This window comes from Lepisma saccharinum, chromosome 18 (genome assembly GCF_977018435.1).
Source record: "Lepisma saccharinum chromosome 18, izLepSacc3.1, whole genome shotgun sequence".
In the NCBI taxonomy this organism is placed as follows: Eukaryota; Metazoa; Arthropoda; class Insecta; order Zygentoma; family Lepismatidae; genus Lepisma; species Lepisma saccharinum.
In genome coordinates this window covers 17150655-17287488 of record NC_139246.1, presented here as the reverse complement: position 1 = coordinate 17287488, position 136834 = coordinate 17150655, and the positions used below count along the sequence as shown (strand labels likewise).

Genomic DNA, 136834 nt, shown 5'->3' with positions numbered 1-136834 from the left:
CATGATGAATATGTAGGTGGTGACTTGAGCTACAATAATTTTTGTCACAATTGATATGACAAGAAAACCTAATAGTGGTAAATATAGAAATAAAATTAACAATTTTCTAGACATTGAAACATATATAAATAACCATGAAAAGACCAATTATTGATGATCTTAAATTAAGAGATTATCTTGTAAAAAGATTTAAGGGATGGAAAGTAGAGAACCGAGGTATCTATGAACAACACAAGCGCACAGAACAGCCGATTATTGATGCTATTAGTGAACTAGGTAAAAATATTAAAACTGTTACAGAGCAGAATCAAAATTTGATCACAGAGCTTGTACCTGTAGCTGCTAGGGAACATATTAGATTATCCAATCACCCCACTTTCTAGTATTCATACACCTAGTCCTGTTGCTCCTCGAAGAATTGAAGCTACTCAGGATCCTATTGAATTGGGTCTTCTTGCTCAGAAATATTTAAGCACACCTAAAGACAACAAAGATGAGGTTTTTGGTCTATATGCTGACACAGAGGTTGATGGTAGCATCATACATAGAATTGGCAATTTTAGGGTAATATTTATGGGAGATGATTTGATAGTATATTCAGAATCTCATCTTGGAGAAAGAGGTGGTTTTGTTAAGTATCCTGGAACACCTGGATTATGGGAATTGATGACTAGGAAGAGACCTGGCAACTATACAGATCAAGACTATGAGCACTACAAAGAAATATTAATAAAATCAGATGCTCTATACCAGAACAATGATCCCACACAAAAAAGAGTCAAGTCTAGCAGTGGAGCAAAATACAACAACTTAATCAAACCCATATGGTCACAAATCAAAACAGGTAGTGGGATCAAACAGTACAACACATTACCTAAAGAATTTGTCTGGGTTGACGATGTCAGGAAACTTGTAGATAGATTACTAGTAATAGCTGGTGAAGAAAATGCCGGTAACCACAATTTTTACAATGAAAAGGTTGGAATTATGGACATGATAAGCACTAAATTGTCTAATTTTATAGTGAATGACACTAAGGGCATTGGATATCTTATAAAAATTATTAATACTCTACCACCTAAATTTTGGAATATCTCTGAGGGTCGGGGGCTAGTTAATGACATCATAAACAAGTTGCCATTTGAGCTACACATACCAGGCTATCAGTATTGTGGTCCAGGTACCAAACTAGACCATCGATTAAACAGAGGTGACCCTGGTGTTAATCCTCTAGATGCTGCTTGCAGAGACCATGACATAGCATACAACACACATACCGACCTTGACAAGCGACATGTGGCAGACAAAAAATTAGAAGAAGCTGCTTTTGGTAGATTTGTAAGCAAAGATGCTTCTTTGGGTGAAAGAATAGCAGCATTGGGGACCACCATAGCTATGAATACCAAACAAAAATTAGGGTGGGGGTTGTAATAAATTAACTAAATTAGCTACAATTTAATTGTGATAGTTAATCCCAAAATATGCATAAAATAAACCAAAAATGAAGGCCAAGGGTGTTATGTATCAGATACCTTATGCAGGTCTTAAATCTCTTAAAACTATTGATAGTATTCTAACCAAAAAGCAGCGCAAGAAAAAAAGCTCTTGTCTTGCCAAGGGACATGGTATGAAATCGTTACTTAGTACCCCACAATTAAAAAAATTACAGCAATCTAGAAAAAAATCACATATAGGTGGATTCATATTTAGTATCCCAGCTATTTTAGCAGCTTTGGGGGCTGTGGGGAGCTTGGCTGGGGGATCAGCTGCCATAGCAAAAACAGTAATAGATGCCAAGAAGAATAAGGCAGAATTAGATGAACAAAAGCGCCATAATCTGGCCATGGAAAAACAAGGCAAAGGTGTTAAGAATGTTATAAATAAGTTAAAAAAAAACCCAAGAGCCGCTTACCAACCAAGATATTGAAGCTTTAATAAAACCACTAGGCATCAAAAATTTTAGAGGAGTATACATGTCTGATTCTTTACCAGAACAACCACTCAAAAAAGAGTGTGGCATAGTTAATTTGGATAAGTACAAAAATCAGGGCACTCACTGGATTTGTTATCTTAAATATTTAAACAATGAGGCATTTGTGTTTGATTCATTTGGAGGTGTTCCACCTGAGAATTTAGTAAAATATCTAAAATCAACTAATCTTTATTATAATAATACCCGTATTCAAAATTTCAAAGATATTAATTGTGGACATCTATGTTTATCTGTTCTTAGATATCTGTCTCAAATAAATAAACCATCAATTGAAAATTTTCAAAAAGCTTTGTGGTATCTAAAACATCATGGGAGTATTCCATCTCACCAGCCAAAATTCAATATTGAAACTTAAACTACATGATGATATAGTATATCCCAAAACAATAGCTCTTAGAGCATTCTATGGCATGTATTTGATCCCTAATATTACACACCACAACAACACAATCACAGTTGGTGACCAAAAAATTGTTATTACTCCAGGCCAGTATAATTTGTCTACTTTAAATGCTCAGTTACCTAGAGGTATATTGTTAACTCAAAATTCTGTTACTCACAGAGTAGAAATTGTGTCTGCTACAGAAACAGTAGATCTGGGTACTATAGGAGAGCTATTAGGATTCGAGAACAACACAAAACTTGAACCAGCCATTAAACACACTGCTATTAATATACCTAAATTCCTAGCCATAGAAACTTTGAATATTCACTGTAATGTGGCCGAGGGTATGATCACCAAATCAAATGGCATAGGCAGTCACAAACAAACTGGCATTATTGCAACATTCAAACCTAACTCTGAATTTATGGAACCGATCATCTATACTCCATCACCAACATTATATTTTCCTGTGTGCCATAATAGAATCGACTACATTGAGTTGATGGTCACTAATGAAAAAGAAGAATTAGTTGATTTTGCTGGAGCCACAACAACTGCTATCATAGAAATTAATATTTAAATAAAAATACATACAAAAATAAATAAATAAATAAAATGGAAAATATTGAGAGTTATGAGTTACAATCATTCCCTCCAAACCGGAGGACATTTGCAAATTTAAATCAAGCCAACACAGAGATTGAGGTTGACCTTGATGTAGGAGATGGATTTATACACCCTCACAGAGCAGACCTCTATATCAAGTTTGATGTTGTCAAGCTCGATGGTACAGATTATCCGACTAACTCAAATATAAGATTGGTAGACAATTTTGTGCCACATCTGTTCTCTGAAATTGAGATTAGAAAACATGGTGTTGTTATAAACAGAGTAGATTACCCTGGTATTACCTCTACAGCTTTGGCCACACTAAAATTATCCAAGACCGAGGCTTCTTACTACAAAATAGGTGGATTTGAGGCTGGTGATAAAATAATATCTAAGAGTCACACAGTGCTGTTCCCCATGCGCCTGTTACCTGGATTCTTCTCAGATTACAAAGAAATTATGTGGAAGGGTGGTTTAAGAATTACATTTAGAAGAGCTGCCAATGATAATAATGCTTTGCTGAGGTATAGTTCATTAAACTCTACTGGGGCAGCTCTGCCTAATACCCTACCTGATGAAGGCAAATGCCTTATTCAGACTATGGAGCTAAGAATTCCAGTAGTTGAATATGAAGCTAGTTATGCTCTTAAATACAAAGCAGATATACTAAAAAATCCACAGGTGCCTTTACAATTTTATACATATCAATGTGTGCAGAAGCCTGCCACTGGTAGCTATTATGAATTTGATGCTACAAACTCATTCTCCAGTATACAATATGACATGCCAGATTTTGTGGTGGTACTGTTTCAAACTGGAAGACACAATAATCAAGAAAAAAATTCAAGTAAGTTTGATAGCTGCAACATCAAGAACATATATCTTAAAAATGGCAGAAATGAGGTGTTCCCTAGAGAAAGTTATAATTTAAACATGTCCAAGGATGATTTTCTTAAGTTATATGAGGCATTTACAGCATTCAAAAGGGTTACAATTGGGAATACTGACATGTATTACTCACCAGATGAATTCAAAGCACAGAGACCCATGTTTGTCATCAACACCTCAAAAAGAAAACAAGTTGTGGTTAATGACAGGACAAACATTAAAATTATCTGTGAATTCCATGATACACTTCCTGATGACACCATATGTAGTGTTATTCTTATAGGTGAAAAATCATATTTTTATGATGTAAGAAATGAAAGAGTCACAGAGCAATTCTAGAAGAGTTTTGCATATTATATTTTCTTAGTATTAGATAAACAAGTTGTACCTGGTCTTAAATTAAAATATTTAGAATGTTATAAGTCAACATATTAATTCTCTGAACTTAAACCGGAAGTGGACCGGAAGTGGACCGGAAATGAACCGGAAGTGGACCGGAAGTGAACCGGAAGTAAATATGTGTAGGTAGGTATGTGTGGGTAAATATATGCAGGTATAGGTGTGTGTGGGTAGGGGTGGGTAGGTGTGTGTGTGGGTGTAGCTCTTAAGAGCATCTTGCCTTAGTTTTAAGTGTAGTTAAAACAATATTGAGAAAAGCCATATTTTTAACAAATTTATAAACAGCAATTTTAGCAAATTTAGGTTTAGCCACATCAATTTGAGGGGGTCATCTTTTCTCGGAAGCTTTTTTTTACAAAAATCGTAGGTTTTACACAGTAGCAATGAAATTTTATAGACATTTTGCCTTAGTTTTAAGTATTTCTATTCAGTCAAAACACCTCATCATTTATCGTCCCAGTTATATCACCAATTACACTACTCACTTACGACATAAAAGTAGAGCAATAAATAACGCAATTTCCAACGAAGAAAGAAAATATCGGTAACGGAAAAAGTACAGACTCTTGCTTGATTTTTGGTATTTACCATCGCTTTCTACTACTTTTCGGTAATCACGACGATGAGGATGAGCGATGATATAATGGAATTGATGGAGAGGCACATACAGAGAACACACATACCCATGCCGGGATTCGAACCCAGGACCGCTGGCTTTGTAATGCGTTATTCTAGCCACGGAGGTCGGCTATAGATTCTTGTTACTCGCGAAATGATCGCATATATGCGTTGTATTTTTTCTGAGTTTAGTGGAAAGTACATTTGGATTACAATGATGTGGAGTACATCGTGTAGATTTGATTACGTGTTTCGATTAGCACGTTTGAAAAAAATTCTGATAATGTGACAAAATTGTCCAATTTCTTTTCAAGCCAGTTGTTAAATAAATTAGAAACTTGTCATCTAAACTCACCAAGAGCCGCTATAGGAACCTGAGAACTACAAATTTCTGAAAATTTGGCAAAATTGTATTGCAACCCCGAAGCAATAAAATGACCGGATCGGAAGACGATAGTTGACACTTGTTTTTTTCGATAGTTGTGTGCTGTAGTTGTGCATTTTTCGTGATGAACAGTGCGGAGAAATTGTTGGTGCGAAGTGTTTCTACCAGAAGTATGGATGGAAATTAAACATAAAAAAACCTAGGTCGAATTTGATTCTAGAACAATTGTGCAAGAAGGGAGGTCGTGAGTTCAGTAGCAAATTTCGCGTTCAACAGAAGGATGAATTTAATTTAGAAGCATGTCTGAAGAACATTTCTGGTAAGTTTGAAGTTTTTACTGTAGAGCTTCTGGTAACGCAGATACCACCTTTCCAGTGAGATATTTATTTTGGTGTCCTATATCACATATCAATTAGTCATGTTGGACAGGAAACTTTTTCTGTGTAACTTTTTTACTATAAATTTTCACGATCAATGCACGTAAATATTCGTCATTGTGCGTGCTTATCAAGTTGTGTAAAAATTAATATCTCTTCTGAATTTTCGCCTCTGTTAAGTTAAAAAATGCTACGACCTGTTAGAAAATTATATATCTTCTTCCATCTTCTTCGCATTACTGTTAAATAACTATTAATTTATTATAGTATGTGCAAACGTGCAGAATATGATATTCGGTAAACACGAACATATCAATTTCTTATCACGTTGGCTGTTATACGAAATTCATGATTTAAACTCACATTACAAGTAGAGCAAATTTGTGAGCTATGCCCCTCCACTTTGGTTCACCACGAGCCGCCACTGGTTTCTAGTGGCCTATTTCAGTATTGAGAGGTAGGAAAATAATCTAAAATAGTTTTCCCATTTAAAATTTCATAATTCATAGTTTTTCTTGATATGAAGCTACTGATAAAAATATTTAAGCTACAAGATAATAATCGGAAGTTTCGAAGAGTTTAATTTTCTTGCAAAATAAATATAATTTTATTTAGTATTAGAAACAATTTAAGTAATTTAGTGAAGTGCAATTCTCCTATTCGCATGTTCTTTGGAAAACGCTTGATTTATTTATTATTCTGCCACTATTTGACTAATTGCGAAGATGAGGATAAGTGACGAGGTAAGATGTAATTGATATAGGGACTCTCAAAAAACAACACGCATACCCAGGCCGGAATCTCTGGAGAAGGCATCGACCACATGAGGTACAGTGGGATCCATGAGTATTACAGTGCAAATTGCCCATCACCATGTTCGTGAAGTTTCATTGACCCAATAAGAGTTTCAAGAATTAAAAGAAAACTAAAAACAAACTGTTGACAACTTCTGCACCAGCATACATAAAAATCCATCGCTTAAAAACACATCGGATGTAAGAGAAAAAATAATGAAAATACTCATGGATCCCACTGTACCTCATGTGGTCGATGCCTTCTCCAAAGATTCCGGCAAGTGGGATGCATGTTCATCACCATGTTTATTCTCTTTGTTTTACGCAAAGAGTGCATCAAGACTTGAAGCAAAACGTCAAACAAGCTATTGACAACCTTCTGCACCAGTATAAACAATAATCCTTTTATTAAAAACATGTATGACGCAAGAGAAAAAATAATGAAAATAGTCGTGGACAAATTCCTCCTCATCAATGTCAAGGACAACGGAGGGGAGGGTGGTGCTAAGTAAGCCCACCTCCACCTGCATACATAGCACCGTTCCATGAAGGCATATTTGGGTTATGTGGGCCCCACTTATTTTCGATGTCGGCCATCTTGGAGGTGATGTGATCAGCACCACACTGCGGCCGCCTAAACTCCCCTCACCCCGGGCGTCATTTAGTTAATAAACAACATAAATTCGGATCCCATTGGCGTCCTATTTTTAAACTTTGTACAGTTTTTGAGTAATAATAATGTTTGTATGACATAATTTTTTGAAAAAAATTAAAAGACCCATTTTCAAGAAAATTGCAACTAAAGTTTTTTTACACCGCCTTCAATTGTTTACCCTGACAAAATCATGTAATATTGCGTGTGAAATAGCCCTTCAAGACCTTTCCAACACCGTCTAAATCACTTCTATAGGTGCAATGATTACCGAAATTTTGCAATTTAAAGTTAACAAGATGTTGAAAAAAATTGTCAAAATCGCACAGTTTGCACCACTGTAATTTCGGAAATACAAAAGATGTGGATCTACAAGTTTGCATATTTTCGTACCTCAAGTGACCCTTCCAGTATGCCAAATTTCAAATGAATCAAAATATGTAAGGTTGAAAAGTACCTCTTCATTTGATTTCACGTGGAATGCTCCTCATAGTTAGATTTGATTTGATTTGGTGTTTTAAGTCCACTTTGTACACAGTAAGGCTAATCGGGACTGGACCTACAGTTTAAAGTGTGACCCGAACCCATAGGCGTAGCTAGAACTTTATATTTGGGTGTGCACAAAGGAAAAAAATGAGGTCTTGTACCTCTTTAATAGCATATTTTGCAACACAATCACTTGGCTCTTTAACTGCACTGATGTTTGTAAAGGAATATAAATTCACTAAATGACAGTGTTGGAAATTTCTGAATATATGTAGTAGAAAAAAATCAAATTGCATAGAAATTACACACACACACAAGATGTTCATAAATGTTACAAACAAATACATCAAAATACACGTCATCTATAACAAGAGACGTCTGTTAAAAGGTACAATGTTCTTAAACTCATCAATAACTTCATTTACATCAATCGACTAAGCTTTTGCCTGTTCCACAAATAGCAAGAGCAGGGCTTCCAATCTATCCTGCTTCGGAGTTGCTCTTAATTTCGTTTTAACTTGGGAAAGCTTGGAGAAAGCTCTCTCACACGTGCAGCTTGTGACAGGTATAGAAGAAGGGCGCTGCGGTACAGAGTAGAATGCAGTAAATATCTTCTTTCTCCAATGACATAAAAAAATCGAAAATTTATAGACACTCGTTTCATCAGCGATAATGCACACGTTTGTACCAAGTAATGACATTTTCAACTTCTTACAAACTGCCGTTTATTATTTTCTCTCTTACTGAAATATCTGTCTTTAATTCTCCTTGATAAAGCAGCCTATGCCCGAACCACTATGTGCCTCCACCGGGTATCGAACCCGGAACCTCTTGATTACAAGGCGACGACGCTACCACTGCGTCATCAGGGAGCCCCCCCCTCATAGTTAGAGTACTTCTTCAAAATGAAATACCATAAATTTATTTACACCAAAAACTAAATTTAAAAATTAGCATTAGAAACACATCTGAACACTTAAACGCACTTAATCTGCACTATAAAATAATTCGAATTAAATTTATATAATGAAGCAAAATTGGGTGGAGGGAAATAAAGAAGTCTCGAGACTTTGACGCACAATGACTTTGTTGTATTTTTCTGCAGCTCTTGTGTAGACGCTTTCGTGCAACTTCTCCCATTTACTTAAACAATGACGCATTTTTCACGATCTTCAAAATAAGATTGTCAGGCGAAGTGTAATTATTTGGTTTGCAATAACAAATTTCTTCACTTGGCAAATGCATACCAAAAGAAAATAAAGAGATGATATAATAATACTAAATCTAGTCATTCCGGGACAGGCCGTAGTCAGAATTTTATTTCGGGGGGGGAGGTTATCCCTTGTCAGCACAGGCGTCGCCAGAAATTTTTGTAGATGGGGTCAGGTCATAGATAAAACTTGATTAGTACAACAATAATGAAAATAATAATTATTGTTTTTAAAATAATAACTATTATAAGTTATTAAATATATATCAATTTCAATCCAAATTTATTGTTATTATTACATAAATGGAGAGATATTGCTACTCAATCCACGGTATCAGTGAATATCTAACACAATTCTTGTGCATTATTTTTCTTATATTTTGTTCGGTTAGTGTACTGAAAATCATAGTTATTGTATTTTGTTATTAACTTTTACACAATCGTTAAAAAAAGGCTTTAACGGTTAGTGATAAATTTTACTCAAAAATTTATATTCTGTGACTTCTCACAAAGAAAACAATAAGTTTTGGAAGCTGTGGATCCATTTATTCTTTGGATTAAATGGTAGAATATAAATATATTATCTGGTTCCTCTATTATACACTAAACTTTTTTCGATGTAATGCAGTTTTTACTGTGGTTATGACTTTATCTTTGTTATTAACAATAAAAATAATATTTAAATTAGATATTTGTAGGATTTCAGGGGGGGCTTCAACCCCCTTAGCCTCCCCTGGTTACGTGCCTGTTCCGGGAGATAAGAAAGTTTGTCCAGGAGACCGAGAGAATGAGTTTGATTCCGAGAGGGTTGGCAAGCCCACCTATGCGATGGTTCCGCCTGGACTGCAGCCTGTCACTGTTCTGAGAAGCAGTTATAATAATAATAATAATGTTTTCTTGCTGGAAGCGCTGCGACGTCAAGGGTCCCGGGTTCGAATCATTACCTTCTCAATTTGAAAGCCTCATGGCTTGCTCCGGTCACGTGACTAATCGTCATCAACTGGAGGCGAGATAACCGCCATGTCTGATTTGCTTCTTCGGAATCAATGTTGGACCTTTTTAGTGAATATGGAATTGTAATGCAAATGTAGGAACTGTAATCGAGTTTACATTACTTGTACATATGCTTAAATGTGCAAGAGGTATGGTGTATAAGTGTTGTGTGCTCAATTACAGAGGCAATTATGATGAAAAAGGTAAGAGTAACGTTCACATTTCTTCAACATGTTGCTGAAAATGAGAAATGTTTAGGGCAATTCCATGTGATTCGGTCGGTTCCTACGAAAAGATACAAGTTAAGTAACAAAGGTTTTATACTCATAAATAAATAAGAGCAATAGTTCATGATGTAAACATTTCATGTGTACGGAATAGGCATCTAATATAATCTTAAATGTGGTCATGTTTTATCTCTTGTCAACATTTTTTTTAGAAATATCAAATAATTTACCCTGAATTACAAACATTGGTTAACGTTAAGATTAGGCTATTGTTTATGATTGCAAATTAATTTGTTTCAAGATTTAGCCAACGTTTAAAATATTATGTTCGTGTCGAGTAAAGCAATTTTTTAGTGAAAATTTTATGCAAGCATTCGATAAAATTGTCATACTATTTACACAAATTTTCAGTTTCAAAATGTGCTTAATGAAAGAAAGCTATACAACGGGGTAAAGTTGATACATGTGTACATTTACATTCTTATTTTATCCCGCTTTATGTTTCTTTATTTTAATCGGAAGATATGTTGTACATTCAAATACAAGGGTGCGATGTGTAACAAGAACTTCGATGAAATATTCGTGTGAAAAACTATCCAAGAATATATTACTTATATTTCAAATACAAATGTTTTCACACAGAAAGCATTATGTTACCATAGAATGATGTTACCTAGCTATGTTAATATGAACTACAAATGTATTAAATTTTATAAAACTGTTTCATATGAACTGTTTTTTATTTTTTGTCTTTGTGGAGCTTCAATGTTCGTAACTTTGATTATTAAATCAGTGATAATGTTTATTGTTTCATAATTTATTAACATTCTTCACGATGTTATTAACAGAATGTAAAAAAAGTGTAAGGAAATATTAAGTTATTGTCACAGATCTTACTAACGGCAATGAAAAGATTCAATTTGTATATTATCTTTCGTTCAATAAAGTCAATAGGATCGAAATTACAATATGATAAATGATTTAGGTTTAGTCTTTATTCACAGAAATGCAACATTACCCTTGTACCAATTTGTTTCGCTTTTGCTGCAAGCATATAGAAATTAAGCTTTTGTATTGAGATTGTATAGCTAAGCAGAATATCTGCATTATCTGGTTGATTAATTTTGGGTAGAGTTAAAGACAGTTTAATTAATTAGGTAACTTGGAAAGTTTACAGTCAACCTAACATGTTTATTTTATTATTATTTAGTCAGTTGATTTTACATACAAAAGATCATACAAAAGCAGTTACGAGTTTTACTGTAGCTGACAAATATTCCCGATAATATTTTTCAAAGATATATAATGTTTAAATTGTTCCGCCAGGAAGTTTCTGACGGTTATCAACTCTTTCTTTGTGCTATGGTAGGAATTTTTGTGGTGGCCTGAATGAAAATTGTGGTGTAAATATTCAATATTATACATTTTTCTTCTATCTTCGTCGGGAGGGTAAATGTCAAAATTTAACTTCACAAAAGAAATAAATATACCTTAATTATCTACGGTAAAATTACGACATGGGGTTTACAGCGTTAAGACGATCGCCTCCAGATGATGACGTCTTGACTGAGCGCTGTAGCCTGAACCTCAAGATGGTCTTGTTCGAATCCCGCTCGGGCTTGGTTGTTTGTGAATGTCCATTCATCAATTTCATCATGATTGGCTGATTCCAACGACATGTATCGCGTGTCCCTTCGGTCTGAAATCTTCCTAAGTCTTGAAGGCCCAAGTCACAAGGATGGAAAATTAGGGCTTTGTTAAGGTTAGGTGCGAAGGCAGGCGACAGCACCCCAAAGGATAATATTCAAGCTGCATCTTACTTAAGTCTCCAATACGAAATGATAAAAACTTCTGGTGAGTTGATTTTAAAAAATGTGTCGGAGATAAAGAGTGGCGTGCATAGGATTTTCGGAAGGGGGAGGGGTTATTTTTGGTGGTCAGTCCTCATTTTTCCATCTTTCCTGCACTTTTTTTTCTTTCTTTTAAGGAATACTTGGTCAAATGGGGTTATGACCCCACCAACCCTCCCTTGGGCACGTCACTGGAGATAAATGAGTAAGCATTTGATCATTTTGGGAGACGAAACATTACATGTGTTGGGAACGGAAGGGTTTTTCACTGTGCATTACTTGTTTCGCGATCCACCTGTATTCGAGAAGGCTTCCTTTGTTTCGTGTCGGTATATGACAAGACTGCGGAATCTGTGACAGACAATTTTTAACACTTGCAAATGCTTAGGCCTAAATATGAACAATTTGGTGAGTTTCGGCTTTTATAAGAGCTGCAAACATGGGAGGACAAGACACATTAGTGGTGTTCAGGCTCGAGTCAGGAGAAATATTCGAAAACTGTCTGCGTCCAGTTCGCAGCCCACAGTTTGAATCTCACTTTGTCGAGTTGATTGTCCATCCTGTGCATGTGTAACAGCTTCGTAAACTGTGTATAAAGTGGACTTTATACACCAACTCAATCATAACTCAGATGGTTCCGACACACAATGTTAATGCATGGAAACAGAGGAGTCGAGTGGTAAAAAATGTTCCGATTAAAATGGCAGCCTTAATCAGTGGCGACGATTTGGGATAGTTAGTTGTTGACAGTGATCCTATGCGTTTCTCTTGTTTGATCAAGATCAAGACTGTCATGGCGGTTTAATTTTTGTTCAAGTTTCAACATTTTTGATGCCCTCCCTTCGAGTTATGGATTTTGGCCTTTAATCCTTACACTTGCTGCGTAGAAATTCTTGATGAGTCACTCCTTTCACACAATTGTCGTGTTACTAGCGAATTTTCCCCTATGATACTACATTGCCAGGTTATTAAGCTACACGTATATAAGAGAATCTCTAAGATACGCATTGCATAGCAGAGTCAGATATACACATGTGTAGACCCAATTTACGTACGCTTCATTTAGATGCAGATAATTAATAGTTATCTTTAACATGATATATTGATCACTGATCAGCCACCAACCGAAGGAGATGCTGGTTGGCTTCATGTGATGTTACATTCAGTTACATAATATTATTGATCAAGACTCAGCATTTTGTGTTTGTCTTCTTTGGTTCCTTCGTCCAAAGTTGTGAATTGTAGGATTTGGATAGTGAGGCTGCTTCGTCAAAAATTTGATTTTTTTCTCTCTGCATGAAGCTGAATAGAGTTTCTTGGTCGAGTATTTTTAGAATCTGCATTAGAAACATATCTATCTGCGCCTGTTATTATTCGCAATGTTTTGTTTTGTACACTTTAGAGGCGATTTATATACGTTATTGCACCAACTACACAAGCATTGATCTTATTAATACATTGAACAATGTAATTCGGATTTTAATAGTCAGTGTTGTACAATTGTCCGATTCTAGCATTTCCTTTGTTAGTGGTATCTCTTTAGTTGTTCCCCGAATGTTTAACCTTCGTCCAAGAGGACTACAAGGTACCTAGCCTTGCTTTCCGGGGGAATATTGTACGTGTATCTTGACACTTTGAGATGCATGGTCCGTCTTTTCTTTTCTTTGTAAATAATAGACACACACTTTTGTATGATTAATCTTGATTCTCCATTTCTCGGTACATCTCTGGAAATCCTGCAAATATCTTTGTAACTCAAAGGTACACATGCGGAAGTTAACACTTGTCTCGCATTGTGTACAAATCTCAAACAATATGCGCAATAATGACAATAATCTGCGGATAAATGCTATTGTTGGCCTATTTGTAACTAGACTTACTGTAGTTGTTCTTCAAGTTCAACAAGATGAAGATCATCATCCTTCGACGATGTTGTACTCGAAGTCCGTTCTGTTGGAAGTGACAGCCATTCAGACCCATGAGAAGTCTGTAATGAACTTAAATTTGTTCCTCTGCTGGGTTCTGCGTTGAAACTATATGTTTCCAGTAGTGAGGCTTAGTACATTCTTGAATATGTGAAACTATTCGCGATCTTCCTTCGTCTTGCAGGAATTGTGAGCCACTCCAGAACAGTCTTCGAATTGGTTCATAGACTAACTCTGCTCACTTCTAATTGTAGCACCTTGCGTGTTGCTTTCACCAACAACAAGGCAGAAGACAACTCAAAACCAGGAAGAAATCTAGACGAATCTCATGCTTCTTTATGTCTCTCTATCATTTTACCACGTACCTTATAGTAAACCTCTTCAAAATCCTCCCTGTGTGATTCATGATTCTCGTTTATATTCTCTACTTCTAAACGAGTTTGAATCATCATATCTTTCCCACAAGGATGCTAAATTCTGCAAACGGACCCTTACTTTTTGAATTTCCCTCGTCTCTTGAAAGGCGTATGTTTGGATCAGTGGCGTATACTGGTTTAAAAACCTGAGCTATCGCAGCATATCATAGTGTTCGAATGGACAAGAAATTGCTGCTGGTGCTACGTTCCATAGCGATGCACTTCACAAGTACACTTACCTTGTAAGCTCAGCAGAACATGTGGACATCTCCAGGTTCGGGCTGAGATAATATGTTCCGTCCCCTTTGATCCACTAATGAAGTTCCGTGACGGTCTCGTGGATGTTCTCCTATTCCTGTTCTGAACTAAGTATAACGACTTTTAAATAAAGAAAACCGCAGTCTATTCTAATCTGGCTTTATTAGAATATTAAACACACTCGTATACTACGTAACACAACCTAAAGACAGACAATTCCGAACGTTATCCGTGCGAGATACGTACGTGAAAATTTCCGCGATGCTAAGCAGCTCTTGCTTCGCGAGATCTCACCGAAAAACTATCAGGCGATCTCTGGGAGACGGTTACACCTTCCCACTCCTACAGTGGTACCAGACACAACAACATTTATATTACCAGAAATTGGATATGTTTGAACAGTAAAATATTAGAAGTATACATTCATCTGGCACAGTGAATTTTTATATGCCGTGGCAACAATGCAAGCAGGACGCGTGATCTTCTACTCGACAAAAGAATTTAAACAAATCAAGAATGCAATTTGAAATAATGCTGAATAGAATAGCGTCTGCCAAAAAACATGAACTACAAATGAATATAAGGAATTTAAATTAGAAATGAATAACTTCGTCTTCAATTCACTGATCAAAATTAAACTTATAACACTCCTTAGAACATTTAAAGGCAAATCAAACGATTAATGTTGAATCTATGTAAATTTCTTAAATTTACCGCTGTTCATACTTGTAGATACAGTATGTAACATTGTTATTCGTACACATAGAATTTCCGAGGAAAAAATGTCATATCTACTAGTAAATATAGTCATTTTCATATATACCTGGAAATTATTGTTAATGAAGGTTTCACCAACAAATGTCATTAAAAATGTATGTTCAAAGTGTATAAACAGAGCATATAATTTGTGTGAAAAGAGAAAAACACGCTGTTTCATGCAACATTGTTATTCGTACAGGCAAGAGTTTCATATTCGGGCGATTGATTTCGTGCAGTTTGCAACTTCGTAACAAGTTTGAACATGCAGGCGCGCTCCCCGTCAAGCGGAATGCTGGCGTAGGTATTGTTGTAGGCCTATCGTCTATCTATCAGCGTGTTCGAAATGGGCAAGGTGAAGGAACTTAGTTCCGATCTGAAGGATGTTATTATAAATTTGGCCCTTAGAGGTTATTCGTTAAGAAAAATTGGACAAACAGTCAATAAATCACACTCCACAGTTCAATACATAGTAAACAAATTTAGAGAGGAAGGTTCAGCACAGAATGTGCCGAGAAAACCAAAAGAGAGGCGGTTGAATAAACGTGACGAACGCTTTATTTTAAAAAGAGTGCGAGAAAACCCCCGACTAAGTGTTCCTCAGTTACGACCGTTAGTAGAAAATCTTGCTGGCAAGATGATGTTCGATCAAACTGTCCAAGGTGCCTTGTGGAAGCATGGATATCATGGCAGAATACCACGAAAGAGGCTGTATGTAAATAAGGTCAATCGCAGGAATAGACTTTCATTCGCGAAAGACCAGGAATTTTGGGATAGTGTCATATGGTCAGACGAGTCCAAGATTAATATATACGGGTCAGCTGGCATAAATACGGTGTGGAGAAAATCAAATAAAGACAATGATCACATTAACACAGTTCCAACAGTTAAACACGGTCGTGGGTCATTAATGATTTGGGGCTGTATGTCGTCCAAATGTGTTGGTACCATCCAGTTTATTGATGGTATCATGCATGCATATGTCTATTTGGACATATTGAAGAACAATGTAAAGCAGAGTGCCCAAAAAATGGACATGCCGCCTATCTACAAATTCCAACAAGACAATGACAGTAAGCATAATGCGCGAGTTAACATGAATTGGCTAACATGGAATGTGCCGAAACTACTACAAACACCAGCTCAAAGTCCAGACTTAAATCCCATTGAGCATATATGGGCAATTTTGAAGAGGCGAGTCCATAAAGCAGGCGTCAAGTCCAAACAAGAGTTGAAAACTGTTGTGCAAGCCGAGTGGAATAAAATAAGCTCTGAAACATGTCGGAAACTGATTAATTCTATGAAGAACAGGTGTCAAGCAGTAATTAAAGCCAAAGGATACGCATCAAAGTATTAGAACAATTTGCTCTGAATATACTTTTTTTTCTTTTATATTATTAAGTGTACGAATAGAAAAGTTGTACAAAAATGGCATGTTTCTCTTTCAGTTTCATTTAATTTATTATTGTCATTGGTTATACAGAATTTTGGTAAGATTTTATGTTCCTAATTATATTAGTTATTGAATTGTAACTAAACAATTTCAAAAGAATGTATTTCCTTTCAGATATTAAAGCATTTTCTTTGAAAATCCGTGTGTACGAATAAGAATGTTACATACTGTATATCATTGTATAATGTTAACGATTATAAAGGCGGTCATATTGGAAAATTGGCTGAAGGCTTTAATATAATATTTATGAATATATATATATGAATTATTAATTGTATAATACGTGCAACCATAATAGCATGAGATAATAATAATAAAGGTAAAAAAAAGTAAAGTGTTCCCCTGTGCATAGCACCACGCCATGAAGGCGTATAGGGGGTGTGGGGGTAACGCCCCACACTTTCTTGATCCGGTCGTGAGTGGGGGTGATGTGATCAGCATCACGCCCCTGACCGCCTTTACCCCCCAGGGTTTCCCCCAGGTACCCATGTTATTCGACGCTGGGTGGGCGCCGGAGCCGCTTCCATTGTTAGAAAAGTTCCCGGATCGAACCCGGGACCTTTAGCATGGTAGTCAGACGCGTTACCGACTGAGCCACCGCGGCTGTAATAATAATATAAGATATAATAATAATAATATAAAACCACGAAGTAATGGCCAACTCGGGGTCATTACACTGGGATGTTGGTTTTTTTAACTCATTTGGGGTGGGGTGTTTGAAGTGACGTGGGATTGTGATTAAAAATATATACCTCATATATAAAATATGGAAATGTACACTATGTCAGTAAGAAAAGAGTTTAAGAATTTCATTCTTATTTGCATAAATAAGAGACCCATATTGTGAAATATTTAAGTCGGCCTACATACGAGAATAAATATGAAACTTCTACCTACCTATTTTCACGATTTGAAGTTCAGAGCCTTCTTGTTGGCACAGTGGTAACGTCGTTGCCTTGAAACTAAGGGGTACCGGTTCGATACACGGTGGTTAGGATCCCACTTTAACTGTAGGTCCGATCCCAATTAGCTTATCTGACCATGAAGTGGACATAGAAGAAAAATCCACAACGATTTGGAGCTTATCGTTATACGTAAGCCGAATAGACAGCTTGTTAATTATGACCTTATTTCAGTTCACTACACTCCCACACATATCATTCATAAAAATACAATCCACTCACTGCTGTATTCACACGCTGCTTCTAAATAAATTCCGCACACCATGGAACCCTTAAAGACCATTCGACACGATGTAGACTAGAACTGGTCCTTGTCATTTCGGTAAATTTCAGATTCACTCAAAACCATTCCCGGTCAGCCAACAATTTTCTCCTCCCCATTGCAACTCTAGTTGTTTGAAGGTCAACGACCTCTTTTTCAACTCGTCTGCAAGCATTCAATGATGCCCTGCCATATGCCAGACTGTCCCCTTGCCTGCGATAATTTGGCTTCAAAATACCCCGTTCCTGGAAAAAATTGGTTTGCAACATTGATCCAGACTGTTGAGGAAGTTCCGAGGGAATTATCCCGCTATATGCAACCCTGTTCCCTCTCCTGTAACAGTTTAGTTCCACAATTTGCCGTTCCTGGGGAAATTACAGGCTGGGAAAAATTGGTTTGCAACACTGATCGGGTGATCCTTAAGATAGCTCTGTCACGTTCGCCCGTCACCCCGTGGAGTTGTCCCTCAGCAGCCTCGTGAATTCCAAGAAAGCGGGCAATGTTTCCAACTCCTAGTAATCAGGTTCATCTTCTTATTGAAATGAACAATTTTATGCACATTTCTGATAGATATTTTTTTCTGTATTTTGGTCACCGAGTCTGGGCTTCACAGATAGCCTAGATAGCCCTGAATATACGCCCCTGGTTTGTATTCGTGTCATCGGACCCTTAAACCCAGCTCTCTTACGTATCAACACTCCTTACTCTGATTCATCCATTTGGAAGGAAAACGCAACAAGATGTGTAGGATATAAATACACGATGAAATGTGTAAACAAACTGTGCTGTGCCCGGCCTGGGCATAGGTGTTCTTTGTGAGTGTCCCTTCATCAATTTCATCATATTACCCATCCTTATCTTCGCGATTAGCCACAAATGACAGAAAAGTGAAGTAAAAAAAACTTAATCAATCAAACAAGCCGTGCTGGGAGCCTAGCTAACTACTGAACTTACTGTCGGGTTGCTATATTTCATAAGTAAAAATCCGGGACGCCGCTGACAGGTATCCTGGAGGGGAGAGGGTCTGGACCCGACAAAGTAATATGCAAGTACACAATAATTATTATGTACTGTACACTGAAACTGCTGTAGGGTTTCAGATATGGTAAAGTTTTTCAGAAACGACTTTCAAGAACGCTGAGGAAAATTAAAACATCGCCTTTTAGCTTAATATTAGAAGACAACAAAAGTCACTAAAATTCATGACTTAAAAATAATTTTAAGAAAACTATTTTGTATCTTACACGTACTTTTTACGTATTTTTAATGACGAATAATAATAGCCTTATTTAAGAAATAATGTATGTGTTACTGTTATAGAACATGTTTATTGTAGGTATTTATTTAGTACCTAAATACCTACATAACGATATCAAAATGGCAGTAATCTCTTATTTTAAATTGCTACATGATTTTGCAATATATTTATGTTACGCAGCAGTAACTTCAATTATTTCTTGTCAATAATAAATCCAACTCTTTTAAAAACACAATGGAGGGACATAGCGGTTCGGATCCCACTTTATTCTCATGTTCAGTCCCGATTAGCCTTCCTGTACATAAAGTGGACTATAAAATAAACGAAAACAAATAATCAAATAGCTACGCTTATGTAATCAGATATAAGGTTTTGACCACAGACTAGAAATGATCATCACCCAGTAATCAAGGGGTACGCCCCTGCCCATATGCCGTCCGTGTCCCTTACACCCCTCTTGCGTGTATAATCTTTCCTCTTCTTGACCTTCAGTGCAAACAAATCATTCATATCGGAATTGGATATATACTTTAAGAGACTTAATGTTTTAATATGTTTTATTGCCGTAGAAGATAACATCCTTACCATATCGTTTCAGCCAATGTTTCAGAATATTTCTTGCCATAACTTCGCTGCTTAGCACTATGTCACAGTCTCCTCTTCACTCTTGTTTCTCTTCTTCCTGTGAACACACTTTTCCAGAGGATCTCCTTTGAAACCACGCGGACAGCTGCACACAGGGAGCCTATGCCGTACAGTACACTTCGCATTCAAGCCGCAAGTCTTTTCACAGGGATCCACACACTTCCCGTGAATGCAGACTCGCAACTCACCGCAAACTTCGTCCGATTGACATTCAGTCTGGATGCACCCCATCGAAGGTTCTCCAACGAATCCAGGAAGACATGTACATAGAGGAACATTCTTTGGATTAATTGTGCATTGTGTGTTGTTTCCGCATGGATTTGAGACGCACATGTTATTATCTGCGACTTTGCTATCTTCTTGCTTCGGTATAGTGGATTGGTTCTTAGAAGGGCCAACATTTGGTCGTGTGCCTGCAAGAAGATTAAAACAGTGTTCGATTCCGTAATAAAGCAGACTAATACGTAAAATATTATAAACACAGAACATTTATTATTGTGTAAAAACTACCGTGCGTCCATTTCCTTGCGAGGCCGAGAGATCGGAAGAAGTGTGGCGGGCGGCGCTAGCGGAGATGCCGACATTTTCGATCAGTAACGTCCCGCTTAAGTTTACCCTCGAAAGCGTTTTGTTTCGCTCGGAATCGTTTGGAGGTTTCGAATGTGCAACACTGTATCAAGATTACGTTGCAGACTAAACCGTTAAAAGTCAATGTTTATCGTGAGCATTGTTTCCAATCTGAAAGCTCCGAGCTTAAGTTGTTCTTTCCTTCGCGACTACAGGTGCCCTGGACAGAGCTGCGAATGGAGTGAGGAACAGACCTTGAACCAAGGTTATAAAAAAACAATTTCCAAATTTAACTAAAATTCACCTCAGGTTTTAATTTTTCCCCCACATATTTAGACCACACATCGAATTGATTAGTGTAACTTTCTAATTCTGAGGATGGTATTGATATGTAAATGTGCTTATTCATTCTCATCGTCGCGATTAACATAAGAGGTAGGAAAGCTACGTAAATATCAAAAATAGAAAAATAGCACTTTTGTCGTACTTACCGGTTTGATTAACTTCACAAGATACCAGAGGATTTCCCGCCATCCCTTGCGGACATGTGCAGTGTGCCCTGTGGTCCCTCACGAAGCACTTGGCACCCACCCCACAGGCAAAGCAAGGGTCGATGCAGCTCGATCCGTTGCAGGCTTTATCATCAGAACACTGCGAGTGCTGCCTGCACTCCACGAAGCACTTGTTGTAAGGGTTGCCAATGTATCCCGGTGGGCAGCTGCACACGATTCCAACACCCTGCTGGAAACAGTGAGCTCCTTCCCCACAAGAGCTGGTGCAAGGGTTGGTGCACTTGAAATTTGCACATTGCTGTGAAAATAAGAAGAAAAAGTATATACAACCTGTGTTTTTCTCAAGTGGACAATTCAAATTGATATGTAGAAAGTTTAGAGAAAATGCAGGCTCGACCAGGACTCGTACCTTGAATAGCACTGTATGCCAGAGACCCGGGGTTCGAGTCCAGGTTTCTAATTGTGGCTAAAATTTCTACATGTTACATGACATCTCCTGTCAGTGGCGTACCCAAGGGGGTTGGGGGGGGGGGTTAAACGTCAAAGGTAGGAAAATATGACAAAATGAGGGCTAACTACCAAGAAAAAGTATACATAACTGCTCCCTTTTGAAAATCCTGGGCACGCCACTGTCTCCTGTGTGTACCAAATAGCAAGATAGTTAGTTGAATGACTTAAATGATCTCCCTTATATCTATAGCCAGCCGCAAAAAAAGTTTTGCTGCCCGTGTTTGTTGAACCGTACAGTGCACGAATTGAGGGGAGTACCGAGGATGGTATTCCTCAATTAACGAAATTTTTGGCAAAGTATCCCCCAGTTTCCTCCTTGTTGCCATGTCAAACCATAGGAACCCCCCTCCCCCCAGTTAACCCCAAGGCTTCATTAAAACATCCACCGAGGTAGCAATTTCCACTTCTAGCGCTGGTACAGTGGGATCCTTAAGTAATACCAAGCAAATTGTCCATCACCATATTCACTCACTTTGTTTCACATAATGAGAGCTTAAATAATTGGAACAAAACACCAAACAAGCTGCTGAAACACCTACGATACAAGAGAAAAAGTCAATGAAAATAGTCGTGGATAATTTGCCGAGCAATACTTGTAAATCCCACTGTACAGTGGAATCCGTGCAAATTGTCCATCATCATGTTCGTGCACTTTATTTGACCCAATAGGAGCTTCAAGAATTAAAAGAAAACTCAAAACAAGCTGTTGACAACTTCTGAACCAGCATACGTAAAAATCTATTGCTTAAAAACACACACGATGTAAGAGAGAAATTAATAAAAATAGTCATGGACAATTTGCCGAGCAATACTAGCGGATCCAACTGTACCATACCATGTTGGCATAGGGCTCAGCACATTTTACATATCTGACACTACGGAAGTGATGCAACCTGCCTCTACCTTCCAGGTATCCATCAATAAGAGGCTGGGCGAACCCCATAGTCTGTTATGGTGGAACCTTATTTTAAAATTTCCTACTTGACATTACTCACTCCGGGCATCGAACGCGTGTCTTTCACATGGCAAACAGACTCCCTTAGACATAAATTATGTCTGAGTCATTTGTTTTGCAGATTCCAATATTTGGAAATTGATTCTTTGAAAATAGTAACATTCTGCAAAACCAGTATTTCAGTAAGTTACTCTTGTCTCTGAAATTCGTATTTTCATATTGTCAGTCAATTCTGACAATTTGATGTCATTGATGACGATCTTTGCATGCTTTCGGCAATGTTTGATTTAGAAAATTCGTCAAAGAGGGAGTTTGGCTCCTAATTCCCTTCATGTATGCCATACTGGCTGGTTTCAGTATAAATATTACTGAAAACAGTTACATCATTTAATACGTAAAAGTTTTGTATGTGCTCACATACTTTTCCCTTTGGACAGTCCGCGTTGGTTTCGCATTCCCTTCTGCAGCCTTTGATGGCGCTGCCTCTGAAGCCGGGAAGACAGGAACAAGTGGGGACTCCAGTTTTCACCTTGCATTTCGTGTTCTTCCCGCAGGGACTGGGTTCGCACAGCTCGTCTGCGAACAGAAAGGACATTTCATCGCATGAGAACCAGAGAAACATAACTCCAAAAATGCTGTTTTCAGTTTTGTTTCTCTCTTTTCTTTCTACTTTTCTTCTTCTCTTATTTTTGTACATAAAATAATGTAACAATTGAATCGGTATAAGTCTCTTGTAATTGGAGATATGTATGCTCTGTTAGGGACAAATAAATAAATAAATACACCTCTGAAGAAATCTATTTGGAGTCGGATCTCCACTTCTTATCTTTAGCAGTAAGGTGGAGTCACGTACAGTGGGATCCATGAGTATTATCGTGCAAATTGTCCATCCCCATGTTCGTGCACTTTATTTGACTCAATAAAAGCTTCAAGAATTAAAAGAAAACTCAAAACAAGCTTTTGACAACTTCTGAACCAGCATTCGTAAAAATCCATTGCTTAAAAACACACACGATGTAAGAGAGAAATTAATAAAAATAGTCATGGACAATTTGCCGAGCAATACTAGCGGATCCCACTGTACGAGGGCATTTTGATAAGTTTCGCCTCCTACGCAATAACGTCAATACGTATGTAAGATACTTACATGAACTATATGTCTTCCTAAAGCTTGTAATGTCCTCTACCAGGGTGTCACTACTATTCCACGTAGTCACCATCATTGTCCACACACAAAAGCCAACGTCGAACAAGTTGTTGCATCCCGTCGGCGAAGAAATCAGGCGTCTTCTCCCTGAACCATCGACACACATCTGCTCATCACTGGTGTAGCGGTGTCTCTTCCGGTGCTCTTTCAGCCTCGGGAAAAGGAAAAAGTCACAAGGTGCGTGATCTGGGCTGTACGGCGGGTAGTGTAAAATCTCGTGGAATTTGAGACGCTGCAATGCATCCTGTGTTTGGTGACTCGTGTGTGAGCAAGCATTGTCATGTTGAAGAATTGCGTTCTTGCCAGACCTAACTTGCAATAATCGTGCACGGAATTTCTCCAAAGTCTTCACGTACAGATCGGAGTTTACAGTGATTCCGTGCTCCAAAATTTCTGTGTGGACTATGCCGTCGCAGTTCCAAAAGATGGTCAACAACACTTTCCTTGTGCATCCGTGGCTGTTATGGCTCGTCCACTGCGGACCTGATCATGCAGGCTCGTCGTGTCCGGGTTGTCGCCTTTCAGATTCCTTGTCACCTCCTGACAGTACTCACATCCACACAGGTGTCGCCATATACATCACTAATTCGTCGATGAATGTCAACGAGCGCACAACCCTCTGCTGTGAGGAATTCAATAACAGCACGTTGTTTCAACCGCACGTTCATGTACGTCGCCATTTTACTCACTATTGTGCGCATGCGTGATGTTTCAGGCGAACGCCGATAGATGTCGCAACAGTCAGTGGATCAGCGATTATTCTCACACCAATTTCGCGTGTCTCTGAGCAGTGTTGACAGTTATTGCATAGGTGGCAAAACTTTTCAAAACACCCTCGTACATAGTACAAGTTCTCATATTGTATGACTTGAAGACTCGACGTCGCAACCTGTTGAATGTTCCTGTGTTCATCAAAAGTGCGTAATTTCAGCACCAACTTTACTTTTGGAAACAGGAATTAATCCAGGGGGGTGGTATAAATCCGTAGAGTATAGAGGATGATTCAACACACTCACTTGTTTTAAGACTAGGAATATCTAGACAAGCACTGCTCGCTGGCACCGTGCATTATCGTGGAGCATGATCGAACTGCCCGGTTCAGGATACTGAGGTCGGGCATGGTCAGTTCTCTTTCATAATCGTTCAGAGCACAGTAACAACCAATTACAGTTTCACCCTCTGGAACAAATACATGATGAATAATGTCTTTGTTGTCGTAAAGAAACACAATATTGTCTTCGCCTTTGATTTTTGGAGCTGCATTTTCTTGCCTCTTGGAAAGTTTAGCGACTTCCATTCTATGATTTGTTGTCTCGTAAGATGACCCTAGCGCAAATGCTTGTTTCGTTCTCCAAAACAATGGAATTCAAGACATGTGTATTCCAGCAAGCAGTTTTCAGAATGTCTTTCGTGAATGTTCACTCGCTATTCCAAGTGATTACGTGACGACGCCCATACACCTCCCTCACGACATGGCGGCACAATTCCCAGTTCATGAGGCGTTTCCCGGGTTTTAGATTATGGACCACACTACACCATGAAGACGTTACCACAGACGTTACTTCACAAATAGAATGCGCACGTGGACAACATAAAATCAGTGTCATTACTTAATTGTAGGACTGTGTATCTCCAATTTACTGACTCTTTTTAAGAGTCAGACATGTTCCTGAGAATACATTATTTCTTCTCTCCTGTAAATATGATAAATCGGAGTAACGTCCGTCTGGTTCTCACACAACGATTAAGCACAGTTTCGCTTCGTCAGGTGAATGAGAAAGCTTGTCTTAATCTCAGGATTATTTCACAGTAATGCTACTCCTGTGAAGTTCTTGCGTCTGTCTGGATTGCAATTCCCTGATCGAGGGAGAGGGTGCGTATGATCGCTAGCACCCCCCCCCCCCCTTTTGTAGTTCCGAAATTTCCTCTCAACAGCAGAAACTATAATTAATCAGGTGAAATTTATATGGTACGCACAGTACATATTGTGATAATGATACGCATCGATTTTTGGCGTGGATACAAATGTCCAAACTCTACATCTATGCTAACGTCATTGTCTTGTAATCAAGATGGTCCACAGTATCTGATTGGTCTGCTTATTCTGATTTGATTGATTAATTGAATTAAAATTGTTGGTTGCTTCGGCACATATGCACCTTCATTGTATACGGGGAAATATCCCCTTGTCTAAAAATTCTTACTTAAATATTTAAAACAAGGAGTGTAAAAAGTCACTTAAGAAGAGCTAAAAGAGCAAGGTTTTAAAGGGGCCTGCACAAGACACAAACAACACATTAAGAAGTAAAGCTTCCTCACAGTGGAAGAGTCCAGCTTTTCTCAAAACACTGTCGTTCTGGTGTAGGAACACATTGATCGTACAAAAATCACACCAGCACTCCTATCCTCTTCTACAAGTGCATAAATTACACAATGTCGAAAAATAAGTATTATCAAATGAAATTATGCCATAATGACTTCGGGATATAAACAGTTGATAATTTATGTTCCAGAGTGCTGAAGTTCATACTTGCAGTGCACGATGAGGACATATACAACTATGTACAAATTAGAATTGTCGCAGAGTATATACTCCACTTTAATTAACAATGTCACTATCGCGTTAGCAAATATATTGCAACCAAAGTAAAAATAAAAGTTCGCCTTATGTATGCTTATGTTTAATTTAATCTAGAGGTCGTACATACACACGGTTAAGTGGTTAGACATATTTCAGTGTATGAAAACTTCATAACCATAAATTCCTCTTAGTGAGCATCAGGGCAAAACATCACGTCCAGTGGTGTGCCTTGAGATTCCGTATATATAGTGTATAAAGGTTGAATGTTCTCTAACGTTAATGAGATTCCTTGTTTTGCACTTAAAAATGAGGTTACACTATGGACCCGTGTCCGTGTTAGGTTTATAGTTTATAAAAACCACGTATACAAAATAATTAATTAATTTTATCTCCTCTATTGGCCCAGAGTTCTGATTTAGTTTGTGCCATAAACTTCCATACTCGTGTGAACTCTTGATTGTAACATTATTATAAAAATAATGTTAATCATATTTTTCAGAAGTGGTAATCTCCAGTTGAACTTTTTAACGCCTTTCACTTAGTTATGTACAAATTTCTTACGAGACATTCTAGTTTGTAAATGTACAATAATTTAACGTAATGTGTTTTTAACAAGTTTTGCAAAATTTCTCTTATCCAAATTATAACATTCCCATACCAGCAAATAACCAGACATGTTGAAGAAAAATCAATGTGTATATTATATATATATATTTATTTTAAAAGAGGCTAAAAATATATCTTATACATAGCAGCTATGAAGTAAATATAATATAAAATGTCGACAGTATGGAATATAAATACAAAAACTCTCACAGCACACCATTTTTGTTCACTTCCTGCCACACAGTATGCGGATTTTAATGTGCGTTGTAGAAAATTCGAACCTATTATGTAAATATCAATTTTCCATATGATTTCGTTACTAATCTTAGGTGACGTTAAATTGGATTACTTCAAACTGTATTCACCCAGCATCATAATGCAAAATTGAAAAAATCCATAGGAACCCAACTTAACATCACTTGAAGTCAACTGTAACAAAAACACATGGAATGTCAATATTTTCAAAGCCAAACATTACAAAAATTGAATATTCAATTTGGGTATTGACAACACAGTTGTCATTACAATAATTACTCCATCTCAAATCTGTTTTTTTTTCCTTTTTTTAGTTTCTAAAATATTTTTAGTATAACAAAGATGAACTTCGAATTATTGACATCAGTTTTCCACATTGTCTTTGTAAACTTTTATGCGGCTGACAAACATATAATTCTGTTGTTATTTAAAATTTGTTACACATAGAACGTAGCAAGTAATTTACCCTTCTTCTTCACCTTCTTCTTCGCCTGCTCCTTCTTCTTCTTCTAGCGTCATCTCTTGCTTCGCTAAATATTCGCTAACTAGATCATTCACATCTGCCTCAGCTTCTGTGAACTCCATCTCGTCCATACCCTCTCCAGTATACCAATGAAGGAAAGCTTTTCTTCTAAACATGGCCATAAACTGTTCAACTACTCTCTTGAAACATTCAACTATTGCTGTATTGTTTCCTGTTAAAATTCCTGCCATTTTCAGACCTCGTGGTGGAATATCGCAAATAGCAGTCTTCATGTTGTTGGGTATCCACTCCACGAAGTAGCTGCTGTTTTTGGTTTTAATATTCAGCATCTGTTCGTCGACTTCCTTCGTGGACATTCTTCCTCGATAATAGACTGCTGCAGTCAGGTACTTTCCGTGTCGTGGATCACAGGCGCACATCATATTTTTAGCATCAAACAGCTGTTGGACTATTTCTGGAACTGTAATTGCACGATATTGCTGACTTCCACGAGATGTGAGTGGTGCAAAACTTGACATAAAGAAGTGAAGTCGTGGTTCAGGAATCAAATTCACTGCAAGTTTCCTGAGATCAGAGTTCAACTGGCCAGGGAACCTCAGGCAGGTTGTAATTCCAGATAGTACCGCAGATATTAAGTGATTCAGATCACCATACGTAGGAGTTGTGAGCTTCAGTGTCCTGAAACATATGTCATACAGTGCTTCATTATCAATACAAAATGCCATATCTACTCCAGTAACTAGATTATGTGTAGCAAGGCAAGCATTGTATGGCTCGACTACGGTATCTGATACCTTGGGAGATGGAACGATACAGAAATTGCACTTGACCCTATCCGGGTATTCCTCACCTATCTTATTGAGTAGTAACGTACCCAGACCTGAACCTGTTCCTCCACCGAGCGAGTGAACCAATTGAAATCCTTGAAGACAGTCGCAGCTTTCTGCTTCTTTCCTCATCACGTCCAGTACAGAATCGATGATTTCCACTCCTTCCGTGTAGTGTCCTTTTGCCCAGTTATTTCCAGCTCCACTTTGTCCGAAAACGAAATTATCGGGGCGGAAAACCTGTCCGAATGGTCCAGATCTTATGGCATCCATAGTTCCGGGTTCAAGGTCGATAAGAACTGCTCTTGGAACATATTTTCCACCAGTTGCCTCGGTAAAGTAGACATTGATTCTCTCCAGTTGCAAGTCGGAATCTCCATGGTAAGTTCCTGTCGGATCGATTCCATGTTCATCACATATCACTTCCCAAAACTTGCTTCCTATGTTATTTCCACATTGGCCTGCTTGAAGATGAACTATTTCCCTCATTTTTCGTTGTGTTAATTGTAAATCAAAGAGAAGAGCAGCTGGATAAATCTCTATCGTCTAGATTGCAGTAGCTATATCTCTAAGCAACGACAAAAATAGTTGATTCATACACTTTGTTGCCAAGTCTCAACAGACAATTTCCCAAACGAAATAGCCTTGATAACCCTACTAGCCTACCTCGCTTATTGGTCATAGTTTTAAAATTGATTGAAAATTTAATGTATAGATAATACCTAAATAGATATACGTAATCTAAATCCAATTTTAACGCGAAGGTAATAGTTTTGTTGTGTGATAGTTCGCTAATGTATTTGTTAATGAAAAGTATTGTGTCCCTTTAAGGTCTAAAGTGCTAGACGAAAAAATCTGTACTTGATGACAAATATTGCAAACATGTAAGAAAGCCAACATTATTACGGTTAAACTTTCTTGATTTCTTTGATATTCGTCAAATTGGAGATTATACGATCGTCACGTGGGAGATTAAACATATTATTTGTAACAGAGTTTTATTCAATTAATTTACCATGTATGCTTTAACGTACGTATACGTAATTACCCTTGGGAAGCCTTTAGTGAAAAATATCTAACATTATCATTATTGTAATTCCTAAATTTTCAGAGATGAGTTAAACATAATGTGATGTATTGATTCTTGTCGGAATCTATAAGCAGACCTCTGTGGCCGAGTGGTTAGCACAGCGCGCTACGAATCCCGGCCTGGGCAAGAGTGTTCTTTGTGAGTGTCGCTTCATAAATTTCATCATATCATCACTGATTCTCATCTTCACTATTAGCCAAGCGATATAAGAACCGAAGTGAAATAAATCAAATCAATCAATCGTCGGCATTTATTGTCCATCATGTTTTCTTTTATATAGAAATTTTCATCTTATTTCTTCTTTTTTAAAGTTTAGGAGTACAAGTAAAACGTGCCTCCCACTACTAGTATGTAGTAACCTATAGTGACACAATGTTATTCAAATAAATACACCATTTTGAGTCGACCCATGTGTTCTCATTTAAATTATAGTTGCTTGCCATTTGAGTAATCACCCAATTTTGACATGTCCCCTAAACGTCTGTCACAGAACTAAACATTAAATGTAAAGAGGTCTAACTAACCTATTGACAGCCTAATTTGAACGATAATTCCACCATAGGTACTAAACGTAATGCAAATCTGGTTTCCTAACTTGAATTTCAGTACTTTAGGTCCATTTCAACCAGAATTCTATCTTAGAAAAATATAGATTGATACGGTGATCAACAAGTTTAGACATGGTAGAGCAATTGAAAGACTGAGATCAATCATCTTTTGTTGAGACAAATTGAAAGCGAAATCTTGCCCTACTATTTCTACTAGGGATCAACCTCCTCCAATGAGAAAGGCAATTTCTAACTTGAAGTTGTGTGAGCATATTACAAGGTATATTCGCCGTCAATAGAATATTTCTTCACTGTCGATAACAGGTAGCAACTAAAAAAAAGGTAAAGTGCTCCCCTGTGCTTAGCACCACGCCATGAAGGCGTATAGGGGGTGTGGGGGTAACGCCCCACACTTTCTTGATCCGGTCGTGAGTGGGAGTGATGTGATCAGCATCACGCCCCTGACCGCCTTCACCCCCCAGGGTTTCCCCCAGGTACCCATGTCATTCGACGCCGGGGCCGCTTCCAACGTTAGAAACAGATTTGAACCGGCCGGGGATCGAACCCAGGACCTTTAGCATGGTAGTCGGACGCGTTACCGACTGAGCCACCGCGGCAACAACTTCACAATCAATATTCTTCGGCCACTCTAGAACTTATACTTCATTGAAATTAGGACATTGGATAGTGTCCGAAAGGTACAAAGAGCAGACTGAAGTATCTTGTCGGAAGTGACGTCACTTAGTACAGTTCGAAAGCTCCAATTAAACGAGCAATCGAGACCACTGCGCGGATCACGCATCGTTGCAGGCTTGAGTACTTGACTCGTTGTTCATTTGTTTGAAGTCACGTAGATAGAAAGTCAGCAAGTTGTTGGTTAAGTTCTTCTAATGTGTGGAAATGTATGGATGACAATATATTCAAGTGCTATGTGATTTCTATGGTGAAAAACAAGTTTTTAAAACGCGGGAAGAACAACGTGTCCTCAGTTTTATATACTGATCGTACTGGCGCTGCAGTCGAAGTGCAATTCGAAAGACTTTCACTCCCAGTCCACGACTTCAAGACCGGACTCGGAGGATGTTTGCGTCAAGTATGGCCTTACACCTTTCAGACACGGTCTAGCTAAACGCAAGATGGTTAACAGTAAAAACACATGGAACTACATACTTCCCTGTGATATCCTGCAGGCAACGAAAGCATCACCAATGAATCCTTTCGGACACTGGCAGATAGGGATGTGCTTTTTCATCATGCACTCCGCGTTCTCCCCACACACACCTACGCATGGATCCACGCAATGGGCTCTTTGGCAGGACTTCTCATGTGGGCAGCCGTTGTCATCTGAAAAATGAAAGGGCTCATTCTGTGTCAACCTCCACTGCACATGTCTAGTTGTCTTACTATTATAATGAAGACTAACGTTAACTTAGCAACGTACTTTACAACACGAAGTATAACAAGACCTCAAGAAGTTACAAGCAAAGATCTTTGTTACAAGGATCGTTTACTGTTGGCCATGTTTCCGTTAACAGTGGTGCCAGTTACTTCTGTCTCAAGGTACTGTTGAGTACACATATATTACAGCACACTAAAACTTAAATAACAGCAACAAATTGTGATACACATTATAAATCAGGGGGTGCTCGTTGCTATGTGCAGTGCGTATGCGCAGTCGTCCGTGGATGAATTACGTCATGTGGGAGGATCGGGTTTGTGCGGGGCACGTTCAGCGGCTAACGCGTCGCGAAAATCGGAACAAGCAAGTTGTTGATTTTGTAGCGTTCGATTAATTTTTATTGTATTTTTGTACTTGTAGACTGCAATCATGTCTAATTGTGCTGTAGCAAGCTATGAAAACTATAACCAGAAAACTAAAGGAACTGACATAAAATATCACAGATTTCCAGCCGATAATTGCGTAAGTAAACAGTGGATTCATGCTTGTAGACGAAATGTAAAAGATGCAAGTGTGCAGTGCTAATTATTGTGAAGAAGACTATGTGCGAGATCCAAAAGCAGAACTTCTGTATTTTCCACCAAAGAACGTGCTGAAGTTAACAGCAGTGCCATCGCTAAAAGTACACCCAATGGACATTTCCACTCATTTTTTTTTACAACAATTTTAAAAACTACACCCTGGAAAAATTACCCCTGCAAGTTCTCGCGTTTCTCTGCGTCCAGTTTAAGGCAGAAACGAGACTTCCAAAGTTGCGAGGCTAGCGTTGCGCTGAAAACACGCCGCCGCCATGTTACTACGTCACTCCTTAGGGTGAGCTTGTTTGTCGTCTGCTTCGAGCGTCCAGTTTCGGATGGGTAGCCCACGGTGAGCGAACACGTGCAACAGTTTTACAAATCTGTACCGATTTAAATAATGGAAGAAGGAGCGATAGGAGAAAGGAAAGCTATGCTTTGTAATGATCATTCTTCTATGAAATATCCGTGCTGCTCACGTGCAAGATAAATGAAAGGGTTCAGCTGCGTGTGTGTTCTCAGGCCACGCGAAAAATATTACTTATAAAATTGGTTGCTGACCAGACACTCAAAAATATTTTTTTAATCTTATATTTATCGATATTTACCGTAACCTATGTAGTGCAAAATAGGAATTTTTACATTCTTCACTTTATTTATAAAGCCTATTTAACTTTCTTTTCCATAAAGCAATTTCTGTTGCGCAAATTATGATCAAATATTTTTGTGCAGATTAGAGAAAATACACTGAGAAGATTACATTAGTTGCACAGTACATATCTATACTTAGTTTATGTATAATTATTACAAGGAAATAATGTGTATAACCATAGGCGTATTTAAGGGGGATCCAACGGGTCCAACCCCCCCCTCTTTTTTTGGTTCACTAAAATTACCAGTTTCTTTGTTCTATCCGCTTGTTCATAAAAAAAAAATCCTTCGGACTTATTTCATTCTCTTAAATTAGAGACGTATAGGACGGGATACGGATGTGAAGGCAATTTCGTAATTCCACACACTAGATGGGACTGCAGACCAATATCTACAATTTCCTGATAGTTTCGGAATTTCTGCGATAAGAAACTGCATTGAGACTGTCAAATCAGTTATTTTTCCCCCCTCGAATCATATTAAAGAAATTTGGTTCTTAAAAACGTAGTGACACAAGATGAACAGAAAAGTATCAATACTTCGTGACTACAAACACACAACTTTGTCGGGTCCAACATCCCCTCCCCCCATGCTCCCCAACAAGCTTCCGGCCAGCAGTGTCCTGGATTTTCACTTACGAAATAAAGCAACCCTAATCATACCAAAAGTTGATCCATCCCCCCCCCCCTGTACTACGTATATATACGCCCATGTGTATAACAATATCCCATACTGAAATAGTACGATATACTTATTTTGAATTTTGTACTGCGAAAAAAGCCGCCTCATCTCGTTACCCCGAACGCATTAATTGGTTGGTTCACAACTTCACCACTAAGGATCCTATCGAGATGAGACATGGCAGCCTTAGTCTCGTTCTCGTTGAGAGTTGTAAATGTCTGTCTCGTGTTTATTTGTAAATGTCTCATTGACAGTCTCGTCTCAATTTATAAATATCCGTCTCTGTTTGGGAGGGCAATTTTCGTTCTCGTCTTAAGTCTGGAAAAATATAGAATTAACAACGTATGCAAAGGCTTATCACTATAAATACAAAAAAAAAACCTTCCTTAATATTTTTTTTTTTTTTTACTCCTAGTTTCGACGGTACAGCACTCGAAAACTAAATATTATCCTGCTTATATATGCAAACCAAACTGCAGATTCAGAATTACCAGGAATGAACTGGCGTTGTAATTATTATACACAAAATTCATGATTTATCTGAGGAAGTCGCATGTTCCAGGTTTGACTCTCGACCTGGGTATGACTGTTTCCTTGTGAGTAACATTTCATTGAACTGGAAATTGTTACATGGAAGGATGTCTGCTCGAGACTTGGGGACACCTAGGGGGATGTTTCTATTGTTAATGTTAGTGTTGCTCACGAGACGAGGCATGTTCCGTCTCGTCTCATAAAAGGAGATGGGACAAGTGAATGTTTTCGAAATGAGATGGGACAGAAGAAAAAGTTCGTCTCTTATCATGGTAGGTTGGGTGATACTTAGTTTGTGCAGTTGGTGGTAGTGTGTGTGTGTGGGGGGGGGGGTGTACTCCTGCACCCCGACTTCGAATAATGCTTGTAGTTATTCATCTTTATTGTAGCAATTAGCCACAAGTGGGAACAAATGTGATGTTAGAGATGATACATAATAAATTAACCATCCGTTCTCATCGTTGCGGTTAAACAAAGTGAACGGAAAAGCGACGTAAAAATAGGCTAAATACCAAAATTTGCAATATATATATTAACTGAAGAAAACTGTCATTTACTGCAGGAAATTTAAAAACTCACCGTACCTTTTTATACCGTATCACCTCTTATATTGCAGAAATTGGCGTGTAAACCAGTGTGTTCTAAAAGTATTATCTTAAAATTTGTGAAGAAAATATTATGACGAAAATAATTGTAATTCCAGAAAAGGCATTCCTATAACATTAAGTTCTTGCCAGTCAGAACTAACCTATGTATTCGCAATGAACAAGGCTGTTCACGTGTCCAGCCATTGACTGTTACAAGTTTTGATTTGTCACCCTAATGGGAAAACCCTCTACCGAGTGGCTGAATTATAGTAAATACTACTATACTGCTAGGGCATAATTCATCTCCAAGAAATGGAGCACAGATTTTTGCACTGGAAGTTGTAAGATATTTGTTTTACACAGTAACAAGTGAATATGCTGTCGCTTCCGCGGCTAATGCTAAGTTGACGGGACGAGCAGAAGCCCCGCCTGCTTGCATTTCTAAGTGATGACGTCAGAGGACCTCCTGTCTGTGGACAGGGTGTTTTCAAATCCGTGACGTAGTAGGTGAATTTCAGCGGTGTTTGAAGGCGTGTTTCTCGATAACCGAAACAAATATCGCCGAGATATTTTGCACATCTCATGTTTGTGTCATTATCTGTAAAATGAATGGATTTAAAACGTTTTTCATGTCAAAGTGGAAATGTCCATTACTTTAGTACCAAATAATCGAGGAAATGGTGTAGTTCTCCTAAACACTTATCTTCACAATATGATTTGCTTGTAGGACGTGGTAATAAGGTTTGCAGAGATGTACGCTACGAAAGACATGCAATAAGGAAACGTCCCCTAAACAGGCTAAAGAGTAAATTATGCCAAAAAAAGAGAAAAATATATAGACGTAGGTATATACACAAACTGCAAGCAATGTTTTGTTGTTGGAAAACATATTCGATCGTTTACAAAGGAGAAACACACGTTTGCATAATGAAGCAAATAAATTTAAAATTACAAACAACCTCTTTCAACAAATAAGAAAGTTCAAAATGTAGAACGTAACTTAACCGACAGTACTACAAGAAAAGTCACCAATATCTTGAAAATGTGTTCAACTAGGGCGAAGTACGTAGTGAACCTAACTTATTTGTTATGTATGTCGGATTTGTAATTACTAACAAATTCATTTATTTAACATAAACAGATGCTAATTGTGATTTGTATGTTCACATTATTGTGAAAAACTTTGTCGGAAATGTGCATTTCGAAGTGTAAAGATCGCGTATTGACTTTCACGCTATTGGAAATGAAACTCACTTACATCTTCAATTCCAGTTACATAGCGTTGTATGCACGATGGTAAACATTGCATGAATGAATATTACACTCATCAATGAAATTTTTGCAACTGTTCAATTTTGGTATTTCACAAATACATTGTGGATAATCTTGTCTGAAATTACTGTCTTACAAATATTTATTTTCCTCATTCTTCCTCCACATAAAACTTTCCAAAATGTTTTTTCCATGTGGAACTATGATCCGTAAATTATTGTACAGTAAATAAATATATGAAGGTTGGGGATTATTTGCGAAATTAGAGTAAGTTTCAAATGTAGAGTAAAAATTTATCTAGCTTGTATATTGCTTCTTTTCCTTGATAATTTGTAAAATAAAGTTAGATTATGGAGAACGGTAAAGATTGGATTTTAAGTTTATCAGTATTATTTAAGTACTTTCTGATGTTATGTAAAATTTGAAATGTTCGTGGAAGTGATGGCAACGTTCTGAATGAATAAGAAGGAACGATTCAGTCAGAAAACTAAATATTAGGCTTTTGTTGCGTTGTGTTAAATGTTGTAAACAGATTATACCGGACTACTATCGGATTAAGAATTACGGATACTCAAGTTTGGACTCCAATTAAAAGTTAACCAGTAGAACCACATAAGAACAAGTTCCATCAAAATTCAGCTTATTCAATTCTGTGTCAATCAATAGTTACCATTTTTATTTTGAGTATGCCTCCTATTTTTATCGTCGTGAGAACAAAATAGATTTTTTTTTTAGTTTGGAAAACTATCGCTCTTTGAAATTCTATAAATAAAGAACGGGTGTTTTTTATATGTATAGATTATATACCTATTACATATTTTATTTATTTATTATCCAAACTCTAATATCTGTAATTTATACTCCGATAGTACTCCTGTGACGTTCTGTGAGGCCCGTAGTACCTCGGAGGCCTCTGTTGATCTCCGTGGGGGAGTGCGATGTGCTAACCACTCCGCCACGGGAGCTGGCTTTGTAACTTGAAACAAGCTTTTGCAATTTAAGGGTAGGTGGCGACGGACCGGTTCGACCCCCTGGTGGGCACCAGTGAAGTCCTACTACGGCATGGGCGCATCTATCGGCGGGAAAGGAGGCACTTGCACTCTCATGAGTAATGAAAAATTTAATTTGGTCCATTTTCCTTCTTACAGTGGAAGTAAAGTAAATATAATACTGTTTTCAAATAATTCAAAATAAAGCGTTGCCTCAGTTTCGAAGTACATACATACCTTGCAGCTTGGGAAAATGTTGTTTGCCACCCCTGGAAAAAAAAGTTTTGTCCCCCCACCCCCACGCTGGGATAAAGTTTTATTTTACCACCTTGGAAAAGTTAAGCCCATGTCATAACCGCATAATGGAACGTAAAGGAGGCTCTGTAACATAATGAGACACAGTGTGCTGTATGGAAGTATTTAGTCCATAATCCACATGAGTAGATGCCTCACCTTTGCATTCGCCAGTGTTGCATAGTACGAAGGGGTCTCCATATGTTCCTGGTGGGCATGTGCACAGCGCTGTTCCGCCATCATTCTTACAATTTGCTCCTTTTCCGCATGGTGTTGGGTTGCAGGGGTGTTCCCCCTTTACCCCTGTTAGTTCTTCTTCAGACTCCTCTTCCGTTTCTTCTTCCTCGGTTTCGACAGCCGCAGGAAGACCTAGATGTTAAGGACGAGTACTTACTATTAGTGCACGAAACCAAGAACCATGGCGGAGGAATACGCGTACACAATTAGTGCACTACAATTACAGGTTCCTTAAAACTAATTTGTGCTGTGGGTGCCATACTGAAAATCAGCAACTATTACAGATAGCGGGAAAAGTTTCAAACAGACGATGTTCAACCGACCTACGTGATGAATCGAAGGGGTTTTGTCCCTCTGTTCTTAAGAATATGTTTTCGTATTAACTATTTCACGTCACTTCTTTTGCACCGAATACTCAAATTAGCACTTTATGTACAGATAGGCTAATCGGGACTGGACCTACGTTTCAAGTGGCTTCCAATCACTATGTTGCCCGACAGATAATTTTCTTTAGAAACATAACTAGTTACTTACAGTATTTTACAACTTAAATAAATGAATGTGGAACGACTGAACATTAAATATGTATCTTATGCATTTAAAATGTATGCTGGGCGTAAACAGACACATGTAAAGCTGTGTCATTTTTTTTTTTAAAAAAAGATGTTTTTGGTAACCAAGAAAAAACGTAAATTGATGGTATCCAATTAATCAACAATATTTCAATTTAACATTATGTTCTGTGCTTAATGTTACTAGTTTTTGTTATATTGATTATTCAGTATGAATATGTTGAAAGTTCTTTAAAAAACGTAAGATTCGATTATGAATTGTGATATGAGCACAGCGCGCTACGACTCCAGGTGCTCCAAGATCAAATCTCGGCTTGGCATCCCAGTCAACTAACTAACGTTGCCACAACGTTGTATGCATGTTGTATTTATGATGAATGCTGTATGTATAGGAACAACGTTGTGATAACGTTGCCACAACGTTATATGCATGTTGTATTTATGATGAATGTTGGATGTAGGGGAACAACGTTGTGATAACGTTGTATCAACGTTACAAAAAAAACCTTCCACTGAATGCGCTTTAGTTTGGATGGTCACCACCACGAACGCCACAAGCGTCAGATCGGAGTGTTTTGTTTAATCTGAATTTGTGTGTGCACTGTCCACGAAAGCTTGTATTTCCTACAGCGTGCGACTTAAATGCAAAACAAACATAAGTTTTAGTAACACAAATAAGGATAACTTCGATTGTAATTAGTGAAAAAAATGTGTTTTATTATCCTTCGAAAGATGTGTGAATATTGAAGTTGTAAGGAAGATCAAAAATGAAATGTAGGGTAGTTAGAGATTAGTTAATTCATTGAACTCTCCAGACTAACAATTGCCTATGTTGGCGGACCAGGAAAAGTTTTTATAAGCTGCAGAGAGAATCTGTAACGTTACAAACATGGGGTTTTCCTGTTACAAATATGTATTATATACAAAAATGCCTTGGCAAGATTGCTAATAGCTTACCATGCAAATTAACCCTATTTTAAATATGCATTGTTGTTATATTCGTAAATTACACAGGCAACAACACGGCAGCAAGGTAATGTTGCAAAAAAGTTGCGGCAACGCTAACCCCTTACATACCTAACATTGCTACATAATGTTCAGTATATGTTACCACAACATTGTCAACCTACGCTGCAGCAACGTTGAAATAAATTACCCTTAAACGTTGACACAATGTTTTCACAACGTTGTATGAACATACACTGAACATTACAACAACGTTAGGTATGTTAGGGGATAACGTTGCCTCAACGTTCATCGATTTCATCATATCATCACTTATCCTCATCGTTGCGATTAGCCAAAAGTGACAAAAAAGATACCCTATATAACAAAAATCAAATTGTGATTCAAGGGGTCCCGCTGGAGGCACATAGTGGTTCGGATACCACTTTAAATTGTCGGTCCAGTCCTGATTAGCCTTACTGTGCATAAAAGTGAACTTAAAACACCAAATCAATCAATCAATCAAATTGTGATACCAGTGTATTAGTTGTTACTATACTCCCGCGTTATGTGTGAGAGTAACCGCACACACGGGTAGTCAGTAGAATAAACAAATTGCCCGAAGAAATTGTGAACTTGTAATCTGTAAGCTGTACTAGTAGCCTGCAAACCAAGCACAAGAAAGAAATATTAGGAATCCAAGATCGTCGCCTATAAAACTCAGTTCGATAACGAGAAGAGATATAGAGTACCAATATACATACAGTACCTTTAAACAGACCGTCAGGTGCGTTGAGTGAGTCCCAGAGCAGCTTAGGGAGGAACATAACGGAAAAATTCCTATCTGAGGTCACCATCACCTGAATCTATCATGCGTTTCTCGTATGACAATCAAACACTAGACTCCTATACTGTTTTTAACTTATGCTGTTGCTCTTCCCGCGTTTTCCGAAAGTTGCTATTTCTATCAGGAACCAGGCTGCGTAATATATCGCGCTCTACTGTCAGCCTTAGGTTTGGGAAAGTAAACCACGGATAAGCTATACGGGTATTCACAAATGTTCGTGCAGCACACGACTCATTACCATGAAACTGGGCAAGACAATATTCCTTAATGCGACACAAAATAGTTAGGATTAAACCTCGAAATGGCAACAGCGCACACGTAAGCTCTGCTAGTCTGCTCCCCATTCGCTCCTCGCTGTCTAGCTGACGACATTTTCCTCGTTTCTAATTGGCACAAGAATTGTAGAGCGATCACGAACATGGGGAAGGTAATAAGTTAAATAAAACCGGTTTCGGAAAATCAGTTTTGCTTCAATTCGATCGAAAAGCGTGCAGTAGAAAAACTATAAACCTTACCTGTAATTTCTATTATGGCCGTTACACTCAACAACATGCAACAAAGACATGTCATACGGGCAGACATATTCTGCTGCAGTGTAGTGGATTTAGACTTGAATTCACCATTCCCGTTATGCTGTATGAGCAATTTATGCCCTTTTCTATTGCCACATAAATATACACAATGTTGAACGCGACCTTTTAAAAAAGAGTTCTTAGCATAAAATAAAAGATGTAGAAGTTTTACGTCATATTTAACCTCGTCACCACTTTTGAATTCGCAGTAAAAAGACATGTAAATACAATTTCTAATTTATATTTCACTCTGTTCTTACGACGTACGCATTGCTTCTCATAAATTCATTATCAACTAACAATAATGTCTTGATACGATTTGTGTAAACGTCAGTCGTAATGCGACGTTTCGTTATATTACGGTAAGGCTTCGTTAACGTTACTAACGAACCGTTTATTAACGATAGTTTACAATTCATTGTTTTGAATGTTAATGCTTATTGGGTATCTTTTTTATTGCTTGAGTACGCTTTTATGTAGTGCCTACAACATGTAGGTTTGCGAACTCCAGAAAATTGCATTTTGAGATGTGGGAAATGAAGAAATTGGTTAATCAACGGGATAATGAAATAATAAATTAATATTATTTCTTATTGATTAGTCCATTCATTCAGAAATTAAACCTACATAAGAGTTGCGGATATATAGATAGAATAAACAGGGTGCACCATAAATCTGTGACAAGTTTTCACAGTGTGTGAAGGACATCAAAACGTTTCATCTTAATGTACATGTATTCCCTCCTGTATGTATGCAACTAAGCGGAACAGACTCATGGTAGCATTAACATTTATTTATTTGTTGATCAGTGTAGTAAAAGTAATTTGCTACTGAAAGACTGTGTAATGAATTAATATAATACTGCCCTCTGGAGTGTGAATAGATCTGGACAAATGTTAAGAATTCTAATTTTAATGGCCGGGCCCGGTGACCAACTTCCGATCTCTCCACCGAAATTCCCGGGTTCGAGTCCCGTCATTAGTGTTCGTGTAAGTGTCCCTTCATCAATATCATCTATTGATCACTCATCCTCATCACGATAGGCAAAAGTGCCAGAAAGGACACGCTAATTAGCAAGATACAACAACAAATTTATTTTCAGTGCAAAAGCATTAAGTAATGACATATATGTCTATGTATAGATAGATGCTAGGGATCTGATTGCTTGCTTTGCTTTATTTTACTTCGCTTTTATTCCGCTTTTGGATAATCGCGACGATGAGGATCAATGGCCACAAGATGGATTAAGAGACAATCACATGCGTACATGGACGACACAAGAGCCCCACAGAGGTTTATATACTGGTATATACTAGTACACTACAGTTCCGTTTAACCTAATTTGATGGGACCGATGTTGCTTCGGTTGAACGAAAATTCGGTTAAACCGGAATAAAGGTTTTTTGATATACATTACGGACATTTTATTACGTACAGTGTTTTGATATACAGTACAGTATTTTGATAATGTATTTCAGCGTGTAGGCATAAACAAAAAGCTTACAATAATACGTAGTCATCTAACTCAATAACTTGAATTACAGTAACATTAAGGCTCTGGTACAAAAAGCCGTACGGCTAAACAATAAAGTTTAATTCAGCTTGTGAAAAAAAAATTGATGTGAGTGGGTGAGTACAGCCAACGCATCGTGACAATGATCTTACTCTTTGTAAACTAACTGTTAGACCAAAACAAAGACGAAAGTGCTTCGTCGGTGCTCCCGCGTAAAACATGGTAGCGCACGAGAAACGGCTTTTTTTTTTTTTTTTTTTAGCGATTCGGTTAACCCGGAAATTCGGTTAATCGGTATTCGGCTAAACGGGACTGTAGTGTATGCAAAATGCAGCCGCAAGCAGGTGTTTTAAATACTTTGCAGTCGATGAACTACATGATCTGAGACAGAGGCGGTGTCCGAAAGGTGCAAGACCGTACTTGAAGCGAGCATCCCCCGAGTATGGTCTCGGAGTGCGGTCTTCAAGTCGTGGACTGGAAGTGAAAGTATTTCGAATTGCACTTCGACTGCAGCGCCAAATACGGTCAGTAGATAGAACTGAGGACACGTTATTTTACCCACGTTTTAAACACTTGTTTACAACCATAGAAATCACATAGCATTTTCAAATGTTTGTACACATACATTTCCACAGTTTAACCAACAACTTGCTGACCCATAACGTATATTTAACCCGTGTTGCTGGCTTTCTATCTCCGCGATTTAAAACAAATTAACAACGAGTGTGGATACCACGTGACCTAGTCACCAAGCATCTGTGCTGAGAGCTGCGCACTTGCGTGCTTCTGTTCTTGGCGCTTTCGAACTATACTAGGTGACGTCATTTCCGTCAAAACCATACTTCAAGTATGTACTTTGTACCTTTCGGACAGAGTCGGAGTCACAGTAGTCAAGATGCGGAAAAAAGAGCGTTTTGACGAGCTTGGCCTTCATACTATGTGGTAGAAAATTTTTATGCCTATAAAGGGCTCCGAAAGCTCTTTTACTCGCCTAGTTAATATGGCCAGACCAGGAGAGGCGCTGATAGAAGATCACACCGTGGTGTTTCGCTGTTTTGTTGTCTCTATATCTATGCCTAACTCATTTAAGGGGGAGGGGGAGATTTGTACCGATGAAAGCCTTTTCTTTTTTTTTTAGAGCCAACAATAACACTTTGCGTTTTTGAAGGGTTAATTTGGGTAATATCTGTACCTCAAGAAGCTGACAAACAAATTAGTCAATGAAAGTAGGACTTATCTTTTAAAAATTCTAAAAATATATGGGTAATTTAACTCAACAAAGGAACACCTGAAGTGTTACAATTATTTTATTGTACAAAATACAAATGTTACATTTGTGATGTATTTCACAACTTCTATTGCATGTACATATAAACATTTCTATTCTGCTCTATTTATAACCAGGCGATTTCCATGACTTGAAAATCAGTATCTTACATGGTATTATCATAATACAAAATTCTAAAATGTATAACTAGATTCTAGTTACTGGAAGGCTAGTTGTGCTATGAGTGTAATATACTTGACTATCCTAGTTAACATTCACACACTGTTCTCAAGTTCATTTTCTCTAATCGTACATCACTTACATATACTACTAGATTTGGTATAGTTAAAAAGTTAATGTACAACTGGCGAAATAAAGAAATAACTACGAGCTCTAATTCTTCCACGGTCAAATTTTAGTTTTGCATTTAGTAAATTAAAGTTATGAATTTCTTACTAAGACAAACTGAATATAATCGTATTTTTAGTTACGCATAATGACGAAAAGTTTGTACTGAAGTTACATGGCACAAAATGTAAATCATATGCAAATGAAATTATTTTGTGAAAGCTAACTTGTAAATTAAAGGCATAAAGCCTGGTAAAAACGCATTTAAATTATTGTCTTAGCGTGGAATATTATATTATAAACTGACAACCGATAATATTATTATATTATTTTTCCATCTGGCACCTAGTAGAAATCCAAATATTAGGTTTTCTTTAGTCTTTGTACTATGGTGTTGTTCGCCATACCATAAGTTTATAAGGAATTTATTAACTTGTTTCCATGATGTTTGTCAAAAAGAAGGAATAAGGTTTAATTATTTTCCTGAGTTTTGTGTAGCATGGAATATTTTTGTGCTCAACAACATTACTAAATGTACCGTTCGTTCATTAGAAATTCATAGCTGATGAGGCGTTGAATAATATTTCATATTCAAAAACCCATCAGACAAATTTGGAGCGCTTTTTTACAACAGCGGCGTGCAGAAAGAGGCATTGATAGGGTTATACTATCTTTTGTCTAGTTTCCCTAAAGAAAGCCTTAGATAGTATATACCTGTTTACAAAAAACAAAAGTAACTTTGGATGATATTTGTATTGGGATGAGGGCAATTCCCCCTCTGGGGACTGAGAAACAAATAGTACTTAGAAATGTTGACGATTTACTTACTTTCTCACTTCGTAACTATCTTGTATAATGTATCAGGATATAATGTGCTTGAAATTGTATAATAAATGTACTTTATGTCTTCTCTAACTTTTGACAAGAAAATTTTCATACTGTCAGGCATCTGAAAATTTCTCCATAATTTATATATTTAAGTTGGACGACTCTCGAGTAATGAACTGGAATGAGATGCATTAATAAAAAAATACATTATCTCAAATACCTTTTTACCTTTTTCATGCGTAACACACAAAGTGCAGTAAATATGTGGTAAACTTGCTGAAATGTGTGAAACCATACTAATAATGCCCTTTCGTACGAAATATCTGGGCACGCCACTGCCTTTCGGGGCAACAGACCATCCAATTTGCCTGCGGCGTACTGACCAGGCCCCAAGGACCACACATTCCTTTTCTTTATTGAAATATACATTGCTACAAATACACTACAGCATGCAGCAATAACTGATTCGAACACGAAATCGCAAGATGCGAAACTTTCAGGCCATTTTCACACACTATTTTTGGAAAATATGAGAGAATATTCGAATGCAAAATATGTTTTTGGTTCGATTGTCTATACATCCCAAGGTGGCCTCAGCTGAGACTTGTGCGTTAGAACAATATTTGACTTAAGAATTTTGATGGAAATGAGCACATTGGACATTTTTTTAGGGAATCTAGTATAGTTGAGTTGGTCCTTGCATCAGATTGTTCCAGCGCGCCCAACAGGAACAGATTAGTAGAACAATCGCCTTCCCTTGTAGCGTTCATCAGGGTAACAGTTGAGCAACGGGTCCCCAGTGTAGCCATCTGGACAGCTGCACACTGCGCCGTGGTTGCGAACTTCGCACCGTGCCCCAGAACCACATGCACTGTTGCAAGGATTCGTACATGCGTTGTTGATGCATGCCTTGCTTGCGGAACACTCCGAGTCAGTTTCGCATTCACCTCTGACGCATCTTGCGAGCGGACTGCCTACGTAGCCTGGAAGACAGGTGCATACTGGACGCTCCTTCCCGGAGTTATCGTGTCCTGGTCTGCATTGAGCGTTTTCGCCACATGGGTTGGGGACGCACAGATCCTCTGAAACCAACATATGAGAATATTAGAGTCGAATGCAATGATATTGTACTCATATTCGTTACTCTCGCAACACAACTCAACAAAGTTTTATTGGACTTACAGCTATTCGCGATTAAAATTAACCGATATGCCATCTGGTGGGATTTTCAGAAAGTGCTCTAAGTAGGATACGTTGTGTTGAAGTCGTTTAAAGCATGGGGAATATGCGAGAGAGCAACGTCTACTGTTCAGGTTTTTTTTGCTCTAAATCGTTTTATGGGTCAAAACAAATGAAAAGTTTTCATGTGTTTCCACCCTGTGGAATCAACAAAATGAAATTTTTTAATAAATCAGGGAAAACGTAATGGACAGAAGATTGGTATGGGGGATATAAATAACACTGTAATCCGGCAAGGAAATTACGAAGAATGCACGAGTCTGCTTACTTTATTTTTCGAGAGATAAATATATATTACCATGTAAGTAAAGTTTTAAATTGTACTTTATAAATAAAGCTTTTTTTTCCGAAAAATCATGAAGCGTCTTACCCAATGCGTCCATGTATTACCGGTATTACGTATGTGTGAAATTTGGAACAGATGCAAGTCGATTAAGAGAGAAGATGAAAATAGTTTGAGAATGAATTAATGTCAAATGTAACCAGAAAAAAAGTGGACATGCTAATGTTACTGTTTCATTCAGTACGATGTCCTTTTTCAGTGAGTATAGCCTGGTCATGAAATCGTGAATATTATTATTAAACCAGGCTTTCTTTTTCGAGAAAGAACTGCAACGATATGTTCGCAATTTTCTCCTGTCCCAGCTTTTCAAGTACAAGTCAATTTCAATTCCTTTATTTTCAAATAATTTCCGAGAACCCCAGTTACAAAATGACGTGCAGATGATACAGCACTGCTTTGGACAGACAACCAGTGCGTATACATAGACATAGTTTCGTCTGCATTTTCCGTGTTACTTTTGCCTATCATAATTAAATGCTTCGTTCTCAGTACAGCTTCACGTTTGTTAGAGTACCTGAAATTCACATCGCATTCGCAATATTTAAAAATAATGCGTAATTTAAACGTTTTCTACCATACCAGTCATGACAACGCGCTGCTATTTTGTACTACTGCTGAATGTAAACAAAGATTCATCCTACTTAGAGCGACCATATTGGAAGCAACACTAGCGCTCAGGTGGTAATTTTAATCGTGAATACAGGTGCCTGTTTATGCCCAGCATGCATTATAAGTACATAATATACATTTTTAATATAAATGTTACGCACGAAGTTCAAAAACGCTCTTAAATACAATTTTATATAACTACATTAACTCATTCAGTAACAAAAATATAGTAGAATTATAACTCTCGCAACATCTCCAGCTGCAGAACGGGTTTATTTAGCTAGCGAGTCTGCGAACCATGCACAGCGTAGTGATTGGCGCTGCGTCAGATGACGTCAGCTGTTGGCTTATTGTTTGGAGGCCTCGGAAGTTGTGATTGTGACTAGCTCCCAAGCTATAAATACAGACCAGCCAGAGATGTTACGGAAATAGTTCTTATTTGTGATATGTGAGTTAAGGAACACAATTGATGGATTAATATTCTCAATACGAAAATAGTCACAGTGCGAGGTTCAGGAATAAAGCAAAACACAAACTACCTCTACGCCAGCATTATTTGAATTCCATCCTTTGAAAATACTTAGGGCGCAAGGTAAAAGGTAAAGGTAATGTTAGCCCGTGTACCGTTCCATGAAGATACACTTCTGTTCACATAAAGTGTCACACTTTATAGGATTGAACAGTTGACGAATGTCCCACTTTATCTGAAGAGGAGTGTACATAGGTAAGGAATGTAGGAAGCCCCACGTTCTTGGTGTCCGTCATACTTGACTGTAGATAGTGTGTGTGAAGGGGTGGGTAGGTGTAAGGACAGACACAATTTTAATGAAAATATTGCAGGGTGTCTACCAGTCAAGATTGTCAAGAAAAAGTCAAGAAATGAACAGGTTGGTCAAGCAAGTCAGGAAAAAGTCCAGAAATTATGCTTGTGGTCAAGAATTTTTGCTATTTTTTTACAGTATAGTGAATTTACATTGTTATTGAATATTTGGAAATCTAAAATTGTATTGAGTTGTGGTTAAATTTGTTCACTTTGTTTCTTAAGAATTACATTCTTGTATGCATGAAGTTTTGTAAAATATTAAATAAAATAGTGTAGCCATTCCACATCCAGGATGAAGTCTGAAGCATAATTTTTACATGCATTAATAATTGAAGTAAGTCTAAATCTCTTGTTAAAGTACAGTTTCAATTTTGATCTTAACCGACCTTGTGGAAGGGATTTTTTCATTGAATAAAAATATTTACTTTCTTAATTTCCAATTAAACATAATGTTAAGAAAAAGTGGGGAAAAGGTCTTGAAGAAGGAAAGAAATGTCAATAAAAAGTCATAAAAAAGTCAAGAATTTTAGATTTGTTATTTTATTTTGGTAGACAGGCTGTATTGCTGGTGGGTCACCAGCTAAAATCCCAGTAAAGTAGAGAGCAAAGTTAAACTCTACAAGGCATTAATTAGACCAATACTGATGTGACTCAGGATGTTGCCTGGTTACCAAAGTGGAACAATCGGTGCTTGTTATAATCTGGGAAAGAAAACTTCTCAGCATGGACGTCCGCAGGATTTTTTCCAGGGACGGGCAAGGAAGGTATTTTTTTCCAGGGGGGCAAACAAGGCACATTTTCTCCAAAAATAGTATTGTTTCCTAAAAAAAACATTGCTTAGATTTGAATTTATGATGTTCATGCAATAATTAACACATATTATTGTGGCTAAAATGAAATTATATGTGTGAAATACATAATTTTTGGTTGATTTTCATTTTCCAGGGGGGGGGGCACGCTCCCCCCCTGCCCCCCCTTCCGGACGCCCATGCTTCTCAGTAGAATGTGTGGCCCAGTAAGGGGGAACAGTATCTGGGGAGCAATGTGTAGCCAAGAACTGTGCAGACTTTACAAAGATAGAGAAGCGGTGAAAGAAATTGAACAGGCAAGAATGATATCGTCAGGACACACCTATCGAATGTCAGAGAAATTACAAGACTTGATGGTAAAGGAAGGTTGGAAGACTCTCAAGGCTTAAAAGTGTTAGGAGTTAGAAACTGGAGAAGAAAAGATCGTGGCAGGGACTGCTGGTTGAGAATTTTGAATGTGGTCAAAATCTACTGTGGACTGTGGCGCCACTGTAGAAGGTAGATTCACTTAACTGTGCCCTCGGAAAATATGCAAACTACACGGTTCGCTATGATTAAAACATGCGACACTAGCGCCACTATTTCCAGGCCAGAGGTACTACAAATATGGCGATGGATCTGTACTAACATTAAAAATTATTATTTTATATCATTTGAGTTGTGCATGTTTATTAATCAATAAAATTACTTTAGTATTGAAAGCATCGTTTTCGTGCAGAAAGCAATTGAAAATACTAGTAATTTGCTACCAGGCATTCAGTGACACATTAAACTTGCATAAAAGCCAACGCTTCTCTTTCTTCTCTGTCTTTCAGTCTGCCTTCATTTCTGTTTCGTTTACTCTCCACTCTTCTTTCCTCTTTATTTTCACTCTTTTCCTTCCTGTGGTATTTTTCTTTCTTTGTGCTCTCATTCTTTTACACTCTGTTTTCCTAATTTATGCTATTGTTCTTTCTTTCCTTATCTCCTCTCTTTGCCCTCTTTTCCTATCTTTCCTTATTTCGAGCTTCTCTCTTTCTCAAAATTTATTTCCTTTCTGTTCTCCTTTTTCCTTTGTTTAAATTAACCCTCTTCCTATTTCTCATCTGGCTCCTTCTCTTAAACTAATAGAGATATGTATAGTATTACTTCGAATTCAGGAGGCGTACTTTTTCGGTTTTTCAGTGTTGAAACTTTAGGTGCGTCTTGATTTCGATGGCGTCTTAGATCTGAGTAGATATGTGTAAATATACCACGGTGTTATGAATTAGTAATGAATGAAGTAATTGCCAATTTCAATAAGCAATAATATTCCTCGATGTTTTACCGAAATACCGGTATTGATAAAATTCATCCTTAACGAAATTTACTTCCCTTTAAATTTGTTGTTACAATTATCAACATTTGACAAGAAGTAGGCAGTCTGTTTTTAGCAGGGAAGTGAGGATAAACAAAAGTAGAAGCTTTATTATTGTTGTCTTTGCACAGCTTTTGCAAAGTGCACATGAAGCAGGCATGAAACATGAAGAAGCTGAAGCATAACTCATGCAGAATTTAAACGGAAAGTTATTTTGTGTGCTCAGAAATTTTGAAAACCGAGAAGCTGGCCGAAAGGTTACTGTTAAGTGAAGTATCTATTCATCGTTGGACAGGTCCGCGACATCAGTTATTTACTACCGGTATGTACAGTCACGGACACTTCTTGGTTGTAACAAACCGTTGACTTTCAATAGAACCGTCACAACCCAGATGTGTCCGTGACTGTACATCTGTGCACATTAAATCTGAAGTTTTTCTTTTTCTCAAAAGCTGAAGCGATAATCAAGTGCACCTTGCTTTCGATGGCATCTTGATGTTCTTGACAGGAACACACTTAGATCATATTGGCGGACATACAGAGTGTTCCAGTTAAAAGTAGTCCGGATCCTATCAACAGTCACTTGTTACGACTGTGCGACCACAGTTCATTTTACAAGGACTATTCCATTTTACTGCTGCAATATAGCCGGCCTACTATTAACTGGTACAGTGGGATCCATAAGTATTACCGTGCAAATTGTCCATGACTATTTTCATTAATTTTTCTCTCACATCCTATGTGTTTTTAAGCGATGGATTTTTATGTATGCTGGTGAAGAAGTTGTCAACACCTTGTATTGAGTTTTCTTTTAATTCTTGAAGCTTTTATTGTGTCAAATAAAGTGCACGAACATGGTGATGGACAATTTGCACGGTAATACTCATGGATCCCACTGTACACTCAGTTTCATCTACATTTCCAGAAGTATTGATAGCGATAGTATCAATGGTTTGATCGTTGCGATTAACCAAAGTGGCATAAAATCGACATAATATAATGTAAATCAGTCAATATCAATGTTTTTAGACTTAAACATTCCATTTTAATTTTAATTTTCAGTGTATCGCTGGTTTTTGAAAACTGGTTTACATGTCATATTTTAATATTTTCGAAGTAATCATATGAGTTCTAATTTCCGTTATAATTATCAAAAGTTTATTAAGCGTACTCCATTATTATATAAAATCAATAATTATTTTTGTTAACAAAGAAGTTCTCTGTTCAGAACCTTAGCAGTTCTATTGTATGAATGAATAGTTATATGAAGAGACAGTTCGTAAACATTTTTCAAAGAAGTAATATTTCAGGGAAGAAGAAGAAAAAGAAGAGAAAGTAAAAGGAGAAATATTTATTACTAAAAGTACATGCTTTATAATGAACATGCTTAATAACTAACTAAAGTTACAACAATTATAATTATGAAATTTCACATGCAAGGCTTGAAGATATTCCAAGCAAAAATCATAATTTTATTCAGTAAACATGCACTTAAAATAGAAGCAGATATTCATAACATATTATCACTAGATGGTTTGTATTAAATTAATGAAATATTTACATGACACCTTCTATGGGCGTCGCCGGTTATTTTTGTTGGGGGAGGGGTCAGGCCATTTATAAAACTTGAATAGTATATATAATAACAGTAATAATTATTATCAAGGCTATGATAATTGTTACACAATAACATATACAAACTAATTTATTATTAGGCCTATTATTATATTCTTGAATAGGATTTTCTACTCGATGCAACAAATGAGTGAATATCAGCTGTTTCTCATATTTCTTTTCACACTTTTTACAGTTAATGTACTGAAATGCATAGACTTTATATTTTGTTGTAACATTTGCATACCTTGTTCAAGAAAAAGGCTTAAATTTCCCCGATAATTTGTCATAAATTTTGTTGTTTGACTTTTCACATAAAACTAATTTTTGGAATTTCTGAAACTGTCAAACCATTTGTTCTTGTACTAAATGATAAATTACGAAAAGCATAAACTTTGTTCCTGCACTTCACACGCATTTTTTTCGATCTAAGCATTTTTTTTTCATTTGTTATTCATTTTCGAATACTATTTAGCTGAACCTTATTTCTGTTATTAACATACCCCCCTCCTGACGCCCATGATACCCCCATTTTATTTAATAGGGATTATGCTAACTTGATGCAGTGGGATGGCCACATCTTGAAAGGCAATACCTGACTTAATATTTGCATTATTTTTAGATGATCTACATAAAGATTTATTTTCAAATAGGTGGAAGTTTAAATATCGAAGAAAAAACAAATTATACAAATTCAAATTGTAGCTACATTGCAATTGTGTTAAATTTTAGGTTCGAATTTGGCATAAAGATGCTGGAATAGAAACTTCTGAGGTTTCCCATTGATTATATTACACTTTCATTTTATTTTTAACCCGAAATTTGCGGAGGACAACCGCTGTTGACTGGATGATTGACATTTGAATAATACACATCTGTGACGGTGGAGAAAAAGACACCTCAACCGGCCTCGACAAGCATTGCATGTATAACTGTCTAGTAGTTTAGCAGCAGCCAACAGATGTCTCTATACGTTGTTCTTATCGTTCAGCATACTTAATAGTCTTTGGGAGGAACTGATGAATGAACACGCTCCCGCCCTAAAGTTCTGTTATCGTAAGGCATTTCTTTCGAACTGTTTTGAAACGGGTTTTAAGAACAAGACATGCAAAATGTAAATTGTCGTTCTGCCTTGCTTATAACAGCAGCAGTTGTTCTTTCGCATTCGTGGAGATCGTGAGCTGACTCCCCCGTAGTCGCCGTTTTAAAGAAAAAGGTATCAACCAATTAATTTTAAAGGGTAAGAACCAATCAGAAGCAGCCTACCAAGTACTCTTTGGAAGTAATTTCCCGCTTGACCAGAGCAGCAGGTGGAAGCACTGCTGCGATATGCTTAAATAAATGGAGTATTCGATAATCATGCAGCCTCTGTTAAATCATAGCCCGCTACCAGCTACCTTTAAGCATTCACACAATCACTGTCTTTCGCACTCGTTATATTTACAGTTATGGAAGACGGTAAAAAATATTCTTACGAATGTTAGAAATACCCTGTAACTTTGAAGACACGTAGGCAATTACACTGTAAAATAACGTTACATTATATCTTTAACCTAATAACTTATATCTTTTTGTAAAATATGGGCCTTGCAGGTTATAAAGTGTGATTGACTTCCACTTAATATGTATACTTAGTGATCGCGCCCTCTGTTGAGAGAAATCTGAGCATTAACACCTACAACTGCGGCTTCTTGCCCGTAACTACCATTCTCATTATACTGCCCATAGTCAAAGGGCCACTTACGCTTCTCAAAGGGCCTGCATCTGTCGAAGGGGTGTCCGGTGTAGCCCTTGGGGCAGCTGCAGATAGCCTTGTGGTTCTGGACCCGACACTCTGCACCAATGCCGCAGGCGTTGTTGCAGGGATCCGAACACTTGAAAGCGAAGCATGCCCTGTTGGCTTGGCAGTCGCTGTGCTGGGTGCATTCTGGGTAACATCTGCTGTACGGGTTGCCGATGTAGTCCTTTGGACATGAGCAGACGGCACGGTGATTCTGGACGTCACAGTTGGCCCCTTCACCGCAGGCGTCCGTGCAAGGGTTTCTGCACTTGAAGTCTATGCAGGACTGGATCAAAAATAAATGACAATCAAAACTCACACAAATAAAGTCGCATACAAGGAAAAAAACATGAACAATCGGGCATAAATGTGTAAAAAATTATGATGAATGTCTTGCTAGAATATAACCACTGGTTCATCAAGTGATAGTTACACAGTGGCGTCAACTTATATGAGCATGTGGGGCTTGAGCTCATCCAATAATTTATTACATATTATTTTAGAAATAAAGTTCGTGTCCAAAAGGTTTAATCATTATATTCTCACAGAATTCTCACAAACTTAATTACTGACTCTTATCAAAATATTTCATAACAATTTGTTTAATCACCTACTTTTCAGTTTCCTATATTGTTTACACTATCCGTGATCGCTTTGTTATCAGGAAAGTAATGTAGGAGAGAAGGAACTATACAATTAATGTATTCATTGTATACGTAAAAGGAACAAAAAAGGCATTTTAGGGAAAATCCTAATCATACTGTGAGTTATGGCATGCAGTAACAAAAAAGTTCTTGCCGTCGCATGGGAACAAGTGATCACTGATAAGGAAATACGTGTGCCACATGCCGGAAAAGTGGTCGGGGTGGGAGTGGGGAGATTGAACTTGCCCAATATAGGGGCGTTGTGCACTCGCAGCAGTGGCGAAGAGAAATGGTGTCGAAGCAGCTTGTTCGGGGTTGTCTACTTTAGGACTTCAAGGTGGGCTTGTCCGCAGCCGAACCAAGTCGCCGAATACGTCAAGCCTTTGGGGATAATGCTGTGAATGAAAGCTGGTTGCAGAAGTTCACGTCGGGAGATCTATCCCTTTGTGATGAACCCCGCAGTGGCCGGCCACAGGTCCTGGTTCTGAAGGTAGAGAAGAACAGAATCCTAACGTGTGGTGAGCTTGCCGACCACTTCCAGGTTTCCGATCAAACAGCCAGACTGCACCTACACCACATATGGCAGACGTTCAAGTTGAGCAAAAGGGGTATCCCATACACTGTCGGAAGCCAACAAGCAACAACGAGTGACAGCCTGTTTCTCATTGCTTTCTCGGCACTGCAACACACCCATATTCGATCGAGTCTCACCAGTGACGAAAAGTGGGTCCTGTATGACGCTCCCAACCGTGTCAGACATTGGTTGTCAACACGGAACCCTGTGCTTCACATCACAAGACCACCTCTACACCCACGCAAGATCATGCCCTTAGTCGACAAGTGGTGAACTACGAGCTGCTACCAACGGGCCAAACCATCACTGGGGACCTTTACTCGCAGCAGTTGGAACGTGTGCAACAGGCCCTGAAGCAGAACGATCCAGCATTGGTTAATCGCAAAGGTGTACTGCATCTTCACGACAATGCCAGGTCGCCTGTGGCGCGAGTGGCCAGGGATACCATACAGCGACTTGGCTGGGAGAAAATGTGCCATCCACCGTACTTCGCGGACCTTGCACCAACAGATTATCAACTCTTCCATTCCCTGGACAACCTTCGTGGGAAATCCTTCGCAAATGAGGCAGACTTGCGGCAAGCACTCACGGACTTCTTTGCGTCCAAGACCCCCGAGTTGTTACCGCCAGGACATTGCACAGCTAGAGGCACATTGGCATAGGTGCTGGATGCCGATGGGGATTACTTTGAGGACTAACGGTATGTGGCATTTGCTGTAGGACTATATCTTTTTGTTTCTGACGATCAAAAACGGCAAGATCTTTCTTGGTTACCTTGTATTATAAAATTGATCTCAGAGTTCAGCGCACCATGATTTACAAAAGTTATCACCACTGTACACAAGTAGGCCTAATATAAATATGGCATAAAGCATACAAAAGGTCGATAGGAACCATTTGTAATTTGTGTCTTCCAGCAACTTAAGCACATCAGCACTCCTCTATTTTCATTAATTTCTCTCTTGCAACATGTATATAAGAAATATATTTTTATGTATTCTATTGTTACTCATTCAACGCATAATGTATTTATCTTCCAGTTTTAAATCTTGGTACGCGTACGTGTAGCAAGAGAGAGAGAGAGAGAGCGAAACAGATGCATAACTCCCAAAAATCTGCATTGGCAACAACTTTATTTCAAGTTTATCTTTTAAGTACAAAGATGGCACTCTGTAATAAAATTAAATCTATTGCTAAGAATATAATAACTAATTTCAGTAAATATTCAGAAGTTTAAGCACATTAGTACACAGTTATTCGTTACAAAATAAAATAACTGTGAGTATAACATTTATTTTAGTAATGGCCATTTACAGTGAAATTTAAGTTCACGTAATTGAACTTCTCATGGAAACAATCTTCATTTAGCTTATAGAATGCTTTATTGTGAAAAATAGCATTTCATTACGATTACACGGATTATTACAGGCAAGGAAGAAACATCTTGTAGAATTGTCAATATTGTAAGACTGTTGCCAGAGGATGAAGGTATATAGCCGCGTGGTTAAAGCTCTCGCCACGAAAATAGCCCAGTCAAGGTCACGCCACCCAGCTACAGTGTTGCCATTATGCAACAATTTCAACCGACGAAGTCAACCGCATACGTACAACGCGCGAAGTATCGACTAATCAGCTAGAAATAATGTAGCAACTCTGGAGGGCCAGGGGTGTGGAGGAGGCATAGGGAAACTTCGACCTTGACGACTGTTTTCGTGGCGAGATAGTAGACAATTTTGACCATATTTATAACTTGCTTCGTTGTCAAAAAATTCAACAACGTTAAATATTACGTATCTGCTATCGATGTGTATTGCTTTACACTTCATGATGATATTCGTTGCACATTACTGGTTGCTCTACTCATGTCTAAATACAAATTCAACTCTTATCTTACCTGGGAGAACGGGCACTCGGAATCCGATTCGCACTCATGTCTGCATCCGCTTATGGGACTCCCTTGGTACCCTGGCAGACAGGAACATACTGGTTTGTCGAGATCTACGCGACACTGCGTGTTCTGGCCGCAAGGACTTGGGTGACACAATTCGTCTGTCAAAATGGAAAAGTTTGATTTCATTTCTGTGAAGCTGTAGATAGGATTGTCTGGTAGAATCAGAATCACAACAGGATAAGAAGCGTAACACTGGCTTGTCCGAAAGGTGCAACTTGGGTGCTAAATCATTGAAGACTGGTGGGGGGGGGGGAAGGAAGATTTATTTCAATCTACACACACACACACACACACACAAATATATACATAATACATATTTATAATAATATAAAAGTAAATTAAAAAATATTTAAAAATACATTATTATTATAAAATATATGTATCAGATATTTCTAAAGTAGCAGACTAATTCCTTTAGTAACTGGTTAAACATGGCAATAAATTACTAAATAGTAGAAATATTTGTATTATGTTTAAGTTTGTTTAGTTTTTGCTTTACATTAATATAAATCACATAGATTTCATAGTTATATTTGTCTTGCATTGTTATCTTACCTTTATTATGCATTATTGGTGTGAATCTTGCGAGGGAGAGAGTGAGTGAGTGAATGAATGTGTGTTAGAGTATGCAACACTCACAAACCCACTACTTTTGTATGTGTTTTCGATATTATCCTTTGTAAAGTATATTTGAAGTAAAATATAATTTCTCACCTTTTGTTACAATAAAAACTCCCCCTGGAAATTTTTGGTATGGGGGATTTTTGAAGCCATGATTGTTGGTGTGGAGGAAATCCCCCCCCCCCCCCCCCAGGATTTATCTTCCTGATGCAAGACCGTACTTGAAGGTAATATCCTCCGAGAATATTCTCGCAGTTCGGTTTTGAAGTCGTGGAATAGAAGTGAAAGTCTTTTGCACTTTTCCTGTGTAGCTGACAGGTTTCTCTTGGGAAAGATATAAGTGTAGTGCATAATGCAAGTTTAAAAGGCTTAATCGTTAAAGAAAATATAATATTATTTCAAAGATGACTGTGGATGCATAAATAATACAAGAAACTTGATGTTTTTACAAGATAATATTCCGAAGTGTTAAAAAATTAGTTTTGTGCCAAAATTTGAACGACACAAACTCAGAGGCTAAAATTCCTCGTAGTAAGTAACTTTCAATGATTTTACTAAATTGAAGCATTAAAATTACAACAAAATATATGAGAATGACTGCATTTGACAGTATGATGGTTTGAAAGTGTGGAACAAAAGTAAAGAATTATAGCAGTGCTAAATATTTTGTCTAGTGTTGCCCACGGGACGAGACGGGACAGGCTTTTAAAAATTCGAGACGAGACGAGATTGATCATGTGTCCCGAGACAAACGAATATTTTCGAGACGAGACAGGCCAAAGTCTCGTCTCGTGGGCAACACTAATTTTATCTTGTCTGTTCTTTCGAGTAAATAAGTTGTTTGCCCAAGTATAATAATAATAACAATAAGTTTGTGTTTTTGCCATGTTACTGTGTTTTTAATATTACATTATCAGTTTAGTAACAACGGATCATAAGAATTTTTTTCAAAGTTAAAAATTCTCTATCTTACTTACTTGGATCAAATCGTCTGCATGAACGGAAGGGGTCCCCTACGTAACCGGAAGGACATCTACAGACAGCCACGTGATCTCTGACGTCACATTCAGCGTTGTTTCCGCATACTCCTGCGCAGGGACTGACGCAGCGGAAATCCTTGCAAGCCTTGTTCGAAGCGCAGTGGCCGTGATCTGAAAAGAAAGAGTTAAAACCACTCATCAATGGTACGCTCAATAACGTGCACTGTTCACTTATCATTCAGTGTAAAACCACCCTAATGTGGAATCGGCACATTAATAATGTGCTACTAGGGGAGGAATCGCACTTGGAACCCTTGATTACAAGGCGATAGGATTAACCAATACGCTATCGGGAACAGCAGTACATATTGTTACTACTACTAAGGTACTCTTGGATATTTACTGTCGATTTTTTAAACTATTGTTCATCCATTGTAAGAATGATGTTAATTTAATTTAAAGAAAACACATGACTTCCAAGAAGTGGTTCCTTTCCTATGTGTTAGTTCTGTTGTCCTACTGCTTATAATACAGACAGGGTGTACACAAAAGAATATGCAAGCCAACGTAAGGTACCTGATCCCAATATAGCCTAGTACCCAATATGACCTATTTGCTGTTTCCAAGTAGTTACAAGACTAATTCAACAGATGACGTTAGTATGCCATTTGGACTGTCCGAATGACGTGATAAAACCTGTTGGATGTACCTACCTAGTCATATCATAAATTCTGTTACGAAGTTTAGACAGGGATGGCAACACTGGTTGGCAAGGTAACCCCGCAATGTTGGATCAAACAACCAGTATCATTGCGTGTTTGGCTGTGGTAGCGGAAAGGTGAATTTCACTGCGAGTCAAATGGAGTGGGGTGTATGCGAGAACCGTGTGACAGTAATCATACTGCACAAAGTTGGCAAATCACCATCGGACATTTTCAACACCCTGAAAATGCTGAAATATCAGCAGGATGTTCGTGCATCAGACCATCAAGAGATACTGTGACACAAGGACAATTGAGGACCGCCCCAGGAAAGGTAGACCTCGCAGCGTGAAGATCCAGAAGCTCGTGAAAGCAGTGGCGGCGCGGATTCGATGAAATCCTGTCAGGAAACAAGCAGTGATGGCTGGAGAGCTGAACATTTCGAAAATGTCGACGTCGCGTGTGCTCCGAAGTGACCTAGGACTCCGTGCTTATCAGCGAAGTACTGGTCACTTCCTCACGTCCAGAGGAAGCAGAAAACAAAAAGACTCCTTCAGCGTTGCGCAAATGGTGGCCACAGAAGGAACCTTTTCACGGACGAAAAGATCTTCACGATCGAAGAGTCTTACAATCGTCAAAACGACCGTGTTTATGCCTCGACATCCTAGGAAGCTCGTGAAAACACGCCACGGATCCTCAGAGGCCATCATTCCGCCTCAGTGATGGTTTGGTGGGGGGTTTCGTACGATGGCACAACTGACCTCCACTTCTGTGAACATGGTGTGAAAACATCTGCAAAAGTGTGCCAAGCGACAGTGTTGGAGCCACTTGTGAAATCGTTTACCAGCACCATGTTCAACCATGAGCCGTGGAGCTTCCAGCAGGACTCAGCACTGGCCCACAAGGCAAAGACCACACAGGAGTGGCTTCAGAGGAATGTGCCTGATTTCATTGCTCCGGTTGATTGGTCCTCCAGCAGCCCCGACCTCAGACCATTGGACTACAGGTTGTGGTCCAGGAGGGCATTGTCTGTAGGAAGAGGCCTCCAAACCTTGCGAGTCTCAAGCGTTTTCTTGTGAAGGCAGTGGCGAGCTTTCCCCTCGAGACTGTGCATGCTGCTATCGATGACTGGCCTCAGAGACTTCGGGCCTGTTTGAAGGCCAGAGGTGGCCATTTTGAACAGTGATTGGTGCTCTGTGTTGGCAAGACACAGACTTTGTAACATCACTGTGCCTGTAGTTCATTATTAACTTTGTAACAGAATTTATGAGATGACTAGGTATAGTGCAATAACTTGGGGACAAAGAAACGAAATAACTTGTTTTCGTTATGGTGTTCTACGTGATCTGATATTGCATATGGAAGTTATTGCTTACTGCATCTCCCAAGTGATCGGTATTTATATCTCTTACAAATTATGATAGCTCATAATTTGAACTTTACAAAAATGTACTTAGTTTAGACTTTAATCTAAAGTATTGTTTATAACAAAGAAAAAAGAACACTATGTAAGGTGTACTCAATATGGCCTACATAGTAATATATCGTAAAGGACGTATGCAAATGTGACATTTGTTACTCTTATGTTCACGTAGAGTGTGTGGGACTCACTAAGGATGATAAAGGACCTTTCATTTGCCCAGACTGTGATGTGTATAATCCATGGTCTTCTGGTGACAAATTATGACATGTCACTCACTCCCTTGTATATTGGTTTGTAAACAATGTTATTTCTTTGTGCAAATCTCATGTAATTATGTAAATAAAATGTAAGTGTATAAAACAACATAGTTTTTACAATTTCTGTTGCACTTTTTTGTGATGAGAAAGAACAAAATATATAGGCCTGAACGTAACTCTTTAATAAAATCTTCCTTACATGCATGCTATTATTTGGAATTGGCTCTAATTTTCTGTAAACGTTCAGAAATGCACCCTCTTTCGAATCTTGCCACTAGTTTTATCTTTCTGACTTTGTACACCACTAGATACAGTCGTAAACCTTAGGTAGGCCATATTGGGTCTAGGTACCTTATACGCATTTGTAGCTTAAATGTTAAAAAAGAGTAATATGGAAATTTTGTCTGGCAACAATGAAAAGCTGTTTCCTCACTCCGCCACGTGACAGCGCCAGTATTCAAGATGGCGACTCGTCAGCAGACATCTTTGTGTTCTTCAGTTTACGAAATGCAATTCAGTCGTAACAGTTCAGCGGGCATTCACACGTGAATTTGGAAGTGATCCTACTTAGGGACTTGAGACGCTAGATTGTACAGGCTGTTGCATCCATTACGCCACGGAGACTGACCAGAATGTGGGTAGAACTTGGCTACCTGTTGTAGTGCGTGTGGAGTGCGTGAAGTAGGTGTTGTATAAACTTGTAGACTTACTCTTCCATCTCATGTATGGCTTATTATTGTATGCCGCGGATACGAGAAATTACACAATATTCTTTTGTGTACACCCTGTATAAGATCCCGGAACTTCACGTTCAGCCAATAGGATTTCTTACAAGCCACGTGAATTTGTTTTCATTGACTACGTTCTTATGGCGAACAGAAAATACATTAATGAACGTATAGATGCCTCATTTTGTCCTGGCGCTTAATGAAGATAAGTTTAATCACAATTTTCATTTTTTATGTAAAGTATTAAAAAAATACATTAGTGTGTATTTTTTGAGAAATACGAGTTTGATGATGCTTCCACATGGAACAAGAAATTGCCAAGATCTTGAACCCTTTGGTTCAAAATCTTTGAAAGGCAGGATCTCACAAGGTTCATTGAGTCAGCATGGAGCAGCGCATGCGCATTCTTGATAAGCATTTTACTACATGTTCTTAAACTCGTGTGCAAGAGGTGTTTCAAGAAATATACTCTGTACCTGGCAAATCAATCATTTTACGATTTGTGCGTCGATTTCAGGAAACGGAAAGTGTATGAAGCATTTTTGTTGATTTCTTTTATTTAAATCTGATTTCTTTGAATTAAATCCATTTTTTTTATTTTAAAGAAACACGCTTAACATTCCTTGTTTGGTTTTTGGCACCATACATATAGATATATGTTTTTTTATATAGAAAACGGTCCTGTAAAATATTTGAACAGTTTGAAAAAAAGCAAATAAAAGTATACGTAAATTGTACATTTTTCTGTTTCTGATACTGTACCTACGATGGAAATGTTTGTTGAGTTTTGTAAATGAAACTATAATAATTTTCAGTTACTTTTCCTCCAGTGAAAATAAAACATTCTGGATGTACTCTAAAATTGTAACTTAAAATATTAACTTATATTATATTGGTAGTCCTTGTAGCTGTATTCAACCTGAATTGAATTAATCCACCTTCGTATGAAGTGTATGCAGAATAACATAAATTTATTAACGCAGTGATAGCCAACATGATTATTTTAAAGATTTAGTGTAATTACGAACAGTAATATTTTTTAAAAAAAGTAGGCATAGTGATTAAAATAAATATACAGTCTCGACAAAATCGGGAGCTCTAGTAGCCGTAATTATGACTCACTCTTGCCATTTCAAACCAAGCTATGTCATAAACCAAATCAAATGAAAACAAACTATGGCAGCTGGCATGCACCAGTGTTGCCAGGTGCATATAATTTTACATTTTAAAGTCAAATCTCAGTGGATAATTATGATTTTTCGTGTGAATTTATGGCCGATGCTTAGGTATCTGTTGACAAAATTTCGACCTGCTAGTGTTTCCAGTTAAGTTGGTATGTCCCTAAAATCTCACCTTTTCACTTAAATCATAAAATCACCAACCGAAACCCATCAAATGCTTAGCATGACCGATTAATAATAATAATAATAATAATCCGTGGCGCAACAGCCCTTAAGGGCAAAGGCCTACCTACCGACTGCCTGACTCACTCCCATATGAATCAGAACAGGTGAGAGGTCATCCAAACAGTTACGGGGTGACGTGTGGTTAGCCCGACGAACCCCCAGTCGTTGTAGTTTTCCGTAACCGGTTACGCTACTCATTCGTAGCTCCCAATTTGTTTTACTCGCAATGGTGGGTGACCGCCGGTCCCATACACTGGCCGAAATCTCAGGAGAAATGTTTTTAAGCTTCCTTCAGGAGACTCGAACCTGCGAGCGTTCCGTAGCCGGAGCCCAAAGCATGACGCATTAAGCATATCGCCCACTGAGACGCGGGGAAACTCTGAGAACTTCTGTCGTCTGCTTCTATTGAAATCAAATAGTGTAACGCCCACTACAGGGAAACGTGCGGAACCGAAGCGCGGAATTTCTGTGAGCTAGAAGTCTGCAGGTTTCTAGGGTGGAAATTTTCCGTTGGCCGCATCTCCAAATGCCCCCTCGTGTAATTCCGCGTCTCTTCGCTCGGTTCCGGCAAGCGTCATGCTCGGCCCTGCTGTTCCGCGAGGCGCGGTACCCTCGGAGAGACATGAAAGTTTCCATTCGGATGTTCGGTGTGGCACGTTTCCGGCGTCTCGGTGGGTGATAACTTTAGATTGCACGGCCATGATGCGGGACTCACATGACCCATATTGGTCGCAAATGACAGATAAATATGGCATTGGTCAACGTAAAAGTCGCACGACTTTCGAAACGCTCCGTTTTCATCAGAAGAACTTACATTTTACAGCTTGATACCTCGACTCATGAAAATACTGAAGAAGCACTGACCTTGACACTCTCCGCGGCGGCAGTGAGTGTACGGATCTCCTTGGTGATCGGGAAGGCAAGAACACACAGGCCTGCCTCCAGCTTGACGACAGAGGGCGTTGGTTCCGCAAGGACTCGGCGAACAAGGATCCTCGTTGCTGATGCGAGACACAAGGATGCTGCTCTCAGGATAATAATTGCTCACTGAGGTCTGCGCCTGTGGTCTGCAGGAATTGTAAGGATCGCCAGAGTATCCTGAAGGACATGCGCAGATCGCCCTGTGGCCCCTGATCTGGCAGTTGGCGCGGTAGCCGCAGGGGCTGGGGGAGCAAGCGGCTACGCATCTCTGTCCAAGGCATCTGTGGCTGGTTGGGCATTCTTCGTCGCTGGAAAACATAAGTCATAAAGTAGCTGGATTAAATTTGCAATTACAAGAAACCAACTTTGTTATAGTTACTTTATGTATAGGCACGGTTTTAAATTACTAAAAAAGTTACGCGGGCGTTGGCGTTGCCTTGTTTCGGAAAGTAACATGTTACCCTTACTTTGTCATGTAACTTACGTTCGGCAACCTTTAACGGTAGTCAACTTCCCATCTGGTGTATTTTGGATTCTCTTTCGGGTGCTATATTCACGTGCGCAGAACGTTCAGGCTGGTTTCTTTCAGGCTAACTTAATATAACTTACTTTGTCCGACATTTAAACTATTTACACAAGTTTCTCATCTCTGGTTCATCATTTCCAAGCGTAACTTCACGTGCACAAAGTTTAAAACAATATAACTAGGGCTCACAAGTTGATGAAAAAAAATATTTTTTCCTGAGCCTTGAAAACAATCCTAAACCTCATAACAATACGTTTCCCTTCAATCAGAACCAGAAAACATTGCTTTTATTTTTCAGAAATTTATTTTATTATAAAACATAAACTAAACGTAACGGTTCAACCTTCTAGCAAGGTCTTCTTCAGACTATGTACCAAGTACAAATGCAACAAGGTACAAAACAGGACGATATATACCGGGTGTCCATAAAATCCCTTTACAACTTCAAAAATTCACTACAAATGCAAATGATGAGATATTTGAGTGATTTTTTTTATTGTACTAGTTTACTATTAAATTTTGTACTAATAGTCAATTTGTGTATTTCGGGTAACAATGTGAAGAAAGATAGGTCCTCGAAAGAAAAATGTCTACTCCGCAAGAAAAGGCACAATCTGTGGCGAGGTTCATTGAAACAAAATCTGACATTCAGACTCAGCGAAACGTCAGGACTAGGTATGGGAAACAACCACCAGCACGTCCATCAATTCGTGAATGGCACAGGAAATTCATGGAGACCGGTACAATTTTGGATAAAGCAAGAAGAAAACGAGTATCAGAGGAAGATATCGAACGTGTAAGACAAGCCTTTGTTAATTCTCCAAAGAAATCCATTCGCACTGCTGCCAGACAGTTACAGCTACCACGATCAACAGTGCACAAGGTCCTACACCACAACCTGCGATTGATTGCGTATAAAGTGCAACTGTTGCATGCCATCAAGCCCAATGATAAACCGAAATGAAAAAAAAAAAATTGCAGTGGACATGCTTCATCGAATATCGGAGGATGCAATGTTCCTCAACCGAGTGTGTTTTACTGGTGAGGCAACATTTCATGTTTCCGGTAAACTGAACACGTACAATGCGAGAATCTGGGACTCAGAAAACCCCCATGCGACAATGAACGTCAAACGAGACAGTCCAAAGGTGAATGTGTGGTGTGGACTGATGTTCAATCGAATCCAGGCGCGGTTGGCCCTATAGCGCACAGGATCAGTGAACCCCCAGTAATATACGATAATCACCTCGAGAATGAACAATGAACAATGTCTTTAAATTTTCACATTATTTCGCTAAAAATTCTACACAATAAGTCATGTATTTGTGCCCGTAACACGGCGAACTCTCTTGCTGAGAAGAAGAAACCGCGAATCGGCCGCCCTGATACAGACCCTCAGTTGAACCCCCACAGGACAGCTCGTGCCATTGTGAAAGCTTCGTGCGGGAGCAGAAGCGCGAGGAGGGTATAGGACAAAATACATGGGAGATGAGATTCCAGAACCTATGTCTCTACCCAACGGTCATGCGCAGTTCGTTCTCTCGCAGAAGCCGCGGGGCAAGGCTCCTTTGTCGCTGCTTCCTCCCTTCCAGTGTTGCTGTGTGCGGTTCAAGTTTGAAGCGCACACATTACATATTCAATCTTCTCTTGTATCATTTTTGCACCGGACGTCTTGGAATAAATGCAAGATTGTGTCAGAGATGGATGAGTGGAAACAAATAGAAGCTGGAATTAGATGCGATGAATTAAAATAAAGGAGATACATTACCAAAATACCTTGTGCATGCATTCAGAGGTTTTTCCTTAAAGGTGGAAACACTTCGGGTTCGCGAAAGAGAAAGAATGGCGCGAAGACGTGACTCGCTGTCGCTCGGTGTCAAAGTCTCAAGTTTTTTAGTTTTTGAAGTGCTTGGATACTTGTTGGAAAGTATTAAGTGATGCTGCGAGTGAAACGAGGGATGGACTTTACCTAGGTTATGTCATTTGATGCAGTGTAGGCGTTGCTGTCCGCGCAGGTAAGAAATGACCGATAGAAATGCACATAATTAACGTAAACAAACTTCCTTGTCCACTGAAAAAAAGCGTGTGCTGGTCGACCAGCCCCAAATTTGAACAAACCTGTCGCGTATAAATGAAAGGGTCTCAGGTTCGATTTCTAGTATGCGCATGCCATTAGTTGCCATTTCCCTTTAACAAATGTAGGACCAGTTCTGATTAGTCAGCATGGACGTCCGGAAGGGGAAAAGGGGGCCGCCCCCCCATGGAAATTGAATGTAAACCAAAAATTATATATTACACGCATATAATTTAATTTCAGTCACAGTAATTTTTGGTAATTATTATAAAAGCGTTGCAGTAACTTCAGACTGAAGGAGTGTTTTTTGCTCCTCGTGGGGAAAAAATATATTACTTGCCTCTACTTGAGGACGTCCATGATATTCCAACAAAACTCAACTTTTTTCATAAAGGCACAATTTATTGTAGTTTCAGCCCTAAATTTATTCGCACACCCCTACAACAAAACCTTATACTCCCAGATAAAAAGAATTCTTGACAAAGCTTTTAAACCCTCCCCCATCCTTTTGTTGGGCGAAGGAAGTATATTTTGCGGAAAGTGAATATATGTCACATCACTTCAGTGAACCCCCGGGTAAATAATGCACGAGCCGCGCCTGATCGAATCATTGGTCCATTTTTCTTTGCGGAGCAAACAAATACTGCAAATGTTTACCTTGACCTTTTGACTGAATGTGCGACACCACAACTGGCTGACCTTCAACTAACCATCCTTTACCAACAGGATGGTGCACCACCACATTGGGGATTAAATGTTCTTGACTTCTAGACCAAACATTTCCCGGTAGGTGGATTGGACGGGATGGCCCTATTCCCTAGCCACCTCGTTCACCAGACATAACGCCCCTAGATTTCTTTCTATGGGACTACGTTAAAGACACTGTGTATCGAACAAATGTACGGAACATTACTGACCTCAAACAAAGGATCACTGATTCCATTGCCATCATTGATGAGGCTATGCTAGATCGGACATGGCACGAAATCGATTTTCGCCTTGACGTCCTTCGTGCAACCAATGGTACCCATATTGAGGTTTATTAAGTTATGAAAAAAAAACTTCAATATATACTGCTACTAGGTGACAAATTTCATTTAATTATCTCTTCATATGTGTTTGGAATAAAAGCTTGAAGTTGTAAAGAGACTTTATGGACACCCTGTATATATATACACAAAAATACTCCCCTCCACACTATTAGCCAGAACTATTTATTATTTATCGAATTATCAACTATTCTCTTGTAATTTCTGAAAAATCAAGTGTTCATTTTCAGAACGAACATTACTTTTAGGTAATTTTTTTACCATTTTAGCTCATGTTTTAATAATTGTAAGGTCATTCTGTAGGTCATTTTTTTAAAATTAAGCGACAGGGGCACGTGTGCTACTCGAAGTTGATGACCTAAATATTCGTAACTTGGTGGGCGTAATGGGGGCACTAGCCCCTCAAAAACTTCCAGGTTTATTAGAATTTACAAGTTAACTTTTCGTTATTCTCCTGGAACCTGAAGAGCAAGGTAATACACAATAATTTTTATGAATTCGCAAATGTGACAGTTATTTAACAAAATAGTCTTGGGGCCCTATTTATATGGGAAGCAAAGCTTTTCAATTCTGCTCCCCCACATCAAAGTTAAGCCCCAAATGCATCAACTGACTTTCTTTTCCAAACTTGTCAACGGAAAAATAGATTCTCCAGCTCTACTCTCACAATTAAACTTTTATGTTCCAAACGCTATTTTAAGATCCAGAAATAATCTCTTTAAAATCTCGCATGGAAGAACCAACATGGTTGAATGTGCAAGTTGTTCAACTCAGTGTCTAGTAATAACCTTAGTATCGATCTTTTCAGATTTAAAAGTCATTGTATTTTCTGAACACTGTAGCCTATACAAACAGGACACAATTAAGATTGTTACTCACCCTAAATTAGACATTTTCTATATTTTTGTTTAACATTATTTAATATAAAATACTGTTTCAATTTCAGTCATATGTTTATCATTGTCTCTTATATGTGCAACTTATTACTCAATATCTCTATTACACTACTACTATTTACATGTATATAAGCTGATTACCTCTGTATAACTTGTATACAAATATTACATAAACTCTATCAAATCAAGCAATATATGAAATCAGTCAGGTTTATAAGTATGTTGTAGATTGAAATGTCATATTTCTCACTTGATGTAATATTATTTTTGTATTTTGTATTACTTTCTTGTTTACTCTGTGAACATTGTAATTGGGCATGTGCCTGTGTGTTCGAAATAATAAATAATAAGTTCGATTCTGCCTCCCCCCGCACCAGTAAGGCCTCAAGTTACGCCCATGGCAGGGTTGACGATGTATCTTTAAGATTTATCCCGATAACACTGTATGTAATAATTGAAACCATGATAAAGCCGATTTTCTTACTGACAATCACTTCCAAATTACTGTAAATTTTTGTTTTATTTTCCCATTACGTTCCCGAAAATTACCCCGAAGATAAGAAAAATCTTGCATAAATTCATAATTATTTCCTTAAATTTTTATAATTGTACAATACAACTTGCGGTAGATGGAAGAAGAGAAAAATATTAACACACTATTTCCTTCATGCTGAAATATCTGTCACAATAGATGTACATAGAAAGAAAGTAAATCAAGAATACTTACTAATCACATTGAGGCCCGCATCCAACAATTGTATTAGGCTTTGGAAAATATCCTGGAATGCAGCGACACACAGCGGCGCCGGACGAACTAACACTGCATTCTGTGTTACGTCCGCAAGGGCTTGGGGAACATGGATTTGAATATACTGAAACAAATGAAAAGTTAGTGTAAAATTTCTTTGATGTATATGTTCTTAAATAGAGGTCATCATTTTGCAATGACAATGACCGCCCACAGAAAATTTTCCAAGGGGAAGGAGGGGCAAAAATCGAAAAGTTGTATCGTTAATTTCGCTTCATGTTGACGTGTCTTGAAAGGATAGAAACATTTTTAAGGGAGGGGGAAAGATAATAGTTATGGTATTGGGAAAGGAAGAATATTAAAGAAAGAGTATGTAAGAGAGAGAGAGAGAGGAAAGGGAAGTGACAGAGCAATGAAAAGAGAAATAGAGAAGAGACAGAGAAAAAGAGGAAAACAAAAATGCGATAGAAAAAAGGGAAATAGAGAGAGGAGGATATATAAGAGAAATATAATGAAACGACAGAGAGAGAGAGATAATAAAAGGGAAATGAAGCGATAGAGAAAGGAAAATAAAGAGACGAAAGAGAAGATAATTAAAACTATAACTTGATAAGTTTAAAAACAAGGCGCTGCAAATAGCTGTTGCGCATCTCTCACCACATTTCCTCACTCCATTCTGCGCAGCGACGTTGGTTCGCAGTGTTGCAACCTGGAGGGAGCGAAATCATGTGAGGATTTTCAACGAAATTTGTATTCGCTTTTTCCTGTGCTGTTTTCTACGTGTTGGAGTACAGAAATTCAGCTCACATTTCGCCAACGACTCTTTTCCTTCTTTTTAAACTTGGCCTCCCCGATGGCGCAGTGGTAGCGTCGTCGCCTTGTAATCAAGGAGTCCCGGGTTCGATTCCCGGTGGAGGCACATAGTGGTTCGGATCCCACTATAACTGTAGGTCCAGTCCCGATTAGCCGTACTATGCATAAAGTGGACTTAAAACAACAAATCAATCCAATCCAATTCCTATAAAACTTGAAAAACCATCCATTTAGAATACTCCCGTAGCGGCGCTTGTGGTCTCGACAACATTATACTTAAGTTTATGTAACTCCTTCTGATTTCGCAAATATGTTGCGACATTGTAAACAATTTATCTGGCCTGTCCTCTAAAGGGCTTTCAAGAGCAGATTGTGGATTTCGTTGGACCCGCCATGATTTGATTTTTGCATTTCAAAAATATGCAGCCAAGAGTAAAAAGCAAGAACATTTCAATGCTTTTAAAAAGAACACAGGCAACGTAGTGATTGTTATACGATAAAGAAAATAACCCCCACCCCACTCGGCTTAAAAAAAAACCAGGCCACTGCTCGATGTCGCATTCAGAAAATGAAGTCATTCGCCCAGTAGGTTCTCTTCGTTATAAACGTTAACGCGCGTGCGTAATACTACAGACCGGATTAAATCAAATGAACCACTGATAAACTTATATGAGCCGGCAGCGTCAATCCACACAGTAAAAATCTTTTGTCATATTTGTTTTAGCTTAAGTTTGCTGAGTTGGCACCACTGGTACTCTCAAGGCCAGACTATACCGCGTTTGTTAGAACCTGTTCCGTTTCCCGCGCTAGCGATCGCTCGACAGTTTCGGTGCCAATGAGAAACGAGGAAAAAATCGTCTGCTGGGCAGCGAGGAGCGAATGGAAGCCAGAAGAGAGGCGCTTACGTAGACGCTGTTGCGACGTTGCGTATTTTAATTGGCTGCCTGGCTTTGACTTTCCCCAGCACGGAGAAAAGCCAGCGACCAGCTAGCGCGGGAACCGGAACAGGTTGTAACAAACGCGGTATAGTACGTAGAAGAGTGGTGGGGAGAATGACGTAATAGGAAGTGCTCCGCAGCGATCTGCGCATATCGGGACTTAACTTGTCAGGCTATAGGCGACAGGGAAAATAAAAGGGGAATGAAGCGATAGAGAGAAAGGGAAATAAAGAGTAGAGGAAAGAGAAGAGAAATAAAGAAGCTACAGAGAAAAGAGTAATAAAGAAGCGACTATGGGAGGAAGGAAAATAAATAATGAAGAAATTGAGAGAAAAAGAAATAATGAAACGACAGAGAGAAGAAAGGAAAGAAAAATAATGAAGCAACTGGGAGAGAAAAGATATAAAGAAACAACTGGTAAGGAAAAGAAAAGAGAAATAAGCAACAGCAGTGAGAATGAGAGGTGAAGAAAGAGAAAGAAAGACGCGACAGAGAAAAAAATATATACAGAAAATGAATGGAAACAATCAATACAAAGTAGAAACGAACAGAGTACGAACAAAATATGCTTTTTTGTATTATTTTTGTGCCGGCCACCTAGCCGACACAAAAATATGATATAAATAAAGAGAATAAGAAGGCATTTTCCCCTTATTATTCCAAGGAGGGAATGAACCCCACTTGACCCCGTCCCTTTGACCACCTCGCTTACCCAAGACTTTTCAAAAAGCTAAAGTAACGAACATAGTAGTGGTGGATTAATAATAAATGCCCAATCCCCCCACGAGAGAATTTTACTAATCCGCCACTGCATCCTACAGACGAATAGTGTTAACCACTACATCGTCAAGAGAGCAACATTTATTGTTATTAATCCTAAATTAAATATCTTTTAAATGTCTCCCGGTTAGGATAAGACGTATCAAAAAAATATTCTATTCTCCATCCTCTGTAAAAACGAAAGTAATATCAACAAAAACACATCGTTTGTAAGAACTTCTAATGGTTATTCCAATGGCACCTGTGCAAGAATCTTGCGCGTGAGATATAGTGCGTGTTATAAAGTCATGTTAATCAACATTGACCTTGTGATGTTGTATTTTAAGCTTACAGCTACGATCAATACGCAAACGAAAAAATACTGCAGAAATAACAAATAGGAAAGAACTCTCAGACGTCACGTGGTTTGGTTTACATTAACTTCGATCTTACAGTGGATGCTAAATAGGTAAAAACTAGGGCAGAGCCGATACCGAGGTATCGTTATCGGAAAATATCGGTTGGGTTTTATTTTCCAATACCAACCGATTCTTTTCCGGCGTTTTGATCGCTCGCGGTTCATCAAAAATGCCGCGCGGCACTTTTGCGAAATCTAATTATCCTGGACGTTATGCAACATTCGAAGTTGCCATTGACGTTCTACAGTCACGGACACTGCCGGCTTGTAACAATTCCATTGAAAGTGAATATATTAATTACAAGCCGGCAGTGTTCGTGACTGTACCAATATTATGTGATTATATAGCAGGTATTTTTTTTTTATATTCGTACGCTATTTTTAATATTTTAAAGCAAAACTCTAGTAAATTGATGCTTATAGTTGGAATAGAATACTACCCACTGATATTAATCAGTACTTTGAACAAAATTTGTATTAATCAGTACTTTGAACAACTTTTGTGTTAATCAGTGCTTTGAACAACTTTTGTGTTAATCAGTGCTTTGAACAACTATTGTGTTAATCAGTGGTTTGAATAACTTTTGTGTTAATCAGTGCTTGGAACAACTTTTGTGTTAATCAGTGCTTTGAACAACTATTGTGTTAATCAGTGCTTTGAACAACTTTTGTGTTAATCAGTGTTTTGAACAACTTTTGTGTTAATCAGTGCTTGGAAAAACTTTTGTCTTAATCAGTGCTTTGAACAACTTTTGTGTTAATCAGTACTTTGAACAACTTTTGTCTTAATCAGTGCTTTGAATAACTTTGTCTTAATCAGTACTTTGAACAACTTTTGTCTTAATCAGTGCTTTGAACAACTTTTGTCTTAATCAGTGATTTGAACAACTTTTGTATTAATCAGCGCTTTGAACAACTTTTGTATTAATCAGAGCTTTGAACAACTTTTGTCTTAATCAGAGCTTTGAACAACTTTCGTATTAATCAGTGCTTTGAACAACTTTTGTCTTAATCAGTGCTTTGAACAACTTTTGTATTAATCAGCGCTTTGAACAACTTTTGTATTAATCAGAGCTTTGAACAACTTTTGTCTTAATCAGTGCTTTGAACAACTTTTGTCTTAATCAGTGCTTTGAACAACTTTTGTATTAATCAGCGCTTTGAACAACTTTTGTATTAATCAGAGCTTTGAACAACTTTTGTATTAATCAGCTCTTTGAACAACTTTTGTATTAATCAGTGCTTTGAACAGCTTTTGTATTAATTAGTGCTTTGAACAACTTTTGTTACAATTTTCAAGCATCGGTATGGATATCGTTTCGAAGTATTATCGGCCCAGTCCTAGTAAAAACATATTTAAAAACAAAGAAAGTATGTCAATTTAGATGTCAGTATTTGTATAACAGTGCGTTAAAACTTAATTTTATAGAAATCACTATGGAGTCGTAACTTGTATCTGACATTTCTAAAGTGGAATCAGGCCAATATGGAGCGTTAGCCCTCTCCATCTACCCCCCTACTATAGCTGACATAAAGATTAATAGAACCTGTATTTAACTGACATAAGGTACTTACCAACGGAATGCACAGCCTCACTAAGTATTGTCGTAACAAATAAGGTCCAAAATAGTCGAATTAGACCCATCTTGTGGCAGTCTCTGGAAATAAATTGGAAAATATGTTTTAGTAAATAACGTCATCATATATTTGCCGGTTTAAAGAAAATTGCTGTCCCTTTGCAGCATCTGGTATTTTCAAAACTTATAATGGCTGTTTGAAAATATGCTTTCTTTTTATGACGATGGTATTATTCTCTGCAGATTGAACCTTTGTTGTCTTTTTTCAAATTATTTGGACACCTTAAATTATAATCATGTAGAGGAAAAGGTCTAAATATGGCCCCCTCCCTTTTTAATTTGTAATTTTCGGAGGGAAAAAATAATATATCAAGCACCTGCCTTTAAAATGCATATCTATGAAATATATACTTAAATGTAATAGCATGCTAAAGTATAGAAGGTCTCGATTTTTTTAAAAAGAAAGCAATTTCCAAAAAGGTAAAATTATGTATTTCAAAATTGTGGTCCAAATATGGGCTACTACTGGCAATATCACAAAAAAGCAATTAAAATTTTAAAAAAACAGTAATTATCGCTAAAACATTGTAGAATTCATATTTATGAATAATCTGTTGTTTTGAAAATCATGCGGAATGGGGAAAATTAAGAAAACATCCAAATATTTGTTGAAAATGTAATCTTAACCTTAGACCTCATGTCATAGCCCATATTTAGACCATCACGCTATTTTTCTTCTTCAATTTATTTTCGCTCTCTGTGGTACATATTTCACAAACAAATCATGGTATTATAAAAGCCCACATTTGTTTTATGTACCGCTAATATCATAACCTATACAAAGCAGATGAGAATTCAGAAAACACTGAGTTAAAACATACGTGCAAAAAGTTCGAAGGGCACAATTCTATAACAGCGTCCAAGGCCGAAACTAACCACCACTTTCTCTTTCGAATTGGCGCCGCAACCTTTGTCCTTGACAGATAACCAGTCCCCATAGCCTCTGCCAGGCTGCAGCACCCGGAAGCGCTGATAACTCCAAAACCCGTATTTAAACCTTCGCCCATATTTAGACCATCTCCTCTACAGTTGTTTCACCTACGTCACAAACTGTTGCATTGTCGCTTCGAGCTGCCATGTTTGAGGCCAGTTCTTGTAAGCATATGGAATTTAAGCGGACTGGCGGGACACACTAATACAGACATTCGTGACTTAAAGCAAACGTGTAGTTAGTTCAGATGTAACGAACACTACGTGATGGATATTTCCTTGCATACGACAAAAACATGGCGGCTATGTGCATCCTGACGTCACATAAAACCCACCTCTATGTTGGCATATGTTGATGAATTCCTTCATAACACCATTACGAAGCGTTCTTGTCTCTTGATAAGAAGGTCAGACGTCTGACTGGTGGAGAGGGGGGAAAATGGAATCTAGAACAATTGCGATGGCGGACAATTGCGGTGAAGCCAAAATCACGGACAATTGCGATGATTTTGTAGGTGAAGGTCATTTTACAAATTAATGGTAGGGCAATTTCGACGATCAGGACCTAACCTAACCTAACCAGAGGCGCCACAGAACTAAGAATGCTGCAGAAAGTTGGAACAACAAAATAAATAGGTGGCTTTGAAGACCACATTGGCCTGCCTCAAGAGCCAAGCCGAAGACACCAACATCAAGTACATGCCATGGAACTTAATGTAGAAGGTCAGAAAAGGAAGAAGCGTGACATTAGAATTGACGAGAGAGTTGGAAAGTGTATTCGCACATACGAGGAAGCGGGTTAATTCAAAGGGTGTCTAGGGCCTCCCGGATAGCGCAGTGGTAGCGTCGTCGCCTTGTAATCAAGAAGCTCCAGGTTCGATACCCGACGGAGGCACATAGTGTTTCGGATCCCACTTTAAACTGTAGATCCAGTCTGTAGCCTTACTGTGCATAAAGTGGACTTAAAACACCAAATCAATCAATCAAAGGGTGTCCGCTGGCTCTAGCCCATGTTCAGAAACTTGATTGAACCAAATTACCAGCTGAAAACATCAATATTTCACATTATTCTCTTGTAAGAGGTATTGTACGTGGTGTTAAGTCACCCTTCAATTTGACAGAAGATTTAAAATGTCATCGTAATTGTCCACCCGCGCTTTCACTTCTAACTGTGTTCATCAACGCAATTATCCGGCTACCGGATAAATGTATGTAGTTCGTTCCAAGGAGTGGTGTGTGTAGAAAATGAGGGGTTTGATGCTGGGCACATGCAGGTACCTACACTCCGTCAAATTCGTTTTCACAAAGCACAAAACATAACCCTTCTAACAAACTTTTCACAATTACAGTTATAATAATGCCTACTTTATTAGTAGACCTAGGATTTTAGGTTTTTAACCTATTTTTTTCCCTTTACAGGCATGTAAGAAATAATAAGTTATGTCAGCGATTCGTTAAAAAAAAGCAATAACAGATGAAGTTTTTTTAGTTTCTTTTTTATATTTTTGAAGGTTTTACAGGGTTTTTATGTCACACAGAGGCATTTGCTTTGTTTCGTCACGAAAAATTTCAATGACGAACGTGTTTGAAATGTACTCTCTGTCGATTTCCCTTCCTCCAAGTGGATGGTGATTTTTAAAGCTCTAAACAAAGCAAAATGTCTGGTGCCACTGTTATCTGTACAACCCAAAGTGGTCTGATCTGTGTGGTCTTGCTCCCTTTCGCTTCACTTCGGTGCTTTGTGGCATTCACGCCTTGCAAACTAACATTTCAGCATTGAAGTTTGCACCACTGACTATGTTTTTGTTCAAAGATTATTTTCAGCATATAAGATGATCCTCACAGACAAAATTGCGGAGTTTGACTGTGGATAACATGGAAAAAGTTTGTTGCCTAACTATTGATTGATTGAGTTGGTGTTTTAAGTCCACATTGTACACAGTAAGGCTAATCGGGACTGGACCTACAGTTTAAAGTGGGATCCGAACCACCATGTGCCTCCACCGGGTATCGAACCCGGGACACCTTGATTGCAAGGCGACGACGCTACCACTGCGTACGCCATCCGAGAGGCTACATTGTTGCCTAACTATACATCGAAGAGTGGATTTTAATAGCAAATTTGCAAGGGTAAATTCTGCCATCGCCGTAGGGTTAGGCAACACACACAACGTCATGCAAGATAGTGCGTATTTCAGGATATAGGTGTCCCATTTTCATCGTCGGTGACTATACCTAATCAGCATTTTTCAAGAATTTTGAACTATTTTAAGTTTTTTGAACCTACTTCAGGATTTTTCGAGCCTAACTTTAGATTTTAGGACCTATTTTAGGATTTTTAGAACCTATTGTAAGGTTTTTAGAATCTATTTTAGGATTTTTAGAACCTATTTTAAGGTTTTTAGAATCTATTTTAGGATTTTTAGAGCCTATTTTAGGATTTTTAGAACCTATTTTAAGGTTTTTCGAATCTATTTTAGGATTTTTAGAACCTATTTTAAGGTTTTTAGAATCTATTTTAGGATTTTAGAGCCTATTTTAGGATTTTTAGAGCCTATTTTAGGATTTTTAGAACCTATTTTAAGGTTTTTCGAATCTATTTTAGGATTTTTAGAACCTATTTTAAGGTTTTTAGAATCTATTTTAGGATTTTTAGAGCCTATTTTAGGATTTTTAGAACCTATTTTAAGGTTTTTGGAATCTATTTTAGGATTTTTAGAACCTATTTTAAGGTTTTTAGAATCTATTTTAGGATTTTAGAGCCTATTTTAGGATTTTTAGAACCTATTTTAAGGTTTTTGGAATCTATTTTAGGATTTTTAGAACCTATTTTAAGGTTTTTAGAATCTATTTTAGGATTTTAGAGCCTATTTTAGGATTTTTAGAGCCTATTTTAGGATTTTTAGAACCTATTTTAAGGTTTTTGGAATCTATTTTAGGATTTTTAGAACCTATTTTAAGGTTTTTAGAATCTATTTTAGGATTTTAGAGCCTATTTTAGGATTTTTAGAGCCTATTTTAGGATTTTTAGAACCTATTTTAAGGTTTTTGGAATCTATTTTAGGATTTTTAGAACCTATTTTAAGGTTTTTAGAATCTATTTTAGGATTTTTAGAGCTTATTTTAGGATCCTAAAAGCACACTTTTTAGAACCTATAAATCCGAGGTTTATTTATTAGGTTAGGAAGCCACGTTTCCGTTAGCAACCCATTTTCGCGACGTGTTAGCAGCTGGATGTGTCTCTCACCCGACCCGAAACTGAGCAAATCGGAACATGGCCGTGCAATGAGTGTATCTGATGTTTTCAGAGACACATGCCTTCATATATCATATCTCTAAATATCAATCAATTTGAGTTTTGGTGCAACTCGAAAATTGCTGAGACCTGGTGTGTTACCGGGTCCAGAGGCGGTAACATGCAGGCCCGAAAAAGAGTGACAAATTTTTGCTCCTTCACCGGACGCCCGTGATGCAGATCTTTTGTTTTTGGCAGCAATAGAAGACCACCAGGACAATGGGTTTGATTGATTTGATTGAATTTACTTTCATTTTCTTCCACTTTTGTCTCTCTCCATGGCCGTGCCTATCTGCATCTTTTTCGTTCGGTGAAAGAGAGACAGCTAGGAAAACGCATATGCGCTTGAAACAATAGGAGATGTGCTATGGCAGCGAGCATAGCCGCAGTCGCCTGCGTTGGGCGACGATTCTAACCCCTGTGAAGTTGGCCCGACCCATTTTCGTTGCCCACCTCAAACCTAGTCAGGTCGTTAGTTCTTCGTTAGTTCTCGATTCTACAGCGTGTCCCGCTTGCGTATTTACAAACCCTATAGTACTGCAGAACCTCCAGCGATATCTGGCTACTGATTGGCTGCCATTCCGGAAGTTGATGTAGCGTTCCTTCAAGTTAACGCTAGATGGCAGGGTTCAAATTAACAGTGTAGATTTCCGATATCCATCCCAACAAGATAAGACATCCATTTACATTAAGGTTCATTTTTTAGCAAAATTATTTAAATTAATGTTTTAGAAGACAGAAATCAGAACTCTTCTTGAAGTGAATTTTTTTTCTATTTAAAGTCACATCAATGCAAACATTGAACTACCAATGACTATTGAGAAAATTATGTATATCCAACGTATAGCATTTTAAACATTATATTTTATTATATAAACGTATATTTCTTAACATAATTTCGACAATCTGTTTATAAACTTTATTACTATATAATCACAAGTCTTTTTATTTCCATACTTTTGCTGTAAATGAAGAAGCAAGGAACAATGGACACTGAACATGAACACTTCCGGTGCACACAGCCAATAAGAAGTGTTACATACCTCTGGTTCTGCAGCACTATAGGGTTTGTAAATACGCGTCCCGCTTATACGTATAATAAAAGAAAAAAATCACAACTTTTTTATTTACCAATATTTTTTATCCAAACTTTGTACAAACATGGAACAACTCAGAATTTTTTTTTACAAATCAAGAAACCAGCGCACTTCCACATGTGAACCGTTAGTGGCACGGCAAATGTCAAACCGGTTGTCAGCCTCAAGCCACACGTTTTGAAGCATGTGCAGGGTAATGTTGATTACTGCAACCACAATTCTTTCACGCAAGTCTTGCAAATCTCTAACCGGTGTCCTTAACACACCCCCACAACAAAAAATCACACACAGTGAGGTCTGGTGACCGTGGGGGCCATTCAATAAAATCCAAACCTCTCCCTATCCATTTTCCATTGAAATGCTCGTCCAGGAAGTCTCTAACGAGATTTGAGAAATGAACCGGTTTCGTGTAACTGTATTTCCCATTTCTTTATTGAAATGTACGATGGAACTACTTCTTTAGCACCCAAAGCATAACGTGCACGAAATCGTCTCTGCACGAGTGTCACAGACTTCACTTCAGACAACGTTAAAACAAAAAACACCTTTTCTAGTGGCGACCACATGACGAATGGCTACTGAGAAACTGATAATATCAGTTTTCGAGACATTCTGGCTACTGCGCATGCGCAACTACTACTGAATGTGTTGCTAAAAAACAATGCTGAGTCATTCTTTAAAATGAAACAACAATCACATCATTCTGACAGTTTGTTTAGAAGTTATGAATTTTTCTTTTATTATACGTATAAGAGGGACACGCTGTAGAAAAGATACCTGTAGGCCAGTGGTTCCTAAAGTGTGCGTCGCTACACCCTTGGGCACCGTGGTTGGTTTGCAAGAGCGTCACGAGATGTTTCAATATTTTCACTGAAATGACACTTATTCCAAATATGTGCTTATTTACTACTTTTCACACATAATATGTTTCTGAATTTGAAATATGTGTTTATTTTTTAACTTAAGGCAAGCAACCTAACCACAATAAAGCTACGTTTTCCATTCTGACAAGTTCCAGACTCATGACGCGCAACATGCGCATGTTGCGCTTCATTTAGTGCACTGTTTCCAATTCAAAACTACTTCTGTAAAATGCACCCACAACAACACTGGAGTGGAGGACCGCAGTGTAGCGTTGCGCAGTGCTTTAGAGTAGTCAGTGTTTCTTCTCTTGTATTGTAATAATTTGGTGGTGATTTAACTTGTGTAAAGGTGGACAATACAGCTATGGCAGGTTTTGTGGTTATGGCAGGCTCGTACCATGAACCTTTTAAAAAAGAGGCGAAAACGACGCAGATGGTGGATTAGAAGTTTTCTAGCGAAAAAAACTCGTTGATGAGAGACTTTCGTCTTCAAGTTGGATACGAAAACTATGTAAGAATGACTGCAAGTGATTTTGAATTGCTATTAAATCTTGTTGGACCAGAGATTGTAGTCGCGTCGTCTGTTTCTACTCTAGTGCGCATGCCCGTGCCCCAGGAACTTGCTGCAGGCTGTTTCCACTGTCCGCGGCGCATGTTGTGCGTCAAAATAGTTTGGGGCAATTTTGTCCCGGGCACTTGCGCCGCGGCATGTTGCAGACAGTTTCCATTTCAACAAATGCTTGGCGCATGCCGCGCGTCATGTAGCGCGGCAAATTTGTGGTAATGGAAACGGGGTTTAACTGAGCGTTGCAAGTGTTAGATAGGCCTATATTCTGACTTGGGCGCAGCGGAAAGTTCTTGAAACGCCAAGGGCACTGTGAAACGAAAAAGTTTTGGAACCCCTGCTGTAGGTAATAGGCTTCGGGCTCTGGCCATGGACGCGCGCTGTTTCAAGTCTCCTGGGGAAAGCGTAACAACTTTTCTCCTGCGATTTCGGTCAGTGTATGGGACAGGTGGCCGGCCACCCACTATCGTGAGGATTTGATTGATTGATTTGCTTTATTTTACTTCGCTTGTTGTGCCACTTTTTGGCTAATTTGCGAAGATGAGGATGAGTGATGATATGATGAAATTGATTAATGGACACTCACAAACATCCATGCCCAGGCCAGCATTCGAACCTGGGACCTCTGGCGTTGTAGCGCGATGTGCTAACCACTCAGCCACGGGGGCCGGCACTATCGTGAGGAAACTGGGGAGCTACGAAGGAGTAGCGTAACCCGGTCACGGAAACCTACAACTGGGGGTTCGTCTTGCTGACCACACGTCACCCAGTAACTGGTTAGATGATCTCCCACCTTTGATGGAAGTGTTGTCGGCAGTCGGTAAGTAGGCCTTGGACCTCAAGGGCTGCTGCGCCACGGGTTTTTATTTCATCGCGAAGATGAGTATGAGACGCCAGAGCCTCGCTAGTCTGGAAAATGCAGTCCAGGGGTTTACGTGGAAGAGAGGTTGACATTTGGGTGTTCTCAGAGAGTGTTACCCGTTACACTCCACCGAGACAATAGCTGAAACAGTATAAAGCAGGCTACTGCTCTAGTAAGTTATATGCTAAACAGATTCTTTATATTCCATTGTTGCCAGAGACGAAACTCCGGAAACAAGATCAGCGTTTTTGCGGTTCGAGTCATTAGCAAGGGCGGACATTCCTGGGGGACGTCGCGTCTTGTCTCGGGAGGGTGCGTAGGATGTCAAGGCCAGAAAGCAACACGGGTTTCGACCTTGATTCTTTTTTATATACAGTATATATAAGTCTTCTTGTGACTTAATTTGTGGGTGTCTTTTGTTTTCGCTTTTTGTTTGGCACCTCTTCAATGCCATCGCTATGAATCTGGCCATCTTGTGATTAAGCGTTTACGAGTATCTCGCTCCTACATAGGTAAGTGTCTCATGTGGCAGGATTGAAAATTAGCTGTTGTAAGGCGCAAAATGTGCTACTTTTGGTTTGGCACCCAAACTCAATGTCAAGTCGAGAGAGTTTTGTTCCGGTGGGTTCAAGGGTGGGCAGGGATGGAGAAACGAAATATTTTCGGGTGGGCTCTGTACAGGGTGGTAAGGGGGTGTGGTCTTCGTTTGCTTGGCGACGATAGCGACATCTAGCAACGGTCGATCCGAACCTGCACTCAGAGAACTAAATGCATCATATCGATTGATGCACCAGAATGCATCGATTGATGCACTAAAATGTGTTTTATGGCTTCTTCAAAGAAGCATCATCCTGCATCATCATAAAAGATGCATTCTGGTGCATCAAAACGCATCAAGGTGCATCAGAACGCATCAACTGATGCACTGAGGTGCATCTCGACTGAAAGGATACTCACTTGAATCAAATGATGCACTTTGGTGTTTCTTTCACGACATACAAAAATGCACATAAATGCATCAAATGTGAATCTGATTCTTTGAAGAAGCCATAAAACACACTTTAGTGCATCAATCGATGCATTCTGGTGCATCAATCGATATGATGCATTAATTTTCTGTGTGTGGTGCAACACTCGATTTGCAGACATTCGAACATCGTTTTCGCTGTGTGTTTATAATTTATTTATTTTATAATTTGGTTTATTTACTTCGTTTTTCTGCTACATGTGGCTAATCGCGAAGATGGGGATGAGATGATGAAATTGTTGCCCGGGACCCCTGGCGTCGTAACGTGCTGTGCTAACCACTCCGCCACAAAGGTCGGCTTGTTTATAAAGTGAAATGGTCTTCAGTAAGCATTTGTGTTCGATGGTAGTGTCGTCGCCTTGTAATAAAGGGGTCCCGGGTTCGATACCCGGTGGAGGCATAGTGGTTCATGTCGCACTTTAAACTGTAGGTCCGATCCAGCCTTACTGTGCATAAAATGGACTTAAAACTGAAATTCTATACATTCTATACGATCTTCAAACACATTCGAATGATTTTTTTTTTTTATTTTCCACACACGAAAAGCATTGTGGGAATGTCCCATAGTTTCCACTCACTTTACTGTTTTTTTTTCAATCGGCTTCTTGGACCATTAATTGATTTGTAAGTTCAACGTCATCTGTTGATGTGGTGTTTATTTACGAACTGATATATTCGTGGATGTTGCGTTTAGTGCAAGACTCGTGCCTGCGACGCGTTCGTAATTCATAGACCTTGATACTCCCTTCTCTTACTTCAGTCTTCGTTGAAATTATACATTTCATCGCAAGGGCGTATCCTGAAGTGAAATTACAGGGAGGACGTAACATTTTGGCGTCAAAGAACGGAAGAGTAATGAAGATGGACGACAGAATAATCACGGTGAGGAGTAAAGGTGACGACAAAGCCTTTCAATCAGAATAAAATGCACGCAAGCTTGTCAAGTGGTGAGTTATGAAGTGGTGTTACTCACATTGAGATTTCAAGAGTTTCTTTCACAGCGAAAAAGGTTGGAGGAGAAAATTCTAGAAGTAGAAAAATTGGAGTGCCTAACGGGATGTTCCTTTGATCTAGTTGTCGTTCTAAATTTGTTGGATTTTTGTTATGTAGCGTCACTTTTTGGCTAATCGCGACGATGAGGATGATTCATGATTTGATGAAATTGATGGAGACTCACAATGAACACCCATGGCTAGGCCGGAGTTCCAACTCTGAACTCCTGGTGTAATAGCGTGCTGTGCTAACTAGTCCTCCACGAAGGTCGGCGATAGTGATGTATTAAAAGAGCTGCAGCACATCAAACCCCCTCGAAATGTTTTACACTCGCTTTAGACGAAAGCATTTTTCTTAACATTTATGCCATGACCAAAAAGCTATCGTGTAAAGTGAGAAATGTTATGGCATTTCAGATGCCATGGCATGTTTCATGGCATTTCTCAAGGATAGGCTCGGCCCGCAGCATTTTTCGTAGCGTAACCAATCAGAAGCGACCTCTAGGTCACGAGTTAAGCTGTAATGGCGGCCGCGTGAGATGTAAACAACTTATCACTTCACACTTTTAAACGACGATAATTATTCAACCGAGAGGAATATCGCTTCCTATTAAATGGTTTTAGGTAGAGAAGAATGGCGCTGCTTAAATGCATACTTTACAACGTTTACTGTACACATATGGAAGAATATTTTAGCTTTTTCAATTGTAAACACCGTGCACACAGCATTGGCGGTGTAACTCGACGTGCCTTTCGTGTTGTATGTATTGTACATTGTAATTGAAACAGCTAACCGAAATGTTCCATAAAACGTTATCGTGTAAATTACTACCTGTTATAACATTTTTGGAAGCATTTACGTAGCATTTATGCTAGCAAGAATGCTAAAGGAAATGCTTTCGTCTAAAGCCGGCCTAAGAAGGTGAAGAACATTTTGTTGTCTCTTGTTGATTGTAAAAAAAAAATACATATTTTTTGCACAATGTTATCCACATTTCGTGAATAACCTGCGGTTACACAAAAATGAAATAAAATCGTTAATGCACATGGAAAGAATGCTAGAATTTTCGGGCATTTGAAATTCCTGAAACTTGAGCAAAAACCAGTCCATAGACTCCCTGGAACTGGCATCGTTTATTGCAAGTTACAAAACAAACAACAACAGAATAATCAAATATAAACAGCGTCAAGATCGAAAACTTGAGATGACAATACAAACACCACGTTATGTTTTTTCTCTTCTTTAATATTCTACCATTTAATCCAAAGAATAACTGGTTCCATAGTTTTCAAAATTAAAAAAAAAAGTTTTATGTGACAGGTAAAACAACATAAACTTTATGACTAAAGGTTTGACTTGAAGGCATCTAAAATTTAATGACAAAATATAATAACTATGCATTTCAGTACATACTGTGTAAAACGTAAATAATAATAATAAAATAAGTCAGTTGTGCTTCATATTCAGTCATCTGATGGATTGAGTAGAAAAGTTTGCCCAAGGATATAATAACAGCAATAATAATAATACATTTTGGAATAAATTTTCATTATCATTGTTATTATTTATATTATTCAAATTTCTGCGACGCCCATTGGAACAATTATGAGTGCCCCCCCCCCGAAAATTTTTCCTGACTACGGTCATGCAAATAATAATAAACCAACTACTGAAGAACGATGCAGTTTTGAATGTGGGACTAATTGTACAATTTAACACATGTGGGTCTTTGGTGGTTAAACTACTTAAGATAATGAGGTAAATAACAATTATAATTGTAATGTACTTTTTGTTTATAGTTTATATCTTAGATTTTTTCCTATTTCGGTCGTTATTTGTGCCATGTGTCAGGAAGCGCCTGCTTTAACCCTTAAACAGAAACATCGGTCTGTGAGACCTTTAGTGTTTTGTAGTTCTACAGTGTGGCAACACTGATTGAGCTGTCTCTCCCCACTCCACAGTACCTTATTATCAACCACTTGCCTACAATCTGCACATGTTACTGCTCAGTTTGTGACTGTTACGAGAGACTTATTGTTGTTTGAAAACGTGCAGGTCTAACGGACCGGGTGTTTCGCATAACGTATTCAATGCCAAGGTTGGAAGTGATTTACATAAAATATTTTTTTAGTTTTGTTCCCATGTAATTTTAGTTTTCAATAAGTTTGAGTTATTAATCATAATTTTGTCATTTTATTGTCTAGAAGAACTTTAAAAAATGTAATAACAAATATTAAAAAATAAGGTCTCTCAGACCGGATGTTTCTAATTATGAAGTAAAGACCTATGTTTCTGTTGATCTGAAATCAAATAGTGACTTCCCGTACCTTCATTAATCAACTGTAGCCTTGTAATTATTGCCATGCCGCTACGGTGTGAAACGTTGCGATTGATTGGTTCGTCACCAGGTCACATGTGAATATATTTTACGAGGCTAGGTAGGGTATCTGGGAGCCCAGAGACTGATTTCAATTTTCTCAAAATATTTTCTTAAAATTTAGAACGATACAGTTTGGTAAAATTGTCCAGATCTTGAAGTCTGTTCACTGGCTCGCGATGTGAAATCTCCTTTATACCGCGTTTGTTACAACCTGTTCCGGTTCCCGCGCTAGCTGATCGCTGGCTTTTCTCCGTGCTGGGGAAAGTCAAAGCCAGGCAGCCAATTAAAATACGCAACGCCGCAACAGCGTCTACGTAAGCGCCTCTCTTCTGGCTTCCATTCGCTCCTCACTGTCCAGCAGACGATTTTTTCCTCGTTTCTCATTGGCACCGAAACTGTCGAGCGATCTCTAGCGCGGGAAACGGGGCAGGTTCTAACAAACGTGGTATAGGTAATTCTCGAAGTGTAAATTCCTAGCTTGGTTGAGTGAGGATATGTGTGGGATGATTGTACTGTTCAACATGGAGACAATGAAGCAGGTAGAAAGATAGTTTGTTATTTTGCGTCGCTTTTCTATCACTCTTGGCTAATCGCGGCGACGAGGGTTAGAGATGATGAAATTATCAAGGGACACTAACAAAGAGCACCCCTACCCAGACCGGGACTCGAACCCGGAAACTTCTGTTTTCGGCCGTTTTAAAGTCGACCGCACTCGGCCAGCGAACCGACTCCTTATACAAATCGACCGAACAAATTAACAACTGATAGTATCTGTCGAAAGCGAAGTTGAGGTCGAAGTTGTGTGATAATTAAAACCACAAGCCGACACGCTGGGGTAAAAAGGTTAATTGAGTACCTTCCAAGACCATCCTTGAGATCACGAAACACGTATATCAGCTGGAAGGGCCATCATGCATTGCGAAAAACCGGATTTCACCATATCGGACGACGCATTCCGGGCATGTTCGTCCCTGAGGAACGCAAACAGATGTTTTTTGTACGTGGGACATGAGCTCGTGGGTGTCTGGAGGAAGCCCAAATGGCGTCTCATCTCTGCGAAAGATGGGACCGCAATGGGCGCGGTCCGAATCGCAAGGGCGGGGCCTTCCAAGCTGTAACCTTGCTACATGAGTGGAGGATTCGGCCTTGTACCATCCCAAATTTTGCCAAATTTATCTCTATGGTGGTTTCTCATGGCGGACTCCGTGAATGCCAAACGCGATGGCATTGTATTTGGTCGGCTGCTAGCTCCATCTATTGAGTTCCGTTGGATTTAGTTCTGTCGAATGCCCCATTTTGAAGAACGGTTGTTGTCTAAGACTGTCTAGGTATAACGCAACGGACTAGCAAATGTTTCGTGAAACAAAATAGAAAATTAAGTGTAACGTAGCCAAGATGGCGACCAATAATGGGACCTAGGCACAGGGTGGTTTTGGAAAACTTTCCAGTTGGGGAGATCCCAATAACCACTCTTGAAGCCTCGAAATACTATACAAATTATTTACATATAGTCTCCACCCCAAGGTCCAAAAATTAGCAACCAGAAAGGGGGAGGTTCAGAAACAAGAGAGGACAATTCTCAAACATGTCCCGTTCAAATACCACCCTGCCTAGCCTTGTTTTTTTGCTCTAATTCTGGTATGGGCCCCACACTCCTTCATGGTGTGGTGCAAAGCACAGGGAAGCACTTTACCTTTACTTTACTTTTATATTTAGCCGGCTCCCGTGGCGGAGTGGTTAGCACATCGCGCTACGACGCCAGGGATCCCGGGTTGCAATCATTTCGCCCTTCTTCAATTCTTGTTAATAATTCTTCCTTTTCTTGGCTTAACAGCTTCATCAATTCTTCTCTCTCCTTTCTCTGTTCTCCTCTTGCTTCATCCCTTTTTCTTTCTTGTTCTTTCCTTATCCTTTGAATCCTGGCCTTAGCATGGATGTTTGTGAGTGTCCATTCATCAATTTCATCATATCACGCATCCCCATCTTCGCAAATTAGCCAAAAGTGGCACAAAAAACGAAAAATCAATCAAATCAAATCAAATTTCGTATATTTAGAACTCTCCACTCTCAAAATGTCAATTCTTCAGTGATTTTTAATGAAAACGTTTATTTTTCTCACAATTTTGGAGCCTCCATCTACGAGGGTGATCCGAAAAGTTCGGGCTCTCGACCAATGCCTTCCCAAAATCCAAACTCTTCATCCCTGATCATCACTTTTCATCGAATCAAAAGGCTATTGCAGGTGTAGAGTATTTTGCAAACCTCAGGGAAAACCAATTCATGAACTGAATAAGGGCGTTGAAACATCACTGGAATAAATGTATTGATCTTAAGGGAGATTATGTTGAAAAACGGAAATAATTTTGAATTCGTTCTTTCATTGTTGGCCGAGAACTTTTTAGACCACCCTCGTATTAATATGATACGTCTGAAGATACCGCTTCGTTTACATTCACGTTGGTGTCTTTGTCGCAAGGTTTGAGTACCTGTCTTCCCTTCATCAATTGCATCTAATCATGATTTGTCTTTATGGTCGCAATTAGCCAAAAGTTACCGGAAAGCAACGTAAAATAATAATAATACAAGTATGAATGGGGAATTTATCTTGTCAACCTTGATATCATTTGTTATTGTAATATTGAAAAGGTTACGATATGTAGCACTTTGTACAATTTGGTTCGTATTATTACAAATTGGGCTCTGCGGCCCACCCAGCCTCGTAAATGGATACATGGGGGTAAAGGCGGCCGGGCGTGATGCTGATCACATCATCCCAACTATGACAGAGATCAAGAATATGTGGAGCTTTACTTTCACATCACTCATACTCGTTCATGGCATCGTGTGTACTCGCACAGAGGTACTTGCTATTTTTACAATTTGTGAGATAAATTCAAATACAAAAATTCATGTATCTCTTGCAAATCTATTCAATTCCGGTCCAGGAGAGAAAATCAGCAAACGTAAATTAAAGAATTTTAATTCGGTCCCGGAACCTTTTTTCCGGATAAATTTAAATACGGTTCAAGTTCGGTATTGAAATGAAACAATACGCGAATTGGAACGAATTCAAATTGTGCGAGAAAAAAAGGTCCCGGCCCTGTTACGGAACCCATTAGACCTGGACCTCCCTGTCTTTAAGTAGTCAACTTACCTGATCGACTTTTCCCCCACAAATTGAAAACACACTTGATTAATACACGATACTTCCTGTTCCACTGTATCTAGGATACTACTATGGAAAATAACGTTAACTAACCATAGAGCTTTAATAAGAAAGTTTTTACACATCGTCATTTGACGTCAAAGATAGTCTTTCCCTTTTCTCCCGGTTTCCAAGTGAAAGATGTGACGTCATACTGCCTGCCTTTCACTACGCCTTCTCATTACTATAAGGAATATGTCCTAAAAACTAGAAGAACATATGGAAGAAGAAACTAGGCATGTTTTCCACCATAATACTGTTACTCCCTCAAAAACAATCCTTAAGTTTACAGTTATCATGCTCCTGCAATGCCCTTATAATTATTGGGATAAATTACTGTGGGACTAAAATGAAGTAATTTTCCATGGGGGGGCAGTGCCCTCCCCCCACTCTGCCCCCCTTTCCATATCTGTAGAGCGCAAAAATATAGCAGCTACATTGAATGACATGGCAACACGCATTATAATCCTGTGCGCAAGCTGTCTTTCGAATAACCAATAGGATTCCTCCCAAGTCACGTGTATTTGTTTACATGATCTCGTTGTTACAACGAACAAAGAATAGTCTGTGGCAAGGAATCGACACTTTTCTAATACGTAACTTTCCCAGAAACATTTCCTGGCTAGATTTGCATTTATTAAATAAATTGAAATGTATGCATCGGACAATTAATAAGTCCGCGTACTGGTTTCGAAATGGTACCATTACTTCCCTTTCCTGTTGGGCGTCTTCTCTTGAGTTTTCACTTCTATTCGACCCACGCCATGTTTCTCTGGCCATCAATTTGGTGCGCCCACGAAGTTCACTTTCCATGAACTCCCAGGCACCATCTCAACCGACACCAACGCTCGTCGAAGTTGTCTTCTTTCACCCAGACATCTCCCGAGAAAGTAAAGTCTCTTAGCAGCTGAATTTCGACAACCTGCGTGACTGCGTATGCGCTTGGTTATGCCTAGATGCCTCGGCTACGCATATATTACGCAATGTGTGCCTAGGTTTTTTTTTCTGATTTGCATTTCAGATTATAATTTCAGGACTGTTACGGAGACGGCACCGATTGTGTCTCCAGTTGTGTGCTGCATCGAGAGGTTTTTGCTCGAGCGCCAGATAGTTCGCGCGGACGACGCTAGATAGCGTACGGAATTGAGAGCTGCTTCGATCGAGCGAATAACGCTTGAACAGGCAAAATATACGAAATATAACCGTAATTTGCCTGTAGTGGGTCCTCAAATATGGATCGTGAAGTGAAATATGCCGTAAAATTGAAACTTAAGTGAACATAGTCATCTTTTTCATAGGCGTAACTTGGCGGGCGCAAGGGGGGCACTTGCCTCCCCCAAAATTATTCAGGTTATGTCCCAAGTTTGATTCTGCCCCCGGAAGTTAAGTCCCAAGTTTGATTCTGCCCCCGAAAGTTAAGTCCCAAGTTCGATTTTGCCCCCCCCCCCCTCCCCAAGTTAGGCCCCAAGTTACGCTCATGGTCTTCTCCATGTTAAAATGTAGTTTAGTCCATCTTACCAATCCATAGCAATATGTGAAAATGAATAATGATTATGGGCTGAAACTACCAGGGCGGATTTTTACATATATGCTACGATTATTGTCACATTGAAATGAGATTTGATTCTATACACTCGAGCGTGGGAGACTGGATCGAGTATGAGCGAACGAAGCGATCCGATGCAGTAGTCTCCAGTAACAAGTGAGTGAGGAATATCTTTGTTTATCATAACCCTAAATATCACAGAGACGGTCATATTGATAATCTCTTACAAACATAAAAATTGCTAGGAAATATTGTTTTTTTTATCTGAAATTTCTGTGAAGCCGCTACAGGGAAAGGTACTGTCCTTCTCGTCAAAGCAGATTTTTATGTTCATTAATAGTAAAACTAGAATTATACCGTGCGTCCATTTCGATCTGCAGCCGAGAGATCGGGAGAAACGTGGCGGGCGGCGCTGACGGAGGTGCCGACATTTGCGGCCTGTAATGCCCGCATATTTTTATGGACAGACATTTTTTGCAGACATTTATATAAATATTGCAAAACTAGCACTAACCTGTGTTATAAGAGTTGTTCAAAGTGATGTCCACCTACACGCCTGGGAATTTCTGTACAAATTGCCTACACACGTCTCGACACGAGTCTGTTTTCACGTAAGTATCATACATAAAAATTCTTTGTTCTAACGTGAACCTTGCGGCTGGCATTCCAATCGTCTGACTGACACAACACACATACACACTGCAATAACACAAACAAGTAACGGCAAGTAACCAAGAATAACACTCTTACGCACAGTACGAAATTAACACGCTCTTGGTTTACATCTGCCTGCCACTATATTCACAGCTCTGTAGTCGCGAAGGAACATAAAACTTGAGCTAGGAGATTTCGGATTGCAAGGAAGCTCACGAACACCATTAGCTTTTAACGGTTCGTCTGCAGCGTAATCTTGATACAGTGTTGCACATTCGAAACCTCCAAACGATCCCCATCGACACAAAACTCTTTCAAGGATATAAACTTAAGCAGGACGTTACTGGTCAAAACTATGATTAAAATGTTTTACAGAGTATTATCTGTGGCTCTTAATATAATTTCTAAAGCGTATTTATTTGTGTATATAAGGGTGGAACTTGGAAGAATTACAGAAGAACTTTTGCGTGTTATAACACAGGTTAGTGCTCGTTTTGCAAGATGTCCACAAAAATAAGCGGGCATTACAGGCCTCAAATGTCGGCATCTCCGTCAGCGCCGCCCGCCACGTTTCTCCCGATCTCTCGGCTGCAGTTCGAAATGGACGCACTGTAGATACAGGCACGGGTGAAGGCAGAGAAAGAGATAAGAAGCTATAGAGGAAGAAAGAAAGGGATATAGAAACAACTGTTGAAACCAGAGGCGTATAAGAAAAATCGATCGGAAAATGTGCATGAATTTTTTCATTTCGATCAGAAGATGATGGCTTTTTAGGAGTTGGCACACTTATTTCTTACGGGTTGGCAATATTGCCCGGAACCGATCGTTTCAAAGGAACCGAAATTACGCGTTTATCTGCGTCAATTGATGCAAAACCTTGATATCGAGTTTTGTAAGTTCTCTAGCCGATTCATCACGGAAGTTACCCGGGGACTTTTAAACTTTGGACTAATGCAGTTCAAATTCTACCTATTAAAGCCTCCATGCTTCAGAATGAATGAATTAGCCTCAATGGATTTGCGAGACAATTGCATAATTCAATGTCATTGTCTTTTAGTCTGCCCACAGGTTGACGACACGAGTCCCCACCCTTCGAACGCAGCAATTTGTGGCCCCTCACGTGGGAAGATTGCGACATGTCTAGTTAGCATACGCAGCGTAATTACCGACTGACAAGCTAAAAGGAAAGCACATACTGAAGGTGTTGGACGTTGGATTTCACCCAGAGCGAAAGTGGGGAAACACGTCATTATTGCGTGGATTTACATGCGTACTAGACTGCAGCAGTAACGACGAAATTTTGCAAAATGACAATGGTCTATACTCTGTCCCAGTAATGTCTGGAGCAAGCGAAACGAGAACAAGTCTCTACCCAAGTAGTGATGCGAGACGGCTCCACCAATGAACACGTGAGAGGGAACGGGATTGCGTGGAGGGGGAGTGACTGCAGTTACCAGCCTTCCCAGCACCGTGTACTGATTTGCTCTGCCCACTCGATTTCCCCCCTTCTCTGCGGCTATGCGCGGCCTTGCTCCAGAGATATCCGAGACATAGTATAGAATGCATATTTTAGAAGCAATAGCAGGTTTTATGTATAGTGGAACCACGAGCAAAACAACCTGCGCAGACCCGCGACTCCTGTCCACCGTACTCCCGCGAGTAGGGAAGGGGGAGAGTTGACCATGCTTCTTTATGGCCCGAGGTGGAGGGAAGAAGGGAAAACTGCGCGGGGACTTCTCGTCCCAAGGTTTTTTTCCTTGTGGTCGATCTATAGACCTTAAAACTCCCAAAGGCGAGGGTCTGTCAAACGCCTTTTTTCATTGGCTGTCATGTGGTATATCCATCGAATCCCATCGCCGCTGTTTTCTGGCTTTCGAGACTTCTTTTGATATAGCTCCAAAATTGTCCTCACAATGCTGGGTCAACGCCGAAATTTTTTAGTTACTTTCGGGAATCAAACCCGGGACCACTCTCACCAAAGGCAAGGGCACTAACCATTTGGTTACGCTAATTCCCCTTGGACCAATATTTATTATTTATAATTACCTTTCTCGTTTATTGTTATTATCTTAATCTCTGTTATTCATTTTGTAATTCTTATGGTATTTAATATTTAAACCTATCACTGATAATGTCAGGATAGTGACTGACCTGTATGTACATATCTTGTTGCCATGAGAATTACGATTGTGTTTGGTCTTGACTTTTAGTTGGATTGGCAACTACTAAGTGGGGTAGTCAACCCACAATTATGTTATTATTTTACAGAAACTGCTTTCGCTCCTTATTTGAGTATGCGGTTTTCAGTTACGGTGGTGCGTCCTCAAAACAGTTACAAAAAATTGATGTACTACAACGCAAAGCATTACGAATTTGCTCTGGATTGATGAATTCTAGTCCAAACGTAAGTGTTTATATGGAAAATAGAGAGATGGCTCTATCCCATCGCCGCAAACAATTAACAAATAAATTTCTTTTTCAAACCTGGGAGAATCATAATCACCCATTTAATTTGCTATTTGAAACACAAAAACAGTGGGCATTTATGAATGTTATAGATCCGATCAACCCGAAATTTTATTTTCTTCATTGTTATTGTATGGATCCTGACGCGTACCAAAATTCTTTCACATTTCATTCACCTCCAGTATATAAATTAGATTTTCCTCTTTATGCTCAGTCTAACGTCCAATTTTTAGATCATGGTCAGCACGCTCGGTATAGAGAAATATGGCCAGATTTAATTTTTATATATACTGATGGCTCCAAAAAATTTCAGGATGTAGGTTGTGCGTTTTATATTTCTGAAATTAATCAACACGAAATATTTAGGTTACCAGCAGACACTACAATTTTTACAGCAGAATGCTATGCTATTTACCGTGCATTAAATTATTCCATACAAAATAACTATAAAAAAATACTCATTCTAACAGATGCGTTAAGTGTCTTACAGGCACTAACATCATCATATCCTCAACTATGTCGTCAATCTATTTTCATTATATTGATTATACAATTAACTCAACAAGCACAATCCAAAAATATTACTGTTCAGTTTACATATGTCAAGGCACATCACATTAACCAGAGTAATATTATGGCAGATATGTACGCTAAGAGAGCAAGGGATTTACCTCAAATATCTTTCATCAGACTCCCTTATACAGATCTATTACCTAGAGTTAAAATTAAAATAAAAAATCACTGGAAAATTTGGTGCAAGGAACAATTGACGATGGTAGGTCATACATATAGATGGCTAGCGGAATTTGATGCAAGTCAACCATGGTTCCACAGATGTCCTCTTCCAAGACAGGTTATAGTTTTTATTAATAGATTGCGAACTGGTCACGTACGTACACCAGCACATTTAGCGAAAATAGGTATTATACATCAACAAAATTGTACATGTGGTAAAGATAATCCAGATGCCCAACATTTATTTTTGGAATGTGATCAATTCTCTCAACAACGAAATATATTATATAAAAATCTGATAAGATTAAAAATTCCATTACCTATATCTTTACTTTCTCTTTTATCTGATTTATCAATACCAATTATTTGGATTTTATATGGATATGCTCGAAAATGTCAAATCGAATTATGAACAGAACATAGAATGTAAAAGTGTAAAAATTGAAAATTGATTAGTGTCATCTGTTGTGTATTGTAAGGAAAAGTTGTGTAACAGAAATCCCATACCACAGACTACTGCTGTCCCATAGTACAAATACAGAAACATTGGCCAAAGTCGACAGTGTTTTGTCTGACAGGGTCAGAAGAAGAAGAAGAAGAAGAAGAAGAAGAAGACTTTTAGTTCGGGCTTTGAGTTCTCAAGAGTGATCAAGTGGAATTGTAATATGCTGTTCTTTCTTTGAAATTCCAATGGAACTTCGCACATAAGTATTTTCATTTTGCTAAGAAGTAATATATACTTTTTCTCTTAGTGAAAACTTGACTTTGATTTTTTTTGAACAACGAACGAAGATAGATATTATCCAATATCCTAGGAGGCATCTCGTGAATGCTACGAGTCTTCATGTGATCATTTTTATTATGTTTTAGACACTGAAGGAACTTGTCATTTTTGACATTCTGTAGCATAATTTACACAATGTTGCAATGTTTAAAGGGTAGTTACTGAAACCACCGCCACTCCCACTGGAAAAATTTCAAATACCACTCTGAATGTACAGTCACCAGCATAAAAATTGGATATGTAGATCCTTAAATACCACCTTCCCTGAATTGTATATGTGTTGCCTAACTCTGCGGCGAAAAGACAAATTCAATAGCAACTTTAGCAACTTTAGCGTAAGTTCTGCTATCGTATAAACACACATACCGCGATATACTGAAGCTGATATTTCAGGATCTAAATATTCCATGTTTATTGCTGCTGACTGTACTTAACCTTTAACACCTTGTCAATGTCCAAAGAAGAAATTGTTACAATCAAGGTTACATAACAAACCTACCTGTAATTCTAGCAGCTGATGCGTTAATTAGTTTCGAGGAAAGCAAAGACGTCACAGAATACTAAAAGATGAATGGACAGGTGATTTAATCTTCTTCAAGGGCGATGAAGATTGCAAATCATTGCAGCATTTCCTGCACTGTGCCATCATCAACCTCAACCTACATTTCTTAGAATAATGAGTGCCATTTGCATCTGTGAATATACACATATTCACGACAGAGGAACCTGAAAATTGGTGTCTGAAAATATACCTTATTTATTTAGACCAGTGGTTCTCAAACTGTACCCAGGGGTACATGAACGACTTGAAGGGGGTACGCGATCAGATCGGAAGACAAATGTCGAGAATGCACACACGATAACATTTTTGCTGCAGGTGTGTAGAGCAGACTTCATTGTTTCAGACTTCATAGCTTTGACACTCAACAAGAAAATAAGACTAATTTTGTCACTGACATACATATATTTATTCAAAAGGTTTGACTAAATTTGGAACTGAATCTCAGCTTGAAAGCTTCAAGTGCACAACCAGACCTGCAGAAACTGTGTCAGGCTGTGCTGGCACATCCTTCTCACTAGAAACTCTTAGGATTTACAATAAAAACTCCAAAATTGTGCTTGCCAGTTTGTTTAAACATAACCCACAGCGCTACAGCCCTTGAAGGGCCTTGGCTTACCTACCGACTGCTGGTCTCCCTCCCACACTGTTCCTCCGTCACCTGTTATAGCGTGGAGATCTTAGACCAGTATTGGGGTGACGGGTGATCAGCCCGACGAACCCCCAGCCGTTGTTGTAGGTCTTCTTGACCGGGTTACGCTCACTCACTCGGAGCTTCCCAATTTCCTCACGATGGTGGGTTGCCACCGGCCCTATACGTAGGCCGAATAAATTCCGACCAGAGCCGGATTCGAACCTACGCCGTCCCGCAGCGAACGATCTCAAGACGAGTGAACGCCTTAACCCGCTTAACCCGCTCGACTACAAACTTATTTTTGTTCTTTACTTTTTTTATATAACTCTGGAAAAAAATCTCAAAATGAAAGTTTTTATATACTTATTAGCATGTAAGTATTTCACATTTTTATTCTAGTAACTAACCATAAAGATTCTAAACGTAGGAACACCCAATAAAATAATAAACGTAGGATTCTAATGTTTATTTGTTTACCATCTTTCCACATATAGCCCGAATGTCCTTTTGCTCCATTGCAGATACACGCCTCCAACGTATCAAAAACGTCCCACCAGTCAGGTAGCTAAAAAAATTCCCTAAAACCCACTATTCGGAGGAAACCTATGGTGGGGGTACATTAGACTTTAGTTACGACTAAAGGGTACAATGAGAAAAACGTTTGAGAACCACTGATTTAGACGATATCAAGTTTCAAAGTGTTACTATGATTCAATGTGCATTTTGTGTTTTACGTCACTTTCCTATCCCGACGTGAATAATGGTTAGATACAATTGAGACACAGACGAACAAACATGTGCACTCTGGGATTTGAACCCGGAACAGCGAGATTTTGAGTCGAGTAAACAGAAGGCTAAACCATATAAACGCACACACAATGACATACATTGTCTCAGTGGTCAACCTTGCGAGTATTCCTGCTTAATTTTCCTGATCACCATTCATTCTCGTCGTAGCGATTATCCAAAATGTTAAAAAGCGAAGCTAAATTAGAAAAATACACTGTCATATACCGGGTGATCAGTTAAAGAGATGTCAGAAAAGTAAACCTTTATACACAAGAGGTTAATGTACGTATCTCCGAGCAGCTTGTTGTAATATAAGCAGGAAGTTTCGAATGAGTGGAGGTTTACTGACCAGCCACATGACGGCGCTACTGTGCATGGTAACAAAGGTGGTGATCACGTCAGAACAGCGCACACAGTATGTCGTATGATATGCGAAATTTTCGAGTATTACATGCATGCTACTGTCGCCATGAAGCTGAAGTCAGTAAACCTCCACTCATTCGAAACTTACAACCTTTCTGCTTATATTACAACAAACTGCTCAGAGATGCGTACATTAACCTCTTGTGTATAAAGGTTTACTTTTCTGACATCTCAAACGGATCACCCGATATATTTTAAACAGAAAATAAGCTAGCAAAACTTTATTTTCGTTGATTTACATGTAATTGTAACTTAAAATATAGTCAGTATGGACTTGACTCTCCTAGGCATACAGACAACGATCTAGATGATCCTTGTATATCTGATTAATCTAAGTAAACTGTATATCTGTAGCTAAACTAGTCTCTGTTGTCACTCGCACCAGACAGACTATTTATATATATGCTGTAATTTGGTAGATCTATAAATTTACGAAGTTTCAACTTTCCAGTTCTTATAGTTTCTGCAGTAGCGAAGCGTGGTCTTAAGAGGAAGGAAAGCAATGCAGTACTCCGAAAAATATGGGGAGGGGGGGTATATAAATTATACAGTCCATTGCCCCAGTTTTTCTAGGAAAGAAAGGACATTTTAAATAATAATAATATATCCATGTGGCCGCGGTGGCTCAGTCGGTAACGCGTCTGACTACCATGCTAAAGGTCCCGGGTTCGATCCCCGGCCGGTTCAAACCCGGGAACTTTTCTAACGGTGGAAGCGGCCCCGGCGCCAACCCAGCGTCGAATAAAATGGGTACCTGGGGGAAACCCTGGGGGGTAAAGGCGGTCAGGGGCGTGATGCTGATCACATCACCCCCACTCACGACCGGATCAAGAAAGTGTGGGGCGTTACCCCCACATCCCCTATACGCCTTCATGGCGTGGTGCTATGCACAGGGGAACACTGTACTTTACTTTTTTTTTACTTTTATAATATATCCATGAACTCCTCTCTCAACGGCCATACTGCTAAGTTCAAAATTCTTGTCACGTTATTGATAATAAAATACTTGCTATTACTTACAGCTTCCCGTACGAAATTTGAAATATTCATGTTTGTTTCACAAAAGAGAACATTCACTTCAACCACTCGTTCTTCCCACATAAATGGAAAATATTCCGAAAAGCTCAGAAGCTAACAGAAAAGTGATGTCAACCTCGTTGTAAAAATTAATGTTCACGGGGGAGTAATAGAACTGACTTGAACCTTAAAATTAATTAAGCTTTCGAATAATAGGCCATTACAATAGGAAGAACATGCGCTGTTTCTTCTTTTTAATAATGTATTATATTAATAAAAATAATATTTCGAGTTGGATAGCATTTATGACTTAACGTTTTTGCTATTCGCAGGTCTCAGAAGAGAGTTTCATTGCATTTTTTTTTACATACGTTTTATCGAAAAAAAACATCAGTTCATTGTTTGTATGAAAACTTACGATAAATATAGTGTAAATTATTTGGTAGTTGTCAACACTGGCGTGCGTTGTAATTTGAGACAAGAGAAGTGTGAAGCGGACAACAGCCAGCAGTTCTGCAGATTCCAGCGCTCCCCAGTGCCGGAACACCATGTTTGTCTTAATCCCTGAACGTCGACATTATTGACACGTTTTACAAATCTTGAAACTCAAAGTAATGCTTTAAAGTTTATCTACATGGAATTTGGAACAGTTATATTAATTTATTTCAATAATTCTGTGTTTATAATAAAGCAAATATACATCTTCGAGATCATGTTAACACTTATATGTTTTCTGATAGTAGTGTCTGCTTTCTGCTTGGCTCGGGTGTTTTCGAGAAGCCGAAAAGCTCCGAAAAGCAGAGCTTTTATTAGTGGTTTGGGGACCGTACCTTCACCAGCATCTACCCTTCGCCATATGATACTTGAGAAGCGTTGGTTTCCCGCACAGTGGCTGCAAGCAGAGAGGTTGCTGCTTGCCAACGGGCTGCGGAGAGAATTTGCGGCCGTAAAATTTCGCGAAATCGAGTGCGATAGAAAATAAATAATGCACTCAACGTTAAGTACATTAAATAATATTTTAATTGTGCAAGCAGTGCTTGCATTGCTTGTACTATATCTTCGCCACTGAGTTTCTGAAATATCGTTAGTTGTCGCGGATGGGTACAGCCGTCGCCTAGAAACTAGCATACATCAAACCACACACGCGTCTTGACCTTTAAAATACTCGCCCTTGCGACTTCATTTCCCAGAAATCCATCTAACCACCATCCCTAACCTTGAGTCTTGTGTTTTCATAACATTGGTTTCCGCGGTCACTGCTAAATAGCACATCCGTCGAGTGAGTCAGAGGTCATTGGTTGGCTTCGATGCTGCAACTTCTGCGACAGGTGTTTGCTAGAGTTACGAAACCGGTTTGTCCGTAACCATATGCGTGCATTGCCTTGCCTTCATTGACACTTCTCACCCTTAGAAAGGAAATCCGGTCTCAACATCCTCATAAGCTTTCCTTGCCTCAAGTTCCTTAATACTATTGAACTCTGGAGACAGGTTTGAAATCTTATGAATGTGCGTACATTGTCACTAATTTTCTTCAAATCATTATTGAATAGTGCGATCTTCCTCATATTAGTCTTTAGTTTACTGTTTCAACTATTAAAAATTACAGTGGAACCCCGAGTTTGCGTTATTCGAGGGCCCAAGGTAAAGAAACCGTTAAAATTTAAATTCGGGGTTCTGTGTTGAATTTTTGGTTCCGTAAGGAGACTAGAAATTGAAGTTTTAAGATTTTGTTTTTTTAGTGATTGATTTGTTTGATTAAACGCCGCTTTTCTGCCACTTTTGCTTAATCGCGAATATGAGGATGAATGGTAATTCTAAGAAACGGGTAGGTGGGGTTGGGGGGGGGGGGCATTACAAAACTCAAAAATAAAGAAAATTGCCTATATCTCCAGGCCCTATAACCTCGTCTCTCAGCAAGAATAAATTTCCCAGGAAGAGGAGTTGACATTTGATTGATTGGTTGGTTGAGTTTGTGTTTAACTCCACTTTATGTACAGGAAGCTAATCGGGACTGGCCCTACAGTTTAAAGTGGGATCCGAACCACTATGTGCCTCCACCAGGTATCGAACCCAGGGTCCATTGATTACAAGGCGACGACGCTACGAGTTGACATTGTTCGGAACAGGTCACTCCGAAATTGTGAAGAGGTAAAACAAATTAATTGATAATTTCAAAATGTCATATCATGGACATAGTAAAAATATATAGGGTCTGTACCAAAAGAACACTCTAGAGACTTTACTATTTTAATTTATGTAAATGAAAATCCAACTCTTGTCTTTGAGTTTGTTTTAACTTCACTGTATACACAGATAGACTAATGGAAACAGTAGATTAAAGACGGACTCGCGGAATACAAGGCGACGACGTTACCACTACGCCGTCAGGGAGACACATTTTTCTTTTATTAGTTTTTAAGAAGTGTGTTATTATAGAATATACACACAAAAATGTTATATAGATTTTAAAAATACACATTTAAAACGTTTGACACTTCTTTTGCATGTAAAAACACGTACAAATATAATGTGATCTCTAAGATAGGCGCAAATAGGAAGAAGGTTGCTCACCGAGATCCTTGTTGACTCTTGAGTGTTCCGGAGGCAGCAGCTCCTCACTTCAGAACACCTAAAACACAACTGTTCCACAGCGTCCTCTATCTGCGAGATTTATAGGTTGTTAATGATTTCAGAATTTGTCTTGGCGGAACAACGTCATCGAGGCGTGGTGCTCCTCCAAGATCTCCGCAATTCGTTTGTCTCCCGAGCCAAGGACAACCTCAGGATCTCTCCTTATGAAGCACATCCACCGTTTGTAGTGGTCCCGGGAGGCACGGTCTCCTAATATAGAGAGAGGAGACGCCATCTTGAGTGGTAACCATGGCAATGGGAGAGGAAAGTGGCCATCTGCTTCTGTTTCGGTTGCCCGGCGGGTAATGTCTTCGTTTAGTTGCCCAAGATCAATGCAGATACTACAATCTTGTTATTCTTCTTGTTTTAATATAGCGTTGAGTTTGTGTGTTTCGTTTCCAAGGTCACTGGATGAGTCTGAACCGGAATACCTTGAATTTTGAGCTCTCCGTAACTTATAGTACATCCAATTATTTGTTTCTGGTAAAGTTAATTGCCAACATGGTGGTTTGTAAACTTTATTATTAGATGAACTAGGTGCCACGACTTGGGTTCATTGGTTTTTGGAAATTAATTTTTGGGGTAGGCAATATCCGCTCTTCAATATCAACAGTAAGTCTGAAATTCTGTTATGTAATAGACACTTATAAAGTGAATACATTATTAGTACTTTGCCAGATTTCAGAAAACACACACACACACACACATACGTAAAAGATATGAATAAGACGTTGTTCATTTGGAAATGAATTTCCAAGTTGTATTTTTATACTCTTTAAACAGAATTACAAATTTTTATTTGGTTAAGGATTAATTTATCACAATATACATTGCAATTATACATTCAACATATGTTGAAACAATGCCTATTGTTATGAACTTTTGGTGGATTTAAGACTCAACATACGCTATCGAGAATAGACCTACAGTTTAAATACTACCTAAAGTGGGATTCGAGCCACTATGTCCCTCCACCGGGTAACGATCCCAGTGCCCCTTCATTACAAGGCGAAGTTGTTACCACTATGTTATCGGGGTACAGCGCGCTACATCATGTTCTTTTTTTTGTCAGTACACATTCATCAATTCTCTCATTATCATCGTCGCGATTACCCAAAAATGGCCAAAATTCAACGCTAGGTAACAAAAATCAAATCAAATGCCATCAGTTAGGCACGTATTACTGCAGCCCTGTTTTTCAAAATGAATCCATAAAATTCAGGACATGCCCCTATCGAAGTAGATAATATTACATTTTGTGTTTATCACGGTTATTAAGGTTTATACATCTTGTTTCGACTTATCTGCTGACTACACATTGTTCATTACTGAAAACTTACTTTCAGTTTGCTGTGTACAACGTACTCAATAAAAAAAAATATTAATTTTATACGTATACGTTTTCTGACTTTCTAGACTCAGAAAATTAAATATAGCAACATTCTATTCGTCGTTTTTTCCAAAAAAAATTCAATTTTCTTATAACGACCATGCCGATTTCCAGGTTACTGCTAACAAACTTGAAATGTTAGATATGGCAACCAGACATTTCTGTCATTTATAAGTTCCCTATTTTGTAATTTTTGCAGTAGTATACGTATGTAACCATTAAATACCTATTTTAACTTCGTGCCTTTAAAATTGGGAAAAAATCGATATGACAACCCTGCATTTCATACTATTTAAATTCCCCTGTTCGACTGTATATAAACATTCCGATTTTCTACTTTATACCTTCATAAAATTAAACCAAATGTGGCAACCTACATTTTTGATTAAGTCGGTTTTAAACTTTCTAGTGTCAGGATTTTAAAAAGGTTAGATATGACAACTCTGTATTTCAAATTGAAACGTTTCCTAATTGGCCGTGTTTACGGTAATATTAATAAGCATGATTCCGATATTCAACTTCATACATTCAAAAATCGAAAAGTTAAAATTAGCAACCTGAATTTCCAATTACTTTAAACTTTCCCCTTTCGCCATATTCAAAGTCGCCCACACCCCCTATACGCCTTCATGGCGTGGTGCTATGCACAGGGGAACACTTTACCTTTTTTATACATAACCAGCGTAAAAAAGTTAGATATGGCAATCATGCACCAGCGGATGTTTTGCATGAACACCTGTCTGCCTTTTATCTTCCTCCGTACACGTTGCTTCGCCTTTCCTCTGCGCGCTCCTGGCCTTTAGAAGATCGAATGGATTCTCTAAAGTAGTTTCGCCAGTGTTACTCGAACCAATATTCCGGAATAACTCACTTCTCCCGCGGCGTGAACTGTAACGTCGGGCCGAAGTGCTTAGCCCGAACCAGAAGTTGAACCGAAATGAGTTTCAGTCGCGATCCCTGTTGGCAGGAAATAAGAGAGTGGTTCCATTCTCTCAACTTATAAAACCACAGGTGGCACACCTGCTATTGAAATATATTGTCCCCAGAAGTAGTAGTAGTAGAGTAGTAAAAGTGATAATGAAAATTGTAATAATAATAATAATATCGCTCTCTTCACGAAAACAGTCCAGTGAAGATCGAAGCTTCCCTTTGCCTCCTCCACACCCCTGGCCCTCCAGGTTTGCCACACTTCTTCTACGCTTCACAGTTAACACATTGCGCGTTGTACAGTCACGGATACTGCCGGCTTGTAACGATTCCATTGAAAGTCAATGTATTCATTACAAGCCGGCAGCGTCTGTGACTGTACGTATGCGGTTGATTGTGCCTTCCCTGGTGTATTGTGTAAGGATTATTCCTTGCTTATTGGCAACACTGTAGGTGAGTGACGTGATCTTGACTGGACTGTTTTCGCGGCGTTAGCTTTAGTAATAATCAGGTTTATAACAACAATAACGGGCGATGTTCAAATGCCGTACAAATTCCACAAACAAAATTGCTAATATACTCGGAACCTTTGATCGTTAGTTTTCTGTATACGCTCGTATTATCCAAGCTCGGAGCGCTCCGGAACGACACCGGAGCGGAGTGAACCGTTCCCTAAAATTTCGCTCCTCGCTCCGTAGTGGAGCGAAAAATTTTCCACCTTCCTCTCCTCCGATCCGGAGCGCGTCGTCTTCAGGTACCGCTCCGCTGCGGAGCGGAGTGAACCATTTCCTAAAATTTCACTTCTCGCTCCGGAGCGTGGGCAGCAGCCGGAGCGTTGAACCGCTCCGCTCCAAAACCCTGCATATAAAGGCGTAAGAAGGGCTGTGTGAAGTAGCGACCGACCGGGACCTCGTGCCCTATGGGGCTTATAGCTTTTTTATATATATATATATATATATATATATATATATATATATATATAAACTAATAAATAGATGATAGAAAAAAAAATTGAAAAACCTAATTTTGTGGGAGATAAAGAACATTCTGTTTTTATCCAGTTATAAATACTACTTAAACGTTACAATTTGAATAAATATGTTAAATATTTAATATTTTTAATATACCGGGCGCAGGCACGTACCTAGGATTTTTTTAAGGAGGGGGGGACAAATCCGAATATATGGTACAAAGTTTTTTTATTTGGTTTATTTTACTTAGCTTTTATGCAGGGCACGAAATCTTTGAAGACTCGGGCGTGAGGCCGTGGAGATCTTAATTTACACACACACACACACACTATATATATATATATATATATATATATATATATATATATATATATGTGTGTGTGTGTGGGGGGGGGGGCTGAACCTCAATTTTTAAATTTAAATGCAATGCTGTAACTTTATTCTATCTTGTGAGTGAGCAATCTAAAACTGTTATTTGCATAAAAATTCAAGTATTATACAAAATGAAGGTAGAAGGTATTATACATATTGATAGTTCATATTAACTTTCTGATTTACTTGTGTTTGTGACTTTTATATAGTATTTCAAATATTTATAAAGTAACAAACTAATTCCTTTACCAACTTGTTAAAATGTCAGATTGCAAAATGGTTGTAATGGTTTTTGTAATGTTTATTTTTTTTAATTGTGCTTTTTATTAATATAAATCAATTAAGTGTCATACTTTCTTGTTTTACTTTTATTGTACACATATTGTTATTACTGTAGTTCTGTTGAATAGGAGCCAGACTAAGAAGCAACCTATTGGTCAACGGCTCCAAAGGCGGAAGAAGATGGACGATCATCTCAACGGCGGAGGAGGCGGATGAACCAAGAGGAGTAACACCTCTTTAAAAAACCATGGTTCAGCTGGCTCCGGCTGATAGTACCATGTAAGGGCCCCTTGCCAGGGTTACGGCGAAGTCCTCAACGGCAGATGCGGCAGAGAAGGAATCCTTAGGTATGGCGCAAACGGCGGAAGAGGCAACCCATTCTCTTGGGAGTAATGAAGAGAAAACCACTGCCTTGTGGTGAAGATGGATCTTCAAAGGTTAAGGGAGAAAATCCCTACAGAAAATCGTCCTGCTTGGAGGTCTAGGTAGCAGCCCTACCACCAAGATCGGGTGCTGTGGGTTAATAACCCGCACACCTTAAACTCCACTATTAAAGAAACATCCACGAAGAATAGCCGGACTGACTCTAAGATGACGACTTTTGGCATGAAAGGGAAAACGAGAATTGGGTGTTGGAATGTGAGAACTTTAAGAGAGAGTGGTAGACTTCAGCAAGCAGTAGCCCAAATGCAGGCTTACAGGTTGGACATATTGGGGATCAGTGAGACAAGATGGAAAGGATTTGGAGAGATGAGAACTAAAGATGGATTTACATTCCTATATTCAGGAAGAGAAGAGGAGGAACAACATCGGGATGGTGTAGGTATTCTCTTGAGTAAGATAGCAAAGAAAAGTTTATTGGAATGGAACCCTGTTTCTGAAAGAATTATAACTGCGACGTTCAAAGCAAAGGTGAGAAACATTAAAATAGTACAATGCTATGCCCCAACAGAAGTTTCAGACATAACAGAAAAATGGAATTTTATTCAAAATTGCACCAAGTACTAGTACATAATAAGAAAGACATATGCATCTTGATGGGAGATATAAATGCAAAAATTGGATCAGATAATGAAGGAATAGAGCATATTATGGGTAGACATGGACTGGGGGAAATGAATGAAAATGGCCAGTTATTTGTTGATCTTTGTGCAGAAAATGACCTGATCATAGGTGGAACTGTTTTTCCCCACAAAGATATCCATAAAGTGACATGGGTATCACCTGATCATGTGACAGAAAATCAAATTGATCATGTTTGTATTACCCGTAAATGGAGAAGATCCCTTCTAGATGTAAGAAATAAAAGAGGAGCCGATATTGGTAGTGATCACCACTTGGTAATTGCAGTCTTTAAACTTCGTATAATGGCAGCATGTAAAAAGTTTTCAAAAATGGGAAAGAAATTTGATTTGAAAAAGTTAAATGATAAAGATACAAGAAATAGATTTGTATTGGAACTTAGGAACAGGTTTGAAGGTTTACAAATGGAGCAAGATGAAGATATAGAAGAAAGAGAAGAGGATACAATAGAGAGAAAGTGGAAGAAGACCAAGACAAATTTGATAGAAATAAGTGAAAACATTTTAGGATATAGGGAAAGTAATCAGAAAGACTGGATGTCAACGAACACATGGGATAAAATTAAAGAGTTCGCTACAAAGACAATATAAAGATCTTGATAGAAAAGTGAAGAAGAGTGCTCGAAATGATAAACGCAATTGGATAGAACAGCAAGCAAGAGTAGCAGAGGAAGCAGCAAGTAAGGGTGACTTAAAACAACTTTATCAAACAACACGCTTACTATCAAAGCGACAATTTAAGAAAAATATACCAGTCAAGGATAAGGATGGAAGGCTGTTAACGGATAAACAAGAACAAATGAAGAGATGGAAAGAACACTTTGAAGAGGTATTAAATAGGAATATCAGAGAAAATGACAGAGCGAGAGAAATAGAGAGTGAGGCTGAAGAAACTGAAGAAAATGAAGAGCGTATAGAGATGAGAATTTCAGACCTTCCTCCTTCAATTCAGGAAATCAAACTAGCACTTAAGCAACAAAAGAATGGGAAAGCAGCTGGAATAGACCAAATTCCACCAGAGATTTTGAAGGTAAATGTGAACTTGATGGCAGAAATAATATATGAAGTGTTGCCGGCAGTTTGGGAAAAAGAGAAAATGCCAGAAGATTGGAAAAGAGGTCTTATAATAAAAATTCCAAAAAAAGGCGATATGACAAATTGTAATAACTGGAGAGGAATCACGCTGTTATCGGTCCCAAGTAAAATACTAACTAGGGTTATATTAAATCGCATTCAAGATAAAGTAGAAGCCAAGATTAGGAGAGAGCAAGCAGGATTTCGTTCTAGTACATCAAATTTGTACATTAATTTATCATTGAGCAATGCATAGAATGGAATACTACTGGGTGGGAAATAACCTTTTGCTAGGGGTCCACAGTAAAAAGTAACAACAATTAAGAAATTATGGTAATACCAAATGTTTTCTACGACAATTGTGGTTACAAAAACAAAATTAAAAGTTAGTATGTCCGCCGTTTGCTTCTCTCACAGCACGAAGACGATCAGGGTAGGAGCTCAGAAGATTCGCAAACAAGTCCATTCCATGTCATGGAGGACTTGTTCCAGATGTGCAAGGAGTGTTGCCCGGGAATAGCGGTCCGGTCCGCGTTCCACTATCATCAAGGACTCAACTACGTCCTTCAGAATAGCCCCAAAGTGCTCCGCTGCATTCAGGTCCGGTGATGCACCCGGCCACAGAACTGATGAAGAAGTCATTGGTTCTTATCCGATCGACAACTCGCTGCTCGTCACTGTCACACAATAGATTTGACATCTTGGAATTTATTTCTGAAACACAGAAAAAAGCCTACTTTAACACACCACACTTCAAATGACTCCATGTTAACACAGTTTTCCTGCAGACCCCTAGCAAAAGGTTATTTCCCACCCTGTAGATTGTATACTATCTTTGTAGATTTTGAGAAAGCCTTTGATTCTATAACAAGGGAAAAAATGTGGCAAATATTACAGAAGTTTGGAATACCACTTAAGATAATAAGGATAATTCAGGAGTCATATCGACAATATAAGAGTCAAGTTATTCATGAAGGAGATGTTACAGAATCCTTTGATACAGAATCTGGAGTGAGGCAGGGATGTATTCTGTCGCCTCTTATTTTTCTTCTCGTAATAGATACAGTAATGAGGGAAACCGTAAAGGGAAAAAGAAGAGGAATGCAATGAAGCCTTATGGATAGATTAGAAGATTTAGATTTTGCCGATGATGTGTGTCTGGTGTCAGAATCTTATAGAGATGCAAAAACTAAATTGGAAGATCTGGTTGTAGAAGCTAAAAAATTCGGATTGACATTAAATAAATCAAAGACTAAAACAATGCGAATAAATGCAAGAATTCAAGATTATATTCAATTAGAAAATGAAATATTAGAAGATGTAGACAATTTTACCTACTTAGGAAGTGTAGTTGCAACAAATGGAGGAGCAGAACATGATGTAAAACAACGCATCAAGAAAGCAAATGGGGCCTTTGTACAACTCTACCCAATATGGAAAAGTAGGATTATAACTACAGAAACAAAGTTAAAGTTTTTTAGAAGCAATGTTAAAGCAGTATTGCTGTATGGAGCAGAATCCTGGAAAGTCACAACTGAAATCACAAATAGATTACAAGTTTTCATTAACAGATGTCTCAGGAGAATATTAAATGTACATTGGCCAGAAGTAATCACAAATCAAGAACTTTGGATACGAGCATCAGAAGACCAGATTAAAAACCAAATTAAAAGAAGAAAATGGAACTGGATAGGACACACACTAAGGAAAGCAGACAACACAATTGAAAAGCAAGCACTTTACTGGAACCCTCAAGGTGCTAGAAAAAGGGGAAGACCCAAAAGCTCATGGAGACGTACTGTTGAAGAAGAAGGAAAACAACAGGGGAAAAGTTGGAAAGAAATGAAGAAGATCGCATGCAACAGAGTGGGATGGAGACACTTCGTGGATGCCCTATGTTCCAATAGGAACGGAAGGACTTAAGTCAAGTCTGTTGAATAAATACTCTGACTCAGTTATCTCTGGAGCAAGCGAACGAAAACAATTCTCTGCGCAAGTAGTGATGCGAGATGGCTCCACCAATATGGCCTACCTAAGGTTTGCGATTGTTTCTAATGGTGTACAAAGTCAGAAAGGTAAAACTATTCCTACACAGTCAACAAGGTAATGTTACCACAACGTTGTGGCAACGAGTAGTATAAAATATGATAGGACTGGGACCACTTATAAGTGTAGAAAAGAAGAGATTATTTGATTGAACAGCCTGATTTGCCTATACTTAAAACAATGCCAAGAGGGGCTTATATTCTAATTCTTCAGGTGTGATATGCTCTTAATTTTAAGAAATTTTGAATTCTAGTGTAGAAAAAGAAGAAGCCTCTCAGACAGATTTGCCTATACTTAAAACTATGCCAAGTTCCCATATTATCTTATTGTTTATAGTGTGTTTTTCTGTCAAAATCCCAGGAATTGAATTCTAGTGTAGAAATGGTGATCCCCCCCTCAGATTGATTCCGCCATGTATATTAATATAAAGCTCATAGCTACTGGGTTCTGAGACACAGTGGAGTGTGGGTGCATAGCCCCATGGTTTTTATTGTCTTGTAAACAAGAGGCTCGGGTTTGAGTCCTGATAAAATGTGAAGCCTCCCCTGATGGCAAAATGTTAATATTGTTGCCTTGTAAACAAGAGGCTCGGGTTTGAATCCTGGTAAAATGTGAAGCCTCCCCTGATGGCAAAATGTTAATATTGTTGCCTTGTAAACAAGAGGCTCGGGTTTGAGTCCTGATAAAATGTGAAGCCTCCCCTGATGGCAAAATGTTAATATTGTTGCCTTGTAAACAAGAGGCTCGGGTTTGAGTCCTGATAAAATGTGTAAGATTGAAAAACATGTGGCAAAATAATATGTCCACACGTGAGATTTTGAGAATAATTATTGCTAGTTGATATACAACTGATAGCTTCCAGATCTGAAACCTGGTAAAAAGTGTTATCCAACAGCACAAAAGAGCAAAATTATTTTATATTTGGGGATCACCAGAGCCTAGTTATTGCTGTTATAATTGTTTTGGCATATTGTCCATAGTTCTGTTTTTTTTTTACCAGGAAATTTTATATAAATAAACAACAAAAATGCCAAAACAAAAATATTGCAATCAATGCAAAAAAAATATATCTAGTTCTAATTGGGCTAGGCACCGGCATATTTGCAACCGTAAGAAATGCAGAAAGGCCACAAAAATGTGTCCAAGATGCCATAAAATATTAAGCAAGGCATATTACAAATGGCATAAGTGTAATTTTTATGTACAGTTATCAACATTGCCCTCACAACCATCTACATCTGGTCTGAAAAGGAAGCATGAAGCACCTGTTAATGCTGGACCTGCAAAGCAGCCACGCTATGCACCACCTATCCATAGCAGTTTTAATGGCCAATTAAGAGATTATCGGTTTGTATCAGAGCCAAGATGTGGTATTAAGAATTTTTTGAACAGTGTAAATCCTGATGTGCAGGCAATTCTAAATGCACAAAATGGCTCTTATAAGCTGTCCCTCAAATTGTTTGCACAATATAAGAAACCAAACGGCACAAAATTTACACAGCCTCACATAACAGAAACTGTACCTGTATATTCAAATGCAAATTCAGACAAAATAATAAGCAGTTTGATAGATCAATTGAATATTAAACACTCTGAATTTGCAGCAAAAGAGTCTGGATGGAGCCTATGCGGATCTCCACACAAGTTATATGTTAATATTTCTGAATTCAGCCCATTACAAGGATCTACATATTTGCCATTACCTGCCAATATTAAAAACAAACAAGCCGTGGTTAATATAAAAAATAATGATGAGAAATGCTTTTTGTGGTGTATTTTAGCTGCTTTGTATCCAGTTTCAAGGCATCCTGAGAGAATAACTTATTATAAACAATATGAACACAATTTCGATGAAGCAATGAAGGGCTTAGAATATCCAATGTCTGTTCAGAATATTGATAAATTTGAAAAAAAGGCCAGGGATATTAATGGTAAGCAATTATCTATTAATGTATTTATTTGTTCCACTGGCCGTGGCAATTGCTTGATAGCACCTCTCAGAATCAGTACATTTGATGATGATTCTGCTGTTCCGATTGATCTGCTTTTAATTGAAGGGGATGGCACATATCATTACACTCTGATACATAATCTTCAAGCTTTAGTCAGAACACAACTAGACAAATCTAATAGAATATTTAAGTTGTGCAGAAGATGTTTAACTGTATTTGATGGTCAAAAAATAATAAATGGTGTTTGTAAATGTAACACAGAAATTGCTAAAAACAAGTTAATTGAGCATTTAAAATACTGTGGCAATTATAAACCTGTTCATATGGTGATGCCAATGCCAAGTGAAAATGCAAAATTCAAAAAATTTGAAGCCTTGTCGGAACACCCAGCATATATAGTCTGTGATTTTGAATCAAATCTCAAACCTCTTGCATTCTGTAGCCCAGACCCTGAGGAATCTTCAATTACACCATACCAGTTACATGAACCTTCCAGTTTTTGTTATGTGATTGTACAGGATGGTGTAGCTAGTGAGCCACACTTATACATGGGACCAAATGCTATCAAAAAATTTGCACATAGAATAGAAAATGAGTGCCATGACATAGCATCTAATATCTTATTAAAATCAAAGCCCATGTTGCTTTTAACAGAGAAACAAATTGAAGATTTCAACAATGCAGAAAAATGCCCGGTATGTAAATCTGAATTTTCAGATACAAAAATCAAGGTGAAACACCATTCTCATACAGATGGTAAATTCAAAATGGCCCTGTGTAATAGCTGTAATATTAAAATCCAGAGACCAAAATTTATCCCTATATTTTGCCATGGAGCATCCAATTATGATTTTCATCATTTGATCAGGTACGAGGGGTTTGAGAAGCAGAATTTAAATATTTTAGCTGAAAATGATGAAAAATATATTGCTATTAGCAAAATAATTAAAGTTAATGGTGTTGCTATTCACATAAGATTTCTTGATTCATACAGAATTTTATCTGCTAGCCTGGCTAAACTGGCCAATCAATTATCTGATGATCAATTCAAAATCACATGTGCTTTGTTTCCAAATCAGGACCTGAAATTAATTAGGCAGAAGGGTGTATATCCATATGACTATGTTACAGATTTTTCTAAATTTGATGAGTGTTCTCTGCCACCACAACAAGAGCTTTACAGCAAAATCAGAGGATCTGGAATCACTGATGATGATTATCACCATGCCCAGTTGATGTGGAACAATTTAAAATGCCAGACATTTGGTGATTATCACATGGCATATTTAAAACTTGATGTGACCCTCTTAGCTGATATATTGCAGGCATTCAGAAAATCTTCCATGCAAAATTATGAGCTGGATCCAATTTATTTTTACAGTGCTCCGGGCCTAGCATGGTCTGCAATGTTTTTGAACACTACAATGCAATTGGATCTGATCCAAGATCAAGATATGTATCTGTTTATGGAGCAAGGTATAAGAGGGGGCATGGTGCAATGCTCTCAGAGATATGCCAGAGCTAATAACAAATATATTCCTGATTATGATCCAGCACTGTCATCAAAATATATACTGTATGTAGATGCAAACAGCCTGTATGGTTATGCCATGATGGATAAATTGCCATATTCAGGGCTTGAATGGGTTGAAGATTTTAATATTGAAGATCTTAAGGATTTTGATGACAGTGACTATGGCCTCTTCTTAGAGGTTGATCTGACAATTCCTGATAATTTACACAACAAATTTTCTGATCTGCCCCCAATTCCCGAGGTTCAGTGCTCACCTGGCTCTAAACAGAAGAAATTGATGATGACTCTGGAGCCAAAACAGGGTTATGTCATATATTACAAAAACCTCCAGTTCCTGATGAATCATGGTGTTCAAGTGACCAAAATTGGCAAAGTTTTGAGGTTCAGGCACTTAAAATGGTTGAAGAAATATATTGATACAAACACAAAGCTTCGAACATCTGCAAAGAGCCAATTTGATAAGGCCTTGTTTAAATTGATGGTCAATTCTGTGTATGGCAAAACTATTGAAAATGTCAGAAAACATACCGATGTTAAAATAATTACTGACCCCAGCCTGAGCAAAAAATTGGTTGCAAAGCCTAATTTCAATTATAGAAGAATTTATGATGAAAATATGGCACTTTTCAACATGAAAAAAACAAAAATTAAGTTTGATAAACCTATTTATGTAGGGGCTGTGATATTGGAATTGGCCAAATTACACATGTTAAAATTGTATTATGATGTGTTGAAGCCTTTTTATAAGGATCGTGTAAAACTGATGTACATGGATACAGATAGTTTTGTTCTTGATATTTAAACAGAAGATGTTTATCAAGATATGTCCCAGCCTGAATTGTTTAAATATTTTGATACCAGTGAACATACAGAGATACAACACCACAACAAGAAGGTGCCTGGCAAGTTAAAAGATGAGACACTTGGTGATGTTATTGTGGCATTTGCTGGGTTAAGGGCCAAGATGTACAGTTTTGAAACATGTAGTGGTGTTGTTGCCAAAAAAGCCAAGGGCATTGGCAGAGTAACTGTTGAAAAAGAGCTTGAATTTGAAGATTGCAAAAATTGCCTCAAATCATGTAGCACCATCAGAACATCAGAATCCAGAATTCAGAGTGTGGATCACTTGTTGACTACAAATATTGTAAGAAAAGTGGCTCTGGACCCACATGATGATAAGAGATGTATTTTGTCATGTGGAATACATACTCTACCATGGGGTCATTGTGATTTGAAAAGTGGGAATCAATGCCCAATTACAGAGCATGATTTGAAATAAATAAACATGCCTATGAACTTATTTGGGTTCAAAAAACAGGCTATTATGGAGCTGCCAACACCACAACCCTCTTCTGATATGATATCTAAACTGAGTGCTTTGTTAATTATTCATCTGAACAGCATACTTACAGATGTTGATGATGAAACGGGCAAAACATTGTACATATTTAACAATAATTTAAATCATTACCAATTACCTGTAGGTGGGCAATTACAATTTATTACAACTACTGAGGGTGATGTTAAAATTTCAATAGGGAGAAATATTTACAGAATTAAGCACTCAAACATGATTTCTGGCACTGTTTATACTGTTTCTGCTGGTGACTGCTTATATATTGAGGTCCCGGGATCATATGACAAGCTTATACCCTTTTTTATAGAATTAAGAATCAGATATTCAATAATAAATAACCGCTAAAACAAAATGCCCAATGATATATTTGGCCATACAAGACATGAAGATCACAGTGATGAGATTCTGATGCTTGATGTCAGAGTCAAGAAATTAAGAAGTGATTTACAAGCTTTACAAACTACACTGAATGCCAGTCTTCAATTAGAAATTACAAATTTACAATCACAATGCATGGACCCTCTTCTTAAAATTGATTCTGAACTCAAATTGCTGCTTCAAAAATATACTGATTTGGCCACATTGGATAATTTTCAAAGTTTAGAAGAAGCTGTAGCAGCTCTTCAAGCCAAATTTAAGACCCAGGCCACCAACTCTGAGCAATTGAAACAACAATTGGAAGAGCAAATAAATAATGTCCAGGCACAGCTCCAAACAATTGTCAAAAGCATAAAATCACAAGAAGATTTTGATCTAGTGATTTCCACTCTAAAAGAACAGATTCAGTCATTACAGATACCTAATCTAGACCCCTTGAACAATGCCATAGCCGAGGTTAAAGAAAAAATTGAGACATTTGAAAATTTTATGAACAACTTGCCATCTTCTGATGCTTTAAGTGCAATAACTCGGAGTGTAGCAAATATTAAGCTGCAACTTGAAACATATGAAGATTTTGGAAAAATTCAAAGTACCATAACCCATCTTGAAGGTACAATAGCAGCAGTGCAAAGTGATTTGGCAAATGTACAAGAAACTCTAGAATCTCGCCTGCCTGGGATTGTAGATACCCTTGTCAGTGTCCAGCAACAAATCACAAAGCTTGAAAACCTCAACACTGAATCTGAGCTATCTCATTTTCATCACTTGATTGACGATATCCAAACAAAGCTTGAAATTTTACAACAATCAACACCCTCTCAGGCAGATATAGCCCTGCTCCAAGATGCTATGCAAAATGTGGCTGATGCTTCTGAATTAAACAATGTGAAATTGGCACTTGAATCTTTGCAAAATACTGTATCAAATCTGCCTACATCACAGGAACTTAAAAATATAAAGAGGGCAGTGAATCGCATATTGAAATCAGAAGATATCAAGAATATCCAGGCAGAGATCAAACATCTCACTCAGACAGTGGCCACTCTACCAACCAATCAACATATTAATGAATTGCATGCTCTGTTTGAGGATATCAGAAGACAGGTCCATGATCTTACTGCTCAAAATTCAAAATTGGCAGTTGTTGAAAATTTACAGCAAATTGTAGCCAATATCAAGCAACAGCTAGGGACCATGGAATCCAATCAAGCAAATGCTCTGTCTGTTTTTGCCACCCAGCTACAAGAAATTGTGCAACAATACAAGAAACTTGCTGTGGACATAAGAATCAAGCCGGGGCACGATGAGATTGTTAGGACCATCAATGAGCACCTTGAATCTGTAACAAGCAGATTGCTCACAGCAGAAAAAGAAATAACCGGCATAATTGAAAATCCTAAACATACAGTAATTCTTGAATTGTACAGCATCCCCAACAAAGAATATGATTCACCATTTACACCAGGAGGCAAAATATATATGCTGTCCCCTGCACAATTTTATTACCAATTTTTTGTTGGGGGCACATTGAGACCAATCAAGATCAAATATTGGCTTCAACCACAGGCACACCACTACCCTACCTTATCAATAACAAATGCTGATAACAAAGTGAAAATCACCAGTGTAGAATTAGAAGATTTTACAGATCCCAATACATTAGAAACAGCATATGTTGAAGATGATGGCTCTCTGGAATTTAAAATACAAATAGGGGACAAATTATATTTAGAAAATCCTGCAGTATCAGCTGCTGAACACCCCATAGTTGCAATATTCTTGTTTTCATATTATGTCTAGACAAATTATTGTTGATGAATTACACAGACAAGCCAGACATAATTTTAAGAGACTGCCAGTAGTTACAAAAAGCATAGATGATTTATGGCAAAGCGACTTGATTGAAATGGCAAGTGGACAGTTGAAAAACTTAGACAAAATCAACAAGGGCTACAAGTATCTACTCACTGTAATAGACACATTTTCAAAATTTGCCTGGGCTATGCCACTCAAATCCAAGACTGGAAAATGTGTTACAGAAGCCATCAGAACAATCATCAATCAGAGTGGAAGATCACCGCGCTATTTGCAAACAGATAATGGCAAAGAATTTTATAATTCAGTGTTTCAACAATTTATTAAAAGCCAGTCAATACAACATTATTCGAGTTACAGTGATCTCAAGGTCTCAATTGTAGAGACATTCAACAGAACCTTAAAAAATCTTATGTATAAACAATTTACCCTCCAAGGTAATTATAAATGGATTAATATTCTTCCAGAACTTCTACATAAATATAACAACTCGGTCCATTCCACAATCAACATGAAACCCTCTGAAGTAACTTCATCTGATGAGCAAAAATTGATCAGTACTGTTTATTATCCTAGATACCAGCCAACAGCAAGAAAAGCCAAATACAGGGTGGGTGATCAAGTAAGAATCAGCAAATATAAGCACTTATTCAAAAGAGGCTTTACAAGAAACTGGAGCACTGAATTATTTACAGTGGTTCAAATTAAACCCGGGACCCTTAACACATATATAATAAAAGACCACCGAGGAGAAATTCTCAAAGGCAGGTTTTATGAAGAAGAGCTCAGCAAAACTAAACAGCCTGACACATATCTCATAGAAAAAATCATCCGCAGAAAAGGCAACAAGTTACTTGTCAAATGGCTAGGACTTCCAGAACACAGCTGGATCGATGCAAACAAAATAATAATATGAACACCTGGGATGTTATAAAAAGGCTGCCAGAACCTGAACAGCAGAATAAGAGAAATGGAAAATTGCTGCCTGATAATATTAGGTGTCTTATTGTTGGGCCATCTGCTTGTGGTAAAACTACACTAATGGTTGATAATTTTTTATTGGCACCCAACTGGTTAGACTGGAAAAATAGGCACTTGTATATCTTCTCTAAGAGCTTGGAACAATTAAAATATCAGCAGCTGATGAAGCTATATGATGGATTGGATATTGCCACTTTTGAACCAGATGTTAAGCCACTTCATGAATGTCTCGATAATTCTGTTGTTGTATTTGATGACATTATACTGGATAATCAAAACAAGGTTAGGAATTTCTTTACACAGGGCCGACACAAAAACATAGATTGTTTCTACCTGGCACAGACTTTTTCAAAAATACCCAAGCAGCTGATCCGAGACAACAGCAATTTTATATGTGTGTTTCATCAAGATCATACCAACCTCAAACACATACATGATGAATATGTAGGTGGGGACTTGAGCTACAATGATTTTTCCAAGTTTTGCAGCAAGTGCTGGAACCAGGACAGTTATGGGTTTGTCACAATTGATATGACAAGAACACCCAATAGTGGCAAATACAGAAATAAAATCAACAATTTTCTAGACATTGAAACATATATAAATAAACATGAAAAGGCCAATCATTGATGATCTTAAGTTAAGAGATTATCTTGTAAAAAGATTTAAGGGATGGAAATCAGAGAACCGAGGTTTTTATGAACAACACAAGCGCACAGAACAGCCTATAATTGATGCTATTGGTGAATTAGGTAAAAATATCAAAACTGTTACAGAGCAAAATCAAAATTTGATCACAGAGCTTGTACCTGTAGCTGCAAGAAACATATTAGATTATCCATTCACCCCACTTTCTAGTATTCATACACCTAGTCCTATTGGTCCTAGAAGAATTGAAGCCACTCAGGATCCTATTGAATTGGGTCTTCTTGCTCAAAAATATTTAACCACACCTAAAGACAATAAAGATGAGGTCTTTGGCTTATATGCTGACACAGAGCGTGATGGTAGCATCATACATAGAATTGGCAATTTCAGAGTAACATTTATGGGAGATGATATAATTGTATATTCAGAATCTCATCTTGGAGAAAAAGGTGCTTTTGTTAAGTACCCCGGCACACCTGGATTGTGGGAACTGATGACTAGGAAAAGGCCTGGCAGCTATACAGATCAAGATTATGAATATTACAAAGAAATATTAATAAAATCAGATGCTCTATACCAGAACAATGATCCCACACAAAAAAGAGTCAAGTCTAGCAGTGGAGCAAAATACAACAATTTAATCAAGCCCATATGGTCACAAATCAAGACTGGCAGTGGAATCAAACAATACAACACCCTGCCCAAAGAATTTGTGTGGGTTGATGATGTCAGGAAACTTGTAGATAGGTTATTGGTGATAGCTGGGGAGGAAAATGCTGGCAACCACAATTTTTACAATGAAAAAGTTGGAATTATGGACATGATAAGCACAAAATTGTCTAATTTTATAGTGAATGACACTAAGGGGATTGGATATCTTATAAAAATTATTAATACTCTACCCCCCAAATTTTGGAATATTTCTGAGGGTCGGGGCCTTGTTAATGACATTATAAACAAGCTGCCATTTGAACTACACATTTCAGGCTATCAGTATTGTGGTCCCGGCACAAAACTAGACCATAGATTAAACAGAGGTGATCCTGGTGTTAATCCCCTAGATGCTGCTTGTAGAGACCATGACATAGCATACAACACACATTCTGATCTTGACAAGAGACATGTTGCAGACAAGAAATTAGAAGAGGCTGCATTTGGTAGATTTGTAAGCAAAGATGCTTCTTTAAGTGAAAAAATAGCAGCATTAGGAACCACCATAGCTATGAACACCAAACAAAAACTGGGGTGGGGTTTGTGAATATGTATATAATAAACCTACAATGAAGGCCAAGGGTGTTATGTATCAAATACCTTATGCAGGTCTCAAATCTCTTAAAACTATTGATAGTCTTTTGACCAAAAAGCAGCGCAAGAAAAAAAATTCTTGTATTGCAAAGGGCCATGGTATGAAATTATTACTTAGTACCCCCCAATTAAAAAAATTACAACAATCAAGAAAAAAATCACATGTGGGGGGTTTCATATTTACTATCCCTGCCATCTTAGCTGCTCTCGGGGCTGTTGGGAGCTTGGCTGGGGGATCAGCTGCCATAGCAAAAACAGTAATAGATGCAAAAAAAATAAGGCAGAATTAGATGAGCAGAGGCGCCATAACCTGGCTATTGAGAAACAAGGCAAAGGTGTTAAGAGAGCCATGAATAAGTTTAAAAAAAACAAGAGCCGCTTACAAACCAAGATATTGAAGCTTTAATCAAGCCACTGGGCATCAAACATTTTAGAGGTGTGTACATGTCTGATTCTTTACCAGAACAACCACTCAACAAAGAGTGTGGCATTGTTAATTTGGATAAGTACAAAAATCAGGGCACTCACTGGATCTGTTATCTTAAATATTTAAAAAATGAGGCATTTGTGTTTGATTCATTTGGAGGTGTTCCACCTAAAAATTTAATAAAATATCTGAATTCAGCTAAGCTTTATTACAATAATGCCCGTGTTCAAAACTTCAAAGATGTTAATTGCGGACATTTGTGTTTATCTGTTCTTAGATATATGTCTCAAATAAATAAACCATCAATTGAAGATTTTCAAAAAGCCTTGTGGTATCTGAAACATCATGGGGGTATTTCATCTCACCAGCCAAAATTCAATATTGAAACTCAAATTGCATGATGACATAGTGTATCCCAAAACAATAGCTCTCAGAGCATTTTACGGCATGTACTTGATCCCTAATATTACACATCACAACAACACAATTGCAGTAGGGGATCAAAAAATTGTCATCACTCCAGGGCAGTATAATCTGTCTACTCTAAATGCTCAATTACCCAGAGGTGTAGTGTTAAGTCAAAATTCTGTCTCTCACAGAGTAGAAATTGTATCTGCCACAGAAACAGTGGATCTGGGTACTATAGGAGAGCTGTTAGGCTTTGAGAACAACACAAAACTTGAACCAGGCATCAAACACACTGCTATTAATATACCCAAATTCTTAGCCATAGAGACTCTGAATATTCACTGTAATGTGGCAGAGGGTATGATCACCAAATCAAATGGCATAGGCACTCACAAACAAACTGGCATCATTGCAACATTCAAACCTAACTCTGAATTCATGGAGCCCATCATCTACAATCCATCCCCAACATTATATTTTCCTGTGTGCCATAATAGAATAGATTATATTGAATTGATGGTCACTAATGAAAAAGAAGAATTAGTTGATTTTGCTGGAGCCACAACAACTGCTATCATAGAGATTAACATTTAAATAAAATTACATACAAGGAAAAAATGGAAAATATTGAGAGTTATGAGCTACAATCATTCCCCCCAAACAGGAGGACATTTTCAAATTTAAATCAACCCAACACAGAGATTGAGGTTGATCTTGATGTAGGGGATGGCTTTATACACCCCCACAGAGCAGATCTATACATCAAATTTGATGTTGTAAAGCTCGATGGTACCGATTATCCGGCAAATTTAAATATAAGACTTGTAGACAATTTTGTGCCGCATCTGTTCTCTGAAATTGAGGTCAGAAAGCATGGTGTTGTTATAAACAGAGTGGATTATCCCGGCATTACCTCCACAGCTTTGGCCACACTAAAATTATCCAAAACCGAGGCTTCTTACTACAAAATAGGTGGATTTGAGGCTGGTGATAAGATATTATCTAAGAACCACACAGTGCTGTTTCCTATGCGCCTGTTGCCAGGATTCTTCTCAGATTACAAAGATATTATGTGGAAGGGTGGTTTAAGAATTACATTTAGAAGAGCTGCAAATGATAATAATGCTTTGATGAGGTACAGTGCATTAAACTCTACAGGAGAAGCTCTGCCTAATACCCTACCTGATGAGGGCAAATGCATTATTCAGACTATGGAGCTAAGAATCCCGGTTGTTGAATATGAGGCCAGTTATGCTCTTAAATACAAAGCTGATATAATAAAAAATCCACAGGTTCCTCTACAATTTTATACATATCAATGTGTACAGAAGCCTGCAACTGGTACCTATTATGAGTTTGATGCTACAAATTCATTCTCCAGTATACAATATGACATGCCGGATTTTGTGGTGGTACTGTTTCAGACTGGAAGACACAATAATCAGGAAAAAAATTCAAGTAAATTTGATAACTGCAACATCAAGAACATATATCTTAAAAATGGCAGAAATGAGGTATTTCCTAGAGAAAATTATAATTTAGACATGTCCAAGGATGATTTCCTCAAATTATATGAGGCATTTTCATCATTCAAAAGAGTCACTACTGGCAATACTGACATGTATTACACACCAGATGAATTCAAAGCACAGAGGCCCATGTTTGTCATTAACACTTCAAAAAGGAAACAAGTTGTGGTAAATGACAGGACAAGCATTAAAATTATCTGTGAATTCCATGAGGCATTACCTGATGATACCATATGTAGTGTTATTCTCATAGGTGAAAAATCATATATTTATGATGTAAGAAATGAGAGAGTCACGGAGCAATTCTAGAAGATATTTGCTCTATTATGCTGTTGTTTCAAACCTCAACTGTATATCAGCTAGCAGTGAATATCTCATGTGTGGACATATTATTTTGTTGTATGTATTTCAATCTCACACATTTTATCAGGACTCAAACCGAGCCTCCTGATTACAAGGCAGCAATATTAACACTTCTCCATATATAATATATCCACATTTTACTGGGTTCTGAGACCCAGAAGCTAATACAGACAAAATTGGATTTTGAACTGTTCTGAATTATTCTCTAAGCCCTGCCTGTGCTTGTATTATCAGAATAATGCAAAACTAGAATTTCTTTCAGCATGCAGAGCAGATCATTGCCACTGTGTCAGAAAATTTGTATTTTTATCTCAATGATCTTTGTTACACTTTTACATGTTGCCTTGCATGCCCCTGTCGCACAGAAAGATTAATGGCCCCTTCAGTGAATCACACAGAAATATTATTAATGCCCCCTTCTAGCTGTGTAGATTATATCTCTTGTGTGCCGGCAAAGCATGCAAGCAAAACATTAGTTAGAAAAAACATGCAAGCAATTAATTATGTTTGCCCACACTTCTCTTATTGTATTGATCGGGCAGTTCAACAGCTATTAACTAGGCTCTGGTGATCCCCAAATATAAAATAATTTTGCTCTTTTGTGCTGTTGGATAACACTTTTTACCAGGTTTCAGATCTGGAAGCTAACCTACCCATACGACAGAATAACTATGTCTCTAAGCTAATTTGGGAACGAAGACTGAGTTCTTGAACCCTCCCATAAAGGGAGCTGAGTATTTAAGATGTTAATCCATCGGAGTCGGTGATGAAAATGCCCCTGAATTAGGTTCCGTAGCTGTATTTATACCCCCGCATGTCAAGCAGAGCGCCTCCCGTGACACAAAAGATAAACATAGCTACAGCTGTGATATGCAGAACTAATTTGTGTATAATGGCAATATTCTAAAGATTATGTTCCATAAGGTTCATTTTCCTATGTCTAAAACAACAATTGTGATCCTTAAAGTTTCTATAATATTATCTACTACAAAGTTGTCACATTCTTAAAAACTTCTTTCCAATGTCCATAAGGCTTATATTACTAATAACTCCAACTGAATTTTAGCTCTTATGGCTTTCATAATACAAGTAGTTTGTAAGGTTCCGCACCGCCGTCGTGATCAACACATATCAACAGGCGAATGACTATGAAGAGCGACGCATAGCGTTACGCAAAATTGGGAAGGAAAACATGACAACTGATGAGGGAAAACGCTCAAAATCAAAATAAAACAAATACCATCCTTTTGAAATCATCATTGCTTAGCTGCATGGCTGGGGAGAGACCTGCGCTCGATCGCCAGCTCTAAACTTCGAAGGAGACGAAGAAAGTGAGCGGAAACATCCATCGCGACACTTTAGGCTGCTCTCATACTGAACTAGGCTTTGTGGCGGTTCCTCTCTCGAACCTTTAGGCCACCCTCTGTCATCAGCGTCCTCGAGCATAAATCGCCTTCGAAAAACTATACAATCGCAGCTATTACATTTAAAAAAAATCACGAAGACAAAGCGTCCATCCTCATCTTTACCTTCCTATTTCTTCAATCACCTTTCAATATCCTATGTCATCTGTTTCTTCACCTCGGCTAAAACTCAGTGGGCTAATGGGATACTCTGACCCCTCTCAGGTACGGGTATAGTAGTACAAATACATGGGATATGAAGCTTCGACTGTTATGTACTAAATCATTTGACAGGCTATGGAAAAAAAAGGAGATTTTATAAATGAATAACATCTATTTCTGAAGAAAGGTCTGCGTCTTCAGTAGGCTTCTTTATGGGCAATTATTTTCCTGAAGATGGTTTATTTTCAAGATACTTTTATAAATTTACATCTTAGTTACAGATCTCCATAAATAAAGGACAGAACAGATTTCTTTCTTATAATTAAATCTACGCGACTTTTGCAGTTTATTTACATAATATGGATCAAGCTGTCATATCAGTTATATAAAGACGGCCAGGCGCTTGCTTGAAACTTTATGAACGCTCCTTGACATAATGAAGCATAACTTTGACGTGACTGGCGAAGGTTTTAAGTATTGACTCCGATCTTAATATAAATTGGACATTATGGTCTGGCTTCAAGATATATGCAGAAATACAAACGGCTATAATTCGTAAAATATTAGAGACATCGACTTGATATCGGGTATGGCAACATGTTAGCATGTTCACAGGGCGAAACCTAACCATGCCAGATATCAATAATGAATAACCTGATCAATAAATAATAATCATGGAGACGAAATAATCTGAACTTATTCTTCCGTATGATGGCATGTTAGCATGCCCACAGGGCGAACCTACTCATACGGCAGAAGAACATTAAGTCCTGTTGCATTATGCCACAATTGAAAATATATTACGTATAAGTTTCGAAGAGAAGAAACTGAATTATCACAAAGGTTGAAAGAAATCGTAAATTAACTTATTCTCACGCATGGTGACATGTTAGCATGTCCACAGGGCGAACCTACCCATGCGTCAGAATAACAGTAAGTTCTGAGTCGAAATTTAACATTATTTTGTGAAGATTTTATTTAAAATTTCAGAAAACTTCAAAATAAAGTTGAAATGAACTTATTCTTTCGTATGGTGACATGTTAGCATGTCCACAGGGCGAACCTACCCATACGACAGAATAACTATGTCTCTAAGCTAATTTGGGAACGAAGACTGAGTTCTTGAACCCTCCCATAAAGGGAGCTGAGTATTTAAGATGTTAATCCATCGGAGTCGGTGATGAAAATGCCCCTGAATTAGGTTCCGTAGCTGTATTTATACCCCCGCACGTCAAGCAGAGCGCCTCCCGTGACACAAAAGATAAACATAGCTACAGCTGTGATATGCAGAACTAATTTGTGTATAATGGCAATATTCTAAAGATTATGTTCCATAAGGTTCATTTTCCTATGTCTAAAACAACAATTATGATCCTTAAAGTTTCTATAATATTATCTACTACAAAGTTGTCACATTCTTAAAAACTTCTTTCCAATGTCCATAAGGCTTATATTACTAATAACTCCAACTGAATTTTAGCTCTTATGGCTTTCATAATACAAGTAGTTTGATTCTAAAACTGAGAAAACATACTTTTGACTAATTGTCAACAATGAAAGCTTTTGCTTTCAAGAAGCTTGCAAATAACAAATTATAAACTTCTCGAATGATAGAATTAGGTTATTAGTTCAAATGTTAAATAACTCATCTTTCATAACGTTTTTTAACAGTGAATATATAAAAAGTAAAATAATTAAGAATAATATTAAATATGACCGAATCCTTGATATGGTTCGGGAGGATCATATCATGTATATCAACTAGCAATAATTATTCTCAAAATCTCACGTGTGGACATATTATTTTGCCACATGTTTTTCAATCTTACACATTTTATCAGGACTCAAACCCGAGCCTCTTGTTTACAAGGCAACAATATTAACATTTTGCCATCAGGGGAGGCTTCACATTTTATCAGGACTCAAACCGAGCCTCTTGTTTACAAGGCAACAATATTAACATTTTGCCATCAGGGGAGGCTTCATATTTTATCAGGACTCAAACCCGAGCCTCTTGTTTACAAGGCAACAATATTAACATTTTGCCATCAGGGGAGGCTTCACATTTTATCAGGACTCAAACCCGAGCCTCTTGTTTACAAGACAATAAAAACCATGGGGCTATGCACCCACACTCCACTGTGTCTCAGAACCCAGTAGCTATGAGCTTTATATTAATATACATGGCGGAATCAATCTGAGGGGGGGATCACCATTTCTACACTAGAATTCAATTCCTGGGATTTTGACAGAAAAACACACTATAAACAATAAGATAATATGGGAACTTGGCATAGTTTTAAGTATAGGCAAATCTGTCTGAGAGGCTTCTTCTTTTTCTACACTAGAATTCAAAATTTCTTAAAATTCAGAGCATATCACACCTGAAGAATTAGAATATAAGCCCCTCTTGGCATTGTTTTAAGTATAGGCAAATCAGGCTGTTCAATCAAATAATCTCTTCTTTTCTACACTTATAAGTGGTCCTGGTTATATCATATTTTATACTACTGCAACGTTAGCCCCTAATATACCTAACGTTGTTACAACGTTAAATGTATGTTGATACAACGTTGTGAAAACGTTGTGTCAACGTTTAAGGGTCATTTTTTTCAACGTTGCTGCAACGTTGGTTGACAACGTTGTCACAACATGTACTGAACATTATGTAGCAACGTTAGGTATGTCACGGGTTAACGTTGCCACAACTTTTTTGCAACATTAACTTGCTGTCTGTGTAATTTATGAATATAACAATGCATATTTAAAATATGATTATTTCGCATGGTAAGCTATTAGCAATCTTGCCTGCCAAGCCATTTTTGTATATAATACATATGCGTAACAGGAAAAACTCATGTTTGTAACGTCACAGTTTCTCTTTACATATTATAAAAACTTTTCCTGCTCCACCAAAATAGGCAATTGTTAGTCTGGAGATTGTGATGAATTAACCAATCTCTAACTACACCTGGTCATCAGTTTCTGTTTGCTTTTTTTTTTTTTTTTTTTTTTTTTTTTTTTTTTTTTTTTTTTTTAAGGGTACACCTTCTCTTTGGTAATGAATTGTTTTCATAAATGTTTTCCCTTGCAAGGTGATGGTCTAAGTGGTTTCAGTATTGGAGTGGCACATATTTACTTATTCTGAGGGTAGTTCATTCGGATCTTATTTATTCAGTGCCGGTAGCGGGAAATTTACTTCAGTTAGGAAAGTAGTAATTTGCTATGGTGTGGCATGTGTTGGATATATCACGTGCCGTAGTTCCGAAGGATGATGGATATTATATAGCTGATAGTCTGGATGCTGTGGATCTATCAGGAAGGTATACATGGTTAAGAGATGCTGTAATGGTGTGCAGTGATATGTAGGAAGGCAGTCGTGTAGAGCATCTTCGTACATTGTGCTGAGAAGTTGTGGATGGTGAGAGTTCATTCGACCAGTTATATATTTGTGACGGACGGCTTCGATGTGAGTTGTGATTTCGGGAAAGGTTATTCGTTCGTACAGTAGTCGTGTAGGACTTGGTAGGACTACACGAAGAGCATGTCTTTCCAGAACTTGTAGTTTATGATAAAATGAATCTGGTGCTGATATCCATGCAGTGTGGCCGTAAGTAATTGCTGGTCGAAGGAAAGCCTTGTAGGTATGTAGGACGACCTGGGAGTTGAGTCCCCATGAGGTTCCAATTAGCCGTTTGAGTAACTTTAGCCGATTTGTAGCTTTCTTGACAATGCTGAGCAAGTGAGGTTTCCAGGTTAGCTTGGAGTCAAATATGACTCCCAGGTATTTTGCAGTGGTGGTAGGCAGAATAGGAGTTCCCCGTATTTTAATGTCTAATAATGTTGGGTTCCTTTGGATCTTCGAGCGACAGCCTGTCTGTAGAAACACCAATGCTTGTGTTTTGAGAGCATTAATTGTGAGACGCCATGTGTCACACCATCTTTGGAAGGAGTTTATAGCTTGTTGGAGAGCTTTGTTTATAGCTTGGATGGTTGAACAACATGCGAGAAATGCGGTGTCGTCGGCGAATTGGTAGATAGAAACTTGTGGGTTTTTTGGCATATCAGCAACGTATAGTATGTAGAGTAGTGCAGCACCCTTTGGAACGCCAGAGTACGGGAAAATGGGGTATAACATTGCTCCATTTACAGCAATATAGGCGATCCTATTTGTTAGGAAGCTGTGGACTAATCTGACATAGCAAAGCGGTAGATAGAATTTATGGAGCTTGTAGATGAGTCCAGCATGCCGTACTTTGTCAAATGCTTTCTCCAAGTCGATGAGCACTAGACATGATGGTTTGGAAGTGTTGAAATGATTTGTGATGCGATTCGTTAGTTTTAACAAATTATCTTGGACACTGTGTTCAGGTCTAAAGCCTGCTTGGTGCAACGGAAGTAAATTATGAGCTTGTAAGTGCATGTGTATGCGTCGAACAATGATGCGTTCGAATATTTTGCTAAAGGTTGATGTGAGCTGAATAGGTCTATAGTTTGCGGGATTAGTACTATCTTTGTTTGGCTTTGGAAACATTAGAACTTTCGAAATCTTCCAGTCTGTCGGGTAGTATCCTGTGCGGAGGATAAAATTGTAGATAATGGCCAGAAATGACAGCAATGCAAGTGGGGCCTGTTTAATCAATACGTATGTAATATTGTCCAAGCCGGGAGCAGTGTTTCTCTTCCAACGCACAGTATTGAGAATATCGTCTGTTGTAATAGGAACAGTTAAAACATTATTAGGATCAATAGCGTGCGTATTACTGGGTTGCAGTTGCCTGTTATTGGGATTGGTGACTCTGTCAATTTTGGTCTGGAGGCGGAGATTTGGAGCTAGTTGAGGTGTTGCAGTGAAAGTGTCTTGCAAGACATTTGCGAAGGCATGAGCTTTATCAGTGTCGGTGTTTAGATCTGCGTCATTAATTGTTATTGGATAAGGGGTACTACTGGATTGTCCAGTGAGCACATTGAAACGTTTCCAATACTTGCTGGGATGGCTTTCATCACTCAATTGGTTGCACGTTTCAATCCATCGACGTTGTTTATAAGCTTTTATATAGTTTTGAACTGTACGCAGCCATTGACGGTGTATGTTAAGGGATTCAGGATTTCTCGTCTGTAGGTAATCCCTGTATGCTCGTCGTGATGCCGTAATTAAATGAAGATATTGCGGAGGTAGCTTTGGTTTGTAACTATTGAGAGTGGTCGTAGGTATGTTAGTGGTTGCCGCACTGGTAATCTGTGCCGTAAGATGTTCCACCGACGCATCGAGTTCCTCTGAATTGTTTGGTGGTGGAAGTGGGTCAAAAAATGCTTGCTGTAGTTTTGCACTATATGCTTCCCAATTTGCTTTGTTGTAACACCAGATTTTTCGGGGTTGTATTTTACTGCTCATATTGCGGTTTCCAAGATTTAAGGTGATTTTTACTGGGTCATGATCACTGCCAATGGAATCCAGCACAGATATGTTCAAATAGGCGCTAAGAGATGTTGATGTTATAACGACGTCAGGGGTAGTGTTACTTATGGGACGTGTGGCTCTGGGCAGTACATGGAATTCCGCTGTGGTGTTTTGGTACAGAAATTGTAAAAAGTTTGTTTTGTCTTGCATGCTGCGACTATGGAAATTGATGTCCGCTGGTATGATATAATGTTTACTGAGGTTTTGGATATGTTGAAAGAATTGGTATGGAATAGTCTCCCCTGGTCTTACATAGATGGTAGCGAATGTAACGACCCGGGATGGAAAGTAGATGGTACTAGCAGTATGTTCTGGTAGGTTGAAGTTTGGTGGGAAGGTAACTGTTCGATATGGTAATTTTCTATCTATTCCAATTGCTGTGCCGCCATTTACTCGTAAGCCCGGTGGACCATCGTGGCGTAAAATATTGTATGGTGGTATATGGCAGCTTATTTTTGGAGCGAGATAGGTTTCGTTTAAAGCAAAGCAGTTAACAGATTCTTCCAGAAGCAGGTGTTGCAATATAACTTTTCGATTAGGCAATGATCGGATATTTAGAAATAGAAAATTATACTGTATACAGCCTGCCATAATGATATAAATAACAATTAGGTTCCTAGACTTCTGTTTCCAGTGGTACAATTTGAAAATGTACATGTGGACCTGAATAAGTAGCAAACAGGTGGACACGAAAAAGAGTTTTAGCTGTCAGTACTATCTGTTGTAATATATGTTGGCGCAGGAATGGGTGGATATTTTGCAGAGTTAATGTTTGGAATCGAAGTAGATCTTCAACCGTCACTGGTTGTTTCAAAGAGTTTTGTGGTGGAGTTGTGGAGTCCCTCGTTCTTAATGGTACAGTCAGGTCGGGTCGTGATGCTTCAGGGTTTGGACGGGCAGCACAGCGATAACTATATGAGGAATGAGCCTCTTTGCAGGTGTTACACTTGGGTGGTGCATTTAGATTCGTGCAATCTTTAGTTGCGTGTTGGCCAGAGCAATAGCCACAGATAGGTGTTTCGGGGCAATTTGCCGTAGTGTGGGAGTTGTATTTCTGGCAGCGTTCGCATCGTAATGGAAGGGGTGCTTTTGAATGTGAAGGTTCAACCCTGTGTCGTTGGCGATATATATAAGCCCCTTCATGAAGTAAGCGATCGATCGTGTTGGAACAATCTGTTATGACTCGCATCAGGAAAGTTGCACCATTATTGTTCTGGATTCGAACGCATTTTATGACTTCATGCCCTTCCAAACGCAGTTCTTCTAATACTTCTTGATCAGCGAGTTCTGGATCTACGCCTCTGATAACCACTGACATGTGTGGTGGTTTGTTTGGAGGTGGTGGTTGTTTGGCGGTTTTGGGTGTCAGTTGGGAAAGAGCAGCCTGTGGTCCAAAAATTTCAAACGAAACTTTGTTTCTCAGACTGGAGAGAAATTGTGGATCTTTTGATTTTATAATGATGCCATTTCTGGTGAATATAATTTGTTCTACTTGTGCTCGGGGGAGGTATTTTTGCAACTGTTGAAGAAGCAGCTTAGGAGATCAATACTTGGGGTCGTAGTGTTGCAGTAGGAAGTTGTAGACAGTGGAATTTACTTCAGTGCGACCATCGGTTTGTGCAGTATCTATGGAATTGAACTTTGATATGCGTGCTTGTTCTTGATATTTTTGTTTCTTTTGTTGTTGAAGAGGAGATCGAGAGCGATCCCTGGATGTTTTTGAATCGGCTGAAGTGCTTCTTGAGTTGCCTCGGTCTTGTTTTTGGATTATCCTGTCTCGAGAGTTTGCACCCCCAACTTGTTGGGGGAGCCCCTTATGCATGGCGAGCGAAGGGAGGCAACCTAGTAATCCTTTTCAAAGACGAAATAATTAGGAGACAGAGTTATTTCAGGTCTTGCAAACGAGTATTGCAACCAAAATAAGCAAAGTACAAGGTGCTGCAAACGAGAATTGTAGCACAGTTTGCTTCAAAATAAACAGAGTACAAGTGCTGTAAACGAGAATTGTAGCACACGTTTGCTTCTAATCAAGCAGAGTACAAGGTGCTGCAAACGAGAATTGTAGCACAGTTTGCTTCTAAATAAGCAGAGTTCTCACCTGTGTTTGCAAATGTGATTAGCAAACAGTTGCTCCAAAGTAAGCAGTAATGGTTGTATGTCCCTTCACAGCAAGGCGTTCTGCCGAAGGCACCTCGAACACACCAAACCACTGTATAGGATTCAGTTTCCTACAGCCGTCCGTTCCAAACGTGCTGAAACCTAACCCACAGCGAATGTGTCAAGGGGGACCAACCGAGAGAGATGTTTTTGCAGGGTTTTTTTTCGTTCATCCGTTTAGAGGGTTATGTCCCTCTCTTCGGTACGTGCTGATACTTTTAAATATATAATAATAATAATAGATAGGCTAAGTGCACTTTTTCTATTTTTGGGATTATGAAATGAACACTAACCTAGTCTTCAAATGACCTTGGACTTTCATTGCTATATTATATAACACCCTACTTTCATTCTTATGTTAGTAAATAAATACCCTTTCTTTTAGTTTGATTATTAGTTACAATATGAAGGGTATAAATGTGGTCGTAATTGTGGTGGATGATGAATGGTGTATAGTTCATAATCAGGATGTCTGGGCCCGATGGTCAGAGTATACAGAGTTAAAAGATGTTGTAATGGAGTATACAATCTGTACGGGTAGCAGTCGTGTATTGCATCTTCACGGATTGTGTGAACCAACGGTGGGTGTTCTTTGTCCATCCTGTTATTTATATATTCTTTTCGCAATGCCTCTAGGTGAAGTGTTATATGTGGAAATCTTATTCGTGTGTATAAGAGTCGAGTTGGACTTGGTAGTTTGATTCTGTATGCCAGTCGACATGCATGTCTCTCTATGATTTGTAGTCGTTCATAGAACGAGTCCTCTGCTGAGAGCCATGCTGTGTGTCCGTACGTAAGTACGGGCCGAAGAAAGGCCAGATAGGTATTTAGGAGGATGTTTGCTCGAAGTCCCCAATTCGTGCCGACAATTCTCTTCATCAGCTGTAGTCTGTTTTTGGCTTTCTTTTTGATGTTCTGCAGGTGTGGTGTCCATGTTAGTTTTGTGTCAAATATGACACCAAGATATTTGACGCTGTTGGTAGGAATTATGCGTGTGCCACGGATCTTAAGATCTAACAGACTTGGATTTCTTTGTATCCGTGAGCGACATCCGGTAGGAAGAAATATTATGGCTTGAGTTTTTGCGCTATTGATGGTGAGTCTCCAAGTGTCGCACCATCGTTGAAATACATTAATAGCTGGTTGCATAATTCGATTTATTGCTTGAATTGTAGAACCACAAGCCAGTAGAGCTGTATCATCAGCGTATTGGTATGTTGACACCTGAGAGAATGTTGGCATATCTGCGACATAAAGTAAGTAGAGCAATGGAGATAATACCGATCCTTGCGGTACTCCGGCCTTCAAGAAGATAGGGTGAGACAGATTGTTATTTATTGTTACATATGCCATTCGGTTGGTAAGAAAGTTGAAAATTAATCGAATGTAACAGAAAGGAAGGCGAAACTTATGCAGTTTATATATGAGGCCGGTGTGCCACACTTTATCGAATGCCTTTTCAAGATCGAATAGTATTAAACAAGAGGGTTTAGATGTATTGTACTGGTTGTAGATTCGATTTGAGAGTCTTAGTAGGTTATCCAAGACGCTAAAGTGTGGCCTAAATCCGGCTTGGTGTATCGGGAGATAATTATTTGACAATAAGTGAGAATGTAATCGGCGGACTAAAATTTTTTCAAGCATTTTGCTGAGTGTTGACGTTAGTTGTATAGGTCTATAGCATTTTGGGTCTGTACGATCTTTATCAGGCTTCGGAAACATGAGAACCTTCGACACTTTCCGTTCGACAGGGTAATATCCAGTGCGAAGGATTAAGTTGTATATCACGGCGAGAAATGACAACATTGCTAGTGGAGCTTTCTTTATCAAGACATATGTGATGGAATCAAACCCTGGGGCAGTGTTTCTTTTGTTGCGGACTGCGTTTGTTATATGATCTGTGGTGATTAAAGTAGTAAGAGGGTGATTTGCGTTGATAGTATGATGAGGACTGGGTTGCAGTTGTCTATTTTCAGGATGTACCTTCCTTATTATTTGAGATTCTAATCTGCTATTAGGGGCAAGCGGAAGCGGAGGAGTAAATGTGTCTTGGAGAATCTGTGCAAATTCATTTGCCTTTTCGTAATCATTTGTAAGAGCTTGTTGTTGTGAAAGAAGAGGATATGTAGTACTTGTATGTTTTCCTGTAAGCATATGAAATCGTTTCCAGAATTTACTAGGATGGCTTTCAGCATCAAGGTGATTGCAACTGTCGATCCACTGACGCTGTTTGTGTGCCTTTATGTAGTTATGGACAGTTCTTATCCATTGGCGGTGAACTCGCAGACATTCAGGGTTCCTTGTTTGTACGTATTCCCGATAGGCACGACGTGATGCAGTCACTAGATGAAGGTATTTAGGTGGTAGTTTAGGTTTAAAACTCTTCACAGTTATCTGTGGTATATGTGTGCTTGCTGCTTGTTTGACTTCTGACGTGATGTTTTCTACAGCCTTATCTAATTCGTCAGAGTTCGTTGGAGGGGTGAGATTTTGGAAGATAGTGGAGAGATCTTCTCGATAACCTTCCCAATTTGCTCTGTTATAATCGTAGATCCGCTTTGGAGGAACCTGTTTGTGTTGAGTATAGTGGTGCACTGGCAGAGTTATTTTAATTGGTGCATGATCACTTCCTATCGGTGCAAGGACTTCTATGTTAATTTTGTCAGCTAAGGAAGGTGACACAAAAACTACATCGGGGGTTGTGTTGCTCTCTGGACGAGTTGCAGATGGTAAATCTTGAAATATACCTGTAGTATTGTTATCGATGGTAGTATGGAAAGCTGTTCGTTCTGCATTTATACGACTATGTATATTAATATCAGCTAGTATGAAGTAATGACGGTATGTAGAAGCGATATAAAGAAAGAAGTCTGTAGGTAGAGGGCTAGTAGGTCGTATATATACAGTAGCCAATGTCACATTTATGCTTTTGAGATAAAGTGTGGCAATAGAATATTCTTGGTATGGAAATTGAGGTGGTAATATATTTGTTCTATAGGGAAATTTTGGCTTGATCCCCAGGGCTACTCCACCACATAATCGTTGCGCCGTTGTAGGACCAGGTGTATGTAGCAAGGAATACCTGGGTATGTAAAGGGGTGTGGCTTTGGGGATACGGGTTTCATTCAGTGCAAAGAAATGAATGTCTTCTTCCAGGAGAAGTTCCTGGAATATAGCTTTATGTTTCGGTAGAGAACGGATGTTCATAAATAGGAAATTATATTGTATATAGCCCGCCATAATTATATAAATAACAGTTAAGTTTCTAAACTTCAGTTTCCAGTGGTACAATTTGAAAATGTACATGTGGACCAGAATATGTAGCGAACAGGTGGACACGAAAAATAGTCTTAGCTGTCTGTACTATCTGTTGTAATATATGTTGGCGTAGAAATGAGTGGATATTTTGTAGGGTTAGTGTTTGAAATCTAAGTAGATCTTCAACGGTCACTGGTTGTTTCAGAGAGTTCTGTGGTGGAGTTGTAGAGTCCATAGTTCTTAATGGTACAGTTAGGTCAGGGCGTGAGGCTTCGGGGTTTGGGCGTGCAGCACAGCGGTAGCTATATGAGGGATGAGCCTGTTTGCACGTGTTACACTTGGGTGGTGCATTTAGATTCGTGCAATCTTTAGTTGCGTGTTGGCCAGAGCAATAGCCACAGATAGGTGTTTCGGGGCAATTTGCCGTAGTGTGGGAGTTGTATTTCTGGCAGCGTTCGCATCGTAATGGAAGGGGTGCTTTTGAATGTGAAGGTTCAACCCTGTGTCTTTGGCGATATATATAAGCCCCTTCATGAAGTAAGCGATCGATCGATCGTGTTGGAACAATCTGTTATGACTCGCATCAGGAAAGTTGCACCATTATTGTTCTGGATTCGAACGCATTTTATGACTTCATGCCCTTCCAAACGCAGTTCTTCTAATACTTCTTGATCAGCGAGTTCTGGATCTACGCCTCTGATAACCACTGACATGTGTGGTGGTTTGTTTGGAGGTGGTGGTTGTTTGGTGGTTTTGGGTGTCAGTTGGGAAAGAGCAGCCTGTGGTCCAAAAATTTCAAACGAAACTTTGTTTCTCAGACTGGAGAGAAATTGTGGATCTTTTGATTTTATAATGATGCCATTTCTGGTGAATATAATTTGTTCTACTTGTGCTTGGGGGAGGTATTTTTGCAACTGTTGAAGAAGTAGCTTAGAAGTTCTATACTTGGGGTCGTAGTGTTGCAGTAGGAAGTTGTAGACAGTGGAATTTACTTCAGTGCGACCATCGGTTTGTGCAGTATCTATGGAATTGAACTTTGATATGCGTGCTTGTTCTTGATATTTTTGTTTCTTTTGTAGTTGAAGAGGAGATCGAGAGCGATCCCTGGATGTTTTTGAATCGGCTGAATTGCTTCTTGAGTTGCCTCGGTCTTGTTTTTGGATTATCCTGTCTCTAGAGTTTGCACCCCCAACTTGTTGGGGGAGCTGTTTATGCATGGTGAGCGAAGGGAGGCAACCTAGTAATCCTTTTCAAAGACGAAACAATTAGGAGACAGAGTTATTTCAGGTGTTGCAAAAATAAGCAAAGTACAAGGTGCTGCAAACGAGAATTGCAGCACAGTTTGCTTCAAAATAAAGAGAGTACAAGTGCTGCAAACGTGGATTGTAGCACAGTTTGCTTCTAAATAAGCAGAGTACAAGTGCTACAAACGAGGATTGTAGCACAGTTCGCTTCTAATTAAGCAGAGTACAAAGTGCTGCAAACGAGAATTGCAGCACAGTTTGCTTCTAAATAAGCAGAGTACAAGGTGCTGCAAACGAGAATTGTAGCACAGTTTGCTTCTAAATAAGCAGAGTTCTTACCAGTGTTTGCAAACGTGATTAGCAAACAGTTGCTCCAAAGTAAGCAGTAATGGTTGTATGTCCCTTCACAGCAAGGCGTTCTGCCGAAGGCACCTCGAACACACCAAACCACTGTATAGGATTCAGTTTCCTACAGCCGTCCGTTCCAAACGTGCTGAAACCAAACCCACAGTGAATGTGTCAAGGGGGACCAACCGAGAGAGATCGTTTTTGCAGTTTTTCTCTTTTTTCCCCGTTCATCCGTTTAGAGGGTTATGTCCCTCTCTTCGGTACGTGCTGATACTTTTAAATATATAATAATAATAATAGATAGACTAAGTGCACTTTGTTTTTGCAGTACTTAGCTCCTGATTATATAGTCTGGAATAAAACTATTTATCATGGGAGTTTCACTTGTATTCAACACATTTCATTTTCTGATCTTCCTTACAACTTCAATATTCACACATCTTTCGAAGGATAATAAAACAAATTTTTTCACTAATTACAATCGAAAGTATCCTTATTTGTGTTACTAAAAGTTATGTTTGTTTTTCATTTGAGTCGCACTGCCATCTAGTGTACGCTGTAGGAAATATAAGGTTTGGTAGTCAGTGCACACACAAATTCAGATTAAACAAAACACTGCGATCTGACGTTTGTGGCGCTCATGGTGGTGATCATCCAAACTAAAGCGTATTCAGTGGAATGTTTTTTGCAACGTTGATGCAACGTTATCACAACGTTGTTCCCCTACATACAACATTCATCATAAATACAACGTTCATACAACGTTGTGGCAACGTTAGTGTGTTGACTGGGTAAGGTTCAAAAGAAGGAACATTTCTGGACGTTTACTGAAAATTGGAGCAGTTCAAACTAATAACATGGGTGCAGTATAGATTTTGTTCAGAAGTAACGTTTAGGCCATATTGGGTACATATGTACCCATTATGGCCTAGTAATATATTTTGTTCTTTCCCATCAAAAAAATGCAACAGAAATTGAAAATAAAGTACCGCAATGCTATTTTTATAGGTAGAAAAGTATATTGATACACTTACGTTTTACTTACATAACGACATAATGAGATTACACAAAGAAATAACATCGCTTACAAACCAATAAACAAGGAAGTGACGTGTCATAACTTGTCACCAGAAGACCATGGATTACACATCACAGTCTGGGCAAATGAAAGGTCCTTCTTCATCCTTAGTTACTCCCACGCACTCTACGTGAACATAAAAGTAACAAATGTCACATTTGCTCATGTCCTTCACGATATATTACCATGTAGGCCATATTGAGTCTACCTTACATAGAGTTCTTCTTTTTCCTTCGTTAAAAACAGGACTTTAGATTAAAGTCTAAACTAAGTACATTGTTGTAAAGTACAAATTATGAGCTATCATAATATGATATAACACCGATATAAACAGCGATCACTTGGATGATCTAGTGAGTAATAACTCTAATATACAATATTAGATCATGTAGAGCACAATCACTAGGTCCATCCATTTCGCTTCTTTGTCCTCAGGTGATTGCACTTTAGGTACAGCCAACATGTTGAATCACGTCATTCGGACTGTCTAAATGACATACTAGCGTCATCTGTTGAATTAACCTTGTAACTACTTGGAAACAGCAAATGGGCCATATTGGGTATTAGGCCATATTTGATTCAGGTACCTTACAGGTCACAATACAGAATAAAAATTTACATGTTTCTCAGACCTGACTTATATGTATTTGTCCACTGAGACTGCTGAACAAGGCATTTTTTTGTGCAAATTTCAAAAACTCGTTACAACTATACAATTAAAATTGAATAAACACACATCCCAGGAATGAAATACCA

General features: G+C 38.5%; 2 protein-coding genes and 1 pseudogene across 2 annotated transcripts; all 3 read right to left on the bottom strand.

The window, feature by feature from the left end:
• Nucleotides 1–19690: 19690 nt before the first annotated feature.
• On the bottom strand, nucleotides 19691–40193 carry LOC146001879 (uncharacterized). The gene is made up of 6 exons (XM_083139588.1): nucleotides 40039–40193; nucleotides 37082–37291; nucleotides 31114–31287; nucleotides 22767–22921; nucleotides 20860–21178; nucleotides 19691–20214 (listed from the first exon to the last, which is right to left on the bottom strand). The coding sequence occupies exons 1-6, from the start codon at nucleotides 40103–40105 to the stop codon at nucleotides 19799–19801; spliced, it is 1341 nt and encodes a 446-aa protein (XP_082995714.1). The 5' UTR covers nucleotides 40106–40193; the 3' UTR covers nucleotides 19691–19798.
• LOC146002424 (tubulin beta-4B chain pseudogene) lies at nucleotides 26867–28866 on the bottom strand (annotated as a pseudogene).
• A 2708-nt stretch (nucleotides 40194–42901) lies between the features above and the next one.
• On the bottom strand, nucleotides 42902–100313 carry LOC146002423 (agrin-like). Its single transcript, XM_083140249.1, has 8 exons — nucleotides 100064–100313; nucleotides 72607–72689; nucleotides 68083–68227; nucleotides 62754–63118; nucleotides 57372–57545; nucleotides 55717–55871; nucleotides 52569–52890; nucleotides 42902–45133 (listed from the first exon to the last, which is right to left on the bottom strand). The coding sequence occupies exons 2-8, from the start codon at nucleotides 72674–72676 to the stop codon at nucleotides 44787–44789; spliced, it is 1578 nt and encodes a 525-aa protein (XP_082996375.1). The 5' UTR covers nucleotides 72677–72689; nucleotides 100064–100313; the 3' UTR covers nucleotides 42902–44786.
• Between the last annotated feature and the right edge of the window lie 36521 nt (nucleotides 100314–136834).

What these genes read in the sequence shown, in the direction of transcription:
- LOC146001879 (XM_083139588.1), bottom strand. Translation starts at nt 40,105, where the DNA reads ATGTCTGCCCGTATGACATGTCTTTGTTGCATGTTGTTGAGTGTAACG. An exon ending in CAACACTGGCGAATGCAAAG is followed by an intron (nt 31,288 to 37,081) that starts GTGAGGCATCTA and finishes TTCATTTTTCAG; the next exon opens with ATGACAACGGCTGCCCACAT. An exon ending in CGGACTGTCCAAAGGGAAAA is followed by an intron (nt 21,179 to 22,766) that starts GTATGTGAGCAC and finishes TTATTTTCACAG; the next exon opens with CAATGTGCAAATTTCAAGTG.
- LOC146002423 (XM_083140249.1), bottom strand. Translation starts at nt 72,676, where the DNA reads ATGGGTCTAATTCGACTATTTTGGACCTTATTTGTTACGACAATACTT. An exon ending in CCGCCGCGGAGAGTGTCAAG is followed by an intron (nt 57,546 to 62,753) that starts GTCAGTGCTTCT and finishes CTTTCTTTTCAG; the next exon opens with ATCACGGCCACTGCGCTTCG. An exon ending in ATGCAGACGATTTGATCCAA is followed by an intron (nt 55,872 to 57,371) that starts GTAAGTAAGATA and finishes CCATTTTGACAG; the next exon opens with ACGAATTGTGTCACCCAAGT.